Raw genomic sequence first — 110,573 nt, forward strand, 5'->3', positions numbered from 1 at the left:
GAGTTTGCGGCCCGCCTCCGTGCTGCAGCCCGGCATTTAGCTGCGCCGAAAACCGGCCCCGCCACCGGGCCCACATGAGCTTTTCAATTGAAGACGCTGCATGAGTGACAATCCAACTTTTGCACCTTACCCTCACCACCCCTCAATCCGCGCGTGCGACAAACACCCACCGAAACCGATCTCGATCCCAACACACACCGAGGAGAACCAAACCCCGACTCCACGCAAACATGGCATCCTGCCGCATCCCCGCGCTGCGGCACCTCGTCACCTCCTCGGCGCGCGCCTTCCGCGCATCGAACCAGCGCCGCTGGGCCCAGGTCCACGACGTGCGCTTCCTCGCAACGACCCAGCAGCCCCGCGCCGTCGTCGAAAAGTACCGCGCGAAGCTCGAGCAGAAGGCCAAGCAGGAGGGCGTCTCCAACATCGACGAGCTCAAGGCCGCCTACGCCGACAAGATCCAGGAGCAGAAGAAGCGGGACGCCATCTCGGTGCCCGGGCTGGACGAGATCCTCAACGACGAACCCGCGCCCGCGGCGACGGCCGCGACGACACAAAAAGGCGCGCCGCCGCCGCCACCGGTGCCCGGCGCCTCGGGCAACGGCATCAAGTCCCTCGACGAGATCCTCGACCTCCCCAAGGCGCGCGAGCTGCCGGACAAGGAGCTGACGGCCATCTGGCGGCTGCGCCACGCCTCGGACCCGACGTCGCTGTGCGCGGTGATCCCGTCGTCGACGTTCCGGCAGATGGAGGCCCTCGCGCGGGAGAACCCGCAGTTCGTGCTGCCGGTGCCGCACGAGTCGCAGGGCGCCGAGATCCACTTCCTGCAGTGGGTGTTTGACGCGGCGTCCAAGACGGCGACGGTCATGTTCACGCAGCTGGCCGAGTTCAAGGCGCGCGGGGAGTACGCGCAGCCGCACACGACGGTGACGCACCACACGGACCTCGCGGACGAGAGGGGCCTGGTGCTGATGCACGGCAAGGTGTCAGAGGACCGCGGGGTCAAGTCGGAGCATGCGCAGTGGCTTGTGATGTGCCTGCAGAGGTTTTATGGAGAGGCGGAGGGGAAGGAGAGGGCGGCGGAGAGGAAGAAGCTGCTGGAGTGGTTTAGGACGGGAGACCCGCGGTTCAGTGTTGAAAAGTTGATGGAGGAGGCGGAGAGGATCGGTTGAGGTGGATGGAGGTGTGTTGAAGCAGGATTTGAAAACGCAGACATGCATGAAGTTTGCCAGGGGCCTCGTCTCGAGCCGCCTCTGTAGAGGAGTCGTAGATATAGAGCCTTGAGGTTCTTGTACAAAGGTCTTGATAGACTATGTAAAACGAAGCATATACCATTTCTTCCTCTCAGCAAGCAACCTCCAAATGGCGCACCCGCCAAATAAGGATTTGTGGTTTTCTTAGTACATATGTTGATTAGCGTTAACGAGTGTTTCGACGTTCAGCGTGTCTAACAGTTCATGGTTGGTGATTTTAAGCATTCTAAGAGGCTAATTATCTATATAAATTGTACTATTGTATACACGAGTCGACCTTCAGGAAAATTCGGGTAACAATCGTTATGATTTGTAACGGAACTGTTTGATTAGTCTGGAAATATTAGTAGCGATACAGTCGAGAAAGCGTGTTCGAAATCATGTGAATCTCCGTCCTTCATTCGGATTCAAGATCGTTTCCTGCATGATCTGCTGCGTAATATACACAGGGCAACGCCAGTGGCAAACGTCATACAGAGACCAGGCATGAGCACCTGAGATCGTGCCATATGTAGTCGTAAACAGAGCCCAGAAGACTTGACCGCGTTTTCGAGGTTTGAAGAAGAACACCGCAGGCTGCCCCGGATATTTGTTGGGTCCTTCTGGGTGAAGATGTCCGCTATGGATGATTAATATACCCATTCCAATCCTGGTGGAAGGTTTGCGTTGAGCCAAGTGATAAAAGGGCTGCGAAGGGGTGATTACTTGGAAGGTATCGAAATGCATTTGGCGCTTTACATGATAAAGAATATGGCAATCATGAGTTATGTTGCCTCAAGACGAGGTGTAAAACATTCAGATTCCATCAAGTAGGCACGAGCCGCAGCTTAACATAAACATCCCTGAGGATAAACGAAAGGAGATGAAGAGAATTAATATTGGTAGAATCACGTACACTATGAATTTATGTACACAGAGTGCAGCAACATCCATTTTCGATTGGGACCCGTGTTTGAGAATCAATTGAATTGCTTCATCGGGAAGAACGATCTCGGTCAAAGTTGGTTGAATAAAGAAAGTTCGGTTTCTAATGCCTACGTCGCCTTGTTTGAGACCATCGTTAGTGGCGACCATGTCAGGGCAGCGAAGAGTTGACGAAAAGCTTTGCTTTTGAAGTGATTATTATGCAAATTTTGCTTCCAATGGAATAAACCATGCATGCATTAGAAAGCTAACTTCTGTCTGCGAGGTCATCTTCGGCTAATATCTCGATCTAAGAGCTTTTTGTTGTCCTTGACTTATTCTACGTTGGTCCTCATATTCTGGCTTCCTTTAGACGTGCAGCTAAGGGGCAACAATGTCTTCCATTCATAACCGCCACTTCTAGTCTCATTTGCTCCAAGTACTGACTCAGCAGAATGCTTTTCCGCACTAAAAGCCAAGCCACAACTGCGATATCACTTCAACTTCCGAGACGAGAATGTTAACATTGTCGAAGGTGGCTTTCCATCATCCGCTCAAGGCGCATAATGTTTCTCGGTTATTCCATCGCATAAGGGGACAACACCAGCGAAGCAGTGACCTAGAATGTGCATATAGTGCTGATATTGGTATTACATTTATTGATATACTTGCGTGACCGCACAGTGATATCGTTGCTCATGAGGATACAGCCTATGCCGGGTCTCATTGTCTCCCATATTGTCTGCTGCCTGGACGGAACTGCACTGAGGCAGGCTCCTCCAGTTTTATACTAAAATACTGTTGACGTGTGTCTACTTCTAACATCAAACATCGAGAGTTGACACAAGTTCTAGTGACCCAATCATGTCTGCCGCTTCCAGAGCTTGATACCAATAGATCACCCCAAGCTTCAATGTTTCTACATCATGGGCATGTAGGTTTTCGCACAACACATATCAGATGATCCTTTCTGGTATCATTATTTCCTGGAATAAGCCAGAGAAAACGCCGGAGAGGGAACGGATATACAGATTAACGTTTTGAATTCTCAAGTTTCCAGAAGCTCTTAGCGTGAGACTTCTTCAAAGGCCACGGCATTAAGTCATTCGGACTGAGATATCTTCTCCCATCCTCGTCACATTGAAGGGCTGATGGCCGACAGTAACGTAGTAGGCTTTATATATTCGACATCGATCCACAACCAGCGGTCTATTCGATAGCAGTAACAACCTCATAGTCAACAAGGTTACAGTGAGGAAAAGTCAAGCTCCTTCCCCGGAAAGTCGTCAACATCATCATCGCACTAGCAGAGTATAAAACGAACCATTCGTCCACATCCTATGTACTCCTCAAGCAATTGAGACTTATCATAGTTTGCAGGCCGATCAAGTCTGTCGATCGAGCGTGCGAGCACCGTCGGACTAGCAAGTCAGTGTCTGTGTTCGAGGTGATTGGTATTTGCCAAAACGTCTCGATCTAGCAGTGCGTTGTCAATCTCGACTTAAATCGTTCCCAATACCCAGAGAATGATAATCATGAAAGACATCAGTATGTACCCAGGTGCAGGTGTAAATCTTTTTAGTCGACGAGGCCAGCATAACAGAAACTCGGGAAACAGAACCCCGTGACTGTGCTATGTGCAGCGGTACACCGATGAAGAACATGGCTGGTAAAACGGGAAATTAATCAGCTGGTCATAGAATTTAATTACGAATACAAGTCCATAAAATGTGTTGTTGGGCCGGCAAAGAATTCTGTCTCAACCATGCCATCCGACCCCGGGAGGAGAATGAAGTGATTACCGCAGTCAATGATTCGTGGACGTCGTCTACTCTTACTCTAGTGTATACATGTATACTCTTCCAACCGTGTTCTTGCCAGAACGATTACCATTACGCGTGTTCCATACCTTTACTCGTGCAATCCAAGAAGTCGTCCAACGCTTTTACTCCTGTGCGATGCCGATGGAAGCCAAAACACGCCTGCCGCCCGAGGTATATGCGAGGTCTACGTCTTCTCGTCTCTTCACCAACGCCGCTTCCAACTCATGCAAAAAAAACTTGCCGAAACTCGGAAGCCAAAGTCTACTCGGTATCGTCACTGCTCGACTGACTCTCCTCTGTGTCCCCGTTGACGGCCTTGGCTGCTGGCGGCACCCACTTCGCCACGTCCTCGCAGCCTTTGGGAATGCGACACTTGTCCCGCGCATTGCAAGTCTTCCACAGAACCTCGCGGATTTCGGTAAACACCTGCTGCGGGGCATCCATAGCCCAGATAACATCAAGGTGCTCGTACTCATCAATGACCTTGCTGTGAACCACCTGGAGATGCGGCTCGCGGCCTCTCTCGAATCTGCGTAGGAGTTTCTTGCCGTCGACGAGGTCATCGTTTCCAGCAACCCAGAGTGCGAACGGCGGTGCTTGTTCGTTGTACCATGCTGTTGAGCCCTTGGGCCTGCGAGTGTGCTCGTCGACTGTACGAGGGGACATAAGGCCGTCGGCGTCATCGGCTCGCAGGGTGTGAGAGTCGTCGCCGTTGATGCGGTCCTCCTTCTCCTCAGCGCGGACATCCTCCTTGGTAGAAAGGATACACTTGTGCCTTGCGAAGCATTCCCTTCCCAACCACCATCGCATGGATTCCGAGCTGACATAGACGGGCGCAAACTGGAACATACGGTCTCGCAGACCGCGGTCCCATCTTGTATCCGTCCAGTCAAAGAGGAACGAGAAAACCTTGTAACCGAGCCAGCCATAGATCTTGGGGTGAAGTATCTGGTGCATCTGCATCATGAAGGGGATAAAGGCATGAATACCGAACATTAAGCGGAACATGCCAGGGGTGATGATCCTCATGAACTTGAAGTACATCTTTCCGATCAAAGGTCCCGCGTAGGCGGCAGGTGCAAGGGCGCAGAAGACGGTCAACTTTTCACCCAAGTCTGGTCGCTGCTCCTTGGCCAAGGCCACGAGGGTCTGTGTTGTGCCTTGGGAATGGCAGATCAGACCAATCTTCTCGAATCCGGTTTCGTAGAGAACTCGCGAAGTCAACGCCGGCAGATCAAAAACGCCCATCTGGCGGATGTTCCAGCACCACATCCTCGGGTCGGAGTACTCGAGCAACACGTGCTTGGGCTTAAAGCCACATCGGTTATTACCAAGCCAGACGTCGAAGCCAGATTTGCAAAGGTAGAATGCGAGGGAGTCCTCGTCATTGGTGCAGTATGCGCCGGAACTCTGCAGTAAGCCGTGCATAAGCAGGACAGGAAACTTTTTCTTCTGTTCGAAATCCTTGAGTTTCTTCCTTGATGTGGTGAAAACGTCGGGCCCTCTGTCGGCTCTCTCCTTCTCACTCAACGGCGTGTATTCTTTCGGGTCGTAGACGTGCCACAAGTCAATTACGAATCCGTCCTCGGTCTGTACTTGGAATTCCTCGACGTCCAAGCCAACGCGACGCGCGTAGTATCCGACATCGCAGACGATTGGATCGGGCCCGCCCTCGGTCGGGACGAACTCATCAGCCATGGACTCCTTGTCCTTGCTGAGCTTCTGGCTGGACTTGCTCCGTTTCCAATTCTTGTCCTGGTCTGCACGGAGCTTGTTTCTGCGCATCTCTTCCTCGAAGAACGGTCTCCGCTTGTCGGGATTGCGAAGTGTCAGGCGGTAAAATATCCTTGTACATAGTGGCGGAATGCTGGTGAAGAGTGCGCCGAGTACAATGACTCCAAGAAATGCCAAACTGAGGAAGAAGGCCGAAACCCGGAAAACCATGCACTGGAAATCGCGAAATAGTGATGGTGGCCCGTAGAGTGGTAGAGGCGGAAACAAGGGATTGGTGTGTGAGGGCGGCATCTGGCGACGAAGGGAGCCTTCTTGCGATCTTTGGAGAGACTTGCCATCCACGTCCGTTGGTAGGGAAATTACCCTCTCCTGTCTTTCCGAACTTTCCTCAGCATTGGCGACCTCGTCTTGTACCTCGTCCCCTTGCTTGATCTTGACCACCGCGGGGCCATCTTCGAGTTCTTCTTTCAGTATATTCAACTTGTGTGCCTCTTGTAGGGGAACTCCCGGAAGCCTATGCCCCTCTGATGTGACCACAACGGGATCCTGCGGTGTGACGAAACGGGCCTCGACGGCGACGGCGGAGTCACTGGTCTCGTGCTTCTGGTGTGACAGCTTCTCGGCTTGTTGGGCGAACTCGACGGCGGTTTGTGTAACGGCATGGTCGCGTATTCGGTCGCGACGGCCGTCCGAGGAATCGGAAAAGTTACCCATGACTTTCTTGGGTCCTTAGCCCGATCGCAGAAGAGAAATATGGTCTACGTCGCAACTGTTGCGCAGGGTCGAGATTTGCAGGGACTTGGACAGCTGAAAAGGGGGAAGGGTCGCCTCTCTTTGCGCAGCGGGATGAATATGCGCGATGAAGTTGGCAAAAGATGATTGGGATGGAAAATTGGTTCTCAAATGATCAGTCCAAAGCCACTGATGGCATGAACAGGCATCATTGGAGGTGAGAGGGTGGTATCCAAAGCAGGGAAGCAAAGCGTAGATCCGGAACGATAGTGGAAGAAGGGAAGGGGTGGTGGAGGGGTGTGGTCGCCGCAAATTGGGGGCGGAGGTAAGGATTAGATCCAATGCCACACCAATCGACTAGACGGAACGGTTGGCGGGTTAATAATAACAAGGGAGAGGCGAACTCGAGTCTCGGGGTCCTTGGGCGCCGCCGGACGGTAATGATAAAGGGATGGGGAAATTCGAGAAGGGGGGGATAACAACAAAAAAAAAAAGTACGGACGTGGGAGAACGCGCTCGCGTACCGCCGAAAATGCAAAGATCACGACAAGCCGGTCTCACCGCAAGAATCGTGGTATGATTGTGTCCAGATTCCAGCCGTGCGGTCTGGCCTGGAAGGTGTCAATGTCAATGCCAATGTTACTTTGGACTTTGGCACTGCACCTGCAAGTGCACACAGAGACAGAGAGACTCGACGACAGAAGGACGGACACACGCAACACCCTCCCAGAACGCAGGCGCCCATGCGGTCCAGCCGCAGCCATCAGGAAACTTTGTTTGGAGCCTCCCGGCTTCCCCTTGTCGCTGACGCTGCGCTGAAGCGCTGAAGAAGCCCGGACCAGTCGCTGCCGGAGGAGCCCCGCTTGCGTCATAGCAGCTGTGTTGTTTGGAGCCATCCGTTAAATGACTTGCATTGATTGGACCTCAACCAGCCGGAGAAAAAAAGCATGTGACGATCCCGAGATGTGTTTGGAAAACCATGCATCATCATTAACATCGACAAGCCGACAGCACTGCCAGATATCTTGGAAGAGCCTGGCCGCGATGGATCTGTTGCGCAATGTCTTCGGAGGAAAAGGAAAGAAAAAAAAGGTGTCGTCGAGAGGACAAAGGAATGCCGCGTCAACTCTGCCAATTATCTAGCATCCAGATACAGACCTGTCATCGCAAACCTTTGAACGGCACCACCCACGCGGCTCCCTTGAACTCTGCCTAGCCTTTCGCCACAAAATCCCAAGAATAGTCGGGGTGGTGTTTACGGATACGGAAACCGAGTACGGATGCTGCTGCCAGCAGTCTGGGTCAACCCGGCCAACTCAGCATCCCATGCACATTCAGACTTTTTTGAAGCCGCTGCGTCTGTGCTCTCTACCCTGAGCCGTGTGTTTCCTTCCAGCCTCCTCGGCCGGATAACAAGGACGAACCGGATCTGCAGTGCCAGCAATCGCTTGATCGCCACATTACGCAGTCTGGTTGGTGTTTGGACAAGGCTGTGCTGTGCCAGATGTGGTAATCTTTTGTCTCTGTTCAGCTGGATCAAGGCGACTCGCCAAAAGAATGGAGCGCGTCCGGATGCCGCACACCCGCGAAACCAGAGAGTCGTCATCCGGAGCTGCTGGGAGTTGTCCTGTAAGCCAGAAATAATGCGCAGCTTACTCACGGCGAAACTCAATTGCGACGTGGCCGGCTGCTGCACCCGAACTGGTCACCAACAACCCGTTTTGGTGTCTGATTAGGATGCAGATGCATGTAGGATGTCGATACATACGGCTTGAGGCGAAATACAAGCTGTGGTGAGTGGATCCATGTGGATGAACGTTGTGTTCTCATCCGCAGAAGCGTCAATATGACATCTTCTTCTGACGTTGTCTTGAGTGGAGAAGCCGTTGATAGGGAACTTGATTGCAACTCCAGAATGGCAGGTCGAGACCTTGAGATCAGCCACATTCCTTGGAGTGTGTAAAGCGGTGCGCTATGGTTGGGGCTGACTACCCAAAACCTCTACTTCACCAAAGAGGAGTACACTATGCCAATTTATCTCCCAATTGGGGGTTTGAGCTATGTCAAGACCACATGGGCGGGATAACCTATGTGTGCTTTGAATTGAAGAGTGAAAGAAAAGCATACAGTAATAATTTAAAGACCCAACGCTGCTTCCATTGGACGATTTTCATTCCAATATTCGACTTGCCAATGCCTACCTCGCACTTCTTGGCGATGCGATATCGGACGGAGGAATTCAATAACATCTTACCACGAGGAACCATTGTTGCACAGATGAATTCGCAAGTCATGGTGGCTTTCGACAACAGCCTTGCTACATGAACAGGCGCGACTCGAGATATTGACAGTTGCCTTAGTGAATAGCAACAGGAACCTGACTCTCGATGGAGTTGAGTTTGGTTTGCGCGGGGATTGTTCGGCGTCGACGCTTCCCCGGACACATGCTTAGTCATTCGGTCATCCCCGCTCAGGCCGGATTTTGCTGCCTTCCTGAGGTGCAGCACCTCCTGGTAACCCCAGGAGATTGGGGAAAAGGTGCGGCTGCAGCTGGCCCTGCGCCAATGCCGAGGCCTAAGACACCCCCAGCCGAAGCTTGAGTTGGCCCCGACTCCAAGCCGACACTGGACTCAGGGACCTAAGCTTAGCTCTTCAACGCGACCATCGCGATCGGGACACGACGTCCTGCGACCTTTGATACCCTTCGGCTTCAATTGATCTTTTGCTCCGCGACGATTCACTCCTTTTGTTAACACTCGACGTCTGGGCCGTTCTTTTGTGCTTCCTGCGATGCGTATTTGAGATATCGTCTGTTGCTTCGCTTCACATCGGCCCGTGTACCGAAACGCCAGCATGACGACCTCGGAGCTCGTGCCGCCATCACAGGCGAGGAGGAGTAGAAGGACACGGAGAAGAAGACAGGACAAGCCCTCCCTGTCTGCTAGACTAATTCTCGACGATCATGAAGTCAGGGGCGACATCGGCATCCTGTCCGAGGACCTCTTTGCGGACCTGTTCCCCCACCTCCGTGATGGTACGTCGCGCTTCTCCAGATCGCTATCACCCGCTCGCAATAGCTAATTGCTTGTGGATGTAGCACCCTCCCGTGAAGACGGCTCCGAAGATATTCATCATGTTGCGATCGCTCCGTGGGAACCGAACCCCTCCCCGACCGAAACCGCCTGGACAGTTGTGCCTGTGACCAAGTCCTCTACCATGAAACCCTCAACCGTCCAGTTCTCTCCCTCTTCGCTGTCGCTGCAGAACTTTGCGACGATCCTACAACAAGTCGCGCCGTCAAAGCTCTCGAGTCACAGTCGCAGCGGCATCGAAATCCAGATACTTGACGTGGTCGCCCTTTCATTGGATACGGTATTTGTGAGCCTCGAGAGCGAGTTGACGAAGCGCTTGGAGCAAGGCGAGGGAACATTTTTCCGCGATCATCCTAGCCATCCTACTGGAAAGGGACCGGCAACCCCAGACGGCCGTCTGATTGCCGCTTTGCGCGTGGCCTTGGGCAGCCTGACAGTGCTTCATTCCGGCGATCTCTTCCCCCTTCCGCTGCCTCCGCATCCAGTCACCCACGTTCCGCCGAATCCTGGAAAGATCATGCTGTGCGAGCCTGTGAGCCAGGGAATTCTGTCTGAGAACACCAAAATCATTCTGATGCGAGGACGGGTACATGCAAAACGTAGCCACGCCACGGCAATCCCCCGGAACCGCAGTCTGAACGGCGTTCCCGAAGACGACGAAGACGATACAGCGAATGATCAGTTTTACTCGGCTGCCGAAGACCGGTACAAGACAGATGCTGCGGCTACAGAGTTGGATTCGGTTACAGAAACTGAAGAGTCGGAGCTCTCTGGCATCGATCAAGACGACGACTTGTCTGACGACTCTATGGACGATATGATTTCCTTACAAGCCCCGACACTTCCCACAACAGCAAGCGGCGTATCCACGATGCAGCCTGGAACTCCGATGACGATTGGAAGAGGAAGAAAGACGAACGGAATCGCTACGCCAGCGTCTGTATTCTCCAACTTTACCGCGACGACTGCTCGTCCTGACAGGCCCCGAGGCCGACTTTTCAAGGCCCAGGGCTTGATTCGACCCATCGCCGTAGATCTTCTTCACCCCAAGCCCGCCCCTGAGGATGACGACGAAGCCAGAATCTTCGTAGACATATCATCACTGTCCAAGATTGGCTGTTTTTCAGGAGACTGGGTTCGTGTAGAGGCCGCCGAGGAGCCGCCTGCCAACGGATTTGGCGCATTTGGCCTCGGAAGCTTTACGTCACTAGAGCCGACTGAGTCTAATTGGCGGCCTGTGAGGGTGTATGGTCTTCCTGAGGGATATTCGCAACGCCCGGTGACACGGATACCTAGTGCAAAACACGGAGAACGCAGGTTGTCATTTTTCGAGTCTCAGCTCCAAAAGCCGACAAGCCCAGCAGCTTATATTTCTCCAATTCTGCTGGCCAATCTCGATGGGCCTCCGTATCTGAGACTATCACCTATTAAGCGCGGTTCTTACCAAGGTAAGGGAACACTACCCAAATTCACGAGCGCTTCTCGACCGCCATACGCTCGCGATATTACGATCCAACACGTCCGGTCCCCTGTAACTGCCGAGCGAGCATACCAGTCGGCAGTGCTGGGTGGGCTGAAGCGCTACTTTGCTCAAAAGTTCCGTCTCGTTAGGACAGGAGACCTCCTTGCTGTACCTATCGACACGCAATTAGGAAAAGCCCTCCAAGAACAGGCGAGCGGGAGCAATGGATCAGAAGTGGATGATGTTATGGCTCTTACCAAGGATGGATCCTCAAGGGTCGATCAAGTAGCCTGGTTCAAGGTGGGCCATATCCAAATATCCAAAACGGAGGCGGAAGACGACCAGTCAGACGATCTATGGGGTGGAGTTGCGTGCATCGACAGCTCTTCAGTTGCGATGCATGGCTCCGGCTTCGCCACCAGCCGTATTCCCGCTACCAAGAACAGCACTTGGCCGTACTATATGGGCGTCAAGAAGATGCCTTCCAAGTCACCAAGCGCGTCTGCCTTGACGTTGCCTGAACAGGATCAACGTCACATCTCTTCCTTGAGACGGCGTCTCAGAGAGCTTCTCGCTGCAGCCACCAGTCCCAGAGCAATCCATCTCAAGATGCCACCGGTAGCCATCCTTCTTACGTCTTCTCATCGCAACATCGGCAAGGCAACCGTCGCTTCGGAAGCTTGCTCAGATATTGGACTTCACACATATGCTATTGACGCGTATGATATACTGAGTGAAGCCGGAACCAGTGGCAGTGATGTCAAGACAGAAGGACTTTTGAGAACAAGGTCCGAGAGAGCGATGAGCTGTGGCTCAGAAACCACGGCGTTGCTAATCAAGCACGTCGAGGCGTTGACGGCGGATCGCATGGTCTCTACTATGAAGGAAATCCTGCAGGACACCAGAGTCCTCATCGCAACGACAAGCGATGTTGACAAGGTGCCTGACGGAGTCCGCGGACTTTTCAGCCACGAGCTGGAGATGGGTGCTCCTGATGAAGCGGAGCGTGAAGGTATTCTGAGGACCATCGTTGAAGACCGCGGCATCAATCTCGATCCCGAAGTCGACCTCAATGGCATCGCTCTTAAGACAGCTGCACTGGTAGCAGGGGACCTCGTTGACGTGGTGGACCGCGCGCTCATTGCACAGCGCTTGCGTCTGGAGCAAATCTCTCTCAAGACGGGAACTTCAGGACAAACCGTCACCGTCCGCGATCTTCAAGTGGCTGGCGGCCCGATGGCCCGATGTGTGACCAAGGGCGACTTTGACGTTGCCGTTGAAGCCGCACGCAAGAACTTCGCTGGCGCCATTGGTGCACCCAAGATTCCCAACGTAACATGGGACGACGTCGGAGGTTTGAACAACGTCAAGGATGCCGTCACGGAAACGATCCAGCTGCCGCTCGAGCGACCCGAGCTATTCGCCAAGGGCATGAAGAAGCGCTCCGGTATTCTCTTCTACGGACCCCCCGGCACCGGAAAGACGCTGCTCGCAAAGGCTATCGCCACGGAGTATAGTCTCAACTTTTTCAGTGTCAAGGGACCAGAGCTACTCAACATGTACATTGGTGAATCCGAGGCCAACGTCAGACGCGTGTTCCAGCGTGCGAGAGATGCCAGGCCTTGCGTCGTCTTCTTTGACGAGTTGGACTCAGTGGCGCCGAAGCGTGGAAACCAGGGCGACAGCGGTGGAGTCATGGACCGTATCGTCTCTCAGCTTCTGGCAGAACTCGACGGCATGTCCGGAGGCGACGACACCAGCGGCGGCGTCTTCGTCATTGGTGCCACGAACAGACCAGATCTCTTGGATCCTGCCCTCCTCCGTCCCGGACGTTTCGACAAGATGCTCTACCTTGGAGTGTCTGACACTCACGACAAGCAACTTAAGATTCTAGAAGCACTTACCAGAAAGTGAGTAGATTCCTCAATCTTCCTCGTGACAAAACGTGCTAACCGAACTCCAGATTCACACTCCACCCGTCCGTCTCCCTGCAGTCCGTCGCCCAGCAGCTCCCCTTCACCTACACCGGAGCCGACTTCTACGCCCTTTGCTCCGACGCGATGCTCAAGGCCGTCACCCGCCAGGCCGCCTCCGTTGACGCAAAGATCCGCGAGATCAACGCGGACCCCACCGCGCTCGCCACGCGCCGCCACCAGGGCCCCATCTCCACGGCGTACTTCTTCGACCACCACGCCACGCCCGAGGATATCGCCGTCATGGTCACGGAGGAGGACTTCCTCGCCGCGAACCGCGAACTCGTCCCGTCCGTCAGCGCGGGCGAGCTGTCTCACTACGAGCAGGTCCGCGCCATGTTCGAGGGCTCGCCTGACAAGGATAAGCAGCAGCAGCCGCAGCAGCAGCAGCGGCCGGCGACTGCAGGTTTGAGAGCCGTGTCTGGGTCCTCGATCGTGTCGAGGGCTAGTTCCAAGGGCAAGGGCAAGGCCGTCGCCGGCGGGGGGAGCAAGGGTAAGGGGAAAGCTGTCGCGACGGGCAGCGATGATGAGTACGGATCCGAGGGGGACGTCGTCGTGAACGGCAAGGGCAAGGGAAAGGGTAAGGCTGTGGCCGGGTTCCAGGATGGCACGGCTAGTGATGACGAGGGATTGTATTGAAGACGGTTTGATTGGCATATAAGACAGAATTTGGATGAGATGGACTACACTACCTACGACTTAATCTCATGTAGCAAAAGCGATTCATCAGGAAAATGGCCTTTGGGGAGGGTTTGCGAACATCTCCTACTCTTACATCATGTCCTCCTGCGTGATTGAACATCTTGCTTTGCAATCCTTGCCGGCAAGGCGGTGATGTTTACTTCTCTGTCGTCTCCGCCTTCTCCTCTGCCTTTCCCTCTGCCTTTGGCTCAGCTTCTGGCTCAACCTTTGGCTCAACCTTTGGCTCAGCCTTTGCTTCAGCCTTTGGCTCGGACTTGGGTGCTTCCTGAGGCGCTTCGTTGACTTCTTCCTTCGCCACCTCCTTGGGCGCCTCTTTGGGTGCCTCAACCTTCTTTGACTCCTCCTCGCTTTCCTCACTCTCATCGCTGTCGTCGTCGCTTTCCTCCTCTTCCTCCTTCTCGGGCTCTTCCTTGATCGCTTGCGCCTTCTCCACCTCGGCAATCTTCTCTTGCGACACCTCCTTCACGATGGGTGGCTTTGTAGCCTCTTCCTCTTCAGATGATTCCTCAGATGACGACTCCTTCTCGGGCTCCTCCTTGATCGCCTCGGCCTTCTCAACGGCTGCAATTTCCTCCTGCGACGCGGAAGCCACTTGGGCGCCCATGTGTGACGTGACGGGCTTGTCGACGTCCGACGGCTTCCACCGGGCCGTTGTCGGTGATTGCAGTGTCTCGCGAAGGGCGTCGGGGTTGGTGGTTGAGGTGCCCCAGGATCCTGTGGTCGGGGACTGGAGGCCTGCCTTGGCGGCCGAGGAAACACTGCCAGTACTGGCTACGGAGGCTTTTCGGGGCGCATCTTCTGTGGCGTCGGCGGCTGGGGTCTCTGCTTTCTTTTCCGGCTCGGCGGGAGTCTCAGCTGACGCGGTAGCAGCGCTCGCGCCTTCGGCCTTCTTCTCTTCGGCCTTCTCGTCCTTCTTGCCGTGAACCTTCTCGCGCAGCGATTGCAGGCGGAGTTGCTTAGCCTTCGCGGCTGCTTCGTCGGCGATGGAGCGCACGGGGAGCGCGGTCGAACTGCCGCTTGCTGCAGGCTTCGGGTCGGCAGCGGGCTTTGAAGCGGCGTTGTAGGTCTCGTTCTTTGGCAGGGGTGGAGCGGCCGGTGGTGCAGGGGGTGCAGGGCCCGCGGTGGATGGCTCGCCTTCTGCTGCGGCGGCTGGGACCTTCTTCTTGATGACCTTCTTGATGATCTTAGGCTTGTTGTGAATATTTGGGATGGTGAACTCGTCGTAGTAGATCTTGACATGCTGCTTCAATTCGCCGTACTCGTTCCACTCTTCGATTTCGGTGAGGTCCTGGTTCGAGGAGCGGATTAGCTCATTTCCTGCGGATGGAAGAAAAAGGGGTAACCCACGCCGAGCACCAAGCCCTCTTGAATCAGGCCCGGAAGTCTTCTCACGCGGCCGGATGCATCTTTGCCGGCGCGGCGGCCCCAGAGCATACGGGCCTTCTCATCGGTCGCGATGTCGATGGCCTTGAAGGGGACACGGTTGGCGCGGAGGATCGTCTCGAGACGGGAAGTCGCGGTGACAATGTGAGAGGAGCCGGCGGTCAGGGAGGTGAAGATCCAGAGGGCTGGATCGGTCGAGAAAGTCGTCGCGGTTGCCATGATTCGGTGTTCTTTTTCGATGCGGGTCGAGGTTGTGGTGGAAGATGGGTGGTTGCAGGGAAGAGCTTCTGGGAGGGAGGGCCAGCTGCCGGGAAGCTTCGGGGGCCAGATCAGTCAGCAAAGGAAATGTCACCGGACCATGGGGATGGGCGTTGGAAAGAGAGGATCTGCAACGGGATGGGGAAGAATCTTGCATTGCGTGCGTACCTTGGGTTTGGATATCTTTGGGATTCTGTATTATGACATGTGTTTGCGTTCCAAACGACGTGAGGCGTACGTGGGCTGGAAGTTGGTCGGTGGAGGTCCCACGCAGATGAAACTCAAAGGGTCGTGGTAGGTCAGCGGCGGGTAAGATGCGGGGGCGGGGTAGCTGGTTCGTTCCATTCAGCGACCTGAGGGAACAGAGGTGCTGCCCAAGGCTGCACTTCCCATCTGAAGGGGACGAGAGGGAACAACGCAGAGAGGCCACTTGCCCAATGAGTGCAGCAAGTGGCTGCTGGGCTGCGCTGGCAGAGCTGCACTTGCATAGGCTCGCGCTTACTACCGCCCAACTCGCCCTTGCACCTGCATCACCCGCTCCTGCGCGATGATGTGGTCGGCGGTGTCGACTGCGACTGGCGGTGATGCCTCATTCGCACGACACGCGACACCGCCCTTTTCTCTGGAAAAACATTTCGACCCGGCGCAACGGACCGGCAAACGCCAATCACGTCGAATGCATGGCGGTGACAGTCGTCGGCTATTCCCGTTCTCGTGTTGTCCCGAGGGGGCATCCAAGGCATACTCAATCTTCGCCAATCAAGATGCCGTGTTGGGCACCGTTGATACGAGAACTGCGAACCAAGAGATAAATTTGGACAACCAACATGTGACCAGCTGCAGACAGACCAACATGCCTTTGGGACAGATCTTCTCAGCAAATGACAGATCGCTGCTCGCAAATCGGACACCGCGTGTCATCGGCAGCAGCAATCGACACTGATCACAGTTCCGAAAAACCGTTCGCTGGTCCACAGCACCAATCTAGGTGCTTCACATCCGACAAGCACCTGACTCTTTGGCCAAGGGCTTGCCGTAACAAACCTGAAGACCTCGTATGGTACGATGTCGACTCTGGGCCCCCATCACAGGATTCGAAACATCGCCCCCGACATGGAATGTGGCCTGTTGCCTGCGACGTTGGTGTTAAGCTAGCACCAGGCTATGAGCACGGCGACGGGCAAGCGCTGCGCGGCAACGCGGCAACACCACCGCAACTAGCCATGCCTCGATATCCGAGCGCTCTGGCCTGTGGTTCTCGTTCGTTGTCAGAGAGAGGTTTGCAATAGAGACATCTGTCGACAATCAACTCAATTGCAAGCAGACCAACATGCCCCCCAAACAAGTTCAGCAAGGGCCTCCTGGCAATGTACGCCCATTCAATTTCGGGATGCACGAGAGGTATCTGCCGGTTGTAATCAACATGGAGGACTTGAGCGATGTGACAACCAAGACAGAAACGATGGACAATGGTTTCACGTTGCAATGAACGAACTCAGAGGGGGGTTTTTCGCTCTGGCGCGGAAAAGACAAACGTCCGCCAGAGCGATTTCCTACCGACTGTTGCACAACAACGCAAGTGGCCCAGCTTGCTGCAGAGGAATTGCGGAAACTTGGATTGCTCATTGACGATCGCATTCAACAGACGCAGTCGGAGGGGGTTAACCGACATCGTCATCATCTTTGCGAGCCATGCAAAAGCTAATCGCCGACCCCATCGTGGCAGCTTGGCCTCATCTCGGAAGAGCACTCGGACGAGAGAAGACTCCACGCTCGCAAACCCGCATCAGGCTTGACGAAGGATACACTTTGCTGGCCCCCGGGCTAATATACGCTGTCAACTCTCAGAGTGTTGCGTAGGCCCCCTCCAGATGGGAAATGGCAGTGGAGACCCCCATGATTGGGGTCATTTTCTCGCGCCGATTTACAGTTGCGCCGACAAGGGAACCCTCTGGAAGCAACGTCTTGAACTTTGGTTCGCCGGGATCTGGTAGTGAGATTGACGGTTCGAGGAGCAACCTGAGTGGTGTTTCAATGCTAGGACCCTGGAGCCTCTGGGGTCACACCGTGGAACCACGAAATGACCGAGCAGAAAGAGAAAGACCTGAATCGGCCGAACGATAAGGATCGTACGGCACACAGCGTCGTCATTGCAGACGAGAGCGGGAAGGGGAAAAGACGCATCGTATGGTGGGTTGTTTCTGTTGTTGTCCTCCCGCACCGTTTTTGGCGTTGATTCAGGTTTTCCTTTTTTTCTGCTGGGTGTTCTGGATTTTGCCCGGTACGCAGCAGGATCCAATATTAGAATGTTTAGACCGGACGACGGCATCAGCGCCAGCTAATGTCGGGCTAGAACATCTGCTTCGCCTCTTGGCTGCAAAGTTTTCCATCCGTCGACGGATAGCAAGCCGCATCGGCGCCATGGCGGGAGGGCAGAGCGATGGCTTGACTGTTGGACTGTCTTGTTCGACTTTACAGTGTGGTCCGGGACAACCCAAAAGAATGGAAACGACGTGGAAGACAATGTAAATCCCTGATTGTGCGGGCAATGATTGGCAGGCGCATTTCCCACGACAACGGCGACGGCCCCCCAACAGCAGCCACATTTGCGCCCACGTCCCGGAGGACTCCAGACAGAGGCAATCAGAAGTGCAGCATCGGCTTGGGCTCTTGGCAATGGCGGCAAAGAGGATTTGATTCGACTGACTCTGCGCGTCTCTGCTCTCGAGCGAGTGAGTTCGGATGAGTTGTTTTCGGACGACATGGGCGCTGCTGTTCCTGCAGGGTGCTAGCAGGGATGGCGGGGGCGATCCTCAGGGGCGCTCCAGGAACGAACCAGTGGGAGGTGCAGCCACCGCCCAGGGTCGACAAGCGCAGCTCAGTGCCGTCCCACCGAGAAGGTTTGCGCAGCCAATCATGGCGCCACTGACCCATTTTTGGACACGATCTTGAGGTGCCGTGGCCCGTCGCCCGGCTTTCACAGCTTTTTCTGGGCCTGGACACCGGGACGCCGACAGACACAAGCACACACAACAGGCACCATCCTCAGGCCTCATCTCCTGGGCTTGCCTAGGTTCTCTCACTCAGTGTCTCTGGCATCTGCTGCCGGTCGGTGTCTCCCCCAAGGCATGGACAAGGCAGGTCTACCGCCAAGCAAGACAAGCATACCGTTGGCTTTCATTGGCAAGAAAAGCAAAAGCCAAAGCCGAGAGAGGGCCCCCATCCCCCATCCCATATCCTCGTTCCGCCCACAGGCCGCCCATCCATCCTAGAACCTGACCTAGGTATCCTCCCTCCAGCTGCCGCGTAGGCGACCAACGGGACCTCGCAGGCACAGATGCAGGTGCAGGCATAGGCAATAGGCACAGGCTCAGCTGGGCTCAGGCACAGACAGCCCAGAGGGACGTGGACAGTGGGCACGCCATCCAAAGTCGACCCAACCCAGCGCTGGCAAATTTTCCGCCGCCAGCCCATGCTCTGTCCGCGCTTATGTGCGTGTGCTTATTGTCGTGGATGGGAGATGGCGGATGGGGGTGAAGTGGGTGGTTCCCTAGCCTGCCCTGGGTGGTGGTGTTGGTGGTGGGTGATGGGTGGTGGGTGATGGGTGGTGGGTGGTAGCCGTCCAGTACCTCAGGTGCGGTCACGTCGTCCACAGGCCGCTTCGATAAAAGGAGAAATACCTCGCCTGTCCCCTCCCACACGCCTTACACGGTTTTTGCTTCCTCACCGTTGTTGCTCTCTTTACCATCGCGTCCGGTGCCCACACTCTCTTGACATCTGCTCTTCGTCATCGTGCCTTCTTTGCACATCACTCTCTTTTCAAACATATCTATCGACAAGACAGCATCGTCACGTCAATTCCTTGACACCGCATTCCTTTCGGCCCACGCCTGCACGCACAACTCTCAATTCGGTGGAGAATCACTCTTGGTCATACATCGACTTATACCAGCACTTGAATCATCCGCGACTCTTCGTCTTCATCCTTCAAATCATTCAAAATGCGTTTCACCAGCATCTTCGCCCTCATGGCCGCGTCCGTCGCCGTCGCCCAGACCTCCGCCGACGAGACCACCACTACCATGACCGCCACCACCACCAAGACCGTCACCATCACCAAGTGCAACCCGACAAACACTGCCTGCCCCCTGTACACCCCGACCACGACGATCCTGCCCACCATCAACTCGACCACCAGCGTCGTCGTTCCCTCCACCACCTCTACCTCCTCCACCTCCTCGAGCCGCTTCTACGCTGCCTCCAACTCTACCACCTACGGCCCGACCGCCACTGCTCCCTGGACCACCAAGTCTTCCGTCACTGCCATCAAGACGTCGGCCGACTCTGGCGTTGCTCCTTCCTCCGGTGCCCCCGCTACCACCTCCGCCCCCGCCAGCGCTGGTAACGGTCTTTTCGTCCAGAGCGGTCTGCTGGCTGCTGTTGTCGGCCTTGCTGCCATCGCTCTCAACTAAGCGTGTCGCCACACTCATCCAACATGACATGAGTACCGAAATTTATTAACTCCTTTGTCACTTTTACTTAATTCGATTCTACCGATACCACCATTTATTCTACGGGGATAGGCTGATTGGAGAACTTTTTAAATCTTAACAACTACTATGGGTGTTATATCTATCGGAGAGCGTTTTGGAGCCTTGGCTACCGGATGGCCTTCACTTCTGGCCGTAGACTTATTGTTTGGGCAGTAGGACGGATTGGAGGAGAGTTTATACCTAGTCGGAGTTGCCCGCATACATACCCCTATATGGTGCACATACTCTTTATTTGAATGACACGATCATGAGATGACCTCACTCTGAATGCTTCACTGTCACTGGCATGCGAATCGTTTGTGAATGACGCACAATGGCCGCTTCAATACATGATCTCCATCGAGGAACTTGGACGACTCAGATCTGCTATGGACGTTTCACAAGCACCTCACTCGAATCTGCCCTGCCCTGAATTCCTCTCAACAAAGCCAATGTGTCTGACCTACATCTCGTCTGACAGCCTGACAGCGCATCAGCGGTAGTGCGCCTGCACTCTTGAAATGAAGTATGCCTGCTTTATATAAGATGATTCACCTTGAGGGAAATGGCAAGTAAGGAGGCATGCGGTCTTGTATGGAAGAGAGCCAAGACAGCATTAGCCTAATGTAACACAGCTCCTGCCCGCCGTTGGGACTTGAAAACGGCGGCCTCGACCAATGGCGTCTTTCCAAAAGGCCTCTTTGGTTCGATGGCTGTTTCCACGCACTGATTCGCCCACGTGGTTGCCTTACTAAAGGAACGGGCCGCTGGTTAGGTCTCGTCAACAAAGACATTCAACGTCGCCTCCCCATTCTACAGATCCGTCATCTTTCTCTCTGACATTGACCTCTCACAGAAACCTCTTGCTACAGTAGGACATGGCTGGACTTCATGTTGTTCAACTTTGAATTCTGCACCGAACAAGGATGCCACAACGCCGCCTCGGGTTCCGACGGTTATGCGCCAATCGAGCATCATCAACACGCACGATCCCGGCAGCTTGCATCCCTGCATCGATCGCTTCGATTGGCACCGAATAGCAGTTTACGCTTCGCCTGCGCTGCGCTGCGCCCATCGACCTCCTGCACAGGTCAAACTTCAAAAGACGAGAGCACTTGAGCACAGGAATGAATTAATCTACGCGGTGTACAGTACCCAAATCCGAGACCTTTTTTCCTCCCCATTCCAGCTCTATCCGGCGCGTTGAACCCCGCGAAACAAAAGCAACCCCTCCAAGGCAAAGAACTCCAAACCCGCTGCGCCTATTACAGATTATGCTTTGGGCCGCGTCGATATGAATGCAGACGCAGGCTTCGGTTCCTTTCCGAACTGCGTGGGTCTGTTGCTTGCCGACCTTTCGCATCAACTTGAAACCATTTCCTTGCTTCGACAGCAGTCCTGATGAAGATTGTATTTAGGAGTGCCAGCGTGGCGATGCGGTCGGTCAGTGGGTGAGACGCGGGGATCACTCGAGTCTGTGGCCACGAGGGGCATAGCCAAATGACGGCTTCGCGTTCGCTCTGTCCCAACCACTGCTCCACGCCGTCCTCCTTTTTTATGCGTTGCGCGCCGATCTTTCAGCAATTCCCCTGCGCACAACGGTCGCATAGCGTCTTGTCCGCCGGTATACGCTCCTCACAACCGCATACGGCCTTGTGATCACATTGCTTCATCGACATATTATTCGTTTGTGGCTTGGCGTGGGAACAGGTGCTGCTATTGGAAGGAGAGTCGATCATGATTTCGGTGGTGGCGTTCGTCGGATCTTCTTTCTCAACATAAACCTTGAACAAGGTTAGGACGACTTCTTTCGCGCGGTCCGGTCGTTTGAATAGCGTTCACGGCTCGGCCCGCTGAAACTGTTCTGACGGAGAAACCGGGGCTGCCAAGTTTCGAGAAGGGACGACGCAGATAGAGGGCGCCCAAGGTGGACGGGTGTACGGTGGGCTTTGCTGGTAGCACGACAAGCAAGGTCTCTTGAGGTTGGGCAGGTCCGGTTTTCGAAGGGGGTCTTCTTCGCACGAGGTGTCGGTAACGGTTCAGTCTTTCGATTGTCAGCTCCATCGTTCCAGAAGGGATGGGACTCATACGCTTATATACGTTTTGCCTGCCAGCACCGCACACACACACACACACACACACACACACACACACAGCCGTCCTCTCGCGCTTGCGCACAAACGCACACAAGCTCACTTACATCTGACAATCGACCCGCGTTCGTATGCGGGCTACGAGACGCGGAGGAGCCATGCAGGGTGGCACCGAACCTACATAACCTGCTTCGTCGAATCCCGCCCTCGTCGCCTCTCAAATTTTCTGTCCTGCCGGGGCTGTGGCAGTGCGCCCCTTGCCTGGGCCAACCGGCTTTTGCCTATTGTGCAGTTTGTCCTTACGCTGACCCAATACTGCAGGATGATACGTTTGATGCTAAATCATCATCCGGTCTGCGTGTTGTTTCCTTCTCGTCTGGTCTTTCAGTTTCCTAAAGTCATCCTGCTTCGGGACCGGCCTCTTCCTCCGGCAGGAAAGACTTTGAGCACCCTGTTGGCCAGGATGGTGCGAGGTCTGACTTGGCAACACGGCAAGCTTACGGGTTCAGGACTAGGACCTGACTCTTGATGCCGTCCGCTCTCCAGAACATGGCCGATTCACCCCTCTCACCCCTCTCTCTCCTCTCCTGCTTCACCAATGCGCCTGGACCAACTCGCTTCGACATTGCTCCGTCGCACTGAATCAAGAAGGTTCACTGTCATCTTCATGCTCTCCCCCACGTATTGCAACCTACATCACCCGTTTATGTTGAGCATCTGACAACTGTCAACCTCCTCGACAACACAGGACCAGACCAAGGTATGGCCTGTTCTGGCGCAATATCGTCTCGAAATTTTTTGATGAGGTGCATTAGTGGATCAGGAAACGGGTACCTGACCGAACCATTCCCACTCCGGTGCGCAGCGTGTGGAAACCCTGCCATATCCGACGTGATATGGCCGGGGGACGGTTTGCAGATTTGAGAACGAGTCCGTTTGTGTCGACAAGGGCTTGTTGAATCTCAACTCCTTTTCACCTGCAGTACGCGAGGTCAATCCGCTCTCGGGGCAGCGCCAACAAAACCGCTCAACAGCAAACCGGGCGACCGGCTTTGACTATCCGGCGAAGCTACATTCACTTGCATTCAAATGCTGTGCGTTACGGGAGTGAGACAGGCCGTTGGGTTTGTTATCTACCGACCAATGGCTTGACAGAATAAGAAACCCGAGGAGAATCTGACAGAAACCAGATCCGGGGACGCGCGATTAGGCTGAGGATGTTGTGCAGATGGAGTCCCTCTGTACGGCCGAAAGAGACGGTGGAATGACATGCTGAGAACGACTTGCGCGGCACCCCGGCTTTCTGGGGCAAACCAGTCCACTCTTCCAGAAAAGACTTTCCCGCTTGAGGCTATCCCTGAGGGCCGGTGCCTAGGCCTACTGTTCCTTCGACCTTGCCAGGGTCAGGGGTCAGCTGTCAGTTTTCAACTTCGAGCGCCGGACACACTGCATCAGCATGCTTGAACTTTGCATTTGGGGGGGATTTGCCGGGTGAGCCGTTACCACCTTCTCGCACACTCGGCGCTCCTTGACATGATTTCTTCTTCTACCGAATTACTTTGAACGGAAAACGCATCGGCTGCATCGTGCGTCACGGAACATCTTCCCGTCCACACGAGGCTCTCGTCGCTGCTGTCGGCAGCCCCCACCAAGGAACCATGTCACCGGGATCCTTTCTGAGCCAGTCGACACGGCCCGGGGAGCTTGGTGGGATGTCCCGCGGAGGAGGGCCATTGGCTGGACATAATCTCGCATGCCCGTCACCTGCCTTGTGCATCCTGTGTGCTGTGCATTTCCCTCGCTTGCGAACATCCGGGACAGAGGGGTGGCCCATGAGCCCGCGAAGATGGGGATCTTCGAGATCCCCTTCTGCCGCTTGACAAGTCAAATTTAACAAGCCGTCAGCAACGTTTCCTCCCTCCTTCTGCCGGAGTCAAGTCCGACATCCGATACCTGCATTCGCTGTGCGTCTCGGTCATTTCTCTTCTCGCCTTTTTGCAGTTATTTTGGGCAAAGATTTTGCCGCGGCACGCGAGGTATTTCTCGTTGAGGCGGGGGGAGGAGAGCTTTTGTTTGCCCCTCCCCCCGGACGTGAAACGAAACGGGGGCTTCCTGGCTCCATGTGCAGTCTTTTTGAGAGCTGTGCGGGAAAACAACGTGGCAGCACCCGGATGCGCCGCTGTCAACTGTGAGATGCGACGAGCCTTCAGCTATGCCTTCTACTGCCATGTGGCCCTCTGGGATTCTCTAGTCTGCTTTTGCCCATAGGTTGTGGGCGTTTTCTCCTTCTGGATGCATGCGCCGAGGTACGCACAAAATACAGCGGCACTGCGCGGGTGGTTTTTGAAACGTAAGAAAGGCGGGCCCGCGTTCCCCGGGAGGGGCATTAGCATTGTAAGATTTAGGAAAATGCCCGTTTTGGGACTTTGGAAGACTGGGCCGGCATCGTGAGATGTTTGGTTCGGCATGCAGGATTTGTGGTGTCCGACGTTTTGGGAGGTCGCTCAGGGGTGGGTGGATGAGAGACGTTCATTATGAGGGGTTGGCAAGGTGCAAGGGGGTTTGTATGGCTCACGATTTCGCTTGTTGGTGGCTCTGATGAAGTTTGGACATTGTAGGAAGGGCTCGATTCAAGTCTGGTTTTCTGGATGGTTGATTCTCGTACTGAAGTGCAGGCTTATTGAAGCAACCTGCGCGTGCTTAGTATGTGTTGTGAATGGTGCAGAAACTTGGCAAGATGTCTAACGCTCTTCATGCTCGACAAGACTCCCAGACCGATTCAACTGCATGAGATAAATATGACGTCAATGGTGACCGTTAAATCAAAGGTTTCTGACATCGAACAAAAATGAACTCGAGGAAGGGTATCTTCCATAAACATTAAGCGGCAGGTTCCCGCAAGGTGTACACCTATGTCATATATGTAAGTTGGAAATCTATCGTTGTTGATATGAGAGGTTGCGTATTCCTTCAATATACGCTCGCGACGTGGACGACAGAAGACGATGGCATTTGTGTGGATGAGTTTGTGGCTTTGTATGGCCCTGCGACTATTTCCTGCAGGCCGTTCGGTTCATATGCCATCCATTCGGTGATGTTACTGTGGCAACACTCTTACTAGACATTAAGATTGGTCTGGCAAGCGATTTGAGCGGTCCTCCTGGGGAGCTTTTTATACCGGCTACGGAAGTGGAGGCTCTCTGTCAGCACGAGAGTGTGTCGTTGTGACGAAGGTTTATATAACTGGCTTCGTGGCTGCTGGGTTTCCACCTCAGCAGCAAGGAAATTCGCTTCCTATGGGTGAGCAGTCTTACAAGACTTGTCTCTTGAAGTAAGAGTCTGGCTTAAGAGTACATATTGACATGCCTCGAGCAAGAAAAGTGAAGCCTGGAATACTTCTTGGAATATATCTGAAGCAATGAGGGAAGCCAGCAGGAATTCATTCTTGAGAGTTTCTTGCTCGGTGCGCTTTGAACCCGTATGTGCTGCGATGTAGGGAGTACATTCAGACGTAACGATCACGCGGTCCTGTACAGAACTATGATTCTGCGTGAAAGATCGCAAGAGCACTAACCAGCCTGGCTTAGCAATTTTATGTAATGCCAAAGGTCCTTAAATACATCATATCAAACCGTGTGAGATGGATTACTGTCTCTTCCCAGGGCCAGTCTATAAATTCGTCTTTCACTGCTAGAGTCTTTGACAAACACAATTGGGACAACTCTGTGATGGTGTGTTATCAAGTCTTGGAAACATACAGACGTTCTGTTGCGGATAGAAGACCGCATTTGTGTAGTTACGGCACATAATATCGTTGCAAGCAACTCTTACCGTCGTTTAGGTGGTACAACAAATGGATATATCCAGGACGACGGAAAAGAAGAACGGCACGGCTGCTCGGATGCGTTGGTGTAGAATTCGGTCCGCGACGTGGTGATTTTCAAGGATGGTTCTTGTAAGAAATGCATTCTTCCTGCGAAAGAAGGATGCGAAAGAAGGAACCACAACGCGCTCAATGTTGCTGGTGGTTGGAAATGAAGCTCATCACTGTGAAGATATTTAAGTCTTTCATATTGGAAGGTTTATCCCCATTCGTGTCCACTGTCGGGGGCTGGGCAGCTTTGACGCGTACCGGTTTGAGCTCGAGAGTATCCTAGTCTTGTTACTCGCAAGATATAAAGTAGACATGTTAAATCAAATAAGATTCTTGCAGAAGACAACAATGAAAAGCGCGAATGGGCATGTCTCCACATCGAAGATGACGATAAAAAAAAGAAAAAAAAATTAATAGTTGTGAAGTCGATTATGAAAAAGAGTAGCATGAGTCGAAACTAAATCCAAACCTGTCGCAATAAGCCGAAATACTTCAAAGTTGATCGTGATGACCAGAGACAAGGCTATTTGGGCGTTAAAATTCGCCGAGTTTTGTCCAGAAACGAAAGGCGTGCCTCGGGTAAGACGGCTCGAGTATGGCACACCGGCCTGTCTGACGTCTCTCCGAAGACCAGACTTGGCTTTGCAAAGGTTTTGGCATCACGTCCTGGAACTCACTGCCCTTTCGCTCGTGGCGTATTTGAGTGTATGATACTACGGACAACGATGATGGGGCAATATCTAATTCTCCCTCTGGTGGTGCCGCCAGTCGTGACGTCGCAACACTTGGTTCAGGTTGCAAGTTGAGAATCGGATTTCATGGCATAATCTGCCATCGGCTATCATTATCTTGTGTCGTGGTCTTGTTGAGGCTGCTGTGGTAAGATATTATGGGGGAAGGCCACGAGTGATACGGATGCCTGGGGCTGCTCCTGGAAGCAGCGAAGCGGCGAGAATACGGATAAAGGAGTTCTTGCAAAATCTCCGGTCTCCGCTGTCCAAAGTTCGGCGCCTTGGGTCTCGCTCAAGTGGTTGTGACTTATCAGTACTTAAGACTTGGCCTGGCCGACCTCAGAAATCGATCAACCCCAATCGATCAACCCCAAGACTGGTGTGCTCCCGGGAGTTTTGATCAATGCTTTTCAGCTTCAATACTACATTGTGCGCAATGAGAATGTTGCTAAGCCGGTCTTCTTCTGAACGACGCTTTGCTTTCATCGCGAGCAACTCTGCCTGTACGTCTTGCTCTGTCTTGTTTCCGTCGTATTCAAAGGTTGAATTGGGCGTATCGTACCCCAAATTGTAGAAGATTGTATGTACCAATTGCTGTCGAAATACAAACAACCATCTCCTATAAATACCAAAAGAAAATTCTACTGTTTTCAGTAAATATCAGGCGACGAGTCCGCACATTGTCGTTGAGAAAGCCGGGCCACGGGCTCTGCTCTAATACATAAACTCTGACATAACATCCCGAAGACAAGAACTTCAAATCTGCCCATATTTGAAGAGAATCAGCTGCTTTCCACGCGGAAGCAATTCGGTCGGCACCGTAAACCCCAGAACGGAATACCGAGAGATCCAACGTCGATCCAGTCTATAGGTGATCCCAGAGCAACAAGACACCAAGTGGCCATCGCACTTTTCCTTTCCGTCTTTATTAGCTTAGGTTTATTCCAGGGCTACGAAGTTACCTTGAAACTGAATGAATATAAACGAAGGAAGAGTTGCACTCAAGACCTATCATCGCTCGAGTATATGTTGAGTTCATGAATCATCACCACAAGCTGTTGCCGTTATGGATCTGGTATTCCAAAAGCCAGGAGAACTAGAGCACATTCCTTGCACTAGCCTACGACCATACTGCGTTGAATCTTCTTCGCCCGTCAAATATTCTGTAGGAATCCTGCCAGGACTCCGTAAAGCCATGGTGTCGAGTGCGCTTGTTCCCCCCGCTTAATCCCCTACGCCCATTAGTATCAAAGACCACTGGGTATCATACACTTCCAGGAAGATACCGTTGACGAATCTGCACAGACTGAGCGTTACGGTGCTATTTGAGAACACAAACAGCACGAAGCAGGCCCTTGTCTTATATGAAACATTGATATCAGCATCGAGATCTCAGACTCTCCGCCGTTGTAGCACCGCGTCATCGTACCAAAGCCATGGAAGCGGTGGAGCGTCACAAAAGCAGGGGTCGTCCAAGTGAAAGACTTATTTTCAAGCCAGATTTTGTTGCTTAAACATGGTGATCTCACCATCTTTCTAAGTCAAAATTGCACGCCGTCATCCAAGGTTATTTGATACCTTAAGCCAGCAAGAGTCATTGTATTCTCGGTCGAAGCATGTTTTGGAACGCCCGAACAAAAGCCCCCGGAGAATAAGATAGCTCCTCCTGTCGCCTTCCTTCGTTTTTCTGATTATTGCGGGAGGAATGTAACGCGGATAATGATGGCAGGGAGATTCAGATCCGTCTGCCTTCGGAGATCCATCGAGACAACCAACCGGCACGCCTGCCCGAGAAACCTCTTGAGAAATACATGACACAGAACTGCCCTCTGATTGTTGCCTTTCAAATGCAATGGAGGCTAGAGCCTCTGAATTTATAGAAGGTCAACCCGTCAACAAGGGAAACCTAAAGGAAAAGCCAAGTCCAGGTTTCTGTTGCTGCTTTGTGTTTGTCAATAGCGCCGCCGTGCCGTTCCGTACACGTCTGCAGAATGCTATAAAAATGCGACAACGCGCATATTTACCCCGAACACAATGAAACAAAATAAGGCAAAAGTCATGCTTTATGTGTCTGCAATAAAAGCCTACACGCACCCAAACAATACATTCTTGGTAGAAGATTTCATCCCTGAGAGACGCCCGAGAGAGCTGCTTCATAGCACTCCTCTTCTAGCGTATTCATATGTCATTCTTCGGTATGGCCTGGGTATTAATGACTGTCTATGAGTTCCATGGTGTTTTAGTTATCGACTTTGTCGTTGGGCGAGGAATGGCTTGTTTTCAGCAACGACTTGGGAAGACGTTGACGATTCTTGAGCCTTCTCAAACCAGGCAACGCGGCTACGAGATATTTATACCTGCCAAGCCAGTGTCCAGACTAAACTCCGTGGGCATTTGATCACGAGATGCAGGGGCGGTGCTTGGAGGTAAGTCCACGCTTGCGGGCTGATTACGACATGTCACAACCACCCAACTCCATCCAGCCTCAGAATTAAGGTTGATGAATTAGTATTAAGCGATTATAGGGGATATTATCAAGTCACAACAAATCAACGCTCGCTTGGACAAGATACCACTCAAAGTAACCCTCAAACACTCTCTTCGTCAACAGACAACCTTCGACCCTCACCCCTCGCCCCGCCCTTAGACATGCCATACATCTCAATATCATCGTTCATCCTACTCCTCGCCGGCGAGGAGCCCCACGTGGATGATTCTCCGCCGCCGCCAGTAGCCTCGCTGAAGGCGGCCGTCGTCGCCACCGATCTCTTTGTCACGGCGCTCGCGCCGCTGGCCGACTCGTGCGGTCCCGGCGTTGCGCTGGCGCCGCTGCCGGGGAAGAAGAAGCGCCACCACATGCGGAAGGTGGGCATGCACAGTGGCAGGTTGCCCACGAGCATGGCTGTGGAGACCTCGCGGACGCACCAGAGGAACCAGATCGGGGTGGTCTGGTTTGTGAAGACGCTTACTTTCGTCAGAATCGCAGCGAGCATCTGACGTTCGTTAGAGAGCCAAATCGGAGGGGTAACAATTAGTTCTTGGGTGCTTACGACAAAGATGCCCAGGCTGAAAAGGCAGACGAGCAATATCTTTCTGTTGAAGAACAAATGGTAAGTTCGGTCGAATCACTGGGTGGGCGAGGGGCGTGATGCTTACTTCCCAATTTTCATGTTCAACCTGCTGATCAAGACGACGGGAATGATCATCAGGATGAGATCCGTGGAGAGGTTCAATGACAACTGCAGGCTGTTGTAGTGAAGCCAGGTCAAGCACTCCACTGATCGCATGTCGTTAGAACAACCAACATCTAGGGACCAAACGATGACCACGACTCACTGTTATCCGGTTCCAACACGAGGTAACCCGAGAACGGCCGGCACCATCCTCCGTACAAAGCGACGATGACTGCGACGTATGCCAAGGCAACATATGCCGAAACAACCACCCACATCCTGCGATGATGACAGAAGAGACTGTGTGTCCCCGGGGCCAATGTCAGCCATCCTGGTCCATGAAAAAGTCTGAACGAACCGGAGGAGCCCACGTACGTCAAGCGGTGGTATAATAACAGAATGCAGCATTTGTTGCCCCAAAGAGTCGTCTGCATGGACGTCTCTGCGAGGATGTTGAGAATCCCGAGCTTGCGACCCACGACGAAGTTATCCTCGGCAGTGATGTTGTCAAGGTCGACGTCCGACACGATCTCGAAATATAGGAACAGCGCGACGATTGCAGTTGTGTATGTGATCTAACATGGTTTAAAAGTCAGCCGGAGGTTTTGTCACTCGGGAGAAAAATGATTAGGAGAGCACACGATGGGGAACGTACGCTGAGGAGCAACATCAAGATATCATCTGGCGGGATTTCCTTGATAAATTTGCGCTTTCTTACAATATACTGCGATGTGCTTTTCGCCCAAAGGTCAGTTCATCGTCAAATTGAGACCAGATAGTGAAGTCGGACGAACAATCGGATGACAACCGCTGTCATGGCCAAACAGTACCAGACCCAGCACTCCGCCGTCATCTCCACCGGGTTTCCCATATTCGTGACAGGATGCAACCACGCCGAGCCAAACCGAACCGTTCTTCGTATACTCGATTCGATGTTGGCATCGATGCCGTTGACCCCGAGATCTACCATTGGTGTCCGTCAAGAGCGTTCATCGGAAGTTGTGACTCCAGCATTCAATTGCGACGATGCGCTCCGACGGCATGAGAGGGGTCCATAGAATTATAAGACTCGAAAGGAATTTGAGCTGGCCGCCGACTAGTTCTAGGCTCGGCAGTCCCTGGCCGCATCCGGCAGGCTGCCCTCCGAGTGCCAGGCAAGCCAGAACGACTCGAGGGATGGACGGGCACTTGCCCCCTAACGACACAAAGGCCTGTAAGCTCGGATCGTAACCTAGAAGCCACCCGCGCAATGCCATGCCGTCGTTTTGGAGGGGGTATGCGATAGCTGGAGCTATCTGTCGCCAACAGTTGCGTGTGGGCGCGAGACAAACGGCGACGAAGAGAGGCCCGGCGGCTCGGTCGAGGCTGATCATCACCAACTTTGCGCCGGAAACAGCCAACGCCCATATCGACATAGCTTTGAGGCGTAGCACTAGCTACTCATGGGATAGCTTTCCGGGGACTGACTTTCGCCTCTTTCCTCTCTTCTCTGACTCTTGGGTTGCCCTCGTGCACAACATGATCGCAAGACAAGGGATATCATCGAATACCGACCCGATGACCGTTTACCCAGGAGGGTGGTTGAGACAAATCAACCGCCGAAAGCAGGCGCAGTCTTGCTTCCAGCCTCACTTTCGGAGTTGACGCCGCCTCCACGAAACAGTAATCACAAATAAGGTCTGGAACACAGACGGAGAGGTAACAGTCCGTTTCTCCGTCTTCATTTATTTGAGGTGCCCGTCTGGGTATATCTGAAGAGCCTCACAGCTGGAGAACTTGCACCTCTTAGATGGCGAAAAGGGCGAGCGAAAGGACACCAATGCGACAGTAGCGACCCGCCTACAGGTTATTTGACTTTTTTCTTGGCCAGAGGCAGGCCGCGTTGACTGGGTTGAACTTTGACACACGAGGTTATTTCTCGAAGAACTGCGGGTGTGATGGATGAAGTCCGAGCCTTACTCCCCGCAGCTTCCCGCTCTGCAGCCGCTGGCACATTCCGCGCGGGGGCCATGCAGCCAAAGATGGCGGCACCGGTTGCAAAGTCGACGCAGGACGGGAGCACCAATTAGTGGGCAACTAGGGTAATCACAGCGCCCGCTCGGTTCAGCGTGGGACTTCTTTTCTTGGAACCCATTGCAGCTGGCAGTAATAGGTGTAGTCGGCCGCGATGTGATTCGTTCGCATATCCTGCAGGTGAGATTGGATCGAGCACATAGGAAAACCAACTGGAACGGCGGAGACGGGATTGGTGTGTTGAAGTTCGCAGATCGTCCTGAACGAATGCCTGTGGGGGAACGCTGCCAAGGACGTCCTTCCTACAGGCCAGGTGACGGCGAATCGGCTGTCTTGCACAGATGACTAGGCCTCGAGCAGGGTGGTGGGCATCTCGTTCTTCGATGCCGGGTCGCAATGTTGAGACCTTGAACCCGCACAAGAGTGTCGCATCGTTGTTCGACCAGCCTTTGGCGCGCTACCGGTTTGCCTGCGAACAGCGTGAGGAAGCGTCGACGAAATTGTCATCCGGAGCTTTCTTACCTGAGGGAGTTTGGGTGACGACGACAAGGCTCGGAGAAAATGGTAGCCGTGGGCGACTAGGTAGGTATTTGATTATGGTTAAGTGGGTTCGACCTAGAGATGGATGGAGGCTCTTGTCTGACGAGTTGAGCGGAATTTCGACAGCCGCGCTAAAACGATCTGGATGTACCGTCTTCATTGTTGCTTCCTTTGCGTTTCCGCGGTTCCGTGCCTTGAGGTCGGCGTTCGGATATGTTCGCCGACAAAGATCGACATTGTTTGTCTGCTGCCATGCCGAGGATGACGTCTGGAAGTTGACCTGGTGGATGCAAATGACGGAGGTGAACTGCAGGGAATGTCGGCCGTGTCCTAAAAATGGTATAATTTCTGCGGAGGGACGCAACTTTCAGCGGTCCAGAGATGCGAGGTTGAGACAAGGTTGACTGTCGAACTGCAGCTGCAGAGGTAATGACATAATTCTCAATCTTCAAAAGGTCTGGCTGAAGACATGATGAAGTTCGGACCACTTGCAGCGGGTGCAGTAAGCTTTCAGCGCAGGCTTGATTGACCTCGAGGGAGGTTCGAGACGTGCAGGCACCGCAGTACGTACCGACTCGGGTTGGACAGACCGACAGGCAACCTAGCAGGGGGCTCTGGACCCCCCGCCTTGAGCATCGAACCCCCACGAGTGTCGCACGCACGTGAAGGAGCCCTGCGGTTTTGTTCTAGAACTGCGTTACCTAAGGAAATGCCTGGGGGTTGGCCCGCGGAAGAAGTCGGGCGCAACGGTTGATGACGGGCTTCGTCGCATGCGAATGCTTCACTCGGTCTTCACATCTCCCGACTGAACGTTATCTGGAGCCGTCACGAGACACTCATCAGACGCACCCAGATCTAAATGAAAGAATGGCCCGAGAGAGGGGTAATGAGGGCGATCACTGGCATTCGGAGCCCGAGGCCAGTTCCTTGCTAGGTTCCATTGAGAAGGGCTCAGACTGTGGACTCGAACTGTGAGAGTCACGAAAGAACCCGATATTGGATCTCTGGACAGGCAAGTACCGGTGGCGTTAGATTAATGCGAGCTGGACTGTTGTTACTCTGACTCCATAGCGACGGTTACATCCAGTGTCTGGTCCCCGTTCTCGTACATGGCATGCGGCGGTGCAGTGCCCGATGCCGGCTGGGTACTATTCCCAATCTTCCGCAGCAGCTGTCAGTGTCAAGTCGGATGGCACCCCGACTCGAGGCCAGTGGACATGAATCCGCCGGCCGGGACGGGATGTGGTCGACTGCCCAGCGCCCAGCATGCGGGTGCCACCTTGGGCAGTTGACAGGTCAGCTTTTCGTCTTGGCTTTCCTCTTTTCTCCTGCCGCTGGTGATGTCTGTATTCGTATGTATGTAGTTTTCTGGATATATAGTCCGAAACCACACGGGCGGGAGTCTGTTCATACACACGGATAGGCATCAGCACGCGGCTGGGAACTCACCGGCCTGCAGTTCGCTTGGAGACGAACTTATGTGGCGAGGCACCGGCGCCGTTACCGATAGGGGAGGGGTTCCACTAAATTTAATAACTGTTGGCTAGAGTCTTCTGGTGATCGGGGCGCCTGGCCAAAGAAGGGTATCGTGTGAGAAATTTTCCCAGCCGTGATATTTAGCAGCGACTCTCCGCTCTCCTAACGGGGGAGTCGCGGTTCTGACAGAGGCGGGTGATGCTTCGGGCTTCCTCAACGGTTGGTCATCACAGGCTATTGTTTCCCCGATATTCCCTCCGAGCCGAGGGGCTAAAACGAGAAGCTTTTCGTCCCATGGCGAGGGACGAGAGTGCAGACCGCAGAGGGACCAACCTAGTCAGGGTCTCGTTGAGCACAGACAGGACCCTTCAGTCTCGGATCGACTTGTCGGGGCAGGCAACTTAGTCAAGGCATTTACCACAGAAACCATTGGTGACTGTGAAGTGGCTCGCACTCGAGGTCCTGGACTGTGGACATTGGTGTGCGGTTGAAGAGCATCCGGCCAAGTAATTATTCCTGCAGTTGGCCAGGGACATATGATACTGAGGTAAGGTACCTAAGCATGCAAAAGGCCCTCCGCGTCTCCAGCGGTGCCTGATCTGATGGAGGCGGGGATTTCCGAACCTGACAGTGCAGTCAAAGAAAGACCGGACATGAAACCTCGTTAGGCAGTTGTTTCGTCTTCTCGGAATGGAAGCGTCAAATGCGCCCTGCTGCCCTGCCCTTAACGTCGTCCTCCCGTCCCGGTCGGTTTCTGCAACGGTGTGACGGGAGCGCAACACGTACCAGCTGCTTCTATTCAATCTTCCACGGGCCATCAGCGTTCACCCGTCAACCCAGGCTGTCCTTCTCTCTTCCCATTGAAACCGCGTGTCCGTCGGCAACGGTTGCTGCAGAAGAAAAAACATGGCTTCCTTGCTGCGCAGAAAGTGCTGGTCGAGTGCAAGGAAAACCCTTGGCAGGTTCAGTGCGCTGGGCACGGTCCAGTTCCTCAAGTTAGCGACCCTCAACACCCTTGATAGTCCCAAAGCTTGGATCCGCCGACATGCGCAAAAAAAATGTGTCCACGGTCTCGCTGACCAGTCATGGCCCTCCAATGCCAGTGCAACTCAACCGCCCATCCATCTGCATCTGGGCAGCCCATCCCATGCGCTCCAGCGTCCATCCTTCTCTGCCCGGGGGTGTGTCCCCCCACCATTATCAGCTGCTCGTCCTCTGCCGCCGGCCGCTGCTCGCCGTCCTTCTGCCAGCCTCTCTCCACCAAGAGAGGCAGCTTTTCTCTGCTGCCACCCTCCCCTTCTTGACTTCATCCATCGCCCGTTAACCAATCCGTCTGACGTCTCTGCTACCCAACAATCGAGAGAGATCACGCATCCTCACCAAATTCTTTGGCGCGAAGCACTTGCGCTTCTCGCATTTGACACGTAGGGCAGCCTCCAACTGTCCCCACGCAACTCGAACACGACCCCACGACCACCTGCGCTGTGCATTCCCCTTCTTCATGCGCAATCTACCGACAACCTCCGACCAACTGACTTTCCGAACTGCCTCTTCGACTATTGGTATTGATCAACTATCTCGACGATCTGAACCACTGAAAGTGAACCGGGCGGAAAAAGGCCTACGAAAAGATTTCGGCGCATTGGTATTTTTGGAATTTGTGCTTCGGAACCCGAATTAGCGGCTCGGAAAATCAGTGTCGCCATGATGGACGCCGCATCTTGGAACCAAGATCCGGCCTTGGCGTCATCCCACGATGAGGAGTTCCAGCAGTTTTTGAACATGGGAGGCATGGGCAACTTGGGCGACTCGATGACCTTCGACTTCAACGACTTCCAGTCCGGAAGTGGCTCCGGCATGATGCACCAGTCCGGCCGTGAACAGCTCGACACACAGATGGGAGGAACCGACGCCAATATGGTCATGAGCAACGCCAATGCCGCCATGCAGACGCAGCTCATCAACATGACCACTGCAGCTGCGCACCCTGCCATTCCCACGCAACTGATCCCTCCGCCGACTCCCACAGACGCCATCACCGAAATCGATGCTCAGATCCAGTATCTGCAGCAGCAGCGCGTCCAGCAGCAACATCGCCAGATTCATGAGCAGCATGTCTACTACACCAACCAGCATGCAGTTCCCCCAACCCCCCAAAGCCTTGAAATGCCTCCCGCTAGCAATCAATTTTATTCGGATCAAAGCCGAACCCCAATGTTCGACAACCGGTACCAACGGATGAAGGAGCAGCAAGATGTAAGGTGTTCTCGTTAACGATCCCGAAAGCGCATCGCTGACTATTTCAGATGGCCTTTACTCCTTTGGTGTCACCTGCCGTTACGCCGTTAGATCCCCATTTCCAGATGGAAGCCGGTGGCTTTACAATTCCTGGCGCATATTTCAGCCCTCTTACCTCTCCAGCCCTTCATGCGCAAAGTGACCAGGGACTTTTGTACGACCGCCGCTCGTCTCTGTCGGCGCACAACTCCCCCGCCGAGATGGACGTTGAGACATCAGCAAACGCGCAGCCTGCGGCGATGGATTTGGCCAAGAAAGTTCGCAAGAGCAACGCAAGAGTAAAGGCCAAGTCGAGTGTTCGCCAGTCTCCCATTACGAAGCCTCAGCGGAAGAAAGCTGGCCCGACACCAAAGATGGTGTCGCAAGCCCTCACTGAGATGCAGGAAGTGAACGAAGATGGGCTTGATCAGATGCTGCCTTCGACGGCCTTGCCTGCCCCTATGAGCAGCGAAGAGTCCGAAAACGCATCAGTGTCACCTGAGAACCTGTCCGACATGCCGCCACCACCACTTCCCCAGAAGGCGTCGAGCAAATCACCATTCATCCAGCCCCAACCTCAGCCCCAGCCGCACCCCGCGATTCCGGCTCACATCCAAGGAAAGCCCTCGCCCGCCACACCAGCTTCCCTCATGAAGCTTCCCTCATCCAGCGCGAACAACTCAGCAGCGTCAAATCCCCAAGACCTTGGGCCTTCGGATCATATCGAATCCTTCGAACTTCCCGAGTCCGTCAACTTCAACTCAAGACCCCAGCCTCCGCGAATTGATACGGCAACGCCGACTCAGTCGCCGTCAGATCCAGGCTCGGCTAGAGCTTCGTCGTTCCAGCCGCTGCCATCTCCCATCTTTGCGAAACCGACTGCCGCTGCTTCAGCGAGCGGAAGCCCGAACCTCGCACCGGGCTCCACGGGTCCCTCGGCACGCAGGACGCCCCAATTGTTGGCAAGGGGAAGCAAGGGTAGCGGGAAAAGGGGAAGTGTCAGCTCGGTTCACGTCTCTCCTGCTCTACGACCCAGGATATCACCTAGCATCAAGCCGCTTCTGCCTGGCACGCCCGGCGGGATGTCCGCAGAGGATACAGCCTCCCGCCTATTGGCTTCCAAGTCAAACTACCAGAACATTCTCGAAGGCAACACTGTTCCTGGCGTCACTTACCCGAGCGAGCTATCGACGAACCTCACATCCAAGCGCACGTCCCACAAGATTGCGGAACAGGGCCGAAGAAATCGCATCAACTCGGCACTGCAGGAGATCGCAACGCTTCTTCCCCAGCCGCTGAAGGAATCGGGCGAAAGCGACAACGCCGACAAGAAGGAGAAGGACAAGGCGGGAGGCGCACCGAACAGCAAGGCTAGCACTGTCGAGTTGGCGATTGAGTATATCAAACAGCTCAAGCAGGAGGTTGCCGAGGCCAACAAGAGGGCTGAAGAGCTCGAGAAAAAGCTGGAGCGCATGGAGCCGTCAGGAAGCACGGAAGCTGTTGAACAAAAAGAAAGCTCGACAGAGTAATGGGTGCGCATTAAGGGTGGCTTATGGAGCTTTCGGTAGCGGGATATCCCAACAGGCACGATATATACGAGGTAATCTAGGAGCATCGATGGCGGGTTATTTGGATTTGTATAATTGCTAGGTTTATGTGGCCATGTAAACGTTATATACCATGGCGAAAATAGGTGCGAAAGGATTGGCTCATGTTCCAGACCTTCTCGATCTGGGCATAGCACACGGTAGGATTGACACCTTGTGATCATGGACCATGTTCCAGGCGTCACAAAAGTCGTCGCACAAAATGTGGCTGTATATTGGGTATCACAAATGTAAAAAAGAATAATGATGCATCGTTCCTATTTCCCGTCGCACGTGGATGCGATTTGATTTTTGTCTCTCCCCTCCGAGACTGACGTACGAATCCCAAGACAACCCAGCTTTCCGTAAAACGCCGGCGTGACACACGCAATCATTGGCTGTCCCGGTTGTGTTCCAGAACGTCGACGTCGAGCTCCTCCATGACCTCCACCACGAGGTTGAGGCTCTCCATGAGGCCGTTGACGGAGACGCGGAGCATGCGGTTCGTGGTCGCTTCGTAGTTGACGCGGAGGATGGCAGATTCGGGAGAGTTCTCCTCGATGGAGAAGGTGCGTCTGACGAGCGGCGAGAGCTCCTTATCGACCGCGAGCGCTTTGTGGGCGACGGAAGCCAGGCGCGGGGTAGGGAACGGGACGTCGATAGTTCTGCGGAAATCTTGTCTTAGCTTTCTTTTTGTGATTTTCGTCGGCTTTTCTTTTTGTCGCAAATGACACAATGCGCGACACACCTTGCACGGGCTACAATGCGACAAGTGAGAGTCGGGAACTTACAATGAGCATGGGAATTCGGCGTCAATTGCGTTGTCCATGGTTGCGGTTTTTGCGGGAGTGGATTGGGTTAAGTGTGGGTAGGTACAGTGTAGGCGCAAATGTTTGGAGGGGTTCAGGAATGGGGAAAAAAAAGTTGGTGTTTGGCTGTCGGTCTTTACAAAGTCGTCATTGGAGCTGGCGGCGGCAGCGCAAAAAAAGGTGTCCCGCCCACCCGATGATACATAGCTCACCGCGGGACGGGATGGGATGGGTTGACCGGGACGGGACAGGACAAGACAGGATACACAAGGACGGACAAACTCCTTCTAGATGGCAGCGGACAACTCAGATCAGAAGAAGACAAGGTGCCCCGCCATTCCACGAGGGTGACACCAGACAGCGCATGCGCACAGGATCGCTGCGTCGACAAGTACTGCGCAAGACAAGAAGCCGTGCAAAGATACTTTGCGGGCAGCTTGCAAGGTGCGGCAGGTTGATGCGGACCTGGACGACATGGGGTTGCCTTGGCGCTGGGCTGGCTGCGGCAGCGCAAGACTCAATGCCGCCCCCCGATAAGCAAGGCTAGACTCAAGACGGCGGGAGGGATCACTGCGAAGGGCACTGAGGGGCAGTGGACATCGATGGATTTGTTTTGATGGGTGTTCGGACTCCTTCGTGGGCGACAGTCAGTGGTCAAACAGCCGTCAAAGAGCTTGTTCGGGTTTAGAGACATGAGCTGGAGGCGGGTGCGGTTGCCTGAGGCGCTGAACCACGTCGAACGATTCGTCAGGAGGCGCGGGTGGTCTGTGCCTCCCCTTGCTGGTTGTCTCGACAACGGCTGGCAGCCCGGCAGCCAGCAACCAAGCTTCTCCGTAACAACAGTCGACCCTTGCTGTTTTGGGCCGGCCCCATATTGACCGCTTCGGCCAAAATAACAGCAAACCATACAAAAACACCTGCATCGGTCGCTCCTAACCTTTGGAATACCTTCCTTTTCACCATCTCGTACTCTCGCCAAAATCTCTTCAATTCTTGCGCTGCCGCAGGAAAGCGCCGCTTTAATCGCCTCTGGGTTGGATTGATTGCACTCTGCCTTCGCTTCATCAGAAATACCTCCCTGGCTTCGCCGCCGACTACAGATCTTGTTGTTGTTGTTATTGTTTCAGACCCGACGATTCCAACATTCCTCACCCGCAGACCAACACACTTCGCTCGCACCCGCACCTCCGTCGCTGTCTTCCCTGGATCGCGCATTACTTTGCATACAAAGAGTAGCCTCGCCTCTGGATAATTTCGGCACCTGCCTTATCCTTTCCGAACCAGGCCCGCTTGCACCTGCATCCCAAAGAAGGTCCCGTCGCAAGAGCAATTGCCTCATCCAAACATCATCAGAGGAAACAGAGTGTCACGAGACCAATGGCCCCTTCTTCTAAGAGCCCAAACATGGGCCAGGTCATCGAGTACATCCCAGGTAAGCTTCCCTGCCCGTCTTCGGACCTCAACCGTCCATTCGCATCGTCGCCATCATGTCGCATCATTACCCTGCGCGGAGTCGGCACTCAAGATCGTCGCACAGTGACCTGAGCGCAACACCTTCCAGCATGAGCGCGGCATCGCAACAGATCCATCCCTACTTTTATTGCGCATACTTCCCTATCTCCTTTCTGACTGTCCTCTCAGACCGGCTTTACCTGGCTGCGTACATCCACCCTCCCACGGCCGAGACCATCTTCCCCTACGGCGAGCCCGTCCAGACTTCCCCCAGGAAACGATCGCAAAGAGCCGCTGAAGGGCCTACTCCCGTCCAGTCCGCCGCCGTCCGCCCTACGCCTTACTACTTCTCCGTCGACGACACCCTCCTCTACAACGCTTTCCACCACGACTTCGGCCCGCTGCACATCGGTCACCTGTACCGCTTCGCCCTGCAGTTTCACGATGTGCTCGGTGCCAAGGAGAACAAGGATCGCCCCATCGTCTTCTGGAGCAGAGCTGATCCCAGAAGTGAGTACCAGTCTCAGGGCGCGATGAAAACCGGTCACTAACAGTCGTAAAGGTCGCGCAAACGCCGCTTGTATGCTCGCTTGCTATATGGTTCTCATCCAAAACTGGCCCCCTCACTTGGCTCTCGCCCCCATCGCCCAGGTCGACCCCCCTCTGATGCCCTTCCGTGACGCTGGATACAGTCAGGCCGACTACGGCATCACCGTTCAGGACGTCGTCTACGGCGTGTGGAAGGCCAAGGAGGAGGGCTGCTGCGCCCTGGACAACTTCGATCTTGACGAGTACGAGAAGTTCGAGAGAGTTGAGCACGGAGACTTCAACTGGATCACACCACACTTCCTGGCTTTTGCGTCGCCCCAGCACACCCCCGTCGCCAAGGTTATTGAGGGCACTGAGGAGTGGGATGCGCTCCCCAAGAGCATTGGACAGGTCGACGCCAACAAGGCGCTGCCCCAGCCCTTCAAGAACGTCCTGAAGCACTTCACTGAGCGCAACATTGGCCTTGTTGTCCGCCTCAACTCTCCCCTCTACTCTCCCTCATTCTTCGAGTCCATGGGTATCTCCCACCTGGACATGATCTTCGACGACGGCACCTGCCCGCCTCTCACAACCGTCCGCAAGTTCATCAGGTTAGCGCACGAGACCATCACCGTCAAGAAGAAGGGCATCGCCGTCCACTGCAAGGCCGGTCTGGGCAGGACAGGTTGCCTCATTGGCGCCTACCTCATCTACCGCCACGGCTTCACCGCCAACGAGATCATCGCCTTCATGCGTTTCATGCGCCCCGGCATGGTCGTCGGTCCCCAACAGCACTGGCTGCACATCAACCAGGGTATCTTCCGCGAGTGGTGGATTGAGGAGCGCATCGAGCGCAAGCTCCGCAAGGAGATGGCCGCCAACGCTGCTGTCCCCAGCACCCCCATCCGCGCCATGCAAAAGACTTCCCTTCGCAACGGCCAGGCCTCCACACCTCCCCACCGCAGCACATCAAACAGGACGCCTTTGAGCGAAGTCGACCACGACCGCAATAACATCGGGGCTCAGGAAGACTACCTCCCGGCGCCAACACCAGGACAGCCAAGAAAGACCAACCGCGCAGGTGCAGACCGTCATCATCCCTACCAAAGAGCCCCTTCATACCACGCAACTGTCGATGAGGAGGGCGCCATCCACCAGGAGACGGAAGTGATTTCCGTTCATAAGCAGTCTCGCGGCCCCAACGAGTCTGACGAAGAATGGGACATTAGGATGCGCACACACAGGAAGACCTCGCAGTCGCCTACTCGCAGTGAAAAGCGATCAGTTAGCCACTCCGCCGCCACTGTGTACCAGACATACATCGACAACGATGCCAGCAACGATGCGGAGAACATCGGGACACAACGCGTCAAGAACCTTGGAGACCGCGTTAGCAGCGCATCAGGTGTCCTCACCAAAGTTCGTGGCAGCAAGCGTTCGGGCGATTCACCATTGAGGACCAAGGAAGGAGTACGAAAGACGAGTGGTCGGGTCGGCAGCGTGGGCAGCTCAGCCATGTCCGCGACGGCCGCCTCGACCGCGCGCAAAGTCTCTGGCGCGTAGGAGCGCCAGAGACGTCTCGTTCGTCCAGGACTAAGAGTCACTTCCGAGGACCACTAGGTGCTTGCCGATAGCTTACTAACCACTTATGATGATGATGATCACGACCGGTCCATGTCGATCTGCATGAATTGGCGTTGGGTTCTGGCAACCTTGGAGATTGCGGCAAAGGGGAACTGGTGTTCAATGGGAGGAAAGCCAGCGTTGGCTGGTATGATGTCTACGACATTGCGAAATGATGATGACGATGATGGTCACTTCGGCGTATCTGACGAGGGCTTTTGCATCTTCTCTCTCTACCTGCCCAGGCATTCAATGCATATATACCAGGGCTGGCACGGCAGCCAGCCGGTTCAAACTGCTTGGAGGGTTTCTCACAAACGGCGTTCATGGGGCATAAGGGTGTTGAGTATTGTAATTGTATTTGTTGTTTGTTTGCTGTTTTCACCATTATTTTTTGGTCGTTCCGTGCGCATGGGATAGAGGCAGAAAGGAGAGATCGGGATGGTGGGCAGTGGCAGTGGGCATGCCTCCTCCCGGAGAGATGTTGTGAGCATCATCGTCAGAATATGATGGATACGCTTTGCCCGCTTGATTTTCCGCAGCAATACAAAAAGTACGCACACTTGATCGGTCTTGAACATGGTGATGTTTGATTGGCTTGCTTCGTCATGTGTAAGTACCCTCCACCCTCCTTGCTCAGCTTGCATAAGAGACAGATCCTCCGTAAACCATCGATCAGGCAGATAATGATCGTGAAAGCTGGTCCGGGGCTGGTGCGGTAGCCTTCAGGGGTCTCTATATAAGTATGACCATGCTGAGGTCACTTTTGCCTCAACGGACAGGCCAGATCGTCACAGTTCTCGGTTTTCTCAATGAGAGCCAGTTCAAAATATGGCGTTCCTCTTGTACAGAGGTGTGGGAATATGGCATGTATGCTTGTTGAGAGTGTTCACAGCTCCAGGGAGTCTGATTGTAACTTGGAAGCAATCAGCTGGATACCCTGTGGAAGGAAGTGAGGAGGGACGAGGTCGGTGGAGAGAGATGTGATGGGAGAATGATGGCTGGAGAATGATGGCGACAAAGCCTGTCATCCACAGAACGCATCTGGGAGACCTTGATATCCGCGAAGTCCAGAAAGATAGCTTTCAAGCCATTAGGGAGCTGAATATCATTTGCATGATGGGTCAATTTATATACCCTCGTCAGACGCAAGCCAAGTGTCGAAATCGTTCCCAGTGGATGGTCTTTCTGTGGAGAGGCAAGTTTGGGAGGTGTATATATTTGCCGTCGCTTTGGTAAGAACTCCCGTCATGCAAATTTCCCAGGGACATGGACATGTTTCTGGATAAAAGGCTTCCCGGGCGTTCCGCATGAAATGTGAGTCCATGGCTGGTTCTTCAGTCTATGCACTGGACTCGAACGTCGTGTGATAAATTTGTGGAATGAGAGGCCGAATGATATGGGAGCGGCCGAGATGAGGGACGGCAAGTAGCCGGGGCTTGAACTATTGTCCTGCTGTTTTGTCGATGATGGGAAGCGATGTATTCTTGGGAGCGACAAACCCCCCGCAGGCGAAGGTTTTATGACACAATCTGAACTCCGTGACTGAGAGGGCCTAGATTGCTTGCTTGCTTCATCTTTCCATCTCAGTCGAACAAATTCCTATTTATCTGAACCCGAGTAAGGGGTTTGGGACCTAGCCGTTGACCCGTGGGTGTGGCAGAGACTCGTTGACCATCTGCGGTGTCAGTATGTATTGCAGGCTAACGGCAGTTCATACTGTACTTCCCGAGCAATAGGACTCGGTCTTGGAATTCCTTAGAATGAAAGACTGAGCGAATACTGACTGAAGCCAGCTCCTCGCAGGCGCGATACTTCCACAGGTCGTCTCACTTTGCTGTCTCTGCCCCCCTGTTTCAAGGTACGGGATACCTCCGTCGTCATCCTGGACGTCTCTTCCTCGATTATCCATGGATATACTGGTCTCTGAAGTTTATCTTCACTATACTTCTACGCAACAACGCATATTCTTGTTTTCCTTGTGATATCGTACTATCCCGGTCCATTTGCAGATTCCAAAAACTCCCATTAGAAGCAGGCATTTGCCGGGAACTGAAATCGTCCTCGGGGAGGACTACTTATGAAGACTCTACGTTGTCATTGGGAGTCTTTGGTTTAGGAGGCTGCATATGAGGAACGGGTGCGGGGTTCTGGAACTGATTGCACCAAGAATGGTGGTAGACATGACTGTGTTCTCCATCTTAGATTCCGAAACCACAGCCTTGGACTAGAAGCATCTTCGTCTTGGCTGCTTCCTACAGTGAACTGTTATCTGTGTTTCGTGTATTCGCGGTGAATCATTGGGCAACGACACCTCCAGTCTGTTTCCTCCGCGCCGGTCTTGCAACACGTAGATGACCTCAACCATGCTCAGTGTCTGGGTTCACGAACCAAACTCGACATCCTAGGTAAATTGAACGGTATCGATCGCCGTAATTGCCCCCAAAAGCCATATCCGTGGCCTCGTATTCTCTAATAAAGATTGCTCGGCCATGCGCCAGCCAAGATATGGCATGTATGCGTTGCTTAGTTTTCCGTCAAGATCACTTCCTTCTAAATTGCAGGTGTTATCTACCTAAGCATGCAGCAACTTCTCTGAGCTATATTTATGAGCTTTCAGGATCGATATGGGAAGCTCCCCTTGATGACGGACAATGTGAAATAGGCGAGGTAAGTGGAAGAGAGCTTTGTTGGCGTCGTCGACTGGCTAGTAGTAACGCGAGTGATCATACGTCCGCATGTCAACGCTGTGTGTGTACTAGTCTTGCTTCAGAGAGAGGGCAAATACTACGATCGATAAACAAAAGACGACAGAAGTACCGAGCGTGGGATGACCTGTCCATCCAATGCTTTCGTTGACCAACACATGTCGGAGTTCATAGACACAGTATTTTATGATGTGATCTTGACTTCTGCGGTATTGCTGCACACGACATTGTCTTTGGCTTCTGTCTCATCAGAAGTCAATCCTGCATAGCCTATTGATGAGACGCGAATAGCTTGGGCACGGTGTAAACCACCTCCAACGCTTTGCACAGGCAACAATGTGATTCAGGTGTTCCCAGGGTCACGTAGAGTGCTGATAGGTACTCCGATGCAGACTCTTTGCTTCCATAGTTCTAGAGACAAAAAAAATGAGTTGCCTCTGCGTCCTTTGCTTGGTGACGGAAGACGACCTAGTTAAGGGAAGTATACCTCAACTGGTGGCATAAGGAGACCTCGCCCGCCCTCGCCCCTTGGCCATTTGAGCCTTTGATCATCGTCCTGGATGCAGTAGCTTATGCAGGACTCGTATTTTTATGTACCACAAGCCTGCCAGCTGGCTCTCAACACTGATGGGGGCTATAAAAGATCCCTTCCTCAGCCAGAGCTGCTCCTCTTTCCAACACAGCAATTTTGCGATAATACTTCCGCTTTTCATCTACAAGCAACAACAGCCCCCGATATCCGTAACGTGTGCCAATGAGACCGTTGTGTCAAATTCCGTACGTATTGGCTTGTTTCTTGCGCCGCTTCTGCTTTTGACTGAGGTCCAGATATTCCCATGCATACACAGGAGGCGACAGAGACACAGGCCTGGATCGACATTACCACGCCTTCGTTGTTGTATTAATGCTGGATTTCAGAGACTTCGCCTTATACAAAGTGGACAGCTAAATCTGTAACATAATCGGGGTGATATTGACGTGTATCTCTATATCGATTTGATACAGTGTTGCAGGTCTTATATTTGTGAGGGTCGTTATCATCAATCACGTCGGTGACGGACAAAACTGCTTCATTAGCCGGTTGCAGTCTGGACCCTGTCTGTTTCTCAAACTCCCTCACAACTTGGAACTAAACGACGTCAAGATCATCTTGAGCCGAAAGTTTGATGTCGCTCACCATGAGAACGAGTCTTTCGGCGTGCCTCTGTACCTATTGCGAGGATGGGTTTTGCAAAGAGAGGCGAGTGTGAGAAACGATCAAAGAATTGGTTCATTACCTCAAGGTAGCTCCAAGGGACGGGCTCCCGCGAGGCAACAGCTGCAGCAAGTCTGTCTTCTTGGCACTCGTCATCGCTAAACTGCGTACTGCAGCCAACATGCATCGTGGCCAGGTTGTATTGGTTGTGAATGCGGGCTGCGGGATTTGCTGTAGCTGCGTTGCATATCTCCACGCGCACAACACCCCAGTCGGCTCAGCCTGATCTTAGTTGATAACGTCTGCCCTGCTTGGTGTCTGTATTCACAGCCTCAGACACTTTCCAACCCTTCATATCTGTTATTACTAACAATCTGGTGTCGGGAGGCAAAGTAAACGTGCCACATCAAATCTAGTCAAGAGGACCGACTTCAGGTTTAAAGACGCTGACATCCTGGTGGTTTCCGTGACGAGGATAGAAAAATAGTGCAGATTGGGTGAGCTACGAACAAAACATTGATCTTCTGGAGACTCAAGACACAGAATCTTTGTACCAATCCCACCCTCAGGCGTCGCGAAAATTTTGATTTTTGGTCATCGGCCCCATCCAGCGTCACAAAAAGTGCTCATGTCTGTCATTTCCAACCATAAATTTCGCATTCTTCATGAACAAGAGAACTCTTCAAGCCTTTACGTAAGTACTCTGATTCGTACTGACTGGCCACTCAGTGCAGCAGCTATGGGGAGTCCAAGTCAGGAAGCAAGCCTTTGTTCCAACCTGTCTCGTTCTTTTTACTCATCCAGATCTTACTTCGTATTATTTGAGTAGGGGGTTCGATTCCACATTGTTGAACAGCACATGTGCATTTTCAAAAGCTGCCTCCTTCTTCTGCGGCGCAGACGAGTCCAGAATAGAATGTTGGATGGCAGTTAATATATGTTCCATGCACTTGGCGCAGCGATGCGCCTCGTCTGCCTACGCGATCCTCCAATAGAAATGGCTGTAGGAGCCAACACCTTGTCAATGTTGGGGGCGTCCTACCCACCACACCCTCCGGGCCTATGAAATCGAAAGGGTAGAATGTATTCTTAAAATTATTATGGAGGACATATCATCTGGGGCTGGCATGAGGCAAGAGCCTATCATCCTCGGCGGAGTTATCTGACATGCGCATGATCTTATTGTGCATTTCCTTATGGTCTAAGAGACACGACAATAAAATGAATTTGGCCAGCGACTTTCCATAGCCGACTCAGATATATATAGAAGAGCTTCTTCTTCAAAGCCTGTTTCATGTAATCGTGTTTCTTGTGATAATGTCACCCATATCCATCAGCATCTGATTCACAACATCCACAGAGCTCTGAACGAGCAGCCCGGCTGACAACCCCTGCCCCGTTTCCCAAAAAGAGTATACGATAATCATGAATCAATATCAAGCAATCGGAGAAAACGAAACGATAGATCAGTTGAAGCATGACGATATACCAAAGACGAAAGCGTCAGAGCAGTCACGCCCGGCGCACGAAAGGACACGACCGCTGATTATAACAAATTGTTATCAAGCGGTCGAAGAAAATGAACCAGATACTCACGCAGAGGACGACGATTTCCGGAAGACGGAAGTGTCAGCTCAGTCACGTCCAGGGTCCGAAGGCAAAGAATTTCTGGACCGCCAGAGCACGCAGCCATCGAGACCCCATACCCCTCGCAACTCATGGAGTGTGATCGGGATAATGGGCACTCTGATACTATCTTTGGGTACAATATCCATTCTCGCATCTGTTTCCTTTCTCGTATGCCTTTGGCAAGGCGCGATGGCAGCAGAGACCAGCGAGACTAACCGTGGCCGGCTGTGGAATTTGATCGTGTTCTCCGACTGGACTTCGAGAGCTATCACTGTCTCCTCTGCTATTGTTCGAGTGATGCTATCACTTCAGATGGGTGTGTTTACAGCCATGACAGCCTCGCTCATGTTAGAAAGGACCGGGGTTCCTTTAACATCTGCACCTTTAGTCTCTTTGCTAAGAGCAATATCTGCGTCACCTTACAACCTCGTCACCTTTACCAGCTTCGATCTTCCCTGGCGAACAAGTGGGATCTATTCTGCCGCTGTTGGAGTCTCAGTACTTTTGACAGCTGTTTCACAATTTACGTCAACCATCCTCCTTTCCGATCTCGGAAACGTTAATATTACCTCTCCTCGGCAATCCGTCAGCATGAATTATCTCAACAAGGACAACGGGGGAGTCAAAGGTACTTGGGATGGCTCGAAGGTCTGGCACTCAGCTCCTGGAACATACTTCAGGTTTGCTGAACACCCAAGAATATCTACTCCAGCCCAGGAAGCAGACGACTTTGAAGATACAGGGAGACTATTGCGTGCTTTTCTCCCCTTTGTGAATGAAGAGAGTCGCATGAGATTGCGAAATTATGACGGTCCGGCCACTGTCGTAGATTCTAGGGTCGTCTGTCATAAACCTTTACTCAGCAACGTCACCTTTTCCTATTCCAGCAAGTCTTTCGATGATAACGACTACCTCAGCGACGTTTTCATCCGCGGTAATCTGACTTTCGATGTCGATGGCAACGATCAAAGCTCTCCATTGGAATATTTTGATGGCGGACCATGGAGTTTCAACTGTGTCGCTCCCACTAAACACAACACCACCGCTCTCAACTGGCAAGCATCCATTTGTTCCGTAAATGGGGGAGCTCTAGCTCTAGGAGGTATCATGTCTACTCCGAGACTGATCCCTGGCGTCATCTTACAATTGACGAACCTTTTCTTGGTGTTCAACAGCACTGGAGTCGGAGATGACTGGCGGAAGAGCGTACAGGAGCATGGCGCAGAGAACCCAAACACACACTTGTGGGATTCTACTGTCGATCAACTAGGGCTGGACTCATCCTCAGAGGGAGTATGGACACATTTTGATTCAGCAGACGACACCATTGGAATGGCTACCAGCGCATGTTTCTCCAATTTCGGAGCCTCCGTCGAAGACGTTAAAATGTCCAGCACGACCAACGGAATACCACGCAGCGTAGCTTGGGATCGCCGCGCCAGCCAATACAACACCGACGGTGTTAGGATTCAATATCACAGCGTCGATGACAAAACCATGTCTCATGAAGAGCGCGGCATTCTTCGTCTTGAATGGAAGGACGCATGGGATCTCAATCCAGTTACAAGGAATGGCTCGGGCGACTCTTTGGCAGTAACAGGGTTCTTTTCTGTTGCCAGTGACCTGCCCTTCGTCGTCCGCGGGCCGCTTAACATCACTGATGAATTAAACCCTTGCGGAACATTGCAAGTAGGGGGTTATTCCACTCGCGCTGTGCACTACGCTCATGCATCCCTGTTCCAAAATGTCATTCGAGAAACTGGAAGCCTTCCGGAAGCATTGCAGGAATTGTTCACCATCCTCGAGCAGATGAAATACTACGAGGAGCTGCCGTACTACAACATGGGATCCACGGCGACTTTCGTCTTAGCCGAGGAGAAACTCATTCCTGTCCGGTGGCTCGGCTTCGGTATTGTAATTAGCATCATCGGTATCCATTTCGGTTTGCTAATCACTACAATGATACTGTTTCTGAGGCTCACAAGATCCAGTTACCTTGGTAATATCTGGATGTCTCTGAGTCAAGTCTTCTCTCCAGAGACCGCCGATATCATCCAAAAAGGTACTGAGACTAAGGACGACGAGGTTGAGGGCATCGTGTCTAAGGTCACGACAGGTTCTGAGGTGGGCACGCTACTAAGAAGGAAGGTCCGGGTGAAGGCGAACGAAACAAATGGGAGAAAGGAGCTTATGTCGGTGTGATTGGCGTTATACAGTCTAATTAAAGCAGGCGTAGAGAAGAGGGTATCAAGATTCCTTGTGTTCCAGTCAACTTTCGATAGGGTGGGATTTGGTCTGACTTCATTTTGCTTCTTGATTCGGAGGCTCTTCAAGCTGGTCGGCGGACTTTGAAGACGGACTTACTTCTTTCATCGTAACCGCCCGGGGGTGAAGAAAGGAGCCCATTCGAAAGTTCGCAATGGATATAAACTGTTGATTGTCTTTTCTCAGTCTGCTGAACAAGCAATTAACTTGTCGCGATGTCGGTGTTTGAACACTCTCGGGCGAGGCTTTGAAAACTTCATGTCTAGAAACGTCTATGCTGGCCTACACGAGAGGGCTTTCGAAACCGCTACTGTCACAACTGCTCGTGGCCTGCAGTCTCCTTCCTCCATCATCATCTCTATTCTTGTTATATTATACGTTTCTGAATACATTATGATCAGCACTCATCTTATCGTGCTTGCTTGACGTAGTCGGACAGCACTCATATTATATCAAATCAAGACGATGCTGCTCTGACATACTCACAGCGACCAAACAACAATGAAAGCAACACTCATTGTCTTGTTACCTCCAGAAACTATTACAACCATCCTCCTTTTATATTCTCACACAACTTGCTCGTACAGCCTCGCAATATCTCGGCTGACAGTCCACGTCAGAACGCAAAGCTAGTTGCGCGGACCATAGCACAAGCAGACCCGTCAGAGTTATATAAATAACCAAGAGTAATCACACAATCTGGCCACAAACCAGAAATACACCTCGTCACTGTTCGAGCTTGAAATAACAGCGTCTAGCAGACATGTGGCCCAGGACTAGGGTTCACAAGACAAGTCTGCCGATGATCGTGGAAGACTCTCTGTCCATGTCATATTCTTCAAGTATACACATTCACAAACTACGAGAAACGACCAAAAACAGAACAACCACGATAGTACGGCAACTAACGGGACGACAACATGCCCGGACCTTACCAGCTGCATTTCCAATGAACACAAGACCTCTTCCTAGGCAGGCAACTAGTCGGATCTTGTGCCATAGTCGTCCCCCTTGTTAGATTGCTTGGACTTCAAACGGAACTTCACATGGTCGAGGTATTTAAAGCAGCAATTTCACACTCGGGACCGACTAAATCATCCGACTCAGACAGCGAGAAGTAGGCGGGCTGAGCTAGATACGTTCATCTCAAGACCCGAGCCCATAAGGGGGGCTATAAAGTCTCGGTGCCAACGTCATTTGTTTTGCTAGATCCTAGGAATCGTGGCCATCTTCTTGACTTTTCTCGCATCTTGCGTTGGCACCAGCTTCCGGAGATCATGAATGAAGGCGTGTCCACTGCTTCACTGGCCTACGAGTTCAGTCTCTCTATCAGGCTACCCTCCCGTCTGCTCTTAATGTGAATACACCCAGGACAGCGATGGGGAGAGACGGACTCAAAGTTATGTACCCGTGACGACGTACCTTAAGTCATTATCATCTTTGTAGTCAAAACCGCTGCGATATACCACCTCGCAGGATACATTTAATTGCTACCGTATATGGTGGATGGAAGAACGCCCGATTGCAGAGCTTTCAACCATAACCCCCTCAACCCTCCTTAAGTACTCCCTCAAAGCGACAACCTGTAACGAACTCTGGGCATGAATCAAGGACCTCTTAAGTTGATTCAACTCAAACACTATGGTATGATCCCGACTGTCAACCCCAGGCAACTCAACCAAGCAACCAACCCAAGACCTATCGACACCCGCCTCATAACCATCCTCCACCACGTCCACAAGCACATGCGACCACACCCACTGGAGAACTCGGGATCCCGTCCGCTCTCCCATCGATAAACCAGTGAGGGCCAGAGTAGTAGTTGGGTCGGAGACGACCAGCGAATGCCTGGTGTTGCATGTCTTTTTTTGGTTATTTGTGGTGCCCCCTCTTTTGCTCGTCGCCGACCTGCGAGAGCACGTCTTGTTAGTTACCTAGCAAGTTGCCACTTGACGAACTCTCTGAGAAGAACCTGGAAGACCAGTGTCACAATAGAGCGTGACTGGATGCATATAGTGCTCGTGAGGATGTGTCGGTGCAAGGACGTAAACATCAGCTTGATCCCGAGGGCACCTCCAACTTCACGTGTCGTCGTGGGCTATGATCGACAACCGCGGCGTCCGAGGTACACTTACCCAATAGACGTCGAAGTGATCATCGAAAGACTCAGACACGTATTCCTCACACCCTCTCCCGTTGCCTCGTCGAGATGGTTGGATGCCATCCCTCCTCGAACCCTTCGAGCCCTGCATGCAAACCTTCGAAGCTGTCAACCCCAAAGTACCAAACAACCACAGAGATCAATGGACACTTATCCAAGAAAGTCATCGAGCATCCTCCGATATTGAGATCACCGCACATGCTTGCCGTCGCAATCCGAGAAACTTTCTGCCCAGACCAATGTATCCCAAAAGCGTCAATCTCAAAGAAGCCCTCTCCAACCACTTGGGTCGCCCCTGTTCAGCCCCGAAATCACGAATCGACATTTCCCGAAGGCCAAGGACGACAAGACCGTCCACGCGATCATCGATCCCCCACTCGATAAGGAACATTCCATCCAAATTCCCCATAGCCCGGGAACGAACAAAGGGGGCCTTGTCCGACCATGACTCGGGTCATTATCAGATGGCGATCTTCAGGCGCCACTTTCGCCCAGTCTGCAAATATCGGTCGCCGAACGAGCAGCAAACCGCGACTTCCGGTAGAGACATCGGAGACAAGTCCGTCGCACAAAAACGAACTCCACGACCTGAGAGACACCGCAGCAGCAAGCCTCACCGCCAAAGTGCGCAAAATAAGTGAAACCCCAGCCTCGTAGCTTCGCAAGCTTCGCGCTTTGCAGATCAAATACCGGAGCGCATCTCCGCTGCGCGCATTTGGCGGCAGAACGGTACTGCGGCGCGCGCAAACAGCAAAAGAAAAAATATCCCAACGGCCCCAGAAAAGCGTCGCGGCCGACGTCGCATCGGAGCACCAACAGAGAAAGACGTCAAATCCTCGCAATCCCGAAGTTTCAAACGATTGTGTCGAAAAGAGAACAGCCTGAGCCCACGTCGCGAAGATCATTACTCGACGCGTGCCCCCCGAGCTTTCTTTCCAGAGCCACGCGATGCAACGCTGCAGTCCGGCCTAAACCAAAGTCAGCCGTGTCTCAATTCTTTTCGAACGACTAGACCCTTTGACAGGTGCCATCGAGGGTGGATAAAGGAAGCTCCCCAACGGCAAACACGACAAGCGAGAAAAAGGGAACAGAGGAAAAAACCTCCGTTGGGCATGGCCGCAAAAGACGGGACACAACCCTCATCGTCGGATCGTCGGGTCCGCCAACTGAAGCGCTGCTATTTTGCCCTCTTTTGCTGCCCGCCTAGCGGAGTCGCTTCGGGCTCCCGTCGATCAACGAGATGGATAATTCCATCCGACGAAACCTCAGCGTCACATCAAGGAATCTTCCGGGGGGTGTCAAAATGGCAATCCCTTGTCCAGCCCGACCGACTCTCTTCATCTTTCCATATTGCTGGGAAGACTTGTCTCTGCAGCAGCGGCGAGTTTATGTCGAATTGTCAATAGTGCCAAACGCTAGCCCGCATCCTCGTTGGAATCAACGAGGCACGGTTCAGTTTGGCGAAATGAGATTGCCAGATCCCCTTGGGCGAACTCTGTCAGAATTGCAAAGACCGGGGTTTCGTTCACCAACAAGGCAACCAGCTCACATGTCCATGTTCGACTGTCGTCTTGCCCTGCGTCCTGTTTCCAGTCTTTAGAATTGTGCCGTCGTTGTCGAACGCCACCCTCGGCCTGTGCCTCCTGCAGACTATGCTTGGCCTGCATCCAACGTCCAACTGCATATACACGAGACGATTGCGCGCGAGTTGGAACGAGAAGCGACACACCTTGGCCGGTCAGCTTCCCCCCCTTCGAGCAGTCTGCAGAATTGGGGCAATTGCACGCAAATGAGGTTTCCCGAGTCCCGTCGGCTCTAGAGAATCCTCTTTGCCCTTTACTCCGCATCGTGGCTTGCAGTGATTCTTCCTGGATACGGTATTTTGCAGGAGCTCACTCAAACTTCCCCGGGCCACCGGGCTGCCGGTGAACGACCCCATCACACCATTCCTCACCAAGGTTCTGACAAGGTCTTGGCCCACTTGGGCTGCCATCGGTCCGTCCAACTTTCGAGCACCGCCCCGATGGGCCAGATTTCGTGTTATGACATCCAAAAAGGGCTGAGATATCCACGACTGTCAGTGTGTAGGGTCGTTTGATCCTCGTCGAAAGATCCCGCAAGGCTCTAGCCAGGGCGGGCGATATGTGAAACTTGAATAAGTTGACATGACGACATACGGAGACGATATGAAAAGACGAGAACAGAGACGATCCTTCTGGCCCCCAAGCGAGACGAACAGGAACACGGCTTCCAAGACGGAGGGTGAGCATCTGAGGAAGGAGAAGGATGGAGCAGCGATGCCAAGCTGCATATTACCCACTTACACCCTCACTCGGCCAACCAGAGCTGCAGTATGCAGCCTTTTCGGTCCTCCAAGACGACTTGTGCCTGCGTCGAAGTGTGCATACGCGTGCTGAGGGGCTCCAGAAATGTGACAGAATCTGAAGGGTCTGGTGCTTCACACCACAAAATGGCGAGAACAAAGAAGTGAAATTGCCATCAGGGATGCAGTTCTCGTTGAGGACTGGGGAGGGAGCATGTAAAGGCATCACTCATGCTGCCCGGCTCGAGTTTAGACACTGGAAACGGAGGCGTGGAAACCCCGTGTCTCAAGCAAACCCCGAGGTCGGTATCAAATGCGCGCTGAGCAATTGCTATTCTCATCATGCCATCTTCGCTCGAAGCTTCAGCTCATATATCCGAGGGGATAGGGGGCCTGCTGGCAGCACCATCCAGCAGGGGATTAGCAAATGTTAGTCACTGGGTTGGACCGATTGCCTCTGCGCCGATTTCAAACCCGCCGTCCTGGGCCAGGAAAGGTATCGTGTTGTGTAGGCCGACAGGCAATCCGTTCGTTTTGCGGGGGTTGCTGGCGGTCCCTCAATTGATTCCTGACAGGTCCAAGATCAGCACCGCTACGGGCCCAGGGACCCAGATCAAGGGGATGAGGCTGGCCAACATTGCTTTTGGAAGGTGGTGGGCCTGTTTGCCTGTCGTCGTCGAGAGTTTTGACAGGCAGATGTCCAAAAGTCCTTGGGACAGACCGGGGGCGATAAAAAGGTCGGTGGGGAAGTGGATGAGACGAACGTGGTGCAAAGGCACCTTGTCCTGGCATTCCCAAGATTGCCCGGGGTACAATGTTTCCGACGAAGTGCGCTTGGATGTGTAAAGGCCTGTCAGGTCCTTGAAAAGTGGAAGCGTCTTTTTTTCTTTTGATTTTGGTCCCGGGAAAGGTACGCAATCATTAATGCCTCCGCTGCCCACAGTTGATAAGGTTTGCGCTGCTCCGAACGCGAGAACGGGATGTGGCCTGAAGAGGCTTTTTGCGGCCCAAGGAGGGGCCGCAGCTGGTCGTTGCTTTTTTGATGACGCCTTTTCCCATCGGCCGGCGTGCGGGCCGCATCCAGTCCGTTTGGTGTCGAATTAGAATCGACAGCAACTCCGGGAGCGGCTTCGGTTGTTGCGTAATGCCTTACTCAGACATCTTCAACTGTAAGTCCCGTCTGTAAGAGGCAAAGCTGCCCAGGCTGTCTTCTCCGAGCCGACCAGTCGTCTTCGCCTCCATTGCAGCTGTGGTGCGGCTGACGAGAGAACATGGCACGATGGGTTCCAGTCTCAATGGCACGTCTCGCGTGTGTCGCCTCCAACGACAGAGCAGCGATTTACGTGCTCGGCAGGGAAGCCATGTGGGTGGTCTCCAGAGCGGCTGGCGGAAGACATTCCCCTTCTCCGATTGCCCAACTGACCGGCACGCCTAAATTGTCGAATGAGAAGAGGTGCCTCGTCTTCGCCAGTGGATCGACGGACGCGGGTGAGCGTGAAGTGGGCATCTGGTGGTAGTGTGTGTGCCGCAGTACGAATATCGCAGTATGGTAGCGTAGACGAGCAATGACAGACACGCACAGTCGAGTTCGGCGTCACGCATTGATGACGGCGGGAGAAATCTTGGGTCCATCCATCCATCCAGTCTGCGTGGCCGGGGTGGTCCGAGAAGGTGTGAACAGATCAACTACGGCGGCGTGCGAGGCGGTTCGCTGTGATGCTGGGTTCAAGCCACCCTCTCCCTACCTTAGGGTGTGAGTGGCTTATTATTAGTTTGAATTTCTTATATTAGTCTTAGTATACTACTTTATCCCTTAACTCTTTATTTTACTTTTTTTATACGATCTAAATTATTAATAAAGTTTATAATAAACTAGCTTTATATTTAATAAGTACTAGTTATTAAAGCTACTAAGTAAAGTTATAATTTCTACTCTTAAAATTAATATAAAATAAATATTATTAGTATTATAATAAAGGGTTATTTATAGTATTCTTATATATTTTAATACTTAAATATTATAAACTAATCTCTTAGTTATAGTTTAATAATATTAAATTTATAAAGAATCTTTATAAATAGTATAAATTATAGTTTTTAATAATAGATATACTCTTTAAAATAAGTTTCTAAATAAACTAAAAAGTTAATATTATATTTAAAGTAAATAAAGAGTTTCTTAAGTATAAGATCTATATTATAGAGTAATAATCTATATATTTAATAAATAGAGAGTACTAATTACTTACTATACTACTATATTCTTTATATAAAATAAAGTTTTTATAATTTTAGTAATTATAGTTATTATAAAGAAAAGTTATTTATACTTTATTAACTTTATTTTTATTTCTCTAGAGACCTCTATATCTTCTAGTACTAAGTATAATACTCCTATATTTATTTATTAAGTTATATCTCTTAGGGTTACTTAGTCCTTTACTATATCTATACCTTGCTATATATTATACCTCGGCTGGGTTCAAGCCAGTCGCCCAATGCATTAGCGAGTGAGCAGGTACTCTTCTGCGTACCCGACCTTACACAGCACCTGGTAAAGGGCCATGGCAGCACACGCACACGCAACTTGGTTGCGTGGGATGTTCCCAGAAGAAGGGCGCCCTGGCGGCCTTGTCAGCACTGGTTCCCCTGGCTTACCACTTCGGGGCGGGCTTCTGGAACCAGTTAGTTTCCCGCTCCGCCTGCTCCTACGCGACCTCCCGAAAACTGCTTCGTCGCCCGGCGCCGGACCCGCTCGGTCGGTCCTGTTGTTGGTGTTCCCACGAATTTGAGAGGTTTTTTTGTTCTTTTCCAACGCCGTCCACCCTCTTGTTTACTTTGACCGGGGAAGGTGTGGATCTTGCCGCAGAGAAACCCTTCAGGGGGGAAAATCTGGTCAAACCCTGGCGGCACTTGGCGTGCACTGCGTCCACCAGCTATCCGTGTGGACTGGCCTTGATGACGACAGCCGGCCTTCTCGCCTTTCGATTGTCGGCCTCAGTCAGGGTTTCTTATGCCCCGAAGCAGCAACTTGCAGTTTGAACGTCGCGAGGCTTACAGTCTCGATACGCGTCCCCCGGAAACCGCCGGTCCAGACCGTCATCCGTCGCGGCGCATACCAACATCTTCATCGCCGTCGTCTTCAACTTCCCCATCCAGTGCTTCCCGGCTGGCCAAGTGTCCCAAGCCTCTCAGGCTGTCTTGGCGATCTAGGCCGGCCCCGGAATGCTCACACCGAGAGCCCGATCAGAGCCTAGGTAGCTGACCAGTCACCGTTGTCGTGACTTGCTTGGGCCGGGCGCTGTAAACGTGGGCTCCGCATCGCCATATCTGTAATCCTGTGGTCAGATCATGAAATCGACTGGCCGTGTTACGCAGCTCCTAGTCTTTCTGGTACCGACGTCACAGGCGAGCCAAAAGACCCCTCTGACGCTGCAACGATGCCAACGGAGGGCAGCCTGGGCTGACAATGGAAACGGGCCAACATCGAAAACTTTTACCCCTTCACGACCAGAATCGTTGCATCCGCAGCATTGCACTTGACTTGCATACGGCGGAGCGTCTCCAATGACTGTGATTCGGCTTTGCGTTCCGGCAATACGGTCGAGCCTGTTCCCCGAATGGTCCCAATCCTCAACCCGTCCAAAAGAGGCACCCCGGTTCACTTCCCGTCGCAATCATTGAAAGCTCAGGCCCTCTGTAATGTTTGAACTTGTAAACATTGAGACCCTTTGGTACCTTTCCTTCACAAAGTGTGGAAATGATAGGAGTTGCTCCCCATAGCGGTTCGCAACGACTGAGAGGTCATTGCGGTCGGTGTCCGCTGTTGGTTGCGCTCAGTTTCCGGGCCGATGTCAAGTTCATTGACAATGACCGGGTTCGTTGCGAGGCAATTTCAATCGCCGACCTAGAGTCCCCTGGACTGACGATCCTACCGCAACAGTCGCGAGACGCACCAGACATTCAGCAACCTTAGCAGCCTCTTGATGCCCACGCGGAAATGAGGTTGGGTGCCCCGCGACTGCGCATGTAGGTGCGGATGCATTCTTGCGCTGCACATCGTCCGCATGCCTATCCGAGCGAGGGCCTCGATGGGATTGGGTGCATTTCGATGCTGGGGTGGGAGAAGGCCACCCGCGCGACGATCAATTTCCCCCAAAGTATTGCCTATTTGCTTCCCGCCGGCCAATTTCTCGGACCGCTCCTTTTTGTCCATAGTGCTGACCCGGATAATACCTAGCTTAAAGAAGTTTGACAAGAAGCAAACTTCGAGTCAGGAACGCAGGCATCGTTCCAAGCCACGACTAACGGCTTAGATGCTTCCATTGAGCTTCGAAGCAACGGCCTGGAAGTGAGACATGGTGCGGAATGGACCGGTACCACGCGCTACTCTTGTCAGTCGCGGCAAGTCCATACCCATTCGAGCAAGTGTGTGCCGTCCTGCAGTGACGCGTCCGAGCAGCTTTCTGCGCGGTATTTCTGCATCTTCTAGAAGCCCACCGGCGGATGCCACACCTTGTCGAAGCCGGCGCCAAGGCTGAGGATTGAGCCACACAACGTTGCTTTGCGAAGGATTCCACGCCGAAGAGTGAGAGAAGCAGGCGATAGCTGCAACCAAGACGGCTCAGTGCACCTTTGTGCGGCCTGCCTCGAAGCCGTGTTGCGCCAAGGAGCCTACATAATGGCAGGGATTTGAGCAATATGGAATCGGCAGATCCAGTACAGCTCTGCGTGGTTCTCGCAGAACACCGGCGAGCCTCCCGTATCGTGTCATCTGGAGATGGTGATGCGTGCCGTTCCTGCGGCCGTAATGCGATTATGCGGTAGAGACACCCAATGATCAAATCCAACGGACTCCCGTGAAACCATGTGCGGCTCACCGCATTTGGAGAGCTTCGGTTGCCGGCAAGCTCGAATTTCTTTTGCCTGAGCTTAAAGACCCAAGTAATGTCTCATTTTGGTTCCGGTGGTTAGCGAGCCTCTCGTGTTCTTAAACGGGCGACATGGAACAGCATAGCGCAGATGTCGTATTCTAGCCATCCCGCGGTTTGTTGCCGATCAAACGGTCACTGTCCGCCTGTTCGTGTTCGAAGTTCAACGTTACGACATGCTCCTTGAGGCATTTCGTTTCGAGTCTGCCATCGCGAAGACAGCCCAGGAACAGGGTGACGGCAGGCAGTTGACAGCAGTCCATGTTATGCATTGCGGACAGGAGAATCGGCACATCCATCTCTGCTTGAGATTTCAGCAACCCAACTGCCGCCCCGGACGTCAACTTGTTGACCGCCCTAAAAAAGCTATTTCGAGGTGCAGGGAAGTGTTGTTGTGACGTTGTGAAACGCCGGTATGCTGGCCGTCTGTGGTGCCTCACAGAACCTCGTGATAGACGCCCATATCCAGTCGACCCATCGCAGGCAGAAGGGCGGAACTGTGACTGCAAAGGGGTGAAGGACGGACGATCGCATGAAATGGTAAGGCTGCAGATATCGACAAGCGCCGCGGTTCCAAGGACTATTGAGCGGCATAACCTCATCACACAAACACCTCGATAGTTGGCTGGGCAGTAGTTGGATTTCCGCCGCAAGATGACCTGGATGCCTTGATGCTGCGATACAGCCAGCCTTCTTACAAAGAGCCTGGCTCCGTCATCAAGATCATCGGCGGACGCAATATCGCATGATGTCCAATCTGGTCCTCATTTTGCACGCGCAGATGTGAAGGCCTTCCTACCGTTCAGGGTCAAGCTGTTGGTGGTGGTGGTGGTGTGGGTTGCGGGGGTAAAAGGTGTGGGTGGGATCGCTTCTGTCTTGTTGCCTGTGATTGGATCGAGTTGGGCATGTCTGTGCATGGACAAGGGCTCGATGAGAGCGCGTACAGGGGTCGCGGAGGGGCGGGAAGTCTTTCCTCCTGCGTGGTGCGCACCCCTAATGATGCCAGGCACATTCGTACCGACGCGCCGCATGTATGTACATGTGTATGCAGAGAACGCGGGTTCAAGACCTGCAGACACGGGCATTGAGTTCTGTCAGGACCGCCGAGAAGCTAGTTGAAAATTTCGACTCTGGGGGAGTTTGTTCGGATGGACCTTATGCTTTCTGAAGCACCAAGGGGTTCCCAACACTTCGGGAAACACTCCAGCCGACTCTCTCCAAGCCTCAGTTGCGTGCCATCTCTGAGCATCCAGAAAGAGACAGGCCGCATCTTGCGCTGGTAACGTGAGAGCTCTTTGGGCGCCATGGGAGGCGATGAATGGCCAGGACAAGCGAAGAGGATTGGCATCGACTTTGGTCTTATGCTGTGTGCTCGCAACGGCCTCGGTGACGGCCAACCGATCTCTGGAACAAGGGTGCGTGAGTGGTCAGCCAGACAGGTCGAAAGCACCACTCAGGTTGCAGCAATTGTTTTGTGAGCTCTGAGAGGCTCGGCGACGAAGCACCACAGGGCCAACCAGAGACCAGTTGCATTGGTGCGTGACTCTGCAAATGGGCTGCCGGAGGCTGCCGTGTCTTTGTGACCATGTGTGCTTTAGCTCGGCGCCATGCGTGCTGTGACTGCCATGTAATTGAGATGCGTGTCATACATCATTCTAGTTGGCTGCTTCAATCGGGGGCTGGCGCGTTGGGGACGAGTAGAGTGCCGAGACTCGATGTGGCAGATGGGACTTTGAAGCCGCCGTCCACAACCGCCGGCGTGAGATGAATGCATGGTCGGCCGAAATGGCCATGCGGACTGCGGAGTGACGGTCATCCGGGACTTGTGGCCCAGACTATGATCTATGTTGACAGGCAAACAAGGCCGTTGGCGCTGTTCAATTTGGCATGGTTGGGCTTGGAAAGTGAGATTGAAGGCGGCTTGTAAATGAAAAGGCGGAGTCCACTCAATCTTGGTGAGCATTTTGGGTTGGCAAGCCTGTTTCCGCCATGCCTGCCCGGGCAGTAACGCCGGCGCTGGCTGGGAAACCTTCAATTAACAGCATGCTGGCTTCCATGTGCGAGAAAGACCCTGTGGCTGCGGTCTGAAGACTAAGGAAGTCGGTTGCTAACTAGCATACCTCACCGCCGGTGCTGCTAAGGTACCTTAGTTGCTGAGACTAGCTCAACGGTTTCGGCGCCTTGGACGTGAGAGCGAGAAACGTCTTGAGACGACGTGGCCCTATTCTTTCTTCTTGACGTCGGAGACCGACCGCCAATATGTTTGCTTCTTTTCTTGTCGTTTTAATGGACCCTTAGAGTCAGGGCCTTGCAGTAAGTAAACCGGGGGCATCTCGAGTTTGCCTCTTCTTTTTCAGCTGCATCCGTACACACGACGTAATTGACAGGGCACTGCTCAGCCCTAAAGTCGCTTGAGTGCTGTTTTTGCCTTTAGGTGCCACAGCTGGGCCAGCCTAGGGGTACCATGTCGGCCCGTCCAGGTGGCCATGCCCCATGTCCATATCAGGTGGTGTACATTCGGAGCAGCACTATGCAGTACATTGATTGAGAGGAGGCCTTTTGCGCAGTGCAGTACGGATACGGCGAAACCGCAACATGGAGTCTTCTTCATGGTGGACCGACGTGGCAAAGAGTCGTCAACCTGTTGCGTTTATTTTGGTCGGGACAGAACAGAACCAAAAACAGGTTGCGCAAAGTGCGACAGGCCTTGTTCGTGTCTTCCTTTTCCCGTGTCGTCGGTCTCTACTGCTAGTCTGTGCCCCACGAGACGCACGCCTTCGGCACTTCTCAGTAGCATCTCCATTCTCGAAGGCTGGGGCTCTTGCCATTCGTGCCTCGCTGGCGTCCAGCTGACTCGCGCCAGCAAGCCACGCACCTCAGCGGGACTGTTTAGCCGCCTTTGAAACGCTCGACCGCGTACCAAACAACGGAATGGGACTAAAAGACGGCCAAGAGCCGTTGATCCATGATGTGGCAGGCAGAGGAGAACCGTCGAGCCTGACCTAAACGTGTCCCGGAAGGACAGCAGCCGGCAGAAGCTGTGGCTCACGTTGCGATAGTTGTGCCTCGGCTCTGTGAGTCCCAGGAGGGGCAAGAGAGTGAGACATGGAGATGCATTGTAACGAGAGAGACGTCAAAGGGCGAGACATTGAGCTGGTGGTGTCTAAGACATGCAGCAAATGGTGCCGTGCAGAGGATGTGGTCAACGACGGCGATGGAGGTGAGGGATCTGAGTCAACAGGTGGTCGGCGGTGCGTCCGATTTGCGCCACAGGACACAGACAGGATGGATGGCAGGCAGGATAGATGAATAGCTGGTTGTGTTAAGCCTCCAAGCATGAACGGTTGGTAGAGGCTGAGCGGGATTGGTGGGACGCGGCAGTGTTGGGAAACCTCCAGTGACGACAGTCGACTAGGTCAAGTTGGCGGGAGGCCGTCGACAGTCGAGGGAGCCCTTTGTCATTCGACAGGGTCGAAGGAGATCTACCGGACGTTGGCTAGCGGGGAGGTTGATTTTGAGTGTTAAGTTTAGGTCGAGATCGAGGCCGGACTAAGGTGATGAAAGAGACGTCGGTGCAGGATGTGGTCGACATGCGGCGGCCAGGGCGGCAAGACAATGGAAAGGCCCCAACCGCAAGACACGACGGATTCGCCTGACATCACATTGGACATAACTAAGTACATACCTAGGTATACAGCACCTTAGAAAGAACGACCCAGGGAGTTGGAAAGACATTCATGGAAAGAGGTTGCTTGCCCCTCGGTGGTAGTGGTGGTGATCAGTGGTCGCCTCGGCGGCAGCCACGCCACAACGTCAAGGGTTCCTAATTGTGTGAAGGAGGCCATCTGCCTATCAGCAGCTCACCTGCCTTTCTCAACCATCCATGGCCCATCTACAGATACCCAGGTCGGTATTGTGTTTAAAGACTCAATGTGGTCAATGCCTCGTTCTGGGTTGTGACAGGTTGGCGGGCTCGAACCAGCTGTGTGCAACTGTGGTTCTTACTGGGGCGGGCCTGAGTCCAGACACACCAAACCTCGGGGATCATGACTGAGGACATGTTGGAACCATGTCCTGTGCCCCTCGCGTGATATCAGTCATTGATGAAGCAGCATTGGCACAAAGAGGACGAGAGGCCAAGCCAGCCAACCGATGGGAGAAGCTGCGGTGTTGCGGTTGTTGGAGCGGGTTGCCGAACGGGGGGCATCATGGCGTCGGTTTTCAGCAGGTCGCTCGACACGGCCTCTGGGCGCTGTGAGTGGTGAAGCTGCAGCGGGACGCGGTGCTCAATTGCTGAGCAGCGCCGGGCGGAGGTCCACTGAATATCCTCGCAGAGGCCTGCCAGCGCCCTTTACTGGCTCAAGGTACCTGGTGTCCCTGTCCCATCCATGGATCCCCTCAGTGTCCACCACCAAATTCCCGGCCACACGACAGCCCGGCCGCCCAGTGACACCTCACTGGAGTCGAGTCGCTGGACGGGCCCTGCCCAGCATCGAGGACCCCCGGCCGCCGAAGCGGAGTCCTTTTGGTTGTCCCACGCCCCCCTCCCCCCCTCCTTCTGGCTGGCGTCGTGCCTGTGCCGCCCCCCTTCCCCCCCTTCCCCTTCCCCTTCCCGGTCCCTGGTCCGCATCGGTGCAGCATCCAGCATCCAGCATCCAGCATCCACCCACCACCCTTCTTGCTCCACCCCACCAGCGGCCCTCCTCCAGTGTCTCCTCTCATCCTCCTCCTCCTCCACCTCACCTCCCGGCCTTCACCTCCTCCTCTCCAACCCATCTTGGGCCGCCTCTGCGGTGCCTCTCCTCTCTTTTCTGTGCAATCCTGGGCCTGGTCCATCAAATTCATCCTTCCGTCCACCCACTAACATTGCACAGCATCCCAAAGACACCCCTGCCGGTGAAGATTATCGCCTCCCCAATAAGGTGCGCCGCTGTGATGCATCGCCTCATACGCCAACCCGATGCACTCGGCCTGCACAACAACAGAGAGGGTCCCGTCTTTGGCTGCTTGGATCCTTGGGTCCTTGGGTCCTTGAGGTCGCCGCCAGAGAGGGTCATCGGGATTTTCCTAAAAAGACACCCATCATTGCCCGTCCAAATCCCCTCCCTCCATTGGTCCTGCCAAAGTTGCTCGCCCCCAACAGCCCATCTTAGTCCCAGAATGGACAACCCATCCAACCCATCACACACACAAAATACCCGTTCCCGAGTCCTGCCTGCCTGGACCATGGAGGAGTCGTCGTACCCCAGCATCGACTTGCTAGACCCCCAGCACCACCACCGCGACTGGTTGAACAAACCTGGGCACTGCTAGCCTGCCCGAGAATGAGAGGGACTGAGAAACACCCACCCGCTCTGCAGGAACCTTCACAAGGGCCAACCTATGCAGCCCAGCTAACGTAGGTAGTCAGTCCAACGTGAGGTAGTCCACGCCTCCATGTACATAATAGAGTCCCACCCTCCTCCGTCCTGCCTTCGTGCCCTCTGTGATGCTTCCGGCCTCTTCGTCGTTGCTCCCGCTCGAGTCTTTCCTTGATACCACGAGTCTTCCGCCTCCAGCATCTTCCGCCCTGCCTCGTCAACTGCGGACAATGACGGTATCAACACAATAGGTCGCCCGTGACGCACCGCTCCAACGCCCCGACCCGACTTACACGACCTTCCACGGCCACCTCACCTCGACATCTCGACATCACACTCAACCGATCCCGAGTACATACCACGGCTTGGGCTTCAGCAGGACTGAGGACGTCATTTGGAGGACTTGGAAAGACGTACCTCTTTTTCCTTTCTCATCGGAATCTCCCGACAGAGCACGGCATCAACTCCGACTCTTCACGCTACGAATTTTCTCTAGTTCGATTCACTAGCCTACCGCAACTGTCAGTGCGAGATATCGTTCAAGGGTGTGTCAACCAAATCGGGGAAAGGGTGGACAACACATCGAATATTACCACGTCGTCGTCGTATATCACCTTGGTCGCTCCTCAGATCGTCTTTAGATTCGGCGGTTGCTCGTCTCACCCTCAACCATGGCGTACCCCGACATCGCGTCCCGAGGGGGTTGCTTTGCGCCTTTCATTTCTGCGTCCCTGTTTCCAGCCGACGAAGGCTGTAAGTGCCGTCAAAGTGGAATGATGGAACAAGCCGTTAACCTCTCACAGTCATCAGCGGCCGTCTTTGCCAGAACTTGACAGAAACGCTTTCATGTTGTTTGCCATGCCCGCTTACAGACTGGGTGTACCCGGACTACTTCAACACCATGACCACAGCAGCCAACTGGGTTTGCGTCGCCAGTGCGGCATGCTGCCTGTTTCTCCTCCTTTCTTGGGCCGTTTTGCCCGTCGACAAGACGTATAGACACTACCTGAGCATATGTCTGACGATTGCCGTCTTCATTATGAATGTGAGTTGCCTCCCGCGAGACGGTGACCACCCCTTATGTCTGACCATACCAGCTTGGCTTTGTTGTACCCCTCGCCGCTGAGCCGGAGCAGTGTTACAACGACATCACGCCTCACAGCATGAAGTCGAGCAAGGTTTGCGGCGCGTCTGGTGCGTTCCTCCTGCTCGGAGGCTGGGCCGGAGTCATGTGGGTCTTCCTGCGATCGTTGTCTCTGCATCTCCAGATCTGCTGGCAAGTCGTCGTCGGCCGAAACTTCATGATCTTTGCCCAAGCCGCCGGCTGGGGAATTCCAATCATTGGCATTGTTGTCGCCCTCGTCTTCAGCGGCGTGTCGTTTCGTTTCGGGGCTACCTGCCACATCAACCACAAGAACAGTCTTGCCGACTTCTGGATCCCTCTCCTTGTGTTCGCCGGCCTCACAGTCATCATCCAGTTCGCCACCTTTGGCTACTGTATCAAGGTCTACCTTGCCTCACTGGCAGACAACAGCGCATCTACCGAGGGCTCGAGCCTGCCCCAGTACTCTCAGAGCATCCGGACCATGACCCCCCGCCAAGCCTACCGACGAGTACGACGCGTGATCTCGCTCCAGTGGAGAGGTATTGCCATTGTTCTCATCATCATTGCCGATGTCATCTTCTTCTCTGTCGTTTTCGTGTTTCAGGACAACACAGTCCAAGCAGTGCACGACGACAAGACCATCGCCGCAGACTGGATCACGTGTATCACCCTCACCAAGGGTGACAGAAGCCAGTGTTACGACAAGGCCAAGAACATGGTTGTCAACGAGGCGACCATCACTGCGGTCTTGATTCTACTCGCGGTAAGAAGTGCTTCCCCCGAGAAGTCGACGGGACCCAAATACTAATTTGATCATAGATGAACGGCATCTGGCTGCTCTTCCTCCTGGGCCGATGGGCCATGGTCCTCGGTTGGATTGATCTTGTCACCTCCTTGGGAGGCAGGAACAAGAAAGAATTCGTGTCGGTGGATGCCCGATACGACGTCAAGAAAGATACCCGTGCGTACGAGATGCTGTCGAGAGACTCGAGCGCTGTTGTAACACCAGTTTCCCCAGTCAAATCCCCCGTTGTAAGTCCCAACAGCGGACGAAGAACGCCCGACTACTTTGGGCAAACAGCCCGCTACCAACCGCCGATGCGGTCCTTCTCAAGCCCCCGCCCGCCGCAAACACCACCCACTTGGGATGCGCGAGCGACGTACGCCCGGCCCGAGTCGCGAGCCCGGCCAGACGGGTTCGAAGACATGAACCCACTTGGGATGAACAGGATATAATGAGACGGAACGACGACGAATAGAACGAAAAAAAGGAAGGAAAAACAGTAAAACTCAAAAAAGGAAAAGGAAAAAAGAAGGAGAGAGGTTTGGGCAAGGAACCAGAGTGTTCCATGCCCCCTCACCTTAAAGCACCTTTTACCACCACCCCACGGACCCGGTCACCAAAACATGGTTCGCATTATTATCGGCCGAAGCATCTGGACACCACCACGTGCTGGTCATTGACATATCAGCCAACTAACAGAGATGATGTAATGTGGAGGAATAGTCGGCCTTATTTACTGGCCTTGTCACATATTTTTTTTTTTCATGAACAAAAAAACCCCGAACCATGTAATACCAGCGTCGGCGTCTCGGACTTGTTTAGGCAGCGAAGGGACGGGTACAATACCCACAATTTAGAGACTCTGTACCTTTAGAGAGAGGGACGGCGGGAGGCGACAAAGGGAACGTCCGGAGCCTCACCGAGGGGGTGGGAGAGGGGACCCAGGCTTCGGGGCGGAAGAAGGCCCTTGACGGGATGGGCGGAACGAATCATGATTTGACGGGGGACGGACATGTAGGTGTTGTCCAAAGTCCGACGAAAATACAAAAAAAAACGAGAGTCACGCGACACTATAATGCAAGTTTGCCTATCAAGTACCGGACCATGCAGGACGCAACAAGGCGATTGAGTGGTGAGGAATGAGAGCAGATCCAAAGTACCGAGCAAGGATCATCATGCTGGGTGTGTGAGGGTGAGCATTGCGCGTGTGTGAGTGAGCTGGCGTCGGCGGGATAAGGCAGGACAGCGATGGTCTGGCAAAAGTAAGCCCAGCCGGAATCTGCGGAATGGACGGCTGGTTGGGATTAACGAATGATGCGAGGAGCGGCGGAGAGGCTAGCGGGAGTCACCACCCCATCCCATCCCATATACCGCAAATCTCTGCAGAGTGCGCCGGATCGCGCGTATTGTGAAAGTGTTGTTCCCAAGGTCCCGAATCCCAGCGGCGCCAGCCTGGCCGGGGGCCACGGGAAGTGGTGGTTCTTGGTTTTGATTCGATTGATTGTATTCCCAACCCCCAATCCCAGGGCTTCCGCTCCGTCCGGCTTCTTCGGAGGGGGAATGGGGGAGCGCACACCACACCCACGACATCACAAATCTGACCGTTCAGTCATGTAAGCGGGAAGTGCATTGCAGCAGGCGCCGCTCGGCTGCCCGATTCTCGTTCGATTCGCCTTGGCGTTTTCATAATTATAAGTAGTTTTGGGTGCGCAAAGTGAGTTATACCAAGAAAGGCTGTTTATTTTACTGTTTTCCTCTTTCCATCGCATCTTTGCTTTGAAACGGATCGCATCGTCAACGCATGGAGGAGGAAGAGCACCCTGCGTAGAACCCGACTGTCGAACCACAAACACAAGGTGTATATCAAGCATCCCGCCGCCGCCACTACCGACGAACGACGAACTGTTCATCCTGGCAGCCCTACACTCGGGGAAGCTCACTTGACGAGTGCCTTTTGCTGGCCCAGCCTGAGCAGAGTCCAACGGCAGAACCTCAGCAACGTCCTCACTCCGGCCCCATCGAGAGGTTCCATCACGGCGGTTGCATCTGAGCTGAAATTTGCCCGGCTGAACAACAAAGAGGCGAAGCAGCAAACGACGGATCAGAAGCGGGCATTACCGTTCAACGAATTCAGATACCAAAAGCCCGTCTCCTCCGGCATCACACTGGAGAAGACACAGCGCTACAGCATTGACATCTGGTCGGATTGTGCACCGTTGCGCCGGTTCCCCGGGAACGAAACGAACCCAAGGACGAGAGAAATAAGAAAATCGAAACAAGACGGCCCGCCCGTTGCACACGTTGCGATAAACATCGTCTGTGACGTGCATCCGTCCCGGCACGTGGCTGACAGCATCTACCTTGCCGCCAGCAAACACGAAGAGAAACAACCTTGTGAGGTTGCGAGAGGAAAAAAGAGAGTGTGTGTGAAGTCATTCCACTAATTACCTTACCTTACCTGTCGGCTTCATCGGGACAAGCTTTGCCCCGGCCATCTCCCGTGTCATTGAGGCTTTGTCCTTGCAGCAGTGGAGGGCTGTTCCCGCTGGAAACAGCCTAGCGGATCGAGCTGTGCAGCACCAGCACCATCATCAGCTACAACCCCACGTTCTGATTGGCCAATCTCCATCTTTATCGCTGTCCAGACGCAAGGAACATCAGTAATGCCGTTCGCCGAGATCTTCAAGCTGCCCCCCGGCTTGCCGGCCAGGGTATGGCGCTGGAGCTCGGGACGTCCCCAAGCTGGGACACTGGTTGATGACATCGAGCAACCGAGCACTCCGCCAGCCAGAGGCGGTGTCTACTTCCCCAGCATAGACGATTCTGCGACAGCCGACCATGGAGCCTCCTCCCCCGGCCTCTGCTTCCGAAAGAGAACCCCGTCATCGTCATCACCATCATCGCCATTTGCAAACCCGCCCTCAAAACCATCACGTCTAAGGCCCCTCTGCCACCTCGGCTTCATCAGGCTATCGCAGTTCAGGATGTTCCTCCTCCTGGCCTTCGTCTTCCTCGGCGGCTACGTCCACTACCTCTGGAAGGCCGAGGCCGCCCTCGGCGTCGCGTGGACCCCCGACCCGGAGACCAGGCTCTTCGAGCAGCGCCCGCTGCTGCCCCCTATCAAGGAGACGAGCATCGAGACCTACACCCTGCCGCTGCACACAAAGGGCCGCGACGTCGTCGACGAGCACGGCCGCCGCTTCAAGCTGCTGTCCGTCAATTGGTACGGCGCCAGCGACGAGCTCAACATCCCCAGCGGCCTTGACGTCCAGCACCGCGACACCATCGCCCAGACCATTAGAGGGTTGGGCTTCAACAGCGTCCGCCTGCCCTACAGCGACGAGATGGTCATCACCGACCCGCCCGTCCCCGCCGAGCTGCTCTCCGCCAACCCGGACCTCGTCGGCATGCACGCCCTCGACGTCTTCGAGGCCTGCGTGACCGCCCTCACCGACGCCGGCATCGCCGTCATCGTCAACAACCACATCACCCACTCGACCTGGTGCTGCGGCGCCGACCCGTGCGACGCCCACTGGGCCAACGACCACCTCGGCCCGCTGTGCCGCATCAAGCAGACCGAGGAGGACTGGATCCAGCACTGGGAGAAGATCATGCTCCGCCTCGTCGACAACCCGCGCGTCATCGGCGTCGACCTGCGCAACGAGGTCCGCGGCCTCTGGGGCACCATGTCGTGGGACAAGTGGGCCACCGCCGCCGAGAAGGCCGGCAACCGCCTGCTGGAGATGAACAAGGACTGGCTTGTGATTGTGGGCGGCACCGAGTCCGGCAACGACCTCACCGGCGTGGCCGACCGCCCCGTCGTGCTCAACGTGCCCGACCGCGTCGTCTACTCGGCGCACGTCTACGCCTGGTCCGGCTGGGGCAGCGTCGAGGGCCGCTACTCGAAGCGCGGCTACGCGTCCTTTGTGAAGGCGATGCGCAAGAACTGGGCGTACCTCGTCGAGGGCGACCAGGCGCCCGTGTGGGTGGGTGAATTTGGCGCGCCGCACCGTCCGAGTATTGGTGATGCAAACTACTGGAACAACCTGCTGCGGTACCTCAAGGTCATCGACGCCGACTTTGGCTACTGGGCCGTCAACCCGCGCAAGCCCCACGAGAACACCAAGGAGACGTACTCGCTGGTGGAGGACGACTGGGTCACGCCCGTGCTGGACTACAGGATGAAGGACATGGTCGAGATCATGCGGGCTTAGAGCGCGCCGCAGTTGGACGATGACCGGGAGGAGTGCTTGCTTGAGTCACGGATTATGGAGCTTTTGGAGACGGTATGCATTTGATGTCTCGATTGATTTTAAAAATTACTGGCGTTGGGAGGGTGAATTGGTACTTGGACGAGGTGCCAGCTTCGGATACCCGGCTACCTTTCTGGTCAGGCACGAGCTCGAAACTTGACGATGGTGTGTTTGCGAAGTTCTTGTTACACGGCAATTGGACTCATGATTATGACCTTTATCTACGAGCATTGACTTGGACGACATGTGTGTGTGTGTGGTCAGACTGTGACATTCAATCTGGACCGAATCCTGCCAAACTCACCCAGTGCATTGTGCATTGAGAGCTAGTTCGTGTCAATTGATGCCATCAACCATTGCGAAAGCTTGCATCCACATTCCTGGGAGCTCTCTCATGGCCCCCCACAAACGGCAAATCGCGTGGGCTCGATGAAACGGTTCGACCCCTCCTCTCCAGACAGCGAGAAGCAGGGACCAGCAGCGGGGCGAGGGGACGGAACGTGGAGCTCACCTAAGCTTCTTATCGATAAAGCATGGTCCTTTCCTATCGATAAGCAAATTACAGTGGGACCACCCCTCCTTACGTGCCGGCCGCAAAGGTGGGCAGGCGGGCGGATTGTCGACAAACAAACCCGAAATATGATTAACGGGCGGCCTGACCCCGCTGGCCACGTCTGACAACCAAACAGCTCTTCTTCACCACAGGCCCGAGGCTTCTTCTCAACCTTCTCGCACAGAACAAGAGCAAGGTTGATTTCCACCGGCACACCGTTTCCCCGGAAAGCGCTTATGTCGCGCTCGAAGAGAAAGAGAGGACAGGACTCTGAGGAGTAAGTCCATGGCGGGCCAAACGGGACAGCAGCAGCCCGATCGCGGCTTCCGCGAGGCTGTGCTGGGGAGATGCTTCGTCCAGGACGCCATGGAACGGGTAAGTTCTATCTCCAGGAAAGCTGCTGGGTTGCTAAACCTCCGACCCCTCAGTTTGGCGACGGCGCCCCCGAGATCATCCGACAACACGAGCGCGACCACATCCACCAGGTAGCGACCGAGACGATTGTCCAAGGGGTCCCGACGGACCAGATCTTCACCGGATCGGAGCAGGACGACCCCGCGGCGGCGTCGGAGCAGCAGCCGCTGGAGAAGCACGTCCCGCGGATGCCGTACTATCGGAATAACCTGACGGCGCTGTCGCAGCGATACAATGTTGGTGTAACCATCGCGGACGAGGTGATGGCGATGTTTTGTTGACACACCCTCTTCTTTCGCAGCTCTACTTCGCGGCGTACGAGAACAGGATATTCGTCTACCGGCCCAAGAGCGCGCTCCGGCATGCGCTCCCCCGCGAACCGAACCTGATACTAGCCACGAAGCCGGACAAGGTCGCGATCCACGTCGGCGGCACGCTCGACCCCCGCTTCCACCACCAGACGAACCACATCACCACCGGCTTCCTCGGGCGGGAGGAGGTCCTGGTGGCGGCGTACGACGACGGGTCCGTCATCGCGTGGTACATCGGCTCCATCGCAGACTTCGTCGACCGCCGGACGGCCGCCGTGCCGACGCCCTTCTTCCGCGACAACGTGGGGCGCTCGGCGTGGGGCATCGTGGTGCACCAGCAGTCGCGCCTCATCGCCGTCAGCTCCAACCGGTTCGAGGTGACGGTGTTCGCGTTCGCGCTCTCGCGGCTGCCGGAGGCGCTGTGGCGGCGGGACAGGCCGTACAGCCACTGCGAGGCGTGCGTCTTTAAGAGGAAGAGGAACTGGCGCATCGTGATTCCGCTCGGCGACGGCGGGCACAACATACCCAACATCTCCATCTGGGACGACGAGGACGGGTTCGCGGAGAAGGTCGTCGCCATCGACATCAACGGCACGCTGTGGATCCTGGACATCTGGAAGCCCAAGACGAAGGCGATCCAGATCCAGCACAGGACGCATGTGACGCACCATTGGAACTTTCGTCACCAGATGTAAGTCCTCTTGGTACGCTGTGAAGTTGTGAGTACTTACACGCTGCAGGGGTTGGGGTGTTGCGGTTCTACCGTATGAAAGCTTTCTGCCCGCGTACTCGTCGGCAGAGTTGCTTGGGCTGGAAGAGAGCGACATTATGAATTCGAAACCTCCGCTTGCTGGACGCTGGGTGGAGACACAGAAGAGCCTGGCCAATGTGCGCAACCACCCGTCACCCCTTTCTGCACAAGCCGTCCCAGAGCCCGAGCCTAACGAGATATTTGCTCTCGCTCCCATGGGGTTTGAGGTGCCGCCTTTGGATGGTGGGGCATGGATAGACGACGAACTGGCGGGAAATCCGCCGGGGGGCAACGGGCCGGCGCTCACGATAGACGTTGACGACAGCGACGATGAGGAGGAGGACAGCGACAGCGATGGTAGTGCTCCGCTGGACATGCAACCGCCGGCCGAAACATTGTCGTCCGACTCTAGCGACACCGACGGGAGTGCACCGCTGCACGAAGACGAGATTGAGGACGATAGCGACAGCGACGGTAGTGCTGCGCTGCCGAACTTTTTGGAAGCCCAAGACTGGTTTACACAACTGCCCGTCAACTACCCCCCGGAACAGGATCCTCCCCTGGCGCATGTGCACCCAATCGATGCCGCGCTTGGGGCATTGGAAAAGAACAAAGACCAACCAGGATGGCACACACGCATCGGGTCGGAAATTGAACCGTTTCGCGACATGGTGTACCTTCCCCACGAAGGCAAGGCCTTCAGCTGGCCGGACTCGTTGGCCGGAAGGGTGCGTTTCCACAAGAGGGAGAGAGTGCGGAACCGCAACACGGTCGACCAGGACCCGGACGTGCTGGACGAGCTCGCGAGCCGCAGCTGCATCATGCGGACCTACGAGTATGACATCGAGCTTAGGAGCATCAACATGGACGACGGCGCGGCGGTGGTCTGCAGGGACCCAATCAACTTCGACCCCGCGCAGAACATGTTCATGCAGCACGCCGAGCGCCTCAACATGATCATCCACGTGCCGGAGCTGTCGCTCGTGGTGGTCGGCTCCGCCATCGGGCGCGTGGTGCTGCTGACGCCCACCCGGACAGGGTATCCGCACGGGCTGCGCGGGGACGGCTTCAAGGTCAAGAACGGGTTCCGGATCGACTGGGTCCTGCCGACGCGTGCGGACGAAGATGCTGGGAAGAGGCCCAACAGGAGTCTGTACGGCATCGCGGTGGGCCCTGTGCAAGAGGCCGGCGCGCCTGGGTGTCTTTTGAGAGCGGACGGTGCGGCGGCGCCGTCGCCTGCGACGAGGCGGTACCGGCTCATGCTGCATTACCGCGACCATAGGATTTTGAGTTATGATATTGGAAGGGATGAGAAGGGGGAGCACCTTCTCGTCTTTTGAGCGTGTGGAAGTGGTCTTGAGAGATGACGAAGGTTAAAGAAAGCGGATATGATTATCAAGTCTCGGTAGCACACGCAGGCTTTTGTTCCGTAAAGGTTTTCTTGGGTTTCATGGACATTATTGGCGTTGAGGAGGGGGTTCTTTCCTGATACCCGGCCTACGGTGCCCCGCTGAGGGGCTGCTGGAGCGATATAGCTAGGCCTTGGAAGAATGCATTAAAAGTTTGCATCGTCGGTGTTTTGTTTGGTGATGATTAGTGTGTGTCAACTGATTGACAGGAGGCGGTTTGCAGATGCTCACGTTGAGGTAGGTTGAAGTCAGGTCATGGGTTGAGTGCTCTGGTGCTTACGATGTCTGCTCCTAATGAGCTCTGGTGACTTATAAAAGAAGGCTGGATTCGCATGGGAATCGGAGGTCTGCCCAAATCAAGTTCGAGGGGCTTCTCAAGGATGGTATTCGACCGTCGTATGAATGGTGGCGTCTGTCTGCTTGAAGTCCGTAATCGACCGCTCCACCATCCGAGAGAGAATCTTGGAGATGCTTGATATTATTTCGTCTCTAACATATACTCTCAATAATACTTCGATGACGGTGCGAAACGACGAAGCAGTGAAAGGCTGGATGCAGGGGGTAAACGGTGCGTTGGTCCTTTAGGCTTGGGCGTGCCCTTGGAGGTGATACTGCTGTCTGTACCGAATCGGATCCAGATGCTCGACGCAATCTCCGATTGTTTCAAAAGTTTCTGGACGTGTCGTTACGTTTAATGATTTATATACTTCTTCCATGATGGCATGCCACAGCACGTTAAGTAAGTGTACCATCCCCCAAACGAACCAGTTTCAGTGATGTATGCTGATCTCTGGTGATGAGGTGATGCTTGGTGGCAATGGCTTATAAATTGAAGTACGTCTCCTTTGATGGTACTAGCCACGGCAAAATGATGCGAATGTCGGGGGTGTGTGTTAGAAACTAACAAAGACTTTGCGTCCATGGGTTCGATTCGGTTAGTGCGAAAAGTCGTTGACGAAGACTTAGTCCTTGTGCGAGGATGATGGTTTCTCTCAGTAGGTATTCCCGCGAATGAGAGCGTGGATGACAATGAAGACTAACGCCTATCTTACTGTTGACGTGTTCTGATATGCTGCTGAACGTCTTGGGCTAGGGCGACATAACGAAGGTAATGAAAGAAGCGAAGACGGGGTTTGTTCCTAACGCAGGAAGGTACTTCTATTTGGGGTCTGGTTAAAATGGTAGTAGGAGGTAGGCCTTATATACCACAACCTCGTCATCAGGGGGTCAGCGGATATGGCAGCTAGTGCTTTACCGACCACGGACAGCCTAGTTTGCAAGCCCAACTCCGGTCTCATCTGTGGAATGTCTGATCAAGGGATGTATAAAAGACCACTTACCATTCTGAGTGAGCTTTTTCTCCAGCATTAAATCTTCCTCGCAAACGTTTGCAATCGACGACAAGAAGGAGAGTGTCAAGATGTCTTTATGGCTGTCTCAATGTTTCATGCTCACTATGTTGTGATTGTCACTAATCATCACTCTTCCAGGAGACAAAACACTGCTCGCATTGCCGTCTTTCAGCGTCACTACGTGAATATTCGCGCTCAATACGCATCTCAGAGTTATCCTTTGCGCTCCCCCTACGTTGCCTATCCTTCAAAGGACCTCCTTCAGATGCGCTGTTCCCAGACTAAGTCAAGCAGAGAGCTAAAAAGAATTCGTTGCAGTCTTTGGATCTTCAGGAAAATGTACGCGTCGTTTACTTATGAAGCCTTTAGCAACAGTCAACACAAGCAATACTGCGTCTATTTGATTCACTCAGTGTTAGCTTGTGTACTTGAAGTTGAGACCTATATGCTTTGATTCATAGAGTTTTGACGCGTCCCCTACGACCTATTTGACAACCTCTCTACGCCTCTCACATTCAGAAGCAGTTGCCCCCATACTTGTTTCCTTCCTGAGGGCCTGTGCTGGAACAGCAAGCCGCATACGCGGAGATGAACTGGTTCTGGGTGAACTGTCCCAGCCCGCTGAACTGGCAGAGTCCGCCGTCGTTCAACCAAGACCCCTTGCGATCCACTCCGTCAGGGAACGTGACTCCGTCTCCAGTGACGCAGCAAGTGTTGGAGAACTGGTCGGGGTTTGGGCCACCGGAACCGGTGCAATAGCACTTGTATTGGGCCTATTCGATAATGTCATGTTAGTCAATTGCCTATAAGGACTTGGAGAGAAATTGTACGCACGTTTGCAACGCCCGCGAGGAGGAGGAGGCTCAATGATGAGAAGAACTTCATGATGACAAGGCTAAGCGCTGAGATGCCGACTTAGGGTATGTACTGCAGTTACGTTAGTCTCTTCAAATATTATTCTCATGGTCTCCATCATACTTACTGAGGTTGCAAGCGAATTGAGCTACTTGATGATTGTTGTGATTGTGCCGTTCACTTCCTTCCAGTCTCAAAAGAACAGAGAGTTGTTTTATATCTGACTGATTGTACACAACGCCCATCGGCTTCGGAGCCTGTGGGATGCGGCAGGGCCGGGCACTAACAAGAGGTTGATTGATTAAATCATATATTCAGAGTTCTCGTCTCCCCATATTGAGCTGACGGCCAGCCTGTAACTTTTTTTCAACTTGTCTGGCTTATACGACAAGCTTGGTCTTCCTAACAGTAATGCGGCTGCTCCTCATACCGCTTTTGCTCTTGCGCACCGCATGAGGAATTCCTCCCCGACTTCCTGTCCTGACCTCCAGCACCACAGTATGTTGGAGACTGAAAGATTCCCAAAGGCTAAGAGACGGTTATCTCCGGCTCCAAGGTTTTCAAGGGGCTTTTAGGTTCAGGACAGACTGCACAGCATCGTTGTTTTTCTTTTTAGTTCCCTAGCGGCAGCAGTTGACAGTTGTCGCGTATCCCCACAAACTCTATGCGCGCGTCTCCCGCAAGATGTCGCAGTTCTCTGTTGCCCGCCAACGGATCACCGCCACAAACCGCAGGCTGTCAATCAACAACCAACGGACTTCGATGGTGTAGATTCCCTCGACCCCTAATTGAATGAGACACTTGCATTACGCCTTTCGTGCATTCATTTGGTGTGGGCAGCAAATGACCTAGACGAAGTCGTTAGACATGCACTATGCCAGACAGGGCCAGGCACTGTTAGAGCGCCTTAGCTGCTGTACTCTATGCCAAGGCCACCGTCCTTGGTCGGGACAAATTTCCTTCTCCCGTACAAGAAAGACCGAGTTCAGGATGGGAACAACCATCCCCCCCCCCCGATCATCATTGAGGCTGCTCACATGGCTAGGTCCATCCCGGATAGACCCAAAACCGTGCAATGCCACTGATTGAGCCCGAGAAGACTGTGGGATGACGGGTTCGTATGCTTAAGCAAGTACCAAAGGCTGCAGGATGTGCTCAGAACCCGGAGACAAACCTATCAAGTCACACTGGAAGTTTTCTGAACACAGAAGCGCATCGCCTTGTATGACTCTCTAATATGGAACTATGACTTACCATGGTGAGAAGGAAAACAAGAAAGATTAGCCAACATGGTCGCAAACTAAGGGAAGTCAGCTTCTGCCGTTCCTCAGATGTCAAACCACTCTCATCTCTGCAGTCTTTATAAGCAGCCACGCCAAATCAGTTAGTTGTTTAAATGTGAGCCTAAGAAGTGATCTTGGTATTTCGATCCTCAACTTCTGCAGAGTGCTATGCTGTCATCTGTCAAATCTGCTAAAGAGGTTCGTCGTACTGCGCAGCACCTACCATGGCTAGCATTGCCATGCCTACATCACAAAGAATTCTGACGGACGAGAGAGTTGACAGGAGGCGATGAAGGCTCCGAGAGGGAGGAGAGGCTTGTCGGCTGATTTTCGATTCGGCTCGGCATGATACAGACAAAGGGCAAGATCGCTTGATTACTGACACCTAGAACCTTCCTGGAAATCAATTTCCGGTTGTCTTTACATGCGAAATGCCGTTGCTGAGCACCTTCATATATCGCCATGAAGCGCTAGACGAAGCAAGCGAGTCCTCGTCAAATTCCATCTCAACTTGGTCATAGAACCCGCGCGATCTTTGACTTGTTGCACGTCGTCCTGTGAATTATATATTTGAAGCGTACTGTTTGCCTAGAAGCTACCGACAGGCACAATCAACTAGTCGTCTGCACGCGCCTTCAAAGACTTCCCAATCATAGCCCCGTGCAAGCTTGTGACTAAGTAAGACACGCCAGTTGCTTTGGAAATGTTTATCTACTCCACGGCTCTGATACTCAGAATAGTCCTTAGATACTAGTCGAGGACAACGCCTCCGATCTCGGGGCATATCGCTGCGGTATGTTTCCCTGTGACCGGTGGCATCTCAAGGAAAGGGGAGCTGCAAGTATTAGATGTGTGGAATGACGAATGCACAATCAATCGAACTGAATTGCTTTGAGAACTTGGTTTTGACTGTGGGTTCTCATGGATTATTACACTCTGTGTAGTGTGATCTCGTGTATATCCATCTCCGATATGCTGCCAGAGTTCTTTGCCCATTAGGAAGACTACATCTACCTCATGCTGAGAACTGCTGGAAAAATTCAGAGACTTGGAAAAGATTCGAGGATTCGAAGGCCATTTTGGATTTTAAAGGGACAGATGTCAACGCTAAAACACAACGCAAGACAACAATGTGCAGCAGATCTTCAATACCTTTTTCTACCTGTGGTAAAGTGTGACAGTGAGAGTTTCGAACGCGTTGAATTCAAGACGCCGTGATACAAGGTTCAGAGGTTGCAGAGACTCTTCATCGCTGTTGGTGATGGTTTATCCCGAAGCATTCTCCTACTGCTAAAGGCCAACTCTCGACTCGAGGGAAAACTACTCTCAGGCCCAGTTTGTCGACTATCAGAGAGGACATCTTTCCATGTTCGAATCAACAAGATCGAATATCGACTATAAGGAAATTTGGCTGACCAAACTGGGAAGCTCGAACCAGCAAGCGTCGTCTCTTATACCTCGGTGAAGTCTGGAGCCGCGGTGCGTGTCCAATAGCCTATCCCAAAGGTTTTCGAGCTAATATCCAGAGCCTCGATCGTATAACTAGTTACAAGGAGGCGCCGAAGAGAATTTGAGACGGCAATAATACCCACCGTAGTCGTTGTTTTTCAGGGCCCCCAAGCCTCTCCCTTCACCATAACGACGAGCTTGGCTTCAAACATGCGCAGTAGCAACATAGTCTACCGGTGAGTTCAAAGTTTGTTCTTGCGTGTGTATTCAGACAAATTTCGCAAACGACGTGGTATGACGGCGCCGGAAGACAGCTTTAACGTGGCCACGTCCTGCGTTGCGTGAGAGGGTATCTTAGTGCAATGGATCACTGCCAATGCCAATATGTGCTTGAAGACAATCGGTCGAAGGCCATCTCATTGTGGTTCCCATGAAAGAAAAGATTCCCCCGAGCGACTGTAGCCGACTGCGTTATGTAGTCTTGATTTACAGCGGGTTGCTCCAACGACCACACACGCGCGGCCGAAAATTCTTGTCAGGGCTGATGTAGACTTCCCAGCCTAGCTCGTATATTTCGTGTCAGGTGCTGATAATTGATTGGGGGCCGTTTCAGCTCATGGCATCTTGAAAATCGCCCTGAGAAAGTCTCCCACGTCCCTGTCCAGCTTCAAGACAACCGCGGCTGGCTGGAAATGAACCAAGTACGGTGAGAACTCAGCCGTACGGGAAAAGAAGTCATCTACAGGCTCTCGTCCCTTGGAAGTCCAGTTCAATGGCTTTGACATGTATATCAAAGCCAGGCTATGCACCTCAGGCTTGACGAATTCAATCTCATAATCGGAAAGCTCGATTCAACAAGTCGGTTCCCATGAATCTCTCCAGCCTGTCGTTAAGATGACTAGTACGACTCAGATGTGACTCGTATGGTCACTTACGTCCAATTACACGTCTGAAATGAATACGCTGCGGACCATATGTAGATAAAAGCGCCCCTTGAAGCTACTATGAACCACTAGATCTCCATGCTCCGCCTTCGTCTCATACATCGAGCTAGGTCAGTGGTGGTTCGGCCCGGACCAAGACCCCGACAAACTGTTCCTCAACGACGACGTTTTGGACGAAGAGGTCTAGGGCTAATTCGAGGGCAAGGAAATCCTCAATGACCGCACCCACGGGAAAGTCGAACAAGTCCAGGACAAGGGAGTCGAAGTCCTCATACAGCCGACCTTCTTCTGGACCAAAGAGGGCTTCGACTCAGACAAAGGCTTCAACGAGCATCTCCACAGCCCTCTATACAGCGTCATCACCAAGTCGGGATTCGATGGCGTTGACCTTAAATTGAGACTACCACAGTTGACAACGCCAAGATCACGGCGCTCATCCTGCGCTTGGGAAAGGACTTTGGAAGAAATTTCCCGGTCACGCTGGCACCTGGCCGCACAGAGCTTCTCGATCAAGAGGGCCTCTCCAACACCGACTATCCAGAGCTCGAGAAGGACACCGGTTCTGAGGTTGGCTGGTACACTGTCCAGAACTATAACGGATTCGGGCGGTTGACGCTGGAGGATTCTGCGTAGTGGATTCGAGCCGGTAAGACCGGGATTGTCTATCCGCCGCACAAGATTGTGATGAGTGTCATGGCCAACAAGCACGGAGATCCCTCGACATGAGCCAACGGAAACCAAGTCGAGAAGGGTTTGAGTGAAATTTTGGCCAGGTTTTCTGATGTAGGCGGGTGACGCTGCTGGGAACGAAACAGTGGCGGTATTTAATATCTCTAAAATGCTGTCTGGGACATTACAACGCAATATGAAAATGTTGCTTTGATCTTCACAGGCAGCCGGGCTCGAATACATATGACTTGAGAATTCTTCTGCTAGCAACGAAGAATCGCCTGCGTTTCTCAATCAGAGGCATCCACACCTCGTCCGCACCGCATACCGCAGGTTACTTTCAAAGGATAACAGAAGTGAAACACGTCTTTGTCGTCTTTTCTCAACGCTGTATGTTTAGTCGTCGACCATGGGGTTATCATTGAAATATTGCGGTGAATTATTGAACTCCAGTGTACAAAAAGCTGCATCATTGGCTCGGTGGATGGGAATACGCATGATCAAGACCAGAAGCGGGCGAATTTATAATGCTCCGCGGGATACGTACATTGCTTGCGAAGTATGCTGTCATGAAGGCGGCCGGAGCGGATGAATTCTACTGACTTTCAGCAACGGCGCCATCTATGGATCTCTTCAACACTTTGTTGGCCACAGCAAGATAATTGGATAAATAGCAGGCTTTCTAATGGCAGTACATGAGTCTCCAACCCAATAATGCTTGATTGTGAGTGAATTTGGTCATTGTTCATCATAGCAGCCGGATGGAAGGGTTGATTCGTCCACATTGAAGTCGGCGTTGACACGGCTGTATGGCATCCCAACCTCAGTTAGTAGCTTTGCTCGAAGGTTTCTCATCATCTTTCTTAGAGTATTGGGGACTATTCATATTCTAACGTGAATCTTCGGAGATGGAGGAATACTGTTTGCTAGGCAACAGCATTGACGGGGATCATTGTTGCTCTGACCAAAAGACCATGAGTGCTCAATTCAAGGTCTATGTTGCCATAATCATCAAGCGGAAACTCGGCGATGGAGATAGACTGCCACAGCACGCAAATTGATAGACGGTCAATCAGCGCATTGTTAGGTCCAGACTTTGAGAAGAATACTGGATAGCCCCTTCCATGCTGGACGAGCTAGAAGGTTTTCTACGCCCAACTAATTGTCATGTCGGCGGCCTTTGTCTCGACCCAACATGACAATGTCTTTTCGCAAATGGAGAACGGAGATTTACCTTACTTTCTTTTCTAACCTGCATTGTGGCCTTTCAGCTTTTACATTTCCCCATGAATAGCATTGTTACAGAAACAGCCCGTCGAGTCCACGGACTTGCCGGCCCGAGCGGCGCCGCGGAGTGGAGACGCCGCCTTCCGGAAAGGAGCAAGCCCCGATGTGGATCCCGCCTCCTTTGTGCGGGACCCGCCGCTAGAAGGAAAATGACATTTTGCTCTGACAAAGTGACCGGGGTCGTGATTGGGCCATCTGAGCGCTGATAAGGCTAAGGTTTAGCGCACTCGTAGGGGCCCGGAACAGGGAATGCTTCCCTGCAGACGCCTGTCGCAGAAGAACAACCTCCCCATGCTGCTTTGCTGCCCAGGGACGTCATTTTGGGTTGCCCCCCAACTCCGGGTCGCGATTCCCACCAGGGAGGTTTCAAAATGGGCGGACGTCGTCCGGACTGGGTGATGGTCAGATTCTCGAACGCGAGCCATATTGGATTTCAATGGGTTCAGCCCAGTCTCGTGTCGGCAGACGACAGGATGAAAGCTGGGGTGCAGCGTTGGGACGAAGGGGGCATGACAGCGTACGGGGAAACGAATATCGGCGAGTTCTCGTTGGATGACACGAAAGGTCTTTATCTTGCGTCCAGACGATGCGGCGTAATGGTGCGACGATATCTCATGCAGATGCCTGCGGCTGAGGTCACCTTCAACGTATCTGGAGGTGTCGCCGTGTCGCCAACGTCATGTAGTGTCTGATCTGATGCCTCAATTGTGCGCTGATCGACCATCATCAACGATTGTAAGATAGTCGCCGCGGAAGCTTGAAAACGAGGCAAGCCTCTCGCCGATCTTGGCGAGTTAGCGAACACTTCCACCTGGTCGACGGATAGCGCGTGGAATGTGGCGTCGTTGTCATCGTCCGGCAATTGTTTAATCGACTTCTGCCGCCTTTCCACGAGTTGGTCGTGCTGCACTTTCATTGTTGATGTTGTGTCGTGAAAGCCAAACCGGCCTTTCGTCGGCAATTCTCGTGAGGTTCAGAAAGGCGATGCTTCTTCTTTCACAAGTCCTTCAGTCCCTTCGCAGGTTCTTTGGGTCTGATCGCACCTCGACAGCCCTCGAGAGTCTAGACAACGACGTGCTCCATGGCATTGGAATCCAACGTGTGAACCCAGGTTTCTAGTAAACGCGAACCGTTGATTGGGGCTGCGGGAGTGCCCCAGCTGGAGATCGCCGACGGTGGAGGAAGCCAAGTTCGGGGCCTTGGGGGCTTTCTTTGCCATCGAGAGTGGTCCTCGGCATTTTGACAGTGCTGTGTTAGCAAACGATTTTTAGGAGCACGACTAATGGATTTCCTATCCCCCCACAAGAGGCGCGTCTGCGGATGAGCGCGATGGGGCTGGCAGACTGAGTCCCGAAATCTCCCTTGACATGTGCCGAAAACGGAGCTAGACAGGACTGCCGGCAACGGAGTCAGCATAAGAGTGATTTTCGAGAATCGACCCTGGACACTGAAATTGATGTGTGCTTGCCTCTGTGCCTATTTCTGTTGGAGGAAGTTATGGTCCGAGATTTTCGGGGTTCGCGAGGAAGAACATCTGCAGGTTGTCGTTCTGGTGGTTTGATCTGGCTGACAGCTCAAATCGTGCCACACTGCAGGTGAAAGATAAAGTAGGCTCAGTTGGTTGGCCCTGGTGATGGCATGAGCCACGGCATGCATGACTGGTCAAGCCTTGCTTGACAGTCTGGGCCAACTTGGAGAATGTCTTGTCAGGAACGAACAGCCTGGTATTCTCTCATTGGTCTCGAGACACATGCTGGGCATCGGGGGTCTCTGTCCGTGATGGAGGGTGACCTGCATCCCAAGACCAAGGTCAAGCCTGCGTCTCCTCAGCTTCTTGGCCAAGCTGAGTGAAGAAGAAACCACAATCGCCGTGTTGTTCTCCCGCCTACTGGATGACTCCCTAGTTTGACATCCTGTCAGCGCATGCCACGGCTAAAAAGCAAAGGCGAAGCCTTGCGATAAGGTCGAGACATGATGGCTGACAGGCGAAATGGGGGTGTTTTGGAAGGTGGAGAGGACGGGAATTGTCGTGAAGAGGATTGCCGTATTGGGGCGAATCGATTAAGAAGAAGCAAATGGATTGGGGGGTCCCCAGGCGAGTCCCACGTCGACGAGTCTTGTCCCGTCCGCATCAGTGGAGGGAGGCCGAGTGGGGCATTCCACTGCGATTGCCGGACTGCTGGGCCGCCCGTGCAAGGGGCTGGGCTGCAGCAGTCTGTCGCTGGTTTTTAGGGGTGCTCGTCGCTGGAGACGAGACTCGCTCAGTGTTCGGCCGAGGCTGTGCCTGGAAGAGCATTTAGCACGGAACGACCTGACAAGCGGACGGGCAGCCACAATCCAAGCGACCGCCTCTGAGTGGACCAGAGGCATTTCGTTGATTCAGCCCAATTACTGTTCACCACTGACAGGTCCCGCTACGCTTGCGCCTATCGGATCTCTTATCTGCAACCTCTTGGTCGATTAACGATTTAATTCATCATCGGTGGATGCCAAGATTTGGGTCGTTGAAGCGAGAGAGACAGCCCAAGAGCAGACATTGGGTCAAGAAACTGACTGTATTTGGTCTGTCGACGTTGAAGCCGTCGATAGTTTCGCTGGTTTGTCTTGGCAGGTTGTACTCTGGCCGGTGATGAATACCTATGATGGAGTGTCGAGGTGGCAGTGTCGCAACTCGGTAGCTATGCGGTATTTGTCCAACATGATGCACACTCCGGGGGCCCTTCGCGGGGAAGACGTGCATAAGACGTTCAGCCGGAGTGAAGCCGCCAGCAACGGTCGATCCACGTCGGCATTGATAGTCGGGGTGAGGCGAGACAGAGATAGGGAATCGAGGAGATTTGCCCACGCGTGTCGGAGGGATAGTCGGAGAGAGGTGTCGCGGCCGGGTGCAGGGACAGGATCAGGTCAGGCCGGGGCGAAGGGACTGATATGGGAAAGGGACATCAGAAATTGATTGATGAGATACACAGTAATGTTAATAATCGTCAGCAAGCTCGTCCCCAGACTCTCACGCGGCGAGAAGGAACCAAAGCACGAGCTTAATTACCGCTCCGGGATACGTATTCTGCGCCGCGACCCGGTGGCATCGTGGCAGCCCCGTCCTGGTCTTCTGGAAAGGCAGGTACCGACTAAAGGGGCGGCGGTGATAGGTTCGCTCCTCGTCGTCGAGGACCGAGGACCGACGGATGTCGACGTGCTCCGTCAAGCCTTGCCTTAGCGATAGCCGGGGGAGGGACCTTGGGGGAACGATGAAGCCATCCATCTCCTCCCCGTTGCGCCTGCTGCTGCCACGAGCATCGTCGAATTTTGAGGGACTGTGCTCTCAGCCCACAGGCAAGAGCCAAAGGTGAGGTGTAAGTGGTGGCGGTACGTATCTTTCTCAGACTAATGCGAATGACAATGACAGTGACATGAGCGCCGGCCTGAGAAAGCGTGGGGCGCGATAGGTGCAAGGGCATCGGAGGTACGTATCTTTCTACTGCAATACGAATACTTAGTAGACCAGCAGGAGCAGGAGCAGGGGTGGTGCCTTCTCGACCAGGATACCCCGAACGGCTGGGACGTGGTGTCCGGGTGTGATCCAGGTCGGAATCGAAGACGCTTTTTGCTCTTACACTCTTTCTGTTACCTCCACTTATTCCACCCGCGCCGAATCGTCCACTCACATGTCTATCTTTGCCTACTGGTCTGTGTTTCTCTTATCTGCCCGCTCACTCACAGCAACCTGTCAGTCACAATGATTACAATTTACACTCCCACAACGCCTCCTCCGTATGCGGATTGCCCACGCTAGCTCCGCCGTCCCAGGCAAGCAATCAAGCCCCCCCAACCGTGAAGCCAGGGATCACCGCAGCAGTGCTCCATTCTGATGCTGCCGCAACCACTGCTTGATCCTCTGCACTTTTATATATGATCCTGCCCGTCCCTCGACTCCCGCAAGCGTCCTCCCGTTCGATCTTTCCACCCAGGCAATTCGTCTCATCCTGTACTCGACCTACCCTGGCCGCTAACCCTCCTCGACAGCTCTGTCCGACGGACAGCTTGCTTTTCAAATAATAATACTCCTTGACATCCCTCCTCTTTCTCATCATCCCAACCTCGCGTGAATCTCTCCCACCCACAAACGACACTCGCGCCCACAACCGCCACGATGTCATACAGCCATACAGGAGCTCCTACGGAGTTCAATGGCACCAACGCCGACTTTGGTGGTGACTCCAGTATGTTCTCTTGCCTGCCAGAGAATCTGGATGTTCAATTCCACCATTTTTGATGCTAACTATCGTCGACAGCCACCACCAACCTCAACCAATGGTACCAATCCGGCGACCAATCGTACATCCTCGTCTCCGCCGCCATGGTCCTGCTCATGATTCCCGGTATCGCCTTCCTCTACTCCGGTCTCGCCCGCAGAAAGTCAGCTCTGTCCCAATTATGGGTCGTCATGATGAGCTTTTCCGTCATCGTCTTCCAATGGTACTTCTGGGGATATTCTCTCGCCTTCTCCGAGACTGCCACCAACGGCTTCATCGGCGATCTTCGACACTTCGGCCTGATGAAGGTCCTCGCTACTCCTTCTCAGGGCTCGCCTCTCGTCCCCGCCCTCCTCTACTCCTTCTACCAGATGATGTTCTGCGCCGTCACTGCCGCCCTCGTCGCCGGTGCCACTGCTGAGCGTGGCCGCGTCATTCCCTGCATGGTCTTCATCTTCTTCTGGGCCACTCTCGTCTACAGCCCCGTCGCCTGCTGGGCCTGGAACGCCAACGGATGGGCCTTCAAGTACGGTGTTCTCGACTACGCCGGCGGTGGTCCTGTCGAGATCGGCTCTGGTATGTCGGCTCTGGCCTACTCTTGGGTTCTCGGTCGCCGCAACGAGAAGATGATGCTCAACTTCCGTCCCCACAACATCTCTCTCATCACTCTCGGCACTATTCTCCTCTGGTTCGGCTGGTTGGGCTTCAACGGTGGCTCTGCTTTCGGTGCTAACCTCCGCGCTGCGATGGCCTGCTGGAACTCCTGCTTGACTGCCATGTTCGCTGCCATGACCTGGTGCTTGCTCGATTTCCGTCTGGCTAAGAAGTGGTCCCTCGTCGGCTGGTGCTCCGGTACCATCTCTGGCCTTGTCGCTGCCACCCCTGCTTCCGGTGTCATCACTCCTTGGGCCTCCATCATCCTCGGTGTTGTTGCCGGTGTCGCCTGCAACTTTGGCACCAAGAGTAAGCTACAAAATCACCCGCAGTAATCCTTTCCATGCTAACCACTCTGCTCTACAGTCAAGTTCCTCCTCAAGATCGACGACTCCCTCGATGTCTTCGCCGAGCACGGTATCGGCGGTATTGTCGGCCTCATCTTCAACGCCTTCTTCGCCTCTGGCTCGATCATCGGTCTCGACGGTGTCAACGTTGGCCTGACCGGTGGCTGGGTTGACGGCAACTGGAAGCTCATGTACATCCAAATCGCCTACATTGTCGCCTGCTGCGCCTACACCTTCGTCATGTCCGCCCTCATTGCCAAGGCCATCGACATGGTCCCCGGCCTTCGCCTGCGTGCTTCCGAGGAGGCCGAGCTCCTGGGTATGGACGACGACCAGCACGGAGAATTCTCCTACGACTACGTCGAGGTCCGCCGTGACTTCCTTGCCTGGACCCCCCACCAGGCCGAGCCCGCCGCCGAGGGCAAGTTCAGCCCTCAACACGGTATCGAGGAGCACCAGCACATGGCCAACAACGGTGGAAGCAGCGGTTCCGACGAGCCCAAGCCTGTCACTCCCGACGGCGAGCTTAGGAGTGAAAAGGCACCTTCATTGTAAAGGGCTGGGTCGAGTTGTGCTATTTTGAGTTCTAGATACCGTTGATTTCGACGCCATTTAGCGTCAGACGGCGAGGCGTTCCTACAGGATGGGTTTTTGTCTACGGATTTGATTTGATGATGGAAGGATATCCCGCGAAACGCGAAGCGAGCATACATATTCGTTTGTATTAATACCCATGATACAGTGGTACGCCCAAAAGCGAATTTATTCAAAAATTTACAATTACAACATATCTGAAGCCCAATTCTTTTGCGCAAGTGACCTACGTGCTTGTGGACACCAAAGTCCAGACGAACAGACATGCACAGAGTTTCTTCTGTGCGCCCATTACGGGCGAGCGTCACTCAATGTCTCATCCTTCACGACGCCCTAGGAAACATGAGAGCACAAAAACAGCGCACTAGAGTTCTTGGCGGATTCTTGCGGTGTCACAAGTCAGCGGGAGGGTGCGAAACACCGCCGTCAGCTTGGCACAGGCTTTATTTCTGTCCTCCAGAAATCTCATTCGTTCGCAAACCCGAATCGAACACCAGGGCCGGTCGCCCGACCTTGCTTTGCAATTCGGCAAACGGCGTGTGGTGTGGGCTGTGCCCAATTTCCCCTCTCCATCTGTTGGACAGTGCTGCTGCTGTCGTATGTACGTATGTACCTGCAAAAGTCATTGACTTTCCCCTCTGCTTTAGACTTTTCGCATGCGATTCAAGCGAGGAGAGTTTCTTTCGCTGCGGATGTTTGTGCCAATGTTCCCCGGATGAAATTTGTCTTGGCATTCTTTGCGTCGCCAGCGTTGCTTTTCCATCCGTGGATTTCCAGTCGGGCTGGCTGGTCAGGCATGGCAGAGTTCGGCCGCAATTTGCTCTCTTCGACCAGGTCGGTCTCGGAGACCGCGGGTGAGAGAGAAGCTGTCAGCGGATTCGTGTTCTCTCCCGGGCAACATGTTCCCTCCCTCCCCTGCTCTACGACATCCATACCATGGGACGATTGAGGGGGTTTGACGGCCAATTCGAGGGGGGATGCCGACCAGTGCGTCTGTGTTATTGTACACTTGGCGAGACCTGCTTTTCCCTTTCGTGGTCACTCAATTCACTCTCCTGCGTACTTGGGCGAATCCAAGCCAGCACCGCGGCATTGTGCCGCTGTATGTTGGTCAATCACCTCGGTCGGCATACATGAATCCTATGAGCAGCACAATGCCACGACCACGCATCCCTCAAGCACCCCGTCCATCCCAGGCCAAAGTATCTCCGTCGCGGACGTACACAACACCGTGCCATACGGATACCGCAGCAACTAAACCGCTTTCCTGCTTCAACGCACCCCCGGCTCTCTCTTCCGGGTTTTTGCCTTTGGGCATCCAAGGATGCCGCTAGCAGAAAAGCCGCGCCCCGTTCCATCGACGAGGACCCCTGAGGGGGGAGGCCACAATCCACATCGAACTGGCGCCGTTTCTTGCGATCCCCGGTAACCCTGTCAGCTCTCTTAAAAAGTCTCCCCCCACCCCACCCGCACCGAAGTCGCAGAGATAAGGACTCGAACCGTGACTGGCTATTGACGCACCCTGGCTGGAGATTTCGACAATTAAATGTGCCCACTTTGTAGTTACGCCGTCTAGCCGTCGGCGAACTACGGAGCGGAGGGAGGCGTCTGAAATGGGTTTCTTGGGCGTCAATGACAGGAAGGGCGTCCGAACTGGGGACGGGGGGCGAGATGGGGAGAGATTATCGGTGTGGGACGATATGGGGGTCACACTGGGAAGATGTGGGAGGCGGCTTGAATGCCATTTTGCCGATGGAAGAAGAGGAAGGGACAGAGGTGAGTGAGGAGTGAGAGGCGGGGGCCCTCTGAGGCAGCTCAGCGTGGGAGAAAGAGGAGCACCGGCCGCCAAGTGGGAGAATTGGGAGCAGCCGCCCATGGGGTTCAACGTCTTGGCACAAACTCAGTACGGAAGAAAGATAGAGGAGCAGCGAGCAGCAGCCATACACTCGTTCCGGTAAGAAGTGAGGTTGAAATAGTGTGCAGCATCGCGAAATGGTGCGTCAACCTGCCTCGCGATGCGGCTGCAGAGCTAAGAGACGCGATGCGCCCGCGAGATCTGGCTCTTTTCTCGATTTCCCCAGATTCTCGGGACGGTTCGCCCCTTGTTTATCTACGGTTTTCTTCCTTTTTTTAATTCTCCTTGGATGTCGTGCCGCCGAATGAAAAGGAATCCTTCCCGTTGAAGAGCCTCCTGGAGACCCGGGTGTTTGGATCTTGCGGGCGCAAAGGGTGGATTTGGGGGAGGTGTCTGCGGGCGTTGCGGGCGCAGAGGCGTGGTGTTTTCGCCGGCGCTGGTGTGTGTGTGTGTGTGTGTGTCCAGCGTGTGTGTGGCGCATGTCACTCTGCCTACCTACCCGAGTAGGTAGGTAGGTAGAAAGGCTAAGGCTGAGGTAACGCAGGGAGATAAGATAGCGATATGCGTCTGGTTGTCGTTGGTTTAAAGGCCTACCACACACCAACATCTCACTTGAGCATCACGAAATGGACGGATGTCGTTGAAGAAAGAACGAAAGAGCCTCAATTGTGGAACACACGGAACGGCGGCCGGTCTTGGCCGTTCCCGACGCGGCGGGACGAACGCACTGAAGAAAACGTGGATGGCTTTGCGTGAGGGTTTTCATCATGTAAATATCGCGTAACCGTTTGACCCCGACACCAGGCCCCCGGGGGGGGAGGGGCGCTCGAGCGAGGTCTTGGCTGGGCGTAGGGCGGACAAATCGGGGCTGGTGCCGTTGGGGATCGATCCTTTGGGTGAGCGTGACTTAGATTACCGAGGAAAGGGGATATTAGTTGAATGGATTGGTTTTTGGGTCTTTTGCACGATCTTTTCGTGGGTGCTTGCTGGTTGTTGTTGGTTTGGCGGGTGACTGACGGAAGTTGGGGTAAGCGGGCTGGGGTGGGCGTTTACCCCAACATCTCCAGATTGAATATGGACCTCGGCTCAGGACGTCGGTGAGGTGAGCTGATTGAGCCTTGATCGTGTCTGTGACGGACATAAGAACATTGATGGAGATTGCTGATGACCTGCATCGACACAGGTAAGTGTTTGGGCTGCACGGATGCGACATCCAGCCTGATCCTTCAGAAATCGCACGCCACTCATGTGTTCCTGGCCCGGAGCGCTAGACCACCTGGTCGAGTCGATGAGGTAGCTCGATGCTTTGAGATCGAAATACATGGCATTTTAATTCAAAACGGGGTAGAGAAAACCTCACAGTCTCGAAGTTGCATCGATGATTCAACGCGAGGTGTTTGTGTCGCCGCGTGGTCAGTCGGCGACTACGGCCTCGGTGTCTATCACCGATAATGGATAACACCGATGATGGATGATTAAGATACCATTTGGAAGGTGAGCATAAGCCTACACTGTACTTTTATTGTCTTGCACTAGGTTAGCTGCCTTGACTTGGTTCCCGTCCCGAGTTCACTCAGTTGTAGGTTCGAGCGCTTCTGGTTCTGTGAAAGCCACTCGCGTTTCTGCGTATCTGATGATATGGCAAGGCCATGCCGATCGGAATCGAAATTTGCTGCAGCGTCAGCACTGGATCGACTCACACAGACTAGGCAAAATGTGCAGAAATGATACTCGCTCCTTCAATAGCACAATTACATCTGATTGGGATGGCTAAAGGGTCTTCAAATATCAGTCCGTCGTGACCTTCATCTTCCATTCTGAAATGATGTCTTTTGTCGACCTCGAGAGTTTAGTACTGGCAAGGGTTTTGCTAGCCGGGCAGTGTCCCCTAGGACTATATCGTAGTGAACCTAATACTTTCACGAGGACGACAGTAGGGCTAGACAGGGATAACGATGGACGACGAGGACGACGACGACAACAACAATAGTGACGACAATAGCGACAACAATAGCGACAACAATAGCGAGTATAGTCGTTTTAGCGTATGTATAGGATGTACGGATCATGTACTGCTCATATAGTGGACACTGCCCGGATAGCCCGCTAACACTGCCCGGCTAGCGGAATTCATTGGCAAAGGAGGCATCTGTTTGTCCTTTCAAAGGCCATCTCATAGGCTCTGCGTATCGGACTCATGTCCTCGCCAGCTATACCTAAAGCCTGATTGGGCTCTAGCGAACTCTCCGTCGAACCGGGATTCAGTCCTTCTTAAGAGAGGTCGCTGGTCTGAATACGTCTTGGGACACCTCTCTCTTCGCAAATTCTGAAGTTGTGTTTTTCTTGTCCAAATACGTTATAGAAAGCCCGTCGTCCGCCACATGCTCTACGTTCCGAGAAGGAATCAAAAACACAGCATCTCTCCGGAATCATGTGATGTAATCGCTCCGATACATTGTCGCTATGTTCTTCAGAGGTGCTACAACTTGGGTTGAAGCAAACTATTTGGTTCTTCCCCAGCCCCTGATCAGACGCAGTTAGTTGCCCTTACTATTTGTCTCACAGTGGCTTCCCTATGTACATGAATTTGACCAGCAGATTACCAATCACGTTAAATAAGCCCGTATATATCAATTCTCTCATTGAGCAGTTTCTGGCCCCCTATTCCACAGATACAAAGCTCAGCCTTTCGGGATAGAAGCTGTAACTCTGGCATAGCTCTTGTTAAAGCAACCTCATTGCCCTCCTAAGCTGCGCAGCATGCCTGAGACCTTTCTTGAGTCACTGTGCCCTCCCTATATTTAAGATTCAGAAGGCTTATGGGATGACCTGTCCTTGAAATCCAAAGACACCAGCCCTTCTCCGTCAACCTTGAGTGGAAAATAGTGATTGCTCAAAGAACCCGGGTTGCTCGACAGAGCTGTATCAGCGCCCCGCCACAACGGTAAATGGAGGCGATCACGCTGATCGTCAACTTTATCGTGACCAAAAGCTACGCCACCGTAGTTCAGCGATGTTTCGGAGGCGTCTGATTGTTCATCTTCGCACGACTCGAAATCAGAGATGGCGCTGTCGTGCTTGTCATCCAGGCCTGCTCCATGCGAGGACGAGCTATGCGGGTAGAGGATGAAGTACTCGATGTAGTAGTCCTGGATGTCGTCTGGCGCTCCCGGCGGATGTGAGACTTGGTTCTTTGCCATGGTGTGGTTCGGGTCCCAGAACTCTTGCATCCAGCAGTCAAAGCCTGGAAACAGAGGGTGACATAGGTTTTGGTAGTATCGGTTCTCGCGCTGGTCAAGCAGCCGCTTGGTGCGGTGATAGTGTATCGTCCAGGAAAGCGCTGCATATGAAAGAAAGGGTTCGGTTTCGGGGCTGACTTCGCCCGGCGGTGAAGTCTTCGATGGTTTGGCTAAGCAGTAGAGGAAGGCAACGCAGATGTCCAGAAGGAGTGTATTGGCGTTGACGAGGGAAAAGGTGTGCTGAAAATGGTGAAGTTGGCTCTCATGAGGCGGATCTAGAAGCGGATTTGTGCCGCGTTTTCTCTGTGCAGCCGAGGTCTTCGGCGCCAACAAGAACTCTCTTGCTGTTTCGTGTACTAGATACACTTTCTTCTTGATGATACGAATGAAATGGCCACAAACATGTTTCAGGTGGTTCTCGAGGGGGTACACGAGTCCATACTCTACGTCGTCGAATGTCAGCTTTGCACGGCGTCCCAGGTGTCTTTCCGGACTTCCATTGCCAGAATCATCACCATAGGGAGCTACCGCAAGTGCGATACTGACTTCTTCAATCGTGAGTGGCCGTGCGGCCGCGAGGATGATATTAAGCATCTTCCTAGCTTTCATAGGTTCCGGTCTCGATGCGAGGAGTTCCGAGTAGACGCTGAAGATGTCTCTCGTGTTGAGAATTCCATCTAGATCTCGTCTGGAAGCCCCGCTCTCGACTTTCTCTTCCAAGAGGCTCAACACGAGCGAGACCCAGAGAAAGGTGCGATCAGCTCGCTTCACGAGCTCGGCTTGCAAGCTCTTGAGGAGGCCGACGGGTAGACCCCGGTCAATGAGGTCTTCGATTTTCGCAGCAACCACCCGAGATACATCGTCACTGATCGATTCCGTCTCATCTTCAGCCCTCAGTCGCATCATCTCATACGATTGTCGACGGGCTCCTGAGCCACTCGTGGACCTCCTGTGTTTGCCCAGTGCGACTTTGATCTGATTCTCAGGGCGGCTCGTTATCAGCACCCTGAGTTTGGATTGCTGCTGCACGCCGTCGCCCGCGAAGTGTTCGGCTATGCAGCGCAGTAGAACCCCTCGAGGTTTCGGTTCACATTCGTCTATTCCGTCCAGGATGCAGATGGTAGACTTAGCATCGCCGTGAACGGTCGACTGGGAAAATGCATCCCATAGTTTTTCAATGCTTTCCAAGTCCCCTCCACGAAGTTTCTGGCGACGCGAAAGGTCTTTCTGCTGGGTATAAAGCTGGTGCAGAATAGCCTGAATCCCCCTTGCAACGTCAGACTGCTCCTCGTTGTCTGATTTGAAAAAGAAGTAGCAAACGTTGACTGCATTCGCTTGTGAGAGTTCCTTAAAATGGTCGACGAGGTAAGAAGCGAACACTGATTTACCGCAACCCGGGTCGGCCGATATCCATAGAAGAGGAGACCCAGTTGATTCGGACAATGCTCTAAATCTTTTGTGTTCAAAGTACCAAGTGCAAGTTCCCTCGACTGGCGCCGGGTTTCTGGCCCTATGTGAAGCGTAGTTGGAGCTATTTAGTGCTGTCATGAGATTGTCTGATTCCAGAAAGATGGCCTTTTGAGCGTCATCAGCCAGACGACCAAGCCTGAACTTGATAGCGGAGAACCTCTTTTCCGTGATCGTGCCGAATCGGCACATGCCTCGGTGATCACTCTCGATGGCGATGGCCTTCTCGGAAGAGTGTCCTAACACAGCCGAATCTTTCTCGACAACCTTTTGTGAAACGTCAGCACCTTTGTTGCAAATGTAACTGACAAGTTGGGAGTCAATCCACCCACCAAGGTATTCAAATAATCCATCTTCAGTGTTTCATAGCAGGAGATGATCTTGAGACTAGAACAACGCTTGAGGAATGCCTCTGAGATGTTGGCCATGCGCTTGGAGTTTGGCTCAAGGTCCTTGGAAAGCTGTGTATTGGTGTTTGCCCCAAGCGATGCCGTCTTCAGAAGACGTGCCGTCATCGTGCTCCAACTTGCAAGGGACGAGCCCTTGTGTGGTGTACCAAAGAAGAAGACTCCACTGATTCTTTTGGCGAGGAACATGTGCTCGTCGCTGTCAAGCGCCTTCAGATACGCCTATGTATGAACTGTCAGCTTTAGAAGTTCTCGAGACGGCTGACGAAGATTCACCTGCTTAAACACAAGACCGCCCAGAGAATGGCATATAAAGATGAGTGGGCGGTCCTGCTCCTCATAGATTCTCTCTCGGCCAGCAAACCCTCCAGAAGTTGATCGCTGAAGACATCGATGTCTGACGTGGACTTGCTAAATTGGACCGTAGAATTGTACCAAAATGATATGACTCTTGCCACCGGCACAATTTGGGGAACGAAACTCTTAAGCCAATTGGTGCCGGTTTTCTCGTCGGTCCAAGTCTTGAGATAATGGCCGTTCAGCCCGTGGATGGCAACGATATCGGTTCCCTCGAGCGCGGCCGAATGCCGAGGGACAATCGTATGGAGGCCATAATCCGGCTTTTCAGTAGATGTCGTCGATTTGCCCGACTGACTCTTGGATCTGGAAAGGAAACTCCAGTCCATCGCTGCTGTTGCTCTGCTAGAAGCTAGGCAGCTGCACACCTGCCGTCATCAACCAGTGCCTATTACCAGTTCGCCCTTTCATGCTGATTGATCTGCGGGGTTGGAAGTCACGTCACGTGTAAAGCGAGCCTGATTCTGCCTGTGCCTGCAGGTGCAGGTGCAGGTGAAGTTACAGTAGTGAGTTCTGATATCCCTTGAGTGATTGGCCAATTAATGGGCTGTGATGGTGGCAGTTGTGGCAGTTGTGGCTGGACATGGAAGGGGGAATAGCCAATAATTTACACCGAGTCAAATATACGAAATCACGACTTCGTCTTCAACAGAAAAAGACGGCCGACAGTATCCTCATACGAAATACGCCCGTTCTGTTGGCGAGAGACAGATCGTTGCACAAACCAACGAATGCCACAGTTTTCTTGCACTTACCACTTGCCAGGTCGCCAGGCATCCATCGGATCTTAACAAGAGAGACCCTAGTTGATGGCTTGACCGCATGCGGCCGATTGAGCCGGAATCGTCAATATGTACTTATCGAAAATGTGTTGGATCAAGGGAGTGTTGCTGGGTTGTTGACAAGTCCCCAGTTTAAACGCTGTCAACTCCTGTTAGTGAACTACTTTCAATTCCGACGGGCAGTCACATTATCAAAGGTAGTACATTAACCCATGTCTTTCGCGGAGCCGGCCATTTGAAAGGTTGGGGCGGGGCATCCCTTCGTGTTGGACACTTGTTTGTCAATCTCCCAACTTCATCATCGCTGTGGACTCCTCAGCAGACTACATATTTCGACCGCATACCATAAAAGTGCTTACTTGCGCCAGAAACCATGGATAGCGACGATGAAGAGCATAACGACTACGGTTATCCCGGTGATGGACCTTGGGAAGATAATGACCCCTGGGACAATGATGACCCCTGGGATGATGACGATCTCCTCGGGGTTCATGATCCCCAAGCAATGTTGAGCGCTCTCCTCGCTATGGCCGGCGCATCGGCCGGACATTTCGGAAGTGGCAGCGATGACGGTCAATACGATCCTAGAGAGGAGTTCGCTCGGGAAATGGGAAGGCGTATCGATCTCAGGCGCCAGACATGGACCTGGTTCGACATTGACTGGTCAAAAGATCGCGGTTATTATGACCCGGTTGATGACTGGGATTGTGGGGATATGATGAGCAACACACCTCCTGAATGCAACATTGACCCTCGCCCTGTTCTTCATGATCGGAGATGGACAGAAATACAGATCTGTGGTCGCGGCAAAGAGCTGTGCACCAGAGAACCTCAGCCAGAAGACTTTGCGAGTTGGAGTCTCGGTGCCATTTACCAGCGAATGACCGACATCGACGAGCTAATGCTTCACATCAAAGACATCTGGCCCGTCAAGATGTTCGAACTCGACGATCAGCCAGCCTCTGCGAGAGTCGTCCTCAAAGATGCCCCTCCCAGCCATCATGTGGACCTTGCCAAAAGGCTTCTTCTCGAACACAACATGTTGCGCAAAATCACTCTTGAGCGTTCGCGATCATCTATTAGACCGCTTACCTTGCTCGATGTTCCGCCAGAAGTTCTCGGCTTCGTGGCGGAGTACCTCGACGGCAATGACAACGAGGACCCCAAACAGGTCGAGAAACCATACATGGCACGCGGCTATCGCGACATCCAAAGCCTTCGCCTCACCTGTCAGACCCTCAACATTGTATCTTCGCCTGCGCTCCTGCACTGCGTGACAGTTCAGATGACGAAGAGTTCTTTTGATCGATTCAAATACATCGCTGAGCGCCCACACTTGCGCAACGGCATTGAACGAGTCCGCATTTCGCTTGGCTATTTCTGCGCCAATGTAGCAGCCTCTGCATGGAATTTCACGGCTTACGCGGTGTGGATGCTCGAGTTTGCGCTTTATCGGAAAGACGAGAGGGGGCAGACCATCCTACACAGCATTATGGCCCACAACGAGGATGCGAAACCGCGACACCAGCAGCTTCAGGATCTCTTGACCTCTTGGAAAGACCTCCATGATACCCCGAGAGATGGCGCTGATGGAGAACAGAGATGGCTGGCTCTTTTCCGTCAACAACATGCACTCGTGGAGATGTATGAAGCCTACAGGCACAGTTTGAATGAGTATGAAGCGGTTCGACAAAACTTCGTCCACGAAGTTGTCAATGCACTGTCTCAGATGCCCCGATTCACTCGTTTGGAAGTATCAGATTATCTATGGAGGTCGCAATCGATCAGTACCGTGTGCGGGGATTTGGAAATGGCGTTGGTCCGCGATGAGAACTTCATGAGGGGAGACCGCTACGTAGGACTCTTCACGAAGCCGATGCAATGGGATCGCCTTGCGCGATTCTCGCCCATGGGGAGTGATTCTTCTTTTGAGACTTCACCACCAGTCGACGTTCTTGGTCAAATTCTTTCGCTTCTTGGCAAACGCGGAGTCCAGCTTACCAAAGTCGACATCAACATCACGCCCCCGCCAAGTTTTGAGGCTCTCCGTCCCACGAATGTCGAAGCTCGACAAGAAACTGTCAAACTTTTCCAGAACGTGTGGTTCCTGCGCTTCAAGATCGGGCCACCAGCCGACTGGAGGAATCATGATCCAGAGTTGCTTGCAAGAGACGATGTGAATCGCATCTGGAAGCCACGCTCAGAAGAGGAGTTGAAACACCTAGACGGTTTCCTGGACGCTCTCCTCGACACAAAGAGTCTGAATCAACTCACCCTGGACTTCACCTCACTCATGCACGAGAAGTACTTGAATTTCTCAGTCGGCGACTGGTACCTGCCGTCTATCATGAAGCCCAGGCAATGGGCGCAGCCACTTCTGCTTTTATTCCACGCCGTGTGCATTGATTCGACAAGGCTTAACAGCTTCATAGGGGATGGGCCGATGCACTTTCGTGAATTCAAAAATATCTATATGGCTCGAGGAACCTGGACAGAGGCGCTGGATGTGATGCGCGAGAAGTACGATCTGAGTGCCTACGACGCGCCAAAAACTTCCTTCACCGCCACCCATTCGCTTTTTGATCTTCGTGGCGCCGAAGTTGGGCTTATGGATGACGATGAGCAGCACGCTGCCTTTGAGACCACAATTTCTGGTCGCCCTTCAACTTTACGTGCGTATCGCTATATCAAACACGAGACAGAAACCAACCCTTTTCGGCCTTTTGAGCAACATGTTGTGTAAGACTCGGGCTTAAACCCCTCAGCCGGTGCCAATTCTGGAAGACGACTACGAGACTGGCTTAAATTCAGATGGAGCAAGCACCTCTTAAGGGTTCCGACAGCAGGAGATAATCAGAAAATTAAAGCTAGTTATCAGTTTTAGATCTTCAATTTCTTTCCTTTAAAATAGCTCTTATCATCGTCGAAGTGCAAATAAGTCTACCTCCAATTCTCATGACCTCACACCCTCCGTCTTCAACTTTTGCCACAGCTTCTCTTCCTCCACCAGGATGTTTTTCCCGCTGAAATCACCCTCAAAGTCAATGTCGGGCAGCAGGCTCTGGTACGGCACCACACGCACCCTCACATCCGACTTCTCCTTGCTCCCAAACTGCATAGCCTCGACAACTTGCCCGTCACCATACGCGGCGTCCGTCACTATGCGCAGCATTACCTCGGCACACTCCTTGGCCGACATGTTCATGTCTTGCTCGCGAACTTTTCCTACGCAGTACGGTTGGAGCACTGCTGGTGTGAACGTGGTCGCGGGGCACATGGACGCGACTCGGATGCCGAGGCGGGCCTTCATCTGGGCCAGGCTCAGAGTGAAGGAGTTGAGAGCGCCCTTGGTGGCGTTGTAGAGCGGCGTGCCGATGGTTGGGAGGTATGCGCTCAGGGACGACACGAAGATCAAGTTGCCTGCAATCTTGTTCTGCAGCCAGTAGTCGATGGCGATCTGAGCGAAACGAATGGGCCCCATCGCGTTGACGGCGAAGATGTTGTACACTCCGGGGGCAGCGTTTGGGTCATCCTGGGCCAGCGGCGAGACACCCGGAAGATCCCAGAAAGCGCTTGTTGGGGGCTCCCTATAGATTTGCGTCAATACGTACTCAATGCTACTAAGGCAAGCCCGTGATTCGTACCAGATGCCAGCTCCGGGGCAGAGAAGGTCGACCCTGCCAAACGTCTTTAGGGCAAACTCCCACGTCTCTGATACCTGAGCCCAGTTGGACTGATCCATCTTGTGGTAGACGGCAGATGGCGACTCATCTTTGGATGGATGGGGATATTTGGCGATGAGTTCCTCTGCCTCCGGACGCAGAGCAATGTCAGCAAAGATAACGGAGCAGCCTGCTGTGAGAAGCTGCTCGGCAAATGCAAGGTTGATACCTAGAGTGGATTTCGATCAGACCACGATGTTCCGGGTATATCAGGGGTTTAGCACATACCGCTGCCAGCGCCGGTGACGACGGCGAACTTGCCCTTGGCGTCCCAGGAAGCCATTATGCCTTTTGAATACAAGATATAAGTTTCGATGATATTCGGGTCAGTTTGAGCCAAGAATTGAGGGGAATCTTGGGCGCATTTATGAAAATATCTTCAGCAGAAAGTGGATAGCGCCGCTGCAGAGTCCCTTTTCCCATGGGACAAAGTCCGAGGCATTGTGGAACTCGAGACCCTGGCAGCATGAAGAAACAGCTCACATTGCAACCTTTGATGGACCAACGGTTGGTTCAGAGATTCTTCATATGCAAGAACCAACGTTGAAGCAGGGGTTGTGTGGATCCAGACTGTCCAAATGGTCATAAGCCAAGGGTCAAAAGCATCATATGTCTTGGTGCCGAGCAAGACGATGACTCGAAAAAGCAGACCCTCTTTCAATGTGATGATGACCTGGGGTCAAAATGTATGTTGGGTTCTTGATGCAAAAAGACCTTGCGCCAGGCGTCGCGGGATCTCATCGGTTTCTGGCCCAAGTGAGAGCCGCGCCTCGCATGAAAAAAGCCTCATGATAGACTCCGAGACAACTCCCGAATTACCGGCATTACAATTCCGCTCCATATGCAGGTGAAACGTTGTTTCTGACAGACAGGCTGTAAGGCGCTGAGTTGCGGGAGCCTGATTCTGTGCCCATGTGCCCCACCTTGACGACGATGCCTTCATGACCTCCTCCACCCTTGTTAGCTCTCACATACGACCATACCCACTGGAAAACTCGGGATCCCGTCCGCTCTCCCATAGATAAGCCAGTGAGGGACAGAGTAGTAGTCGGGTCGGTGACGACCGGCGAATGCCTGTTGTTGTATGTTTTTTGTTGCTTTTTGTGACCTTTAGCGGTGGATGTGGAGGCCATCACGATACGGGTGGTTGGCGATGATTTGTCCGTCACAAAGATCTATAAGAACGTCAAACCCCCAGATGAAGTATGAATTTGACAAACTCGTCCTACAGATTACGCTAACTTCAAGCGGCGAATCAACAGGAAACTGTGGCATGAAAAGACGAGGCGAATCAAGAATGGCCAAAGTACTCCGGCCTCAATTCCAGTGTCCACCGTGTTCAGCCTAAACCTCGCATAGTCTCCAGTCTTTGTTCTTCACGTCGTGTCCCAACTGCACATTGACGTCCTTAGCCATCCTAGCCATTTCACTGACTGCTCCCAGTTCCCTAGTCCTACCACGTAGATCATCATCCAGGCCATGGTATAAGAGTGCAAGTGGCGAGGACCTCCAAGTCATGGTGTGTCCCCAATCGTTCGGACGAGTAAGCTTTTGACTGATTTGCACCATTAACAAGAATATCCACTGCAGGAGAAGCAGCGAAGCCGGATATGCAATCCATCCCCAGTGCAGGTAGACACAAGTCTGCATGCTACTTGTTGTCCCACTAGCCATTCGAAGGTTGTGGGGAAGGTCGACTGGGGGTCCTCCTTTTGGCCCTGCGTAAGGTCTGTTCCGAATTGCGGCTGTGATTGAGTTTGCTAGTCCGCGAGCCATGTTCTCTACCTTCGCCAAGTTTCCAAAGCCGTCGGCATATAATTGTTTGAGCCATACTGGGCCGGCTACCAAACCGAGGGTTGGAACGTCAGTGGTGTTGACGTCTCCTGTGAGCAGGTCCCCGAGTACTTGTTGGATCCCCTCCGACGCCATCATTTCCATCCCCCACACACATTCCTTCGAGTACGAGTTCCAGTCCGGCTGTATTGGTGATTTCATATCTGATTCTTTCATTGTGGCAGCGCATTGAATTTCCTGGCCGTCGACCAAGCTGGTGTTGGTGACAAGGACCCAAGCGATCTGGGGTATGGTTGAGGTGACCTCGGCGAGTGTGTTTTGAGAAATTCGCATGGTTCTAGAGTCTTCTTCCTCGGTGTATATCCCATTCCGAACTTCACCGTAGTACCTCTTCACGCACAGGTCGAGTCTGCACCGTGAAGCAATAGGCTCGGTGTAGCGCGAATCGAACATACACTCATCATCAGGACCTTCGCAGTGAGGATTGGTGAGCATCAGTGTATCAAAACTGAAAAACGGTTTATCGTCATCTTCGAATAACTTATATGAATTGGCTGCGGCTGATAGCATGGCGGAATATCGTGACTCAGACACTTGCGGTCCAGAAGGCAAGTTCCATTTGCGGGTCCCCGTCGTTCCTTTCGACTTTGTCTTTGAAAATAAGACTTCATCGGTAATATTCTGACATGAATAACACATAGCCAGTGACGAAAACAAGTAATTTTCGCTCTCTGCTTTGAAGGTACAATTGCCGGTGCTACAGTTGAATTTGATAAGAGCTGCGGTTTCCTCCTGTTTCGTGAGTCCATTAGTAAGAGCTACCTCCATTGGGTAGTCTAATGTTGCTCTTGGAACTGTTACAACTCCCCTGCTAGCCATGTAAGTATTTGTTCTGGGGATCTCGGCCACTTCAGTTGCCATAGGCTGCCTGGAGAAAGCACATGCTCTATGTTCGATTAAAGCTTGTGAAATCGGATCGACTGCCAAGGCAGCTACCGTAATAAAAGCGCCAAGTCCAGCCAGGTATCTATCAAAGACAGTTAGGCAATCCCTCATTTTCGGATTCAACTGATGTAGCTTACGCCTTTCGTGGGCGTGGCAACTGCTTGATGATAAGGAGCAGACAGCCCCAAGGACCGCGAGTAGCATCGTCAAACATAATCATGTCATCTAACCTCTGTGGTTGACGATACCAAGTCCACTTAAGTTGTCCAATCCCTGTAGTAGCTTTGTATTAGCTACTTGGCAGACGCCTTCCTTGATGTTAAGAAGATCAGAAATTGCCCGCCAGCATAAATACGACATACCTTCGGCGACTGGTAAGATGAGTGCGGCTTTGAATACCGCAGTGAAGATTGCAATGAGAGAATTGACGGATATAAGATCTGGCCAGTTGGGTAGAGGTCTCCCGTCGTGGACTGACAAGATGATGACAATTGCCAGAAGACAGCCAAGTCCAAGCAGACTACTCGAGACTTCTAACCACCAGAGATTCCACAATGTCTTGGTGATATGCCATCTATTTATGGAATTATTTGCAGGGGTTGTGTCCTCTTTGAGAGACTGCGACTCCTCAGAGTGGAATTCCTCGCTGGCGTACGTGTGGTCAAAGCCTTCCCCAGCAGCATCAAGGCTCCGCACTTGGGCTACGCCAGCACCCGTCTCCGTGGCGATAGTCGATTCCATGATGGAGTCGTCGAATGTCGCTCGGGTCTCGAGTGGTAGATTATCACGAAAACGGTTATCATACATGACGGTTGAGGAGGTATGAGAGAGTGGTGGTTGTGGAATGGCAAGTCGTGGTAAAGGATGGCAAACATGACAGCGGGACAGAAGCCTATATATATGACAGACACAGAATATGCCATGAAAGCTCACACAGCCTTGTCTAAACACACGACTCACGAGATTCAGCTGACCAAAGGGCAGTAGAGTAGAAGAGGCCAATCACACAACGTTGGTTTCTCAAGACACCAGAGTGTGTGTAGCATCTGCAAGCAGAATCATTGGATATGTTTGAGTCGTTGCGCAGACTTCTGCCAGTCAGTCATGCAGTGTCTCTGTGCAACGCGAGTGTCCAATCACCGCCACGTCTTCCAGCCACTTGAGGCGAAGTACAAGAAGTAAGGTCCTCTAATACGTCAGCACTATCAAGAAGGACGTGCAGATCTGTGAAGGACCGGATTTGGAAGTCAAAAGTAGCTTTCAGATACAACTTGGTATCATGATAGTGGCGCATGTCTCACATCTGAGGTTGCCTGGAGATCGTAATCTAAGGCTGAATACTTCGACGCCAGCAAAATTATCCCCAATTGTAGCATAGGTGGAAGGCTTGCGTTCAGATTAACCGTATCAATAGGTACAGAAGAGGTTTGTAGTCCATATGTCCTATATCTATACTGAAGCGACTACGTTCCCTATACTCGCTGTAATATCGCTATCGTCGTCGTCGTCATCCATCGTTATCTCTATCTAGGTATCTCTACAAGGATCGTCCTCGTTAAAGCGTGAAGTACACTACGATTTAGTGATAGAGGACACTGCCCGGATAGCTGACTGGTAATGCCCGGCTAGCAAAACTCATTTCGAAATACTAAAAGAGGTCGTGGAGGTTTGCCAAGCCCGCTGCCTCGAGGTTCTCCTGAATCGACCCCTCCAACTGAACTCCAAACGGCCCTGTTTCAAGCGGACAGTATATATCTTTTCCACAAATCGTGTCTTGGAAGTAAGATTTGACAACCCCATAAGCACACAAATTGTTCGTTGCCGTTCCGGTGTGCTGCGTCCACGTTAGCCTAGGCGGATAATCAACGACAGAAAACTAGATCAGACTTACACCCATGCCCTCAATCGTAAGTCTCCTCGCGTTTTTGAAGTTCGGGGCGTTGGAGATAGCACTGTAAATGGAGTAAGCAAGACAGATGACCACCACTCGAAGGACCAGCAGACTTACTTCTCAATCGGCGTCGTCGGATCAAACGTGTTGCTCACAAACAACACCCTCCCCTTCGTCTCCCCTCCATACGGGCCCGTAAACACATCATCGCTCTTGATCTTCCAACCCGTACAGCCCAGCGTGAACCTAATCCACGTCTCCCCGATAACACTCTGCCCCTCGAGCTGGTCAATCAGCCCCCGTATCTCCTCCAACCCCTTGCCGTACTGCTTGTTCTCCTGGTCAGAGCAGATCACGCCGAGCCCCTGCTCCGGGCTCGTCGCCGCATACGACGCGACCCCGGGATCCCCAATCAGCCCGTTGACCTGCTCCGTCCACTGTCCCAAGACACCGCCCTCCAACGCCTGCTCCAGCCCGACGAGCGCCTCCGCCACGGGCCCGAACATCTCCAGCGGCTGCACCGCCATCGCCAACATCCCGACCTTGAACGTCAACAGCGCCGCCGCGATCTCGCTGCTATTCCCCCATCCCTCCGCCGCCGCCCTCCCCGCGTCCAGCCTCTCAAACGACGCCTTCCACCGCTCAAAAATGTCCATCGCCGTCGTCCCCGTGTAATACGCACACGCCTCCGGCCCCGCGGCGTGACAATACACAAAGAACGCGCCCACAACACCATCCAAATGATTCACACTCCGCCACGTCCCATTTGCCTGGAACGCCGCCGGGTCCACTACCCCGTCCAGCGCAATATGCCCCACGCGGTCCGGGGACATGCTCGCGAACGTCTGGCCCAAGAACGTGCCGTAGCTGATGCCGTAGTAGTTCAGCAGGCTAGCATTAGCCGCCGCGCGCGCCCCGTCAGGCGTCCGCGCGAAGGCGTCCACGATGCTGAGCATGTCCCGCGCCGTGACGGCCGTGGTCATATGCCGTCCCGCCCCCGTCGGCCCGCCGGCCTGCTCGGCGCACTGCTCCCCGAGCGCCCTGCCGAAGTCGATGAAGGATTGGAAGTACGCGTCCTGCAGCCTCGGCGCCTCCCTGGACTGCTGCGTTTGAGCGAGGATCCCCGCGGAGCAGTTCGGCCGCGGCTCGCTCAGCCCGATGCCGCGGGGGTCGAAGCCGACGATGTCGTAGTTGGTCCCGATGGCCTGGGCGATCAGGGCGCCGTTCTGGCTGATGAGCTCGATGCCTGAGCCGCCGGGGCCGCCTGGGTTGGCGAGGATCATGCCGCGGTAGGGCCCGTCTGGGGAGGAGGACGCCGCGGGGAGCTTGATCAGCGGGACGGTGGCGCGGGCGAGTCCCGGATTGAGGTAGTTCAAGGGTACCTGGTGAGAAGCGAGGTTAGTCAGTGAGGATGTGATGGGGTGGGCCCTGGGTTGCGGACATCGAGTTTGGCGCAGAGGTAGTCGCCTTCGCATTGGCACCAGACGAGATCCTGGGAGGGCGTAATTGAGTCGAAAGTGCAGTTCTGCGCTCTCGTCACGGTGCCGAGTGACGCGAGCACCGCGCTGAGGGTCCTAGATCTCATGATTCAAACGATTGTGGTATTCTTGTTGAAACGAATGTAAGTAGTAGGGTCTGCTGTTGGCCGAGATCTACCCATCGACCTGAGAGATCTCCCCTCGTCTTATAGATCATCTTCAAGACAATTCCGCCGTGCAGCCTTAGACAATCTCACCCTCAGCTCAGAGCCCGTCGCCTCATCATGACATCCCTTGCATGTCAACATCAGTGACGTCAAATTTCCAGTCCCTCTCCTGAGTCCATCTCTGTTCTAGCATTCTCGCAGGATCGTGAACCTTGGAGAAGCAGAAGGGAAAGCCCTCAAAACACGCGAAAACAAGCCAGCTGTTGATACAGAACATCGTAAAGGTGTCTCAAAAGGAGGCTGTGAAGTAGGAAACACGCTAAAACGTGTGCATAGCCTCAATGGTGGTAGCATCCCCGGAATGCATTTCGCGGGGTCCCGGCCAATCCAGGCACCAGTCTCGTATTCTCAAAGTGTCAGTATCTCGATAATTTCCCCCGCGAAGGGCTTGCATGAAATTAGACAGCTAAAGAAGGTGAAATCGTGGGCGTTGCACAGCCCATCTACGCCAAGGAAATCTAAAGACCTTGATTACGCCCGAGGAACCCAAACACGACACAGCCCGTCCGTCGAGCAGACGGGGAAACGAATGAAATATGTACACACAAAAACAACCACACAAACACACTAATCGTCACACTTTCCTTTGCTCACATGGGTCGGCCATCGTACACAACGCCATATGGCACAGTCTCAATGTCCCCGTGACAAGCCCGCTCGTAGTCCGCAAGCTTGGGCATCTCCTCCTGCACCTCCAAGAACGTGTCCAGCTCGCACCAGCCGTCCTTCCTCTCCACGTCGCACTCGGGGAAACTCCACCCCAGCGGGAGCGTCCTCTGGTTGAGCACGAAGTGGATGTACTTCGTCTCGCCGCCGGACTCCTCGTACCCGGAGCGGTCGGCCTTGAACGGCTTCGGCGTCTTGATGATCTCGATGTCGAGCCGCGCTCCAAAGGGCGTGATATGCGAGACGGTGAAGTTGTGCTTGCCGGGGTACTCCGTGGGCTGGAGCAGCTGGGCAAACTGCTTGAAGCCGAACGCGGTCAGGATGGAGGCGATGTTTGTGTCGTGGGAGAAGTCGAAGTAGAGGCTCTGGTTCAGAGGGAAAGTCTCCGTGTTGTTGTCGAGCGTGACGTTGATCTGAGAGCCCGAGTAGCCTAGAGTGTGGTTCTGGAGGCGGGCGATAACCTCTTGTTGCCAGCCGATGCCGACGGCGCGCTGCTTTTTGTCAATACATACATCCCTAAGGGCAACCAAGCGCGACAATGACTTACTCCTGTGGGGTTCTGGAAGGCATTGTTTCCAGCAAAAGCAAGATCGACAGAGTACGAAAAGCCAACCCATTCCTCATACGTGAAGAGGTCGCAGAAGCGGCTGAACCCGTAGGCGACCGTCTCATACGGACACATGGTCTGCGCGGCGTAGGTGTCCTCAATCGTCCAGTCGAAGCCGTCGACCATGTCCTTGAGACGGGCCGTGGCGTTGGCGAGGTAGTTCGAGACCCAAATCTTGGCCGCCTCATCGCCGCCGTTCTGCTTGCGGGCGTTGGGGCAGTTAAGATAGCCGGCGAGAGAGTTGTTGGCCCGATCCTGCTCGATGATGACTTCGATGGTGGCGTTCCTGGTCCACTCGAGACCGAAGAAGCCCGCGAGCCAGTACTCGGCGGACTTGAGCATCCTGTCTTGCGTCTACAAGTTCGTTAGTCATATAGAATAGTCGTGCAAACAAACGCTGAGCATACCGTCGTCCGCACAATGATCTTGCTGTTGGGGTTGTATAGCGAAGAGTACATGTACGAGTGCAAGATGCCAGAGTCAAACAACTCCTGACGACCCTTGGGGACAAGAATCTCATGGCCCAGCTGATACCTCCAGTTGTTCAGGAAGCTCAGCGCGCCCTTCGCCTGGAGCGTGTCACTGGCCTTGGCAACCTTTTGTCCAAAGTCAAAGACGTTGGAGCCCATTGTGGGATATCGGGACCCATGGCGAGAGAGCATCTGGTACATGTCAGTCAAGCCCTCGACTCACACTGGCGGCTACAAACCTGGACCTGGACAATGTCCGCACCCTCAGGCAACGCATACTCCTCCACACCGAAACCAGGACTCGGTTGATACGGCGTGAGATATCTGCCGCGGTCAGCACTCATTCCCACCTTCCCAGGCGGCAAGACTCACCCCATCATGTTGAAGATGCTCTCATTTCCCCCTTTCATTCCCTCAATCGGCACATCCGTCTGCAAAGGCGCGTTGGGGACAAAGCTGCCCGTGGGAAGAACCCTCGTCTGCGCCATAAAGGCGGCCGCTCCCGTCGCCGTCGGCCCGGCCCACAGCTCCGGGCTCGTCCTGAAATACTGCGGCACATCGGGGTCCTGCCGACACGGACAATCATCGTCGCCCCCAAAGTTCTTGGCCATCCCATCCGGCCCGTGCCTCATACCGTCCACGCCCAGCCCGAACCCCAGCACCGCGAACGCAATCAGAAACCCGAGAATGGTGACGAGAATGGCGAGGCCAATGGCGACCGTTGCACGGCGGTAGCTCCGCTCACTCGGCGAGACGTTGTGGTCATCGTCATCGTCGAGGCTGATGGGGAACGTGGCGTCGGCCGGCGTACCGGGCGGCAGCGCAGGTAGCGGCTTCTCGCTGGGCAGGCGCTTCTCCCTCCGCCCCGAGGACCCGGAGCGGCTTCGGCGGGGCACCTGCTGTCCTCCGTACGGGGACTCCTCCTCGCCGGGAACCCGGAGGTAGCCGGCCTGACGGGGTGCCATTGTCACACGTCACGCGGCAGTCTCAAAGTCAAAAGCCAAGACGGATCAACGGCTTGCAACGACAAAAACGAACGAGATCCTCCCCTTTTCGCTGCAACTTGATGTCGTCGAGTCAAACGGATAAACCTGATGCAGCAAGCACCACCGCGAGATGCGCGCGCGCACTCTGCACGCTACGTCGGACGGCGCGCCTATCGGACGTACTGCGTCGATGACTCGGGATGGCGGGCTGCTCCACCACCAACGCACACAAAGAAAGCAACGATACGCTGGGCCTGCTTCAGCCAGCCAGACGAGCCCGATGACAGCGGCAGAAGGAGAAAAGGTGTGACCTTGAAGTACGTGACGTGGGAGGGGCGTGTAGCAGGTGCAAGACCGAGGTGCAGGTTGGCGGTCAGACGGGGTACGTTTCACATCCGAGTGTACCGCGGCGGTCCCATGAATATCCTTCAGAGGTAGCTAGGTGGACGGATTGGATTGCTGGACTGATGATGCACGCGCAGAAAGGGACGCAGGCGCAACCCTCGGCAGATAGCGAGGTCGCGTTCGGGATGCCCGTCGATGCAGAAAAGGGGGCGAGAGATTCTTCGAGCTGTCGGACTAAGGCACGTTGCCCCCAGCTATCGGGATGGGTGTTCCGTCACACCCAATTGGCCACCTTGACGGGTAAGTTGGGTAAAGGGGGCCCAAGACCCCGGACGAAAGCAGAATGAACGGGCGGAAAGAGACACGCTGAGGTGAAGAGAAGGGGGGCCAGGAAAAACGAAGCAAACAGAGCAAGGACAATCTCTCGGATGCTTGCGAATGATACGCGCCGCGGGAGCAGCCCTGGGATGTGCTGGATGGCGGATGGAGGGCGGTGGTGCGTGTGATGGGATTCGCGATAGAGGCGTCGTTGTTGTCGGGATTCCAAGTTCAGGGAGGCTCTGGTCTGGCTTTAGGGGGGCGGCACCTAGGTGTCGTTGAATGCGGCAATCTCATTCGACGCACGGCCTGGACCATCTGGCCTGTCTTGGCTTTCCAACGGGAAGATGGATCCGGTCCTGAGGAAACGGACCATTGGCCAATTGGATCGCCGACAGCTGCCCCCGGGTCGTCCAAGCACTGGCCACCGTCGTTGAGCTACGTTCCCGTCACAGTATCCCAACCTTACGTCTCGCGAACCGTCTCCAGATTCACGTGACTGCATATTTGGGGGGAAGGCAAAGGCAAACCTCAAAAAAAGACAGATACAGGCATAACCCTCGACTACTAGCTCCAGCCGACGTCCGCTGTCATCCAGCCAAACCACACTTGCATCACGCCCTTTTCTTTTTCCCCCAGACGCATCCTCATCCTCGACACCGCCCAACCACGTTTCAACGGCGACATTGCTGGCTCGTCCCAGCTGCTGTTCCGTAATCAAGCCACCAGTCACCACCAGAGCTCAGCTGTCCGTCAGCTCTGATTCCAGCCCCTCCCCCCTCTCTCGCGAGATGGCACCGGATGGCAAGCGAGCAGAGAGAGAGAAAAACCCCACCGTCGTTGAGACTGTCATCTATCACATAACACACACACACACACACACACACCCCTGCTCCAACACACATTGACACAAGCGCACGATACCACGCAAATACGCAAAACTGACATCGTGCCCACCCCGAACTAACACTTCAATAATCCAAAGTGACCGCGCATGGTCCCATTTCAGGTTCTTGGCCGCATGCCGTGGACGCTTTTTGATTAGTTACCCGTTCTCAAGAATACCCCTCCTCCCTGCCTCATCGTTTCTGCTAGCGACCCATCATTGTTTCTTTTTCCTTTTCCTTCTCATCCTTTACAAAAAGCCGCGGCTTGG

General features: G+C 53.6%; 20 protein-coding genes across 20 annotated transcripts; 11 read left to right on the top strand and 9 right to left on the bottom strand.

Annotated features, from left to right (window-relative positions):
* Positions 1-230: 230 nt before the first annotated feature.
* Positions 231-1,172, top strand: CGCS363_v001008 (Protein ATP11; the record flags this gene model as incomplete). The annotated part of the gene is made up of 1 exon (XM_036632857.1): positions 231-1,172. The coding sequence occupies one exon, from the start codon at positions 231-233 to the stop codon at positions 1,170-1,172; it is 942 nt and encodes a 313-aa protein (XP_036501469.1).
* A 3,068-nt stretch (positions 1,173-4,240) lies between these two features.
* Lipf (Gastric triacylglycerol lipase) lies at positions 4,241-4,645 on the bottom strand (the record flags this gene model as incomplete). The annotated part of the gene is made up of 1 exon (XM_036632858.1): positions 4,241-4,645. One exon carries the CDS (start codon positions 4,643-4,645, stop codon positions 4,241-4,243), a length of 405 nt encoding a protein of 134 aa, XP_036501468.1.
* Positions 4,646-9,298: 4,653 nt separating this feature from the next.
* PEX6 (Peroxisomal biogenesis factor 6) lies at positions 9,299-13,611 on the top strand (the record flags this gene model as incomplete). Its single annotated transcript, XM_036632859.1, has 3 exons — positions 9,299-9,479; positions 9,543-12,909; positions 12,963-13,611. The coding sequence occupies 3 exons, from the start codon at positions 9,299-9,301 to the stop codon at positions 13,609-13,611; spliced, it is 4,197 nt and encodes a 1,398-aa protein (XP_036502500.1).
* A 199-nt stretch (positions 13,612-13,810) lies between these two features.
* On the bottom strand, positions 13,811-15,276 carry CGCS363_v001011 (Uncharacterized protein; the record flags this gene model as incomplete). Its single annotated transcript, XM_036632860.1, has 2 exons — positions 13,811-14,962; positions 15,022-15,276. The coding sequence occupies 2 exons, from the start codon at positions 15,274-15,276 to the stop codon at positions 13,811-13,813; spliced, it is 1,407 nt and encodes a 468-aa protein (XP_036502501.1).
* A 4,040-nt stretch (positions 15,277-19,316) lies between these two features.
* Positions 19,317-19,787, top strand: CGCS363_v001012 (uncharacterized protein; the record flags this gene model as incomplete). The annotated part of the gene is made up of 1 exon (XM_036632861.1): positions 19,317-19,787. One exon carries the CDS (start codon positions 19,317-19,319, stop codon positions 19,785-19,787), a length of 471 nt encoding a protein of 156 aa, XP_036502498.1.
* Positions 19,788-29,133: 9,346 nt separating this feature from the next.
* Positions 29,134-30,688, bottom strand: CGCS363_v001013 (uncharacterized protein; the record flags this gene model as incomplete). Its single annotated transcript, XM_036632862.1, has 7 exons — positions 29,134-29,538; positions 29,596-29,638; positions 29,702-29,822; positions 29,882-30,018; positions 30,094-30,293; positions 30,374-30,452; positions 30,513-30,688. 7 exons carry the CDS (start codon positions 30,686-30,688, stop codon positions 29,134-29,136), a joined length of 1,161 nt encoding a protein of 386 aa, XP_036502499.1.
* A 4,763-nt stretch (positions 30,689-35,451) lies between these two features.
* On the top strand, positions 35,452-37,553 carry nuc-1 (Phosphorus acquisition-controlling protein; the record flags this gene model as incomplete). The annotated part of the gene is made up of 2 exons (XM_036632863.1): positions 35,452-36,003; positions 36,054-37,553. 2 exons carry the CDS (start codon positions 35,452-35,454, stop codon positions 37,551-37,553), a joined length of 2,052 nt encoding a protein of 683 aa, XP_036502496.1.
* A 448-nt stretch (positions 37,554-38,001) lies between these two features.
* CGCS363_v001015 (EKC/KEOPS complex subunit) lies at positions 38,002-38,439 on the bottom strand (the record flags this gene model as incomplete). The annotated part of the gene is made up of 2 exons (XM_036632864.1): positions 38,002-38,275; positions 38,402-38,439. The coding sequence occupies 2 exons, from the start codon at positions 38,437-38,439 to the stop codon at positions 38,002-38,004; spliced, it is 312 nt and encodes a 103-aa protein (XP_036502497.1).
* Positions 38,440-39,823: 1,384 nt separating this feature from the next.
* Positions 39,824-41,962, top strand: cdcA (Tyrosine-protein phosphatase cdcA; the record flags this gene model as incomplete). The annotated part of the gene is made up of 3 exons (XM_036632865.1): positions 39,824-39,851; positions 40,061-40,381; positions 40,434-41,962. The coding sequence occupies 3 exons, from the start codon at positions 39,824-39,826 to the stop codon at positions 41,960-41,962; spliced, it is 1,878 nt and encodes a 625-aa protein (XP_036502494.1).
* A 5,700-nt stretch (positions 41,963-47,662) lies between these two features.
* Positions 47,663-49,756, top strand: CGCS363_v001017 (uncharacterized protein; the record flags this gene model as incomplete). Its single annotated transcript, XM_036632866.1, has 1 exon — positions 47,663-49,756. One exon carries the CDS (start codon positions 47,663-47,665, stop codon positions 49,754-49,756), a length of 2,094 nt encoding a protein of 697 aa, XP_036502495.1.
* A 15,509-nt stretch (positions 49,757-65,265) lies between these two features.
* On the top strand, positions 65,266-66,935 carry CGCS363_v001018 (uncharacterized protein; the record flags this gene model as incomplete). Its single annotated transcript, XM_036632867.1, has 4 exons — positions 65,266-65,347; positions 65,398-65,639; positions 65,692-66,462; positions 66,519-66,935. 4 exons carry the CDS (start codon positions 65,266-65,268, stop codon positions 66,933-66,935), a joined length of 1,512 nt encoding a protein of 503 aa, XP_036502492.1.
* A 2,211-nt stretch (positions 66,936-69,146) lies between these two features.
* Positions 69,147-70,697, top strand: GUN-0 (Endoglucanase; the record flags this gene model as incomplete). Its single annotated transcript, XM_036632868.1, has 1 exon — positions 69,147-70,697. The coding sequence occupies one exon, from the start codon at positions 69,147-69,149 to the stop codon at positions 70,695-70,697; it is 1,551 nt and encodes a 516-aa protein (XP_036502493.1).
* An 877-nt stretch (positions 70,698-71,574) lies between these two features.
* Positions 71,575-74,105, top strand: CGCS363_v001020 (uncharacterized protein; the record flags this gene model as incomplete). The annotated part of the gene is made up of 4 exons (XM_036632869.1): positions 71,575-71,664; positions 71,718-71,939; positions 72,005-72,705; positions 72,755-74,105. The coding sequence occupies 4 exons, from the start codon at positions 71,575-71,577 to the stop codon at positions 74,103-74,105; spliced, it is 2,364 nt and encodes a 787-aa protein (XP_036501381.1).
* A 1,936-nt stretch (positions 74,106-76,041) lies between these two features.
* CGCS363_v001021 (uncharacterized protein) lies at positions 76,042-76,411 on the bottom strand (the record flags this gene model as incomplete). Its single annotated transcript, XM_036632870.1, has 2 exons — positions 76,042-76,299; positions 76,361-76,411. The coding sequence occupies 2 exons, from the start codon at positions 76,409-76,411 to the stop codon at positions 76,042-76,044; spliced, it is 309 nt and encodes a 102-aa protein (XP_036502451.1).
* A 9,752-nt stretch (positions 76,412-86,163) lies between these two features.
* MEP3 (Ammonium transporter MEP3) lies at positions 86,164-87,822 on the top strand (the record flags this gene model as incomplete). Its single annotated transcript, XM_036632871.1, has 3 exons — positions 86,164-86,233; positions 86,306-87,229; positions 87,287-87,822. 3 exons carry the CDS (start codon positions 86,164-86,166, stop codon positions 87,820-87,822), a joined length of 1,530 nt encoding a protein of 509 aa, XP_036501817.1.
* Positions 87,823-92,517: 4,695 nt separating this feature from the next.
* CGCS363_v001023 (Vegetative incompatibility protein HET-E-1) lies at positions 92,518-95,515 on the bottom strand (the record flags this gene model as incomplete). Its single annotated transcript, XM_036632872.1, has 3 exons — positions 92,518-94,689; positions 94,755-95,051; positions 95,123-95,515. 3 exons carry the CDS (start codon positions 95,513-95,515, stop codon positions 92,518-92,520), a joined length of 2,862 nt encoding a protein of 953 aa, XP_036501816.1.
* An 826-nt stretch (positions 95,516-96,341) lies between these two features.
* Positions 96,342-98,711, top strand: CGCS363_v001024 (uncharacterized protein; the record flags this gene model as incomplete). Its single annotated transcript, XM_036632873.1, has 1 exon — positions 96,342-98,711. One exon carries the CDS (start codon positions 96,342-96,344, stop codon positions 98,709-98,711), a length of 2,370 nt encoding a protein of 789 aa, XP_036501380.1.
* Positions 98,712-98,921: 210 nt separating this feature from the next.
* CGCS363_v001025 (putative oxidoreductase) lies at positions 98,922-99,973 on the bottom strand (the record flags this gene model as incomplete). The annotated part of the gene is made up of 3 exons (XM_036632874.1): positions 98,922-99,555; positions 99,613-99,859; positions 99,919-99,973. 3 exons carry the CDS (start codon positions 99,971-99,973, stop codon positions 98,922-98,924), a joined length of 936 nt encoding a protein of 311 aa, XP_036501815.1.
* A 4,104-nt stretch (positions 99,974-104,077) lies between these two features.
* Positions 104,078-105,905, bottom strand: CGCS363_v001026 (putative hydrolase; the record flags this gene model as incomplete). Its single annotated transcript, XM_036632875.1, has 4 exons — positions 104,078-104,263; positions 104,321-104,381; positions 104,438-105,702; positions 105,762-105,905. 4 exons carry the CDS (start codon positions 105,903-105,905, stop codon positions 104,078-104,080), a joined length of 1,656 nt encoding a protein of 551 aa, XP_036501379.1.
* A 710-nt stretch (positions 105,906-106,615) lies between these two features.
* phyA (3-phytase A) lies at positions 106,616-108,733 on the bottom strand (the record flags this gene model as incomplete). Its single annotated transcript, XM_036632876.1, has 5 exons — positions 106,616-107,182; positions 107,239-107,652; positions 107,706-107,960; positions 108,008-108,092; positions 108,141-108,733. 5 exons carry the CDS (start codon positions 108,731-108,733, stop codon positions 106,616-106,618), a joined length of 1,914 nt encoding a protein of 637 aa, XP_036501378.1.
* Positions 108,734-110,573: the final 1,840 nt, after the last annotated feature.

This window comes from Colletotrichum siamense (assembly GCF_013390195.1).
Source record: "Colletotrichum siamense strain Cg363 chromosome Unknown KSG_Cg363_contig01, whole genome shotgun sequence".
In the NCBI taxonomy this organism is placed as follows: Eukaryota; Fungi; Ascomycota; class Sordariomycetes; order Glomerellales; family Glomerellaceae; genus Colletotrichum; species Colletotrichum siamense.